This window comes from Leptosomus discolor, chromosome 7 (genome assembly GCF_034619465.1).
Source record: "Leptosomus discolor isolate bLepDis1 chromosome 7, bLepDis1.hap2, whole genome shotgun sequence".
Lineage (NCBI taxonomy): Eukaryota > Metazoa > Chordata > Aves > Leptosomiformes > Leptosomidae > Leptosomus > Leptosomus discolor.
Window position 1 is genome coordinate 20,660,214 of NC_141397.1, and position 144,179 is coordinate 20,804,392.

General features: G+C 42.1%; 2 protein-coding genes across 7 annotated transcripts; one reads left to right on the forward strand and one right to left on the reverse strand.

The window, feature by feature from the left end:
- The first annotated feature begins 12,438 nt into the window (after positions 1–12,438).
- Positions 12,439–65,805, forward strand: SH3BP5 (SH3 domain binding protein 5). The gene is made up of 9 exons (XM_086468270.1): positions 12,439–12,519; positions 14,676–14,738; positions 24,925–25,053; positions 46,192–46,356; positions 55,089–55,219; positions 59,209–59,251; positions 61,144–61,363; positions 64,663–64,923; positions 65,624–65,805. The coding sequence occupies exons 1-9, from the start codon at positions 12,439–12,441 to the stop codon at positions 65,803–65,805; spliced, it is 1,275 nt and encodes a 424-aa protein (XP_086324396.1).
- A 5,913-nt stretch (positions 65,806–71,718) lies between these two features.
- On the reverse strand, positions 71,719–103,439 carry CAPN7 (calpain 7). Of its 6 annotated transcripts, XM_086468724.1 has the most exons (21): positions 103,338–103,439; positions 98,978–99,086; positions 97,137–97,294; positions 94,841–94,908; positions 93,537–93,737; positions 91,899–91,985; positions 90,872–90,998; positions 90,064–90,149; positions 89,069–89,162; positions 87,323–87,469; positions 85,530–85,636; positions 83,892–84,012; positions 83,505–83,649; positions 81,664–81,763; positions 80,093–80,228; positions 79,548–79,623; positions 77,066–77,211; positions 76,312–76,374; positions 73,565–73,695; positions 72,304–72,396; positions 71,719–72,222 (listed from the first exon to the last, which is right to left on the reverse strand). In XM_086468724.1, the coding sequence occupies exons 1-21, from the start codon at positions 103,437–103,439 to the stop codon at positions 72,078–72,080; spliced, it is 2,442 nt and encodes an 813-aa protein (XP_086324850.1). In that variant the 3' UTR covers positions 71,719–72,077. The 6 variants fall into 6 exon arrangements, with proteins under 6 accessions (XP_086324850.1, XP_086324851.1, XP_086324853.1 ...); XM_086468725.1 differs by lacking the exon at positions 93,537–93,737; XM_086468727.1 differs by lacking the exons at positions 77,066–77,211; positions 80,093–80,228.
- Positions 103,440–144,179: the final 40,740 nt, after the last annotated feature.

Below are 144,179 nucleotides of genomic sequence, written 5' to 3' on the forward strand. Positions count from 1 at the left end.
GGCAGATATGATCCATTATTGTTAGTGTTCCCAGGGGTAATGTGCATCCAGATGCTGTTACTGTAGGCAGGGGATAAGAAGCCACAGTTTTGTCCTTAATCTGCATGTTTGTAACACTACAGTGGGGGGAAAAGGTGAAGAAGCATCTTGCCTCCTCTCACTTCTGCTGGTATTTACTTGTGGATATGACAAGCTGTCATTTTCTAGTTTGTGTGAAAAGTGGCACTTAATTTCCCTTTCCTCCATTGCAACTTTGCCAATGTGTTTTCTGCATGCAGATATAGGTTTCTGTTCATTTCCCTAGCAGATGTCACAGTGATTCGGTGCAAAATCTGCTTGGGGACATGATTATAATTGAACTGTTCTCCAGGAAGGGGAGATTAATCCATTGGTATTTTCTGCTTCTGTTACATTATTAGAGCTTTGTATTTCAGATTCTTGATTCAGAATTTTAACTTTCCATTTTGTACAGGAAGGAGGCAATGTCTGCAACTGTTTCAAACTGTTCAGAAATTCTGTAGGACCAAATATAAATAATGAAAGTATCTGACCCTAAAAAATAGCTTCGATCTATGCTGATTTTTATGAGACTCTTAACATCCAGGCAGTGGCATATAGTGCAAGCTGCTATTTCTAAGGTGTTTTAGGCAAGGCTGGATGAGATGTACTGGCAATGTGAATTCAAGATCGTGTTTCCTGCACGTTACCTAAAGGCGTTTTGAAACCGACTTCATATTCAGTGCCATTGTGAAGTGACAGTTGTTTGATATTTAGATGCAGGAAAGTGTCTATGAGTAGAACGTGAATGCTACTGTTATTTAAAGTAAGGCTTAATTAAGTGCAGGCTCCTATTAGTCAGAATTTCACTGAGAATGCTTATCTCCTTTCTTTCACTTCTGCATCCAATTTACATGGAAAAATCATTCTCTGCTGAGGAAGCGGCTCAAGAAGGTTTGGCATTCTTGTAACCACAACTCTGGGGCACCCCTTCCCCCTTCAGAATACAAGTTAATTATATAGCTGCAGCAAAATAATACAGGAGCCAAATTAAAAAAGAATAAAAGGCAATTATTAGCTGCTCACATTGCTGCTGCTGTGCTATTGTTTGGTAGCTGTCTAGTTGATGTGTGTGGCTGTGATATGCAGTCTCTGGTTTGTGTGCACGCTTGGTGCCTATATATTCATTCAGGAGTTCCCAACTGCCTCCTATTTTCTGTCATTACGAGTAGATGCTTACATAGCAATGCATCTCCAACTGGCTCTTGACCAGGCCTTCTCCGGGCTTGTGGAAATACCCCTCCTTTAATAAAGTGAGTGTCAGTGGAGATTTCCACCTTCAACCATTTTGATATCCTTGGCATAAAGAAAACGCTGTTTCCTCCCTCTGGAGGATTAGATAGCATTAAAGCTGCTCAGTCTGTGAAGATTAGCATACTGCTGGGTGGCTGTTTTTTCTCCCCTTCCCCCCTTGAAGGAGTTATTGCTCCAAAGGGGTGCCCGCAAGGGGAGAGCTGTACTGCAGACCGCCTGACATCTGCTTTGTGCCTTTCACTCTCTCTGCAAAATGCCTGCATCTGAAAATCAATTTCATCTCCTGCTGTTTGGAGAGGGTGTTCCTGTGCTTGCATCCCACTGCCCATCCCTGGCACTGTGCAATGGCAGTTGGAGGACCGATTGCACCACTGCAGCTGTTGTTGTACTGGGACTCTGTCCCAGTCCTGCTTGCTGGGACTGGGGAGCAGTGTGGATGCCAGACTGAGTTAGAGCAACTTTTGTCCCCACGTGTCAGGACTGCATTTGCACTGTTGGCAGTTCTCCCAATTTGTTTGGGAAATCTCAGAGACAAGCCTTCTATGTCCCCGGGGTGCTGAGCACACTGAACCATTTCTTGTGATGGTGACCAAGGAGGCAGGCCCATCTCCTTTCTGGTAGGCTTGCTCTTGAGACATCTGTGTGTCAAATGTATTCCCAGAATATTTTGCAATACGTGAGTGTTTCTCCAAACGAGGGCCGGATGATCCTCACACATCTGTCAAACACAAACCCCTTCAACTACCTTCCTCCTTATCTGCGTTTTGGCTGGTGACCTTGCTGATTTCCTGAGCTGCTCAGTGCATTCACAGCAAATGAATGATCCTGGCAACAAATCACCTAGGCATCCTTTCCTTTCCTAGACACAGTGCCTGAACACCTCTTTTTTACAAAAAGCAATGGGAAAAGTTTAGAGAAATGAAGGTACCCTTTCAGATCAAAGTTTGGACATGTAAAATCCCACTGTCCTACCCAAAACGTGCCCCAGGTATTCATCATGCCTACTATTTCCAAGGAATTCAGATACTTTGCCTGACAGGAGAGTTGCGGGGGTGTGCTGTGTGCAGGGGTGTATCTATGTCTTCTGATGCTAAAAGCTCACTTGCAAGGAGTTACCCTGTAGGACAGTAGGAAATTAAAAGATGGGAGGAAATTCGAGGAAAGGCCAAAGGAGCTAAAAGGGAGGCTCAGGGGTCCCATTTCAGACCAGAGGAATGTAGTCCCCAGTGTGGATTGATTTGTGTTCATCTCTGTGTTAATGAAAAACAATCTGTCAGACTCCCCGTGGTCCTCTTGGGCAGGATTTCCAAAGGGCTGAAGCTTGCTCCCTTATCTCTTCCTGCTGTTGTGGAGCTTGCTCCTGGGATAGGCACTGCCCATTACAGCGGGGAAATGGCCTGCCTGCACATGTGAGCTGGAAAAGTGCTGTTCTGATACAGTCACTGGCTGAGAATGAAGGAATTGTCACCTTTCCTCTGTGTGTCAGCGAAACAAGGAAAGCAAAGTAATGAATGGCCTTTTGGGACAAAGGGGAGCATTTTTTTATTCCAGTTACCTGGCACGTAGCAATCCTATGTACCCCCCGCTCTGGAAGTCTAGAGGGCATCTTAAAAAAAAAAAAAGAGGGGAGGGGGGGAGTGAGTTTCCTGACTGGTGGGGGGTTGCAGGGAATCCCAAGGTGAAATGCTTCACTTCTGCCCCTATGAACTCTTATTCAGTGGGACTGTAAAACTGCCCTCATATTGGAGAGATTTCAGTGGAGGAGAATTTGCAGCACCATATGTTAATCTCTCCTAGGGTTAAGCATGTTTTCTGTGGCAAGAGAGATTTGTCTGGTCTGGGGAGGGTCAACATACTCCAGATGGTACTACAAAAATTCTCCGGTCTCTGCAACAGGCAAGCAAACATGAGCCCAAAGTGGGAGTTGAAATGATGTAGCTGCATCATTTGGACAAACACTGGTGTTGAACCGTAGCTCATGGCAAGTGCTGTGGAACAGTTTATATATGAACAAAAGAAATCTGTTTTTGAAAGAATTTATTACCGTAGCAAGAATTACTTTTTTTTGGTTACCTAACTTGTGCTATGGAAATCTTAGTGAGGTTTTTTTAAGGACTATGCAGTACAGCATGGCTCCTAAATATCTAATTCTAGTTCAAAATGAGAAAAGACCTTTTGCAGGACTAGAGGAATAGAGCAAGGATGAAGTATGCCAAAAAGGAGAGTCCAGAAGAGAGATTAAACTAAAATTTTAAAAATGACTCTTGGGATCTGCTTTTGAATTTTGCTGTAAGATTCTTACATGCCTCTTTGCAGTCATTTGGCCTCTTTATACCTTCATGGCTTTGCCTGAGAAGTAGATATAACCCTAATACTAGTACAGATCTTCTCTCAGTCTTTTACCCAAAGCTACTTCTGTTGGCATTCTCTGGTACAGCGCTTGCTTTTACCATCCAGGAGAGACTAGCCTGGCCTTGGGGTTAGATTTTTGCTGGTATATTGAATTAATATTTTTAAGCCTAGATCTGGTACTTGTCTGCATCTTCTGGTGAAAGAGAAAAATCTGAAGCAATTCAGCTAATGGTGAGACCAGAAGCATGTGGTGCAGGTATCTATAATCTGGTAGCTTTAAAGGTTTGGTCTTGTGCCTTCAGAGCTCTCCAGTTGATGGAGACCTGAACCCCACTCAGTGTCACGGAACTCTGAAGACCCTTTTCCCCTCTGCTCCTGCATATTTATGCTGTACTTCCCAGGCATAATGCCAATTTGTAGAAGCTGTAAGGATTCCTTTATCCTCAGAAGTTCCCAAAGCAGTGGGCAGTTTTGCTTTCATTTTGTTTGCAAAACTTACGCTGTGTCTTCTTGCTGCTGCTTCTGTTCCTCCCTAGGTCCCTCAGGCAGCCTCGGCAGCCTCTGTTTTATGCCTGCCTTGTCTGCATGGCTGAGGGACCTGTGGGGAAGAGCTGATGAAGGGTTAGGAGGGTGAAGGTCAGCCTGAGGGTTGGTGTTTTGTCTAGGCTGCAATGCTGAGAGAACACTACTGAGACTGTTCTGCTGGTGGAAAGTTGGGGTGTGGGGAAGTGAATGAGAGATGGAGTGAAACAGAGAAATGAGAGGAAAATTTTCAGCTGAGAAGAGCGAACAGCAAATTCTGCTTCTAGGAGAGGGGTTTCCAGGATCTAAAAAGTTGTGAAGATGGGAAGAAGAAAAAAAAGAGACATGAAGGACAAAGACAAATTGAGGAAGGAGGGAAGCAATGGGTTAAATGATGCTTGAGATGGTAGAAAGAACGGGAAGGTATTAAGACTGTGGAAAACAGAGTCTGAGCTTGGATGGTGAGGGAGAAGTAGAGATGAATGACAGAGCTGAGGAGTGGGGAGCAGAGGTGAGAGGGAGAGCCTGTTGCCTTCATTGCAATCCAAGTGTTTATTCAGCTCTTGAAGATGTGAGGCACTTGGTCAGATACTGCTGGCAGCACGGTTGTGGCAGCGAGGCTTCAAAACCTGCCCTGTGTGACTGACTTCGGGTCGGGGCAGGTTTCACAGCCTTGGCGCTGCTCTGGACTGCTGCTGAGCACCAAGGTGGAAACGCAGGGATGCGGCTCTGCAGCAGCATGTCCCTGCGGGTTGTGGCACAGGGAAGGCAGGACAGGGAACGCAGATAATCGCTACTTCGTATCCGGATATATGAAGTTGGGTGCTAAAACAGACTCTACTTCACTCCTACACACAATGTGTTCAATCGCTCAATTTTTATGTAACGGGAAGCACTGAAGAGTGTGAATCTACCAGGCGGTGGGTGGAGGGCAGGAAATCTTGCTATTAATGGTCGGAGAGGGTGGAAAGGGGCTTTGTACACAGGAAGCACTTCACTTTTACAAAGCTGAGACAGATCTTTTTTATTTGAATATTTTAAAAGCCTCTGGATTTCCATATATGTCTGGAAAAGAGACACTTGCAGTTGTGGACACTTAGGATCTTGCAGGCATCAGACTCAAATTTGTTAAACTGACAATTTTTTCTGCATCTAGGTACTTGATAAGTTCATATTTTCTGGCACAAGGTAAATTAAGCTGTAACAGGCCTGGAAAGGAAACTAGAGAGGAGGGTAGAAAAAGCATTTCCTATTTCTCCTGTCACTGCTTCTGGGTCAGCCAAATGTGGTTAGGAATCCAAGAGACTGTGCAAGGACCTTTCTTAATACCTTACTAATGAGGCTTGGCTGTGGAAGGGCTCATCCCCATCTCTGGGCATCCCAGCTGTTTCCCTCCTGGCTGCCAGTCTGCCTTCACAACTCAGAGGCAGGGTTCCCCTTTGGTTGCCAGCCCCTGTCTTTTGCTCTCTAGATGTAGACCACGGTTCTGCCTTTTCTCTTTGCACTTGAGCTGGTCATGATGATAATGAGGTCCCAAATCTTTCTGTAGCTACCTAGTCTACTCAGCCCCTGCTTGAAAGCTTATTTTGACTAGGTGTTTGTTTCCCTGATCCTCTGGGCCATCCTTGTGCTTGAAATGTCTGTGCTGTTTCCCACTATTTAGTCAATTAGCACCTGTAAGAAATGGGATTTGTGCAGGAAATCAAAGGGAAAGCTTCCCTGGATAGCTGATGCTTGAAGGAATGCTCTGAGATCTCTGATGAAAGACGTTCTGGAGGCTCAGGGTGTTAATGCTGTGCACTCAGCTGCTTAAAGTAGGATATAGGTGAATTTCCTGTCTGATAGCAAGATTACTAAGAAGCAAAGTCTGTGGTCAGAGAGCTTTCAGTGGTCACCAGATTGCTTTCGCATGGAGCTGTGCTCCAGCCTGCACACACGGGGTAGCTTTGCTCCACAGGAGATGCCTCACTGGTGGCGGGAAGATGCGTTTGAACAGTGTTGCAAAGCATCTCTCGGGAGCATTGCCCATGAGTGGGAGGCGTCAGGAGACCCTTTCCTGGTGAGGTGGAAAACTGCTCTGTGCTGGGTGCATAGAGTAGCCATGCTGTGTGAGGGAAGGGTTGTGGAAACTGCCACCTTTGAGCAACCATTCATGGCTTTCACTGAAGCACACTGGACACACGAATACCTTGAACCAGACCTGCAGGAGCTGCACTACCTGGAGTTTCTTGTTTGCCATTACATTTTCACAGTGCTGTGTTGCAGGGACTCCCACCTTCATCTGTCAGTGCTGCATTTTGTGTCGTGATCAGTGTGGGCTGGTGGCAGGAGACCAGTGAGGAGATCTTATCCTTTAAATTGACTGCTAATACAGTTCAATAGCCACAAATATGGAATCAGTCTGAACATTAAGCAAACAAAGGACTGGAAAAATGTATTCTTGCACACGGCTAATGTTATTTGGGAATTTGAGGTTGTTCTTTAAGTTAATGTTTTAAATGTGATTTGCACAGATGTCTAAGTATAAAGAATAAAATATGAGGGTTGATGGGTTTGTACTGAATAGCAATGATGTATCTGCTCCACTGCAGAAGCATTACCGAATTGTCAGGATCAGTAGAAGAGAATGGCACTTGCATCTCATTTTGGCTCTCACAAGGCAACACCTCTTGTCTAAGGCCTTATTTTGAGTACAGACGAACACCTTTGCATTTGATCCTGCTCCCACTGAAACTGATGGGAGATGACTTATCGAGGAAAGCAGTCGGCAGGACTGGGAACCTAAGTGGATATATTCAACTTAAAAGGGTGCAGTATAGGGTTTTTCCCTGTTCAAGTGTCAAGCACTGTAAGAGGGATCTTCCTTATCGTTCAGCAGCAGATCTGAGGAAGAGTCTCATGTTACTTGGTTATTTTCTAAATCTGCAAGAGCAGCACATGCTGTATTTTGGCCAGATGAGCAGTGGGACTGCTCTGCTCCTCTGCAGATGTAGTGGCATTGTACTGATGGTTTCCAGTGGGAAATTCCACCCGCCACCCACCTTGCCAAAAGACAGCTTGGAGGAGGAGAAAAGAAGTCCTGTGATGATGGTAGTTCTTTCCCAATGAAACAACAAGAAGCAGGGAAATCCGTCAAGCTGTTAGTCATGCATTTATCTATCTATCTATCTATATCCTAGTATACATGAGTGTAGAGAGATACATATATAAAAACTACATTGCACTCACACTATCTGTATAAAGCATCATCAGTACCAGGCTTCAGAACAATAAGAAAATTAGCTCATGGGATATGAATGTATATCCAGCAGAAACTGGCCCAGCAGGCAATTTTGCTAATAATCTTTGTATTTAGTTTTTATGAAAAATATTAAGATTAGTGTGGCTAGAAAATAGATTGTACCTCTTTAAGTGAGCCTCCTTTCTTTACAGCCCTGTGAAGCCTAGAGGGTATTTTCAATCATCCTTAAATGGTGCTTGTTAAAAAGAAGTGAAATTAAAGGGTATTTTGGGACGTATCTTTTTCTTTAAATACGTTCCTTGTAGATGGGAAATCTACGATTGTTTGTATCATAGATGCCCAAGCTCCACTAATATGTCTTTGTGTGCAAGTTCATAAGGCAATAGCATCTTACAAACTGGTGTAAAACAGATGATTGGTTTTTAGCACTTCCTAAAATGCAGAGAACAAGCATGCTGCGACCATTGTGAGTATGGAAGTGTGAAAATTTGCTTCAGAAATAAGCCAGAGGAAGTTTTGATTCTGACCACTCCTTAAATGTTTAATACCCTGCATGTGGGTCCAGGGAATTTAAAATCTTCCATAAATGCAGCGCATATCTTAAAAAAATCTATGTGCTTAGCCTCTTATCAAAGATTAAGATATGGAGGACCAGATCTTCAAAAGTACTGTGACTGTGGGCAAGATCCTACTTAATCTTTAAAAATGTTTCGAACACGTGCAATATACTTCTGAAAACCAGGGAAGCATACGGTGTTTGAATGTTGACAGAGTAGTGTCTTCGCTGCAGTTAAGAGGGAGATGGTGGCTTTGTTTTTAAATGAGACCTAAACGAATTTCTGGTGTAACACTGCAAAAGCCAGTGTAGTAAACTGGTCTTCAGGACTGATTCCGTTAAGAAATTACGTGGAGGTTTTTATGCCCATAAATGTATTGGGGGGGGCATGTTTTTTACACTTTTTTTCTCCTTAGAACTGGACTGTTTATACTCCTTCTGTGTTTGTTTGATGATAAGCTATTTAAAACCAAGTTGCAACAGTGCTTCAATATTTGAGGCCAGTTGGAACTTAGCCTCTAGCATCATGATCAACGAAAGCAGAAGAATTTTTTCAGAAGAATTTCTCCAGTCCCCTTGAGGAGAGAAGCAGTGTTCAGTAAGCAAGGCTCTGTCTCTCAGGCTGTTTTCTTGAGAAAGGTTTCCATGAACTGCAAATGTGTCTTCAATAATTAAATGTGCATCAATTAGTCCTGAACTCTGCTCAATATGCTATCGGTGTTCAAAACGAGGAGATATCTGTTTCCGAGGAAGTAAATGCAACTTTAATTTGTGTTTTAGGCCCTTACCTCTAGTGCTTGGGCAGAAGCAAGCTTTGAGGGCAAGTATGGGCAGGAATTTGAATGTAAGATGAGATTTGGAAAAAACCCCAACCCTTCCTTAAAATCCATTCAGAATCTACCATTATCAATATATATAAAATTACACTATCCACTCACTTTGATTTTTTCCCCCTGCTAAATTAACTACAGTCATTAGTATGTTTCCCTAAGCGGTTCTTCACTGATGCATACTTCTTCCCAGCTGGTTTTATTTAAAATGCAACTTCTAGTTCCCCAATGTCTATTCAGAGATGTAATATCTAATCTACAAACCATCCTCTACAACAAGGCAGAAGATTCTTCTTCCTCAAAGTACAGAAGTTTCCCTCTTTCCCCTGCCAAATGCTGCCTGTACACTGAGGGTTTCTGTGAGACCAAAAAATGAGGTTATCTAGCAACTTCCCCCAAAAGTAAGACTGTAGCAGTACTCTAGGCCAGAGCATCATCCTTGCCCAGGAGTTGCCGTGCTCCAGGAGCTGGTGTTAGTGATAAGACTTGTACCCCAAGTGCCTGCTGTCATGTTGCCACACAGAGGTGTTGCCTGGTGCAATTAAATTGGTTGTTGAAGTGACTTTGATCGTGGCTCTTCCTGCACTGGTGCCTCCTCTTGTTCTTTTTAGGTGAGCTGTACCATCTCCAGCATAGCTTGAGCCAAGCTGCAGCCCAGCCTGGCGGGTCTGGGCTAATTCTCTGCTGCGGCCATTCTGGAATCCCATTAGTGAAAAAGCAAGCTGTTTCTTCCTGCCTTCACAGTGCTTTGTTCAAATATTGAATGCTTGGGACCAGGGTTTTGAAATATTGATCAGGAGAAAGCACAGACCGTCTCGGTCAGGCCTCGTGCAGGCTTCACTCAGCCGCCCTGGCACATGTGGGACCTGTGGGGGAAGCGAAAAGGTCAGTATGACTGGCTTTCTGTGGGTGGGGTGGGCTGGGGAAGTGCCTGGCTTTTAACAGATCATGTAGGAGAGATTTGCTGGGATGAGATCACTCATGACTTGGCAAAAGTAATACCCAAATGCCATCGTCCGCAGTTGACTTCTTGCGCCGTATTGACTTAAGTGGAGCACGAAGCCTGCCTGTGTCCTGTGCGGCATTGTTCCTGGGATACTCCTGGGGCCCTGCCGCCCTTTGCATGTGACAGCGGTTTCAGCCAAAACTATTTAATGGGGAAGAGAAAAAACTGAGCATGCAAATAATATTCCCAAGTCTTTTATTGATCTACATGTGCACTGAATAGTCTCCCTTTTCCATCAAAACTTTCCCTTAAGGCTGCTTTTCTGCTTATGCCTGATGTCTGCAGTGATGACAGACGTATGACCTGTGCATCTTCAGTGATTTTTTTAATAGATAAATCTCTCTGATGTGTTGGTTTGATATAAACCGATCTCAATGGCCTTGGGGCTCTGTGTGAGGTTTCAGAGCTGTGGGGAAAGGGGCCTGTGTATTCATACAGTCTCCTGCACAGCACTGAGCTCTGCAGGCAGCTTGCCCAACATGCTAATTCCACTGTACGGCTGAGCAAGGAAACAGCTTGCTCTGCCTTGATGGTAGCAGATTGGTGAATTTAGCTGGAGGTTTTTTGGGCTGTGACAATCATGGGGACTGTTGTGGTGGCAATGGAAGAACAGAGTCCTCAGGCAAACCTTACAGATCTCTTGGGGAGAGCATGTCTGCGCAGGAGCATTTCTGTACCCCAAGCAGCGGGCAGTGCTTTGCGTGACGTTGCCGTGGGTCAGAGTGCATAGGTTTTGGAGAAGCGTGGCGTAGCTGCAGTTGCTGTTTTACGTAGCCTTGTTTTCTGGAAATGTGAGCGGTGACAGCAGGACTGCCAGCATTAGCTCTTCCATGTGCTGCTTTGTGTTTTCTGTGCTCTTTCAGGATGATGTGAGCTTTGGTTGTTTGACCACCGTGGTCTTGGCGCGAGCCACAACACACAGGGGATGAGAAATGCCAGGGCCCTGAGACCCTCTGGCTCTGTGTGCATGTTGAATTCCCTTAATGGACAGCAGGAAGAGTAAAACACTTGGCTTTGGCTAATTTGGGTGTTCTTCCCTTTACATGATTTTTTGTGCCGTGAGAAATGAAGATGTTGCAAACAACCCATCTGCGTTTTTGCAACACCTCGTCTGTTCCGTGATTATTTCAGTTTGTTGGTGTCACTTTGCATGTTTATACTATTTTCAAATGTTGTGTCACTCTCCTCTTCCTCCTGTCTTTTTTTTTTTTTTTTTTTGATTGCTTTACAGTGTTTGGAAGAGCTTGACTGCTTTTCTTTTGCCTCCTTTTTTACCTTAGGAACATGATTTTTTATCTTCTTGTGCTTTGCCGGGATTTTTTTTCACCTTCAGTCTCACAAAGGAAGCTTCTTCACCACCTCTAAACTTTTATTTTTTGTCTTTTGAGGAGTTCTCTAACAAAACCGGGATTAAATCGAAAGTGATACTTTTAGGTAGAGATACATTCCTTACCTGTTTGAAATTACTTGTTACCCAGCCAGAGGGAGTGAGGAAGCGGTTCAGTGTGGTTAGTGTTATTTGAGAAAGGGCCTTGGCTCAGCCAGTTCCCTCCTCTTGCCTTGTTTTTCCTCCATGGGGAGCCTGGCCCATGTGCTTTGGTGGGACTGTCTTCTTTGCTTCTTGAGGAGGGAAAAGACAAAGCGTCATGTTTTTCATTTTCAATGAGGAGGGAATGTGCTATTAGTCTCTCTCTGGGGGTGCTGTGAGAAGGGAAGAGAAAGTAATTGTTTAAAATTTTATTTCTTCACTGCAGCCCACAGAAGGGGCTTCAGCTGTGCCCGAGGCCAGTGGGATGAAGTGGCACTGGAGCCCGTCCCTGCAGGTGCACTGCCAGTCAGAAGCGTTGCCCATTCTTTTCCCATTAGTGTTCGGGTGCCTGTCTGGGCACTGCCCCCGTGATTAAGGAGACCCTAATCCAAAGCGCTCTGCTAGCCAGGGGCCATGCATGTACAGTGTCAGTGCTTCTTGCAAGAAGTTCCTTTTTACTGACAACAAAAGGACATGTCTTTAGTATGTCTTTTTCTGCTGCATCTAGTAGGTACAATAGTGGCTTGCTCAGCTGCCACACAATAGAAATCAGGGGTTCATTTGAATTTTCAAGGTTGTTGAAAATGCCTTTATTATTTTCATCTCTTCCCTTTCTCTCCCCTTTTCTTCTCCACAGACAGGTCAGCCCCCAGCAGAGCCTGAAAAAGAGCAAAGAAGAAAAGAAGGGGAAATAAAAAGAAAACAAAACAAAAGGAGAAAAAAGCCACGCGAGGTAGCGTTAGCATTTCCCTGCATCTGAAACTACTTATTTCGGTTTCACGCACTGCAGTTGCGTGCCCTCGGCCTGCCCGGCGGGGAGGGTGCAAAACACGAGCATTTACACAAAAAAATGGGAGGGGGGAAGAGGGAAGGAGGGTTAAAAAAAAAAAAAAAGGAAACCCCGCAATTCTGCGCTCATTTCCTCCTTGCGGTGCGAATGCACAAAGAGACGGGGGGCGCTGTGGGGAGGGAGGGGTTCCCCCGGAGGCGGGGCCGGGCTGGGCCGGGGCGGCCGCGGCGCCGGAGCAGCAGCAGCAGCAGCGGGAGCAGCCGCCGGCAGCGGCGGAGCGGGAGGCGCCGGCAGCCGCCGCCATGGAGCCGGGGGGCAGGCGCGGCCGCGCCGCCGAGGAGGGCCCGCGCCCCGAGGAGGAGGAGGTGGACCCCCGCATCCAGGTGAGGGGCGCCGCGTCCCGCTCGCCTCTCCGGGGCGGCGGGGGGCTTAATTCTATCATTTATCTTAATAGGTATATAATGCATGTCATAACTGTTATAATGATTACCTCTTTCCCCCGCCGTATTTTTGCTTTTTAACGCGTACGTACGTACACAGTCACATACATCTCTACGCATACATATATTTTATATACGTGTATATATATGTCTGTGCCGGGCGGCGGTGCGGAGCAGCCCCGGGTGCCTCAGCGCCCGCCGGGCGCGGAGGGAAGCGGCCCCGGGGCTCCCCAGCCCTTTGTTGCTCCGGGGCCCCGCGCAGCGCTCCGCGCCGGGCACCGCTGGGCGCCCCTCCTTCTTCTCCTGCTGAAATCCCCCTCCCCTTTTATTTTTGACCATGACAGCGTGACCTTGCTCGTGAAACGGGGCTGCTGCTCAGAAATTCGAAAATGGGGGAAGATATAAGGGTTTTTTAATTATTATTTTTATTTATTGAAAAAAGGAGCTTCAGTGGAATATGATGTTTCCTTTTGATGAATGGCTTCCGAAATGCTTTTTATTCTTGCGTGGTTTCTAAACAAAGCTTTCCTCCCCAAAATCATGTCTTGACCAATTGCCTGGTGCAAACTTCAGCATGCTGTGGTCCCTGAAATGAAATGTATTTTTAGGTCTCTGCAGATTTATGGCTTTTGCCTCCAGCGTTGCTGGGACCGTTTGTCATGAGTGAATATAAGCATGTGTGTACATTGATGTGAGGATGGATCCTTGGCATAGGGCCTTCCTTGCTGTAATTGTCATTCTTTTCTCCATTGTGAGCATTTCTCTTCCAGGGCTGAGCAGAGCAATTGCAAAATTCACAAAACATGGTTACACAGAGCTAGGCCCTCGTCCAAAAGCTACACGGTTACTGCCCTGATTTTGAAAAGCTGAGCTCCATTAGTGCCTGTTGATCTAATTTTGGCCTTAGGTTCTTCAGCTTGCAACGTGTTTCCACATACCTGATTTGCACGTTGTTGGCAAAACAGCGGGGTTTTTTAGGTTTTTGTTTTGGTTGAAAAAAACCCAGGCTGCTGTGTCTGCCTCTGTGAGAGCCATGACGTTCTTAGCTGTACAGTAAAGGCAATTAGGTAATTTCTGTACGAGTGTCGGTTTCAGAAAACATGGATATGCAAATATGTATCTTCCAAATCCTAGGAGGTGGAAATGAAATTGGACCTCTGATCATAAGAGAACTAAACTGTTGCAATTAATTCCTTTCTGATTGTAACCAGAGCCATTCTCTTGTAACCTAGTGGGAGTTGCTCAAGTGACAATCAGTTTAGTGTTCGGTTTATACAGCTAAATGTTTCAAGGTGGATTCTGTTACACCTGTTGAAAATTAAATAACGTTTGAGTCGGAGGACACTCCTGCTGAAGTCGTGGGAACTCACATGGAGTAACATGTTGCTGGAATAAAGGTGGCTATTGAAGTCTGCTCCTGAGGGTTGCTTTTTGTGGTAAGAAAGTAATTAAGAGTGAGCTTTGTTTTTACAGTAACTTCATTGGTGCCAACACCACCTCTAGTAAACATTTATTCAAGGGATTTAACACCTTTGTTTTTGCTGTTAAGAGATCAAAATGTTGGCATGAAAGCAGACAAAGTAAACGTAATTGTATGTCCCATTGACTGGTTGTTTTAAAATGGTTTGCCAAAATCCCGAGTAAAATGCCTCTTGTGCTGCAAGACATGTTTCTTATCAATGCTGTGCTTTCACTGTCTATCTCCTGTGATAGTACTAACTTTACACTAATCCTTTTGGGGAGGGTGTGTGTATCTCACTGGAAACTGGCAGATACTGATTATTGATTAACAAGACAGAACTTACTGAACCTTATGTTTATTTTTAATAGTGAGGAATAAGCCAGAACAGGAAATGTACTGCCTTAACATAAAACTGTAGAGCTTCTCTGGTTATTTTTCTTGCAAGTAGCAAAATAGAAGACCAGCAGTGAAGTTATTCTGAATGTCTCAAGGTTTCCTCTTTTCACTGAATTTGTAAGCCACAGCCCTTGTGAGCTTTCAGTGAGGATGCTGAATGAGCCTTCTCAGACACTCAGACGTGTGGGTTTTTTTCCCCCCGATTTCTTAATATATGTTTGACTTTTTTCTTTCTTTCTAGGGAGAGCTGGAAAAACTGAATCAATCTACAGATGATATCAATCGCAGGGAGACAGAGCTGGAGGTACAGAAGCCATCCTTGCATTTTCCTTTTGTGCATGTGAACAGTATTTTTGAATGGGTTCCTTCCTGAGTTGTGCTATTCTGAATGGTGATTTGGCAACAAAAGTCTGATGATGATTTTTTTTAAAGGTGTGAATTGAGCTAACAGCTGGAACAGAAAGGGAGAAGGTTGAAGGGATGCTGACAGTGTGAAAACCCTATATGAAGAAACCCACACCCTGCCACTGCCAAACCCTATTTTTAGATTTTGAAACTAAACTTAGGCAAGTTCTGTTTTTACAAGTCACTGGTTTTGTGCTCTTGTGATTATAGACAGTGAAAGTTTATTTGGTTAAAGGTCTTTGCCATACAATTACCTGCCAGAATCTTCTCTGTGGTGGCTATTTTTTTTAGCTGGTTAGTTTTGCCTTTTTTGCCATTACTTTCTGAGTCAGGAAGGTAATGAAGGGAAGTTGAAGGAAAAGACTTCCTAGTTGGAAAAAGAGGTTTTCTTGGACACTTAAAAATCTAATAGAAAGTTCTTAAGAAATTGTTTCTAAAGCCCAAGATTTGAGCTTCAGCTACTTAGTAGTTATTCTGGAAGTCTCACCGTTATTGGTCTAATAACAAGTCAAAACAAACTGTCCTAATTTGGTGTCTAAATTTTCTTTCGTTAACTGCAAAACAAAGAAGGTAAAGCCCGTGGAAGTTTAAGATGGATTTGCAGCTAAAGGAACACTGGCATAAAATGCTACTTCACATCCTAAATAATTTTGATAACATTACAGTATTTTGAATACTATGTCAAAATATGCTGAAATTGCAGTGATGAGCATACTTTAAAAGTACGTCTACAGATTTCTGTTCTTCATCTTCAAAATGTCAAAGTCTGTGTTTGCCCCCCACCCCTTGTATGTGTGTTTTTGTGAGATGGGTACCTGGAGCATGGGTTGGTTCCTGGTAGTACTTTAAAATACTGGGGTATCCACTGTATGCACCAAACAGAATTACAAGATTCTGAACTTCTTTGGAAACAAAGCAGCCTTGTCATGTGGCTGTTTTCTTTGCCCTACTCTTTGCATTTTCTGTGCTTTGTGTCATGTAGATCATGAATTTATTGGCAAGTAAACTTAGTGGAATGGTGGACTCTTTGTTATGCAAAATTAAACTATTTCAGCTGTGAAAACTGTTCAGTGTCACTAGCTTGATTTAAATGTTATGGGTGAACTTTAAAAATTGGTATGCTATTCTGCAACAATACCAATTAAGTGGGCTTCAGGACTCTTTGTATACACACATTAAAAAAAAATCATTATATATATCTTTTCAGTCTCCTTATTTCATGCTGAGGTACTGAAATTGAAAGATGGTGCTATGGATAGTTGCCCGAATTTCATTAATCTTGTCATAACCTTGCATTGAAGACATATTATGAAGCAGATAGAATAGTAATCATAATGCAAATGCATACTCATGAAATAAGTTCCAGTGATTTAAGATGGGATTTTACTGCTTGGTTAAAATTATCCGTGTGTTCAAGTGCTTGTAGAGTCTGGAGATTTGTAGCTACTGTGTGTATGACACATGCTGAGCTCTAAAGGCCGAAAGGCTCCTGGATATATCATTGTAAATAAAAGAGCAGTGTTTCCACATTAGCTTGATCTTACATTGTTGCTTACTTTACTTAGACTAAGAAATACTAAGTGTCAGATAGTGCAGAGAATGGTTATATGATGCTTTCTACCTCTGTGTTTACTGCAGATCTGTGCTTACTGTAAGCAGTGTTTGATGGAATTAAGTTGAAATATTGTCAACAGTGTGCTTTCACGAATGTTTCCTCTTTGCCTTTCATCTGAAAATCTTACTGGATTGAAGCCAGTTTGTGTTATCATGCAACTGCGTAATTTTTAATCTGGAAAGATTTTCATTACTTTTAATCTGCTTAAATTTTGAGGAAAAATGCAGTTGCAAGGCTTAATTTATATGAGTGTTGATAAATGTGTTTTAAATGGACTTAAGACCTTTCTAGAGGAAAGACGTTAAAAAACAAAACAAAACAAACCGTCGGTTGTGGTTAGAAGAAAATCCCTGCATTCATACTCTGGACAAGAAAAGAAAGCTTTGCCAAGCAGCCTTATAGGATAAATCCAGAGTTTGGAAAGGGCAGTTTAGAACTGGGATCATTCTGCTTAAAAGACTTCCAAAATCCTTGAATGCTGCTGAAAACATGGACCTCTGGAAGAGCCATGCTGAGTTTGCCTTTGAAGATTTGCTATTTTGGCTGTTGTTAGCTGCTTTGGGTCCCTTTTGCTACCCCTTTGTAGTTTGTGGTGTTGCTGCTATTCCAAGATATTTCATTAGAAGAAAGATGTGGGTGCTTTTTTTTTTTAATCAGACAATGGAATTATATTTATTCTACTCTTCTGTTGTTTTCTTCATCTTTTCAATATTTGATCATAGTTGTCTTTAATGGGAACATAGACAGTATCATTAGGCTATGTACAGCACAAGATGCTGATTGCCAGCTTCCTGTAGCATTACTTTGTAGTCCATACATTCCCAGTGTTGATTTTTTTTTTTTTTTTTTCCCCAGAATAATCTGGAAAAGCAACGGGAGTGTTTGAGTAGAAGGTATTTCTTTGAAGGAAGCTCAGAAAAAGGCACCCATGTTTTTGTGACTTGATGTACTCTCTGATAAAGCAGGAAGAGTAACCTTGTGGGATCTAAGTACTGAGAGTCTGTTCTGGACTTCCTGTGGATTTGCACAAGTCACTCTGAATGGGACTGCTGACTGTCTCCAGTTCCCATGAGCCAGAAAAAAGGGCTGTAGGTCTTAAATGCTTCTGAACCCCATGCTTTTGTTCTTGCTGTGCCTCAGGGCTACATCTGCAAAATGGAAGTAAAAATGCTGCTTTACCCGATGGAAATGTTATGGGGCTGAAATCAGTAGAGGCTTCTAGGATTTTGAGACTACACTGTCATGGTGTGGCCATAGACATGTCCATGTTTGAACAATGTGGAAAACACTGGTATTTGCTGCTCACAGAGGTGATAAAATGGGGAATTCTGTTCAGCCTGCCATTTTTATTTTATTTTTTAAAAAAAATTCTGTACCCAGAGTACCATGTGATCTGCTTTAAGTTGATCAGCCTGCCTTTCTTTATCTTTTAAAATAAGTTTTGCACCCAAACCACCTGTGAGATGGGTGGATTTACATGCATGGCATGACTTGAACAGATACACTGAAATTGGCTACATCTATTTTACTTGATATAATTACTCTTTTTTTTTTTTTTTTCTTTCTCTTTTGACCTATCCTATTAAATCCTGGAGAAATGTCCTGACCTGATGATGCTCGCAGCCTGTTCAGGAGTTGCGGAGCTGCTAAAGGGCGCCGAGTGGCTGGTAGTTACATGTTGCGTTAATGTATTGCCTGTTAATGAATCTTTGATTAGGCTTGATTTAAAATCCATAATGCTGCTCATACTAAGTGCAACACCGAGCGTTTCTGACACAGCAAAAGGATGATAAGGGTCCTCTGAGGGATTTAACACTTGGCTTTGCTAATGTCCCTCTTTATCTTTGAAGTGTCTGTGAAGAGGTGGGGGAAACATCTTGCAGGGAGATGCAAGTATGTTTTGGCCAATTGCAAGTTAGAGTTGTGCCTTGCTTCTTGACCTTTTTTCCTGTTTATTGGAAATGCATCTCCATCTGAACTCACATCAGGAATTGCAAATGCACTTGACAGATGTGCATGACTCGCCTGTCCAGCTAACTCATGCACATCTTTGGCTCCTAAAGTATAATTTGGTTGTAACAAATTCACTCAGGGACCCTCTGGCACCATTGCGGGAAGGGGAAATATAACACATACCATTAAAGTTACCACTGAAATCCCAGCTATCCCAAATGCGGTTTTTGTTAGAGAGAGTTTTTGTGTTGCTGGAGCTACGAGCTTGCCAATGTTTGTTAAAGGGAGATGACTGCACATGAAAATCAGAGCTGAACAGTGCTGCTTTCAGCCATGCTTGTTATAAGTAGGGCCTGATTAGGATCCTTCTTGTATGCTTGCCTAGATCCTCTAGTTCTGATCTGCAAGATTTTGTGTTACTTTTAGTGCTGGATTTATCCTAAAGATCACCCTGGGTTGGCATTGGATGGAGTCAAAGGAAGGGAGTGTATCACCTGTGGTGCTCCTTCACTTGTGAGCCTTGTCAGCATTTGAGACCCCTCAGAAGGGGATGGGATATTTTGTTTAGAGTTGTTTTTCTTACTTCCTCACTAAAATGCTTGTTTGGGGGGTAAAGCTCAAGCTTTCGACTCTGTCACAAGCAAGAATTTTAAGTAGCCTTTTTTAAAAAGTCTTTCAAGTTTTAGAAAAATGGCCTGTCAGTGTCAGGAATCTCATTCTGAGCATGCCTGCTCAGCCTGGGGAAATGTCTGTCTGTAGAAACATCTGCCGCCTTATCAGCATCCCTGTGCGGCGTTTTCCAGTGTCCATAAAACAGCCCGCAGATAAGGGAGGAGCAGCTCACTGGCTGATGTTCTTGCTGATTTTTGGAGTGCGATACACATGCATGACTGATTCGTGCAGCACTAGCAGGACAAATCTTTCCATGTCTCTTTATAATCTTGTTTCCATAGGAAATGGCTCCTGTGTGTGGATTGCTTGTTGTTTTGCCTTCTGCTTTCATCCATGAATGAGTAAGGAAAAGCTTCTTCCTCTGCTATGGCTCTGGAAAGATTTTGTGGCCCGAATGAGTCAAAGGGCTTGACTTGATTCATGTTCGTGAAGCAGAGAGAGGTTTCTAGTCTGAGGGAGGGAAGAACGGTTAGTCAGGGAAATCTTGTTTTGGAAAGAGCGCCCAGTGCCTTCCCCTGTCTGCTTTCCTCTCCCTTCATTTAAGAGGACTAAAAATACCAGTGTATTTGTAGTCTCAGTCTGTAACTGCAAGCAGGAGGTTAAGGCAAATACCAAATACCAATTTTTATTGTTCTTAGATGACAAATTAGTAGCTGTGTGGAAAAAAAGACTTTTCCCCATGCTTAAAAATTGAGACGTTACTTAACTCCTTTCTTGTACTTTGTTTTTTAAGTTTGGTAGTCAGTCTGGTTTACTTGAACTGCTCAGGCACCTGAGACGTTAAAAATGTCATTAACCTGTTCAATGCTCTGAGGTAGATTTCTGAGCACATGCGTGTGCATCTATCTTTGTTGTGTATGTAACTGGGCAGCCTGTCTGCTTTCACACTTGGATGTTGTTAGTACTGATGCTGTTTTAACTTGGAAATGAGCTTTTGCAGCTGGTAGGTCTCTGTAGCAGAGGAAGGCAGGTGTGGATACTGCCTGCCTCTTAGAAATGGGTGAAGCCTGTCTCTCGGTCAGCAATTTTGTTTCCCATGCACCTCTCAGGCTAGTTTAATGGGTTGTCAAAGTCTCTGCACACCAAATTGTCAGAAAGGTCATAGGACAACCTTTGTAAATGAAATTTAGATATGCTTGGTATTAAGATGCTTCATACCCGGTTGATGTGTTAAGTTAATTTTAAAAATAAAATTGTTTGAAAATACATGCTTCATGTGATGGGCAGAAATGGTTATTTGCCTGTCATCTGGCATCTAACACCAGCTTATCACCATCACTCATGAGAAAGGAAAACAAGCGTGCTTTGTTCTCCAACAGGTGCAGTGTAGGGGTAAAATTGTATTTTAGATTCTTTCCATATTTGAGGGTGGATCTCCAAAATGCTGTGTGGATGGTCTGTCGTTAAGTGTGGTCCCTTTTTTGGTGCAGTAGCAGATAACTGCCCAACAGCAAATTACTGGAAACAAAGTCTGTTTTTAATAATAAACTATTGCAGCGAAAGCATATATAGGGTAGAAGTCTAGCATGCTCCCTAAAACTGTGCTTGTGAAATCTGTCATTTGACAGAAGTGCTAAGGATTTCCAGGAAGAAAGTTGATGGGAGTGGAGCTCTTGCAGCTGTAGAACAAGATGTTGAAAAGTAAATTGCCACTGTTCACATGATTCCTGAAGTGCTATGCCTACTAGAGCATGTGTATGGCAAACACCTAGGTAGTGACAGTCTAGTTACTAAGACTGTAACTTTCGGTGAGAAGTTTCAACTGCTACTTTTGTTTTTGCACCTTGCGACATGAATTGAGAGTAAAGTGCCTTAATTGGCTTTTGTCCAGCTTTAAAATGGTTTATCACAGTCTCTTCTGAGCAAATAGGAGGGAGGAAACATTGGAAATGTTAGCCAGTCTGCTTTCAATACCACCTTTCTGTTTGCAAAATCAGTAACCATGTGTTCTTAAAAATGATCGCGGAAGATTATGAGCGAGTAGAGGGGAAAATGTGCTTTTGAAATGTTGTCTGGGTGTTTGAGATGTCTTTTACCAGTTGCATTGCTTCTGTTACAGTTTATCTGGTCTGTGTATGTATTCAGTGCAGTGGTGAGAAAAAAACAACAAACCACCATGTGTGTTTTTCCAAAAAACCCTAGAAATGGTGAGTGTGACTTGTAAGGTTTGTACCTAAGGCTGCATACTTGCTTTTATCAATAACTAGTGTTTCTGTTGGGAAAGCATCATCTTTAAAGCAACTGAAATAGGAAACTAGGAATTGAGGACTGTGCTGGAAAAGTTGCATGGCATATGCTGTGCTGTCTTGGTTTTGCTCATGGCAGCAAGTTGCAGGAATTGTCGCTGTCTCTCTATTACCCATGTGCTAGGGAAAGGTCCGAATGAAGCAAGAGTTTGTCAGTTAAATAGTAACACTTGTAGGGAGGCCCATCGCACCAGAGGATTTGATCAGTAAGTTGAAGGTGGTGTGGTTGGCTTCCTAACACAGATGTAAGGCCTCTCTTGTGCTGGGGACCATGGACAAACTGCACTGCTGTGCTGTTCCTGAACTTCTAAGTTTTTAACGTGAGTGTTCTTACAGAAAACACCATCGAGAGGATTTATAGCTTTGAATCACTTCACATGTGGGTTCAAGTGTCTCACTGACAGTAATACAGAAAGCCGGATGTAGAGCAGGGAATAAAATTGATTCCCAAGTTACTGCCTTGACCACAGGCCCACCCTTCCCATGAACCACAGATGCACTTTTCAAGTCATGTGAGTAGCAAGTGCACCAAGCCCAGTGCTCCTGGTGCTTCTGACCTCTTCAGTTTCACATGAAGAGTAAAAATAGCTGCTGCACCTGTATTTCTTATTTGAACTTCCCTAGAGGCACCTGCCAGGGGAATTTTGCACAGTCCCAAGGGGGATGACTTTTACAGGTGCTCTGCCAGCATGCGGCAGGGCCAACACACTGAGCTTGTGAGCCACTGAGCTTGGCTGAGTGTTTGCTGGAGGGAGCTGTGCCCCTGCTCATGGGAGCTGTTGCCAGAGCTCCCAGATAGGAGCCAGGTCACTGTGACCATGACAGCTGAATTGGTTTGGACTGAGGAGGCTGGGTTGCCGCAGGAGCACGCACGGTGTAGATACACAATGTGGGTTCGTTTGCTTTTGTAGTGTAATTGGGGCTAGTGGAGAATGGAAGTGGTGTGTGTAGTGTAGGAGAGGGCATGGGTTTGGCATTACACCTTCTCGGAGACCTCTGCATCTGTGTCCAAAGAGGATGGCTGGAAACCTTTGGTAGGGGGACTGGTCCCAGAAGAGTATGAGCATCTGCTTATTCTCTCATGCAGAGGGTGGCAGAGCCTGCAGGCTGGTGTTATTGACAGTCAGGAGCCTGAGAAATAATGTAATTTAGAATAAGTCATGTGATGGATGACATGGGTATAAAGTTCTGGGGTGTTTTGGTTTTCGATATTGTTCTTCACTGGAAAAAATGAGGATGGTTGGACCAAAATAGCCCCTCAAAATAGGAAGTAGGCATCTTTTGGGGAAAATATAAACTGGAAGTTCACTCCAGTATATTCTTCAGCGGAAGCTCCCTATTCTGTGTAACTAGCTACTCTGTGATGTGGGGCTGTGCTTATGGGTGGACATGTGCTTAACCATTTGCAAGACCTGTGCCTCAGGTGCCAGTTACAGTTTAGTAATTCGTATGTGCTTCAGCTGAGTTGGTGGGAAATTAATGAGTATGGAAGTTGCTGTTAGTTCACTGCTCTGTCCTTGGTGTTCTTAAGTTTATTTTTTCTTTTTTTTTTTTTCAACTTCAGGTGGAGACTAGTCCTCTTTTTCCTATTGGATAAGCATGTACATAATTATTACATGAATAAATTTGGGGTAGGTCCCTAAGCACAGATTAGGTAGTGATGGTTTCTTTGTTCCAAGTGCTTATCTTACAAATGTGGAACTGAATTTTTTGATCAATCGCTGCATAGGGCTTTTTTTACTTAATGTGTATACATTTCTGTTTTTCTTTAACTATTTGCTTTCCACAACTAATATGCTAATATGTAACTTTCACAAAGAAAGTGAAAAACAAACTTTCAGCCTCACTCATTTAGAAATGAGTTTTTAATTTTGTTCCTGCACTTGCAGGAACCTCTTTTTTTTTTTAAAAAGTACTTCATTACTTAACGTTTTTCTTGCAATATAGCCGTCAGTCTTGCAGTCTTATTTCAGTTACTTGTGAAACTCATTTTGAGCAGTGAACCATATATTGTCCAGTACTTTAATTGGAAATATTCAAACTCTTCTCACTGAGAAAATAATTGACTTGATACATACTGCTTGAATGATACATTTCAGGCTTTCACTAAGAAACGAGATTATTGACTGGATTTAATTTAACAAAATAGTAAGTTAATGTGCATTTAAATCACGATTTTTGACCTTGTTACCCATTTGAATACTTCCTTAGAATAAATTGGAGTATGTTAAGAATCTAAAGCTATTTTCAGTGGACTAAAATTTTACCGATGCTGGTTAAGGTTTTAGATAACACTAAAACAAACAAACAAACAAACAAAAAACAAAACAAAGAAGCTTTTACTGAAGTATGGTGCTTTTTCTGTAAAAACTAATGTATTAAAACAGTGTTTTCCATTTCTGAGAGCATAGTGGTAGATTCCAATGTATTTTAATTCTTCCAATGAATAAACAGTTGTGCATTCTAGAAATTCTCAACAATAATGACAAAACCCTCCTGAACTAGAACACTTTAAGTCAGCTGCTTCCTGATAATCAACATGTCTCTCCAGCAGTCTGTGTAAATCCTGCTCTCTAATTAGAATTACAAGGCTTGTTAAGAGCTCAGTGTGGCCCTTCCTCTTCATCTCCTTAAATCCTGGGCCAAGTCCCAGCCTAAATTTGCATCTCTGCCATAATTCCATTGATCTGGAGTCTGTGTTGGGTGCTGAGATTGAAATAAGAATCACTTTGCTTAAAGGTGTAGAAATTTCAGTGAAGCAGAGAAAATACTTTGTTTCAGCTAATCATGTAAAGAGAGCAACTCATCCAGTTTGGAAGTAGATGGAATTTACTTTTCTTAAATGCAGTAAATGATAACAATCAAATGGAAAGAAGGTTTCCTTACTGCCTTGTTACAAACCATAGCTGAAAAGATGGGCTTTTACAGCAGGAAGTCTTGCCACAAGGACCTGGAAGCTTTTTGCTGCTATTGTAGTAAGTAGGGTGTGTTTATAAAAGGAAAGAGGAGCTGACTTGAAAATATACTGTGTGGGAAGTGTCCGGTTCTTCCTGCAGGAAGCAGATCCTGTCCATCCTCATTTGCTTTGTGAAATGGTGTCTCGGGGGGGAACAGTACTAGAGGTGTGATGTGCTAAGGTTTAGGAGATGCCGATTTGCCAGCCTGCTGTGGGGATTTGGCCTGCCTGCTAGCCCCATTCTGGTGTTGTCTAGATTGGATATCTTTGCCATTGAAGTCCCCCTCAGAACTTCTTATGCTGCTGTTTGCCTCTCACCGAGTAATTTACAAGCTATTTCTCTTTGAGAAACCCTGCCGGAGGTGACATCTAGCACAGGCTGTGTCAGGCTTTGTATAAAAGCTGTCTCTGAAAGACAAAGATGTGATGTTCAGGCTGCTAGCTTTCGGATGTGGTTCTGGGTTCCTGTTATTCCCTCTACTGAAGAATTCTAGTTTGGTCCAAATGCCAGTAGCTGTTTTGAATGTGTTGGCACGTGTGTGAATCTAAAGAGCAACATGAAGGCAGGAACAAACAGGTAGAAATAAATTTTGAAGCTCTAATCTGTCTTTGTCCTTTCTTCCCTTTCTGCAATGTTTTGAAGGATGCACGCCAGAAGTTCCGCTCTGTGCTGGTTGAAGCAACGGTAAAACTGGATGAACTGGTAAAGAAGATCGGAAAAGCTGTAGAAGACTCTAAACCTTACTGGGAAGCTCGGAGGGTGGCCAGGCAGGTGAGAACTTTCTGTCTTAGAAGTTTGTACTGGTAGTTGGAGAGCACATACCGATTGCATTGCTTTCCTGCTATTAATAACATCTTAAGCCTGTGCACTTGGCTGACACTGGTCTATGTCTCGTGTTGCGTGTCAGCTGTGTGAATCGATGGCAAAAACGTGTTTCTTCACAGCCACAGCTGCACATGTTCTTCAGCCTAGGAACAGCTAAAGCAGACACAAACTATCAATAGCAAAAGACTGGTTCTGTTCTCCCCTCATTATCAATGGCCTTTCAGAGCCCTGCTCTTTGCTATCAATAGTTGTAATTGTTTGAAAATACAGTGTAGACTTCGTATATCTGCATTTTCTTCTTAAAGCAAAATGCTTAGCAGCGAAATTGCTGTTGCTGGAAGCTGCTGGGCAAGAGGCTGGAGTGGGGCAGACCTGGGGAATCCTGCAGGGTTTGGTACTGATTAGGTTGTGCTGAAGCAGAAATGTGCTGAACGTGGCTTTAAAGTGTGTTGATTTTGGGAGAAACTGTCATCAGGACCTTACCTCCCTTGCCCCAACTACTACTGGATTACTGATAAGCACCTAAAATAGTGGGGTTTAGTTGGCAAGTGCCTGTGTGGCTGAGGCAGGGAAGGATGAGGGGTGGAAATAAGGGTGTGATCTACTGGCTGCAGGGAAAGTGAGAAAGCTTGCAAGATGTCAGACAGCTTCTCACCTTAGGGAAAAAGTGGCTGGCAGTTGAGTGTGTGGTGGCTTAGGCAGTGCTTCTGCTTGGTGTCTGTGATGGGCTCTGCTGGTGTCAGAGGCTTTTTGTTTTTCCCCCCAAGGGGGATGCTGTTCCTGGGTGCTACTTCTATTTTCTCTTAAGGCAGGGAGAGGCAGAAGCAGGGGAAGTTGCCTAAAACTGCTGCTTCTGTGGTTGGCTGGAGGGATGTGTGGAGTGGCATCCCTGGCTGGGTAACCAGGATGCGGTTGTGTTCGAGGGGAGATTAAGAGAGAGGTGGAGTAGCATGTGTGAAATATATGAAAATTACAGGAGAAGGATTTAGTTTGTTGAAATAGGTAGGGGATGAGGTTGAGGGATGAGAAAAGTAGTGTAGGTGTGTGCCAGGAGGCAGAAAGTAAATTTGTAGGGTAAGAGAAGGGAAGAGGATACATCCTCAGAACAAGGCATAGAAAAGGGAGGTATGAACGCAAGCTTCATGGCTTTGAAAGCTGATGAAGCAGGAATTGGGTTGATGGGATATGGCATACAAGATAATGTGTGACCATGTTGATCCTTTAAATTGCACGTTATTGTTTTGGAGCTGTTGTCTCAGGCAGTGGGAATGATGTGTGGGGGTTATTAGGCTTAATCCTTCAGACTAGCAGCAGCATGGCAAATAGGTAAACTCTGCTTCAAAGCACAGCAAGCGTAGTATCTACCACTGATCTGTAACTGCTCTGAAAGCAATCCCTGCTCGTGGGGCCTATGGTGTGTGCTAGAGATAAACCAGTAGTGAGCTAGAGAAAGGGAGGAAGTTAGTAATAAAATAAGATCAAGGAATTGTTTATATTGTGTTAATTAGTATGTTCAATTTTTAAAATAATAAAAAAAAAATTAAAAAATCTCCCAAACACTGCCCCAAGTATGATCTTATACCTCTATTACTATAAATAGCTATGTAAGGCACAGAATGCATAGGTCTTAGAGTTATACTTGGAAAAGTCAGTGGTAGAAATGTATGCTCTGCTGTACAAAAATCTGTGACTTTGAGGTTTGTAACATGAGGCACTGGGAGCAGTGAACTTTGTCCTCTGTTCTGAAGTTGGCAGCAGATGTCCTGAAAATAGTGGTGTGAGGGTGTTTTTTTTTTTTTCTTGCATCTTTGCTGCCACTGAAATCCATTCAGTCATGCTGGTTCAAAGGTGCTTTGCAAGAACACTAAAATCTCAAACCAGTCAAGGCCCTTAGATTTGTAGAATCACTACTCCAGTATTCGGCATGCATATTTTTCTCTCAATCCATTCTGACATTAGCTAGGTTTAAATACTGCTTGTCCCAGATCTGCTAATTTGCTATACACTCAATTACTTTTGAATTCCTTGATAGCCTTTTTGTTTGTTTGTTTAAGCAGGGATTCCCCTTCTAACTGTTCATTTCACTTTTTTTTTTTTTTTTTTTTAAATTTTGTGTTATGGAGCAGGTCATGGAAGAGAGCTTCCTCTTTGTATCTGCTCAGCAGACAGAGCTGGATGATGGTCTCTTGCTTCCCTTTGGCTCTTTGTCTAATAAAATCTTGAAGTAGAAAAGGCGAGGGCCAAAGAGGAATATTAGCATTGAAGGGCAGTGAACCTATCTGGAAACTGCCTGATTGGAAGGATTGACCAATCGTCGGTAAAGCATTTGTTTAACCAGGAGCAAATTTGCTATATTAAAGGAGGGAGAAGGGGTGAGTGGGTAGGGAAATACGAAGCTGGAGGAATGTACCAGAATATTAATATGTTTAGGTGCCAGTCTGCATCTTTCTTTTTACTTTGATTTGTAAAATTGTAGAGAAATGGGAACAGCTTGATATTTTTCTGTTCAAATTTATAATAACAACTAGCCTACAAAGACTGTCTTTCTTCTGTTTCTACAATTATTTTAGAGCCATTAGGCTGCCTCTGAAAAGAGGCACAAGGTTCTCAGTGTTTGAAACAACTTTAATTAAACAATAAGGGAAAAATGCATGATTGTGCTTGTAAGAGAAAGGGAAGTGTACATTCTTGTTTGTTCTCAGTAAAGGGAAGTAAAAATATGACCTATAAATTGGAGTCTTCTGGGAACAAAGAACTGCATAATTAATGACATCTAGTTTGGCAGAAATGCAGGAGTTGTCTGGAGTTACTTGCATTTAAGACGTCAGTTGTAGAGTGATTGCCTGATGCAAGCTGTATTTAGTCATATCGAGGAGCCTGCTTTCACTTGGCACCAGCATGATTACCTTCTGGAAATACTTCTTTCATCTATTAAGATAAAACCCATTAAAAAGGTATGAGGGCACTGGTGTGGGGTTAGCAAAAAACAGGCCCCCAACTCAAATATTTCCCTGGAGAAGCTTTAGGACCTTAAGCCCTTCTGTCTACCCACCCGTATCCCCATCTTGTGCAATCCTGTGTTGGCAGATGATGTTGAATACGAAACAAATTAATTCTCCCATGCAAAAGTCCTGTAGCATCTTGTTTGTGTAATGTACCAAGAAAGCTTCAGCTTGACCTATCTCAGGGTGAAACTTCTCTTTAACAGAACAATGGTTGCTTAACATTAGGATTTAAGTGCTTTGCTCTCTGAAGTGGTGGCACAGGGAGTCAGGATGCTGTCTGGTGGCTCCAAACAGTGGGCCTTTTGTGTTTATTGCAGGCACACTGTACTGTTTTGGAGCATTTTGATCCAATTTTGTTGTTTAATCAAATTTTAATGTATTTCTGCTGCAAGAACTTTTTTGCATTTGGCATATTGTCTTTTCATCTTGTTCTCTGACTTATGCCATAAAGCACATCTTCAGTGGAAGAACTTTGGCATATATATAGTGGAGGATTGTGTATGTACAGAAGCAATGACCACATTGCAGCAATATAAAATTCCTATAATCCAGAAGGTGGTCCAGGTTCGAAGTGTTGAGAAGATCAAACTTCCTATCTCTCTTTGATTTTTTTTTTTCTTTTTTTCTAGTAATCTGCTTCCCTAGTTGACTAGTCAAAGAATTAGACTTTTCTTGTCCAAAGGTAATGGGGAAGAAATGTGAGGTTGCCAAGAAACATTAATAATGTTAACAACGGTGTAGGTCTTGAGTCTCTGAGGCAAAGAGTGTCTTAAGGCACTGTTGACTTAGCATTTTGCAGGGCTGGGGCTGAAAAGTGCCTATGCAATAATATCCACAATAGTGTCTGGGCAGATGATAGAGTTTGAGAAGTGTGTTGCCTCCCTAGTGACAGCATGCTCTGGGACAGGATGCTATGCAAAAGCAAGTGTGGTCTGTTGCATAAATCGCTGGGCTGGTAGGAGCTGATTTTGTGCTGCTGCGTGGCATCGATAAATTACTTCGTCTCTCTCTCAGTTCCCATATAAAATTGGAGCTGTCAGGCTGCTATGAAGCTGAGTTCATTAAGGGAAGTAAAAGCACTTTGGGGTCATTGGGTGAGAGGTGCCATTAAAACACTGTTATCTGTATGTCATCACTTGTGAACCCAGGGACAAACTGAAGAGGAGGACTTGTCTTTCTGCTTTGCTTCTACTGGAAAAAAATGTCTGATAAAAATGTGTTCTCACCTACCCCCACAAATAAAATAATCCATGCATTCGTAGTGACCCTAACCCGAATAAAAGCCCTGGGAGTGTTGTTTTTAAGTAAGCTTTAGCTCCTATTACTGAGTGCTTTTTTTTTTTTTTCTTCTTTTCCCAGAGTGAGGAGTTACATTTTAGTCCTCAGTACTGGCTTAGATTGGGAGCAGGTGTGGATGCTTTGCTCAGCTTTAGTACTGAGCTTATTTGGGAGGGACTTAGTTTTGCTTTGCGATATTCCCCTCACCCCCCTGCCTCATTTAGCTTTTACAAAAGTGTGTCAGAAAACTTGCTTCAGGCAAAAATAGATGAAAGATCTATGCTAGGTCATATCTATATGCATTTCTCACTAAGGGACGCATCTATAGCAAGTATTCGGAGAGCAATATGTTGAAGGGTATGTGTGTTTTGCTTCCTCTTGGGTCACTCTTCCTCGTTCAGTTTTACAGCTAATTCTTCTTTTCACATTGTTGGGATAGTTTCTTAAGCAGCACCCTTTTAACTCAAACAGCTCGGAAAAGCACACTGGAATCAGTATGTACACTGCTTCTTCCCTGCTGAAGTCTAGGCATACCTGAGAGGAAATGCAGTTTATGGACAAGTAGATAGTGTTCAGCAAGGAGAGCTAACCTGTCCCATTCACTGCAACTTTTTATGTAATTGAGCTCCTCCTTCTCACCTCACTAACAGTCTTTCTCTCACGTAGTATTTTATATGGGATTGTCACATCTGTTTGAAGAAATCAGCTGACAGGGTAAAGAATTATTGGGGGTGAGCCTTCAGATATTCAGACCCTGGCTTTCTATTCTGCCTGTCTTCACACTTAGGGCCCTTAATCACTGACTGTAGTCAGTGATTAGAGGTAGGTGCATTTGAAAAGCCTTCTGAGGTGTGTATGTCTTCCTTAAATGCAGAGGGACTTAGGACATCTTGTCTTGAGTTGTTCAGCCATTTGAAAGTTGTTGGGTGAATCCTGCATGAGGTGGTTCAATGAATGTTATATCCAAAGTGAATCAGGATGAAAAGTAGCTGCTGTAATCTTGCAGAACAGGAACTGAGGAGGAACTGAGCCACTTGATGGTGAAGGTGGGAGGGGTATAAGCAGATAAAAGCACATTACCTAGTTGGAAGACTCTTCCTCAGTAGATGAGACCGATACCATTCTTTGCAAAAGTCAGGGTTGCAGTGCCTATAAATGAACGAAACTTTCCAAAGTGGCCACTGCATCTCAGTTTCTAGGTGTTCAGCTTGAGAGGTCTGCAAGTAGCGTGTCAAGTGTGGAAAGTTACAGATGGTAACTTTCTTAGCTCAGGAGATGAAAGCTTCTTAAATTCGCATAACTTGGAGGTTCAAAACTGCCAATCCCCCTTAAAAATTAATTAGGAACTGGAAACTGTGGTCTTGCCAGTGTTGCTTCCTGCAGCAAGCAAGTTTCCCATCCAAATTCTCTCAGTGAGTGAGAGCTAATTGGATCACAGCACCAGCTGGCTCTGCTGTGGACAGGAGGGCAGCATCGAATATGGGTGACAGCTCCTGAGTCCAGATCCAACAGTGGTGGATATCCAGGTCTTCCTCTCTGGTTCCTAGGCACTGGATGTGTTATCCATAGGTATATTGGAGGTAGCCATGTCATAAGGAATCTCCTTTTCGATCCTGCTTTTATGAGCTGAAGTCCTCATGCTCATGTTTGAGACAATAAGGAGTTAAGACTGATTATCTGGTAAGCTTATCTTGGCAAAGAAAGGTGGAGGGAGAGGGAACTTGAGAAGCAAAAATTAAATGTCAGCAGAACTGTGACAGACTTGCATTCCTTTTTGGCAACTTGCCAGGGAGCTAGTAAAAAGCAAAATTATTGGCACAGTTACAGTGGAACAGCCAACTGACCTTGCCTGGCTGAAGGAGTGTTTCTGGTTAACTGTTTAGAAACCAAAAAACTGGTGGATTCACATTTTCAAAGCAAGGATACAGAAACTTGAAAATTGACTTTGACAAATCTTGTACAAATCCTTCCAACTGTTTAAGAAAAACTCAAACACCCAGAACACCTGGCTGCTTTCCATGGCTATATTTCAGTGCTGTGTGTTCGTTGATAAGCAATGATTGTCTGTGCAGCACTGCTGCTAATGGACTGTTAATTCCGGTCTCTCTTACAGTTTGTTCATCTTGCACATGGAGAAAGTAGTAGAAAACAATGTGTGTCCCTTTTATCAAACAAGAACAACCCCTGTCAATGTGGGGTCAGTAACTGCCATAGGCTCATAGGAGTATTTCCACCTGTGTTTGTGGTGGTGGAGCCAGCAGAAGGTATTTTGTACAGATGTTGCTCCTCTGGCCATTTGCAATAATTCGTCTAGGCTGACAGCGTAGATTATGTTATTTGTGGTCTGCCTATGCTGACAATTTGCCCTTTTAATTGAAGATGCTATATTGCAGCTGTTCTGTTGGCTCTTGGGGAGCCTCACAGTAGAGTGAGGCAAGAGGAGGTAATGATTTCTGTTTCAGGAAGGTGGGGTGAATGGTGTCAGAAGTGGCTTGCTCCCCATCTGTGTAAATCAACCATAGAGAAATGACTGTGATTTGGTTTTGGATTACTTAGGCTGGTGGGGTGGAGAGGCCACTCAGAGGCAGCAGAGCATCCTCCTTCCTGAACTGGGACTAACCTGTTGGTGATCAAGAAACTTGTCTGTGGGGTGGAGGCTGATGTGATGGCCTTGGTTAGAGCGGGAGGGAGGCAGGCAGGCAGCACAGGCCTTGCCTGGGAAGAGATGGCTGGGGTGGTCTGGAGGAAAAGGAGATATGGAAGTTGCCATGCGGGGCAACTGGGGAGCACAGCGCTGTAAAGAAATTGCGAGGAGATGAAACGTAGGTGAGCTGTGCAAGAAGTGGTGCCTGAAAGGATGAAGCATGGAGACTGTGGGTTGTACCTGATGGCTTAAGAAGTTTTGTGTGTCCTTTTTGCCTTTCCACTCCCTGTGGACCTGCTCTAGGCCTGAACCCCTTCTTCCCACCAACTTTTTCATTTTTTTGTTACGAAACACATCATTAAATCTTGGGGAAACCATGTCGATGTGACGTCAGTCCTCTTGTGAAATGTGGAGTTCCCATTGCTGCAATCCCAAGGGGCATCCTCAGTATATTAATCTCCCTCTCCATATGGTGCGTGGCTGGCTGTGGGGCAAGGCAGCACCCATCTGAAGAGGAAATAAGCCAAGCAAGGGAATCTGACATCAGTAATTTTATTTCTGAGAGTGAGGAGTCATTTCCTGGACTTCCACCAGGGAATCCACCAAGTTTCATAAACTTTATTTCTAAAGTAGGATGCACTTTGGGTTAAGTAAAGAAAATGTTTTGCCACACCCAAAATTTGACGGAGTGCCTCTTCATGCTATTGGGTCATGTTTGCACAGTTGTGATTGAAACTCTGTGAGTAGTTTGTAGGAGTCATTACCCTGCGTTTGGGTATGTATGGCTCAGCATTTCACTGCTGTCAAAAGGAGCTTGTGCCCAGGTGTTCTGTTTGCTCCATCTGGATGCTTAAAACCTGAAAACTATTTTAAGCCTTGCTTTATGATTCTGTTGCCTTTTCCTTCAAGCCTAGGAAGCAGGGAGCTCAGGGAGGCTTACCTGAGTCAACCAGCTGGGTTTTGCCTGGCTGATTTATTAGCATTGTTATTTATTTACTTTAAGACCTCAATTTTTACATTTGTGTTTTGGTTCTGTCATCTGGTTGAGCAGTGTGATATTTAAGTGTCTCAAACTAGCTGTCCTTAACCTGCTGAGATTGTAACAGATGTTGCCTGGTTAGATTTGGAAAGTTACACCAAAGATCTGATCTGTGAAGAAAAGCTCCTGAAAAGTGTTTGTCTTCACATCAGCCCTGCTAATGCAGGGTAGTAGGTCAGTGTGACTGGCAGGTTTCTACCCTCTTAATCCAAAGCAGCTGGAAATCTGCCCCACATTTGGGAAAACAAACAGCTGCTACTTCACAGATGAACTGAAAAAAATCCTTACCTGATTCATATTTAGTGCTCTGTTACTTGCATTTCCTGCAGAGTAGGTGGCATCTGTAGCAAAACCATCTGCAAAGATTATGTTCTTGGCACCTTTGGATAGTAGGAACTAATTTTTAGCCACTTGGTTGTTGAAATATCTGTATCAATAAATTCTACGCGTATATGTGCCCCCTCCGAGAAGTTAGACCACCTGTGTCTCTGCTTTCTATGCCTCAGTGGATGGGTCTAGTTATTTTGGGTTGCTATTTATACATCCTATGTTTTTGTTTCATCTGAGCACTATTCTGTTGATGGATGATTAGTTTGTATAAGCTATTGATGCAAAACCTGTAACTGGTCTTCTCATCATTAGTAGACGACGTGCCTCGGAGGGCTCCTTTATGTAAATTTGTTAGCTGTGCACTGTAAATTAGAGGTTCTTCCCTCTTCTGCTTTTCTTTCTAGAAGCAGAAGAAAGTGCTGTTTTCATCTAAGTGTTTTGAAGAATTTACCTGGAAGAGAGGAAAAAAAATCACACTCTCTTTTTGGTGTCTCTTTCTCCCACTTTCACTAACCCCACAAAGCATCCATCAGTTCTTAGCTGTTCTGGATGGGAGCAATACAAAGCCAGCTAGCTATCCAACTGACTCTCCATTAATTGTCAAGAGTGCGATGACCTAATTGGTTTCCCTAACCTTCAAGAATGTTGTGGTTTTTTTTTTTTTTTCTTGTTCTTTTTCTGTTGTGAAATACTAAAAGTGTTGTGCAAGTAGGTTTGAAATATTGGAATACTGGGGTAAATTTGTGTAGAAAGGCCCTCTGTTCTTTGAAATAACAAGGAGAGGGCTAGGGCAGGAAAGTTTGCAGGTGTTTTTTTTGTTGTATGTCAGCTGATTTAGACAGAAGTGATAGAGGTGATCTGGCTATTGTGCTTAGCCACAGATGTGATGGCAGATGCTGGAACTGGTGGGAAGGTGTAAGCAGTTCTCAGAGGGTGCTGGGATGTGAAAAGAGATGAATTCCTTTTTCCTCTGCTGTCTGAAGATTTGTTTAACATCATTTTGCACCCCCTTCAATTTGAAAAACCCAAGAGATTTAGATTGTGGGTTCCTTTGCATAGCTGTAGCACTTTGCATAGCTATTGCCAAAAGGCAAATCTACAGAGTCTGAAAAAAGTATAATTTAAAGGAAAGATTGCCTTGCTTTATTCTCTCTTACTCTTTCCCCTCCCAATCTTTTCTGGCCGCTAGTAAAGGCTATTTCCAGAAATTGTAAGTCACAGACAGGATCACATGTTAAAAATAGTAGCTGACATTTGAGCCTGGGTGACTTGAGGTCAGGGTGATATCTTCTGTACCTGGTTTGTGTGGTAGTTGCTCAGGGATGACTGCTGAAGGCAGCACAAGTCTTGCAACTTTGGGGAAGCTGTTCAGCCACCCCAATCTTTATTGTGTACAGTGGTCTAAATAGGTGGGAGTTTATTATGAAGTGATAAATGCTCATGTAAGGGGCTGCTGCCAAAACAAATCTGATATGGATGTTGGTTACTGCCTTCTGGGTCTGTTTCACTATGACTTCTAGTAAAACAGTATGAATTTACGAGCTCTTGTCTGTTATTGGTGAAAAGATTGTCTGAAGAGTCTAATTCCTCCGTAGCATGTGTAGGAATGGCTCTGTATTGACTCGGTTTCTGTAAGAAAAATCTCTCTTAATTGCAGCAAACTTGGAATTCTACTGTTGGAAAATAAATTTCACTGTCAGGATGTGGAAGAAATGTCCACCTTTTTAGCTGTGTCTGCTTCTGATGTTTGGTTTTTTTTTTTTTCACTTGGTAAAGGGTGCTAATGGTTTGTTCTTAAAGGAGGATTTTATTGCTGTGAAGTGGAATTGAAATTTCATCAGTTCCTGCTGCTACCTAGACTTTTTCTTTCAAGGAATGGTCTTGGCCCTTCCTTTGTCCAGGACACCACCCCCAACTTTTTCCTTTAAGTGAAGCAAGCTTGTTATTCACATCTGCTATGGAGTTGTATAATTCTACTAGGAAAAATTTTGAAGGGTCAACAAATGATCTTTGGCATGTCCCTTAGGAAAATATCTGTCTCAAAAGTAGCTGTGAGCATGCTGTCAAAGATGTACGAGATCAGCCTGGGCCTTTCTTCAACAGCATGCCCCTGCTATTGAGGATGGGCAGTTGCTGGTGGGTGTGAAGCTTTCTGGGGAGGGGGAGAACATGTCCAGAACAGCCCATCACCCAGGTGAAACTCCTACCCACATGCCTTGTCTTTGCTTATATCGGCATGCCTGCACGCACAAGATGTGCTTTCAGAACCAGGCTGCCAATCCCTTGTTAACCCTCTGGAAACTGCTTACAAACATTTGCTGCTTTGGTGGCAATCAGGTGAGGAAATGATCCGGTGCTTCTCCTGAATGTATCTGTTGCATCCATATGTGCTGAATGTTTATTATCATAGATAATTAGCAAAAACCACTAAGGCAGGTGGTGTACGTCTTGCAGTGTGTATTTGTGGGTGTTTGTTCCTTGCTTCTATATTTGATTTCGGCAAAGGAGGCTGCTGCCAGGTGCAGATGAGCATGTAGAGCCTCTGTAAACCTAGAAACCAGCTGTAAACCCTAGACTTGCTGAGTCACTGCCTAAGATCTCAGAATGCAGGTGCATATTGGGGGAGGATTATATTGATTTTTTTCTCTCTTAATAAGATATTTTACCTTGGAGAGAAAAATCTGGACATATTCTATGATCCCCTTTTCCAGAAGGCATCAGCTTTATAATTTTGGCCACAAACAAGTGCACAACTAAAAAGCAGATGGCAGTGAGTGCCCAAGAAGGCTGTGTCTGGATGGTATTAGGATGAACAATTTGTCATATTCTGGTGCCACAGACTCGTTAATTAGTATGAGTAACTCCAAGCAGACAAGCATCTCACAACAACCTCATGAAAAATGAGGGAGGGCCAAAAGGCTTGGTGTAGTATCTCCATCTCCCATAGAAGCTCTGTGCTCAAATGAGCATCACCTCCCTACTCCCGTGAGGTAAGAAGTCCAGTAGGCTTCAAATGGCTGAGTATGCAGTGGTGACGATCAGCTCGGGCATTATATTCTTGCCCTCATTTCACAAGATCCTAGTGTACAGCCTAGATGGGAGCCACCAGAGAACAGAGAAGGACTGGCAGAGCTGATTGTTCATTCCAGTCCAGGATTGGTCTTAACAGTGTTTAAGAAAATTGAATGTTTAGATATTTTATTTCTCATTTCCTTCCATTGCTCCTAAACAGGGGAGGTGGGCTTCTGTCTTTGAGGAGCCCAACTGTCTGTATGCTGGTAACAGAAGTAGCTAATTAAGTGAGCTACTAGTTGTGCCCTGGACTTTTTGTCTCTTGGAACATGGCTTGTGATCCTGTCTTAAGGGAGTGACACATATTGCCTAACTTTAGCATAGAGCTAGATGTCTCTCAGAACATGCTTTGCAGGTCTGCTTTTATTTCCTGGGCCTTTTTATAGACTACAGGTTTACCAGGAAAATAAAACAGAGCCAGGAGTCAGGTCAGTTCTATAACAGTTGAGCTGTAAGAAGAGGATGGGTAGATGCATGGATGGGGCCAAAAAGCCCAGCACAAGAACAAGACACTTAATCGAAAGCAGAGACTAAGTGACATCTGGTTATTGTATTCCACAGGCATTTCATCAGTTATGCAGCAGGGAGGGAATGGTTTGTGCTCTAAAAAGCTCTAGCAAGGCTTATTTTCACCTTCTCCTCCCCTTTGTCCTCTCTACTCAAACAAAAATCTTCAAATTTGCTTTTGAAAAGGCAAATTTTAATCCATGTACAATTTTATAGCTTTTCAATAAACAGCTTAAAGAATACAAGGGTGTTTCAGATTCTTGAGAGACTGTATTTTCTGTCAGTAATACAAACAATCATCACAGATTAATATATAGCTCACAAAGCCTCATAGATCTGCCAAAATGAGGTCACTCCCGAGGTTTGGGATTTTATGAGTTGTTTATAAGCATCTGTACCGTGGCCTGTAAGCAAGAAGGGGTTTCTCTCTTTTTCACTACCTCTCAGTTCTGGTTTGGCTTGGAGTTTTTAGTCTGTAGGGAGAGGGAAAAGGAAGGTCATGGTCCTTAAAAAAGCAAACAGAACCCCCACCTCGCAGCTGCACCACTAGTCTGATTACTCTAGAAAATAAATGTGTGGGTCTGAGAATCTAGGAGAACATTCAGCATTGCTGTAAATTTTTTTGCAATTATGTGTTGTTTTTTTTTTTTTTTGATAAACTGTAAGAAAAAATGACGGTGTTCGATAGAAATGCTAGCTGTGCAGGACCTCTGGAAGTCATCTGATCCCAATGTCCTGCTCAGAGCAGAATTGTCCCCGTTGCTCAACTGCATCAACAATGGCTTTGCCAAGTCTTGAAAATGTCAAAGAGATTGAGATTTGTAACCTCTCTGAGTAACCTGTCTGTGGGTCATGCTGCCCACCTGGTAAGCTAGACTTTTTTTAATGTGCAGCCTGAACTTCCAAGCTGCCATCTGGGGCTGTTGCTCCATGTTATATCATCCAATACTGCTGAGAACCATTTGTTTGGCTCTGTCATCTTTGCAGCTCCCCTTCAAATTTTAGCTGGCAGCTACTTAACTTACTCCTTAGTCTCCTTGGTAAACTAAAGAAGCCCACATCCCTCAGCACTCCTTGTAGGAGTCATTGTGGGCCTCTGAACCCTGTCTCAACCCTCTTGAACTGGGGGACCTGGATGTAGTAATCGGTGTACAACCTCACCAGCACTGAGTTGGGAGGAATGATAACTGCCCATTATTGCCCAGCTGTGGCCCTCTTAATGTAGCCTAGGACATGGTTTGCCTTACTCGCAATGAGAGTGCACCTTTTTGGCTTTTTCAGCCTGATACACGTTATGACATGCAGATCCTCTTTGGCAGGGCTGATTTTCCCATATGTGTTGGTCATAGGATTATTCCACCCAAGGTGTAGGGCTCCACACTTCTTGTTGAACCTTGTGAGGTTTCTCTTGGCCCAGTCAAATTTCACGAGGCCCATCTGGGTTGAGGTTCTGCTGTTTGCCTTTTCAACCACCTCCTCTAATTCAGTATCATCCGCAAATTTGCCAGGGCGCAACTATGCTGGTATCAAGATTGTTGTTGGGATGTTGAGCATTATGAGCCCTTGTGTTGATGTCTGGGCTGCTTTTCTGGTTACTGGCTGCCAGCTGCATTGAAACAGGTTGGGGAAAACTGGAGCCAGAATAGCAGCGCTCAGCAGTTAGTTGCTGTGAATGCTGCAGTGAGCACTTAACCGCCTTCACCTTGTAGGCTCCTGAATTATTGAACCCACTGCAGTGGTGGGCAAGACAGGTATGCCATGGTCAATGAGTGGTGATCCTGCTGCCTTCATCCCTGCCAGAAGCTTGTGCAGGATGTTGCGGCGCAGTCACTGCCATCAGTGATCCCTGAAGACAGGCAGTGCTACGGCAGCTCTGGTGGGCGACTGATGGAGGAAAGTTCCTGTTTTAAAACATGTTCCCTGTTGTACTTTGCACAGTAAATTAACCGTGGGATGTTGTTAAAAGAATGAGAGGGGGCCAGAATGGAAACATCTGAAACTTGCTTCCTCTGAAGAGTGTGACTGGAACACAGTTAATCGTTATCTATTTGGTAGTAAGCAAGTATGTGTTTGCTGGTAGCAATTAAACTATTGTTTTAAAGATTAATGAGTGGGAGAGACATTGGTTTCACAGTAACAAACAAGCGCCTTTCAGAGCAAAGACCTTGGGCCAGCACGTGGTATGCCGGTGCCTTGTTCTGAGCAGCAGCTGTGTGTTCACTTCACGCTCCAGCTTACAGTGATTTTATAAACAGAGATTGTTCGCGCCTTCTATTGGCAATAAAGCAGAGATGCCGAAATAAAGTGGGTGTCAAGACTTTGGCAGGACAGGATGAGATAGGTTCACCCAGCTAAATGAGAAGCCGATATTGTAAGTATTTGGAAATATCTGATCTTTACTGACTGCTGTTTCTATAATGGGAAATTTGCTGGTTGTGTTGGTGATGCCATTTTCAGGAATTTATCAGTACTTGTGGTCTGGTTCTCTGAAGAGGGATACTGACTGAGGGGAGAAATTCTGTGGCAGGCTGGGCCCCACAAAATGTATTCTGGCAACCTGGGTTGGCCGTTAGCTGCATGCACATGTGCTCATGGGTGAGAGGCTGGGCAGTGTCTACCAGAGTGTATTAGTCGTCAGCTAACCTCAAAGGAATGCTATAGCTGTGTTGCACCATATTTTGGTGATATTGAGCAGTCCTGTATAACTAGGTTTAAAAAAAAAATAAAAATTTGGGGATTAGATGAAGTGAGGAAGAGGAGTATATGTCCTTGTGGATGTTAATGCAGAAGATTCAAGCTATGTGTGGTAGGGTGGGAAAAATCCTCTGTTAAGTCAGCTGGGCAAGGGCTCTGGCTACAAGCGGAGATTGGGGCAATAAAAGCTGTGTGGACTAAATAGAAAATTATATTTCATAATTAAAGAGTATAGGGTTTTCTGCTTTCAAAGTAGACCAGAAGATGTGTCTGTGCTGGCTTGAGTCTGTACGCTACTGCCAGTTCCAGAAGACTGACTGCATTTTAAAAAGTGGCTGGGTTTGTTTTCTTCTGTTAGCTTGCCACAGCCTAGCTTTTTTGTTTTCATCACTATCTTTAGTTAACAACATAATCTAGCTGTTGTGCATGGTTCTTTTCTGTGCAAGGCCCTGTGTAGACTAAGCAGAGGGTTGCCATGAGGGTGCAGCTTTTATCCCCCCAAAAGGGATTTGTCAGGACCAAGCTCCTTTCAGCAACACATTAATAGCTTGCAATTATGAAACCTGTCAGTCCCCCTTTAATTTTACATCACTACTTATTTTAAAAGTTGACCTATTTTATATCTCAGTGCTCCACTAGCTTCTGTGAATGCTGCTACTGAGTGTCACCTCTGAGTCTTTGGGAGCTGGCTGGGAAGCTCAGGGCTGTGTGTACTGGAGCCAGGGAGATCAGCGGCAGAAGAGCTGATGAGAGGAGATCACCTGTGTAGAAGAGCACAGGGTGGACAGTGGCAAAGAGAAAGCTCTCTGCCATGAAGGGAGGTAGAGAGGAGGGGGCTGAGTAGGCAGAGCAGGAGTCTTGGGCGTGCTGCTTGTAGGGAAGAGATTTACTGTTGTGGGAGACTTCTTGGTAGCAGGTTGCTTGCAGAGTACTGAGTTGCAGAGGAGGGGTGAATGCATCGGCAGAAAGGTTTGCTGCTCTGTGCAGATGGTGTGTGATAGACACTGAAGTGATGTTGGGATTCTCCTTAGCTGAGATTTCTGTGGCTGCTTACTTGCATTTCTCAAGGGGTTCCATTTTATATTTTACGCTAATAGGGGAAGGGTCTGCAGTGGTGAAGAGGTTCAGTTGAATTTCCTGGCAGAAAGCACTGATGATGAGGCACAATGAGCTCCCAGTCACTGTGGCAGTGGGAGCTGGAGCACAGGTTCTCCAGTTGCCAAGGTGTCAAGGCTTTCTTGTTTTCCATAAACAGTTTTACTGGCCTAGCTTCTTCTGACTTTTTTGAAAGAGACCACAGAGTCACAGAATGGTTTGGGTTGGAAGGGACCTTAAAGACCATCTAGTTCCAATGCCCCCATGGGCAGGGACACCTTCCACTACACCAGGTTGCTCAAAGCCCCATCCAGCCTGGCCTTGAACACTGCCAGGGAGGGGGCAGCCACAGCTTCTCTGGGCACCATGTGCCAGTGTCTCACCACCCTCACAGGAAAGAATTTTTTCCTAATATCTAATCTAAATCTCCCCTCTTTCAGTTTGAAACCGTTACCCCTCATCCTATGACTTACCCCCCCTGACCAAGAGTCCCTCCCTACCTTTCCTGCAGCCCCCCTTTAAGAGCTGGGAGGCCACTATAGAGTCTCACTGGAGCCTTCTCTTCTCCAGGCTGAACAACCCCAACTCTCTCAGCCTGTCCTCACAGGGGAGGTGCTCCAGCCTCCCGATCATCTTTGTGACCCTCCTCTGGACCCACTCGAGCAGATCCATGTCTGTCTTGTGCTGGGGGCCCCAGAGCTGAACACAGCACTGCAGGTGGGGTCTCACCAGAGTGGTGTAGAGGGGGAGAATCCCTTCCCTTGACCTGCTGGCCATGCTTCTCTTGATGCAGCCCAGGATGTTCACTTGTATATCGTGTAGACTCCATGAAGCACCAGCAATATGGGTGACAGGCAAAAAGTTGGCATCCCACTTGCCTCCAGTTTCCCTCAGAGATTTTTGTCCTCATCCCTAGTACATTTTCACTTGTGCTACCCTAGGGCTAAATCTCTCTCAATGTAATCACCAGTTTGTTCTTGAAAGCAAAATAACCTAGTTTTCAGCCATTCATTTGAATTTTGAATTCTGGTCTTTTGAGAGGAAGCCACTGTCTAAAATGATGAAGTTCATAGGCAATGTCAGGAGGTTGGATGGAGATGTGAGCTCCTGTTGTTCTCTATGGTTTTAAAAGCACATGAAGAACATGGCTACTCTCTCTTCCATCAAACTGAGTGACCTGCAGGCTTGAGACTGAAAGCGTGAGAGCAGTCTGTTGGTGATGGTGCAGAACAACTTGTACATGCTGGAGGGGAGTTTTAAATGAAGTTCATTTAAATGAAATGAATTATTGAGTAACTGTACTAACTCAAAAGTGTTTGAGTATCCTTCTTCACATTGGCAAAACCACAAAATTGTTGATGTTTCTCCAATGACTAATATATCGTTCTTTACCCTAGCGTTTGGCTTTTTTCTTTCCCAGGCTTTCAGTAAGTTGCTTAAAATAAAAGACTGTAGACTGACTTCAGATAACTGCTGAAGCTAAATTGCTATTTGGACTACTCTTTTGCTTAAACCAAAATGCATTTTTCATTCCAAAACAGTGTTTCCAAACTGCCATTGCAGAGTAGCATTCTGTAAATACAGCTGGGAGAGAGTATTTAAGTACAGTTTTGTTTAGTGTTCCATTTGCCCACACAGTTCCAGGGGCATGAAGCTGAACGTGGCAAGAGTTATGGGCCTGCCCATTAACAGCTTCAGCTTTCAATGTCCTACATGTCCAGGTGTGAGTAGAAGTCTAGCTGAATTGTAAGTTTAGTTTCTTGTTTTCTTATCATAAAGAACATTTTCCCGCTGTGCAGCCAATTGTGCTTTAGAGGCTTCATCAGAAGAGCTACAAGTACTGCATGCTACCACTAAATGTTGTTTTCCGTGGGGATTTAGCAACTCTGCTCCTAAAACATTTTGCTGGCTTAGATGTGTTGATCCCTGACCTGGGTATCTGTGCCAACAGAAACTTTGAAGTGCTGATGCAGTTACAGTGAGAAAACTGTTCTTCTCCTGTGCTTGCATTGCCCCTGGGATCTGGTTTTACTACAGTTTCGAAAGCAGTTACTTGCTGGTGCGGTTCTGCCTGTGCTAGGAATGGGTCACCAGTGTTTTCCTGCGTTTGCAAGTTGGTTCTTGTGCAGGCAGGCCCGCTCCTGCAGCAGGGCAGCCATGGAACTGAAGCCTTTACTGGGGCTAGACTTTGATGGCCTTATTGCCTGGAAGTTATTGGGACCTGGCTCCTTCTCGTAGGGTCTTCCATGAAAATCAGTCCTGGTCTTCCTCCCAACATCCTCAGCACTGTTCCGTAGTACTTCGTGCAGGCTGTTACTGGAGTCTTCCATTTTATTTAACTTTTAAAATTCCTATCTCAAACTATTTTTATGGAAAACTTTGGGCCTTTATTTGCATTTGATCCCTTTACTAGCATAGGTCAAACTTACTGGAAGAAAAAAAAGTTGTGAATTTTCAGAGGATTCAGCAGAGGGGGGACTAAGATTCAGGCTTGTTGATGTGTCCTTTGTTGGAAGCTTAGGTTGAGCCTTGTTTAAAGACCCACAGATGGCTTTCCTGTGCTTGGTGGGTACCATGATTTAGGTTAGTTAGTGGCTAAATTAAAATAGTCTTTAGTCAGGCTTATTCTGAAGTTATAAAATGTGTTAATACATTTGAAACTGGCAGCTGGTGACTGAGGTGGTGAGGAGATGTAATGTGTGGGGTTTTTTCTGAGACTTTCTAAGAGGCTGTATTAACAATGACTTTATACCAGGATGCTGTTAATCCATGAATATTGCCCCATAGCTCTGTGCTGCTTTGGGATGTGCAGTCCTGCATGGAAACTAACACTTTAACGCCCTGGCTTTTCACAAAGCCTTTAGGCAGGGTGGTGTGGTGTAAGCTGCCTGAAAGCAGCAAAGGGCATGGGTAGATTTTTTTCTAACTCTAACTTTCTAATTTCTCTTTTGTGGAAAACGCCAGCAGCTACTTCAGAAGGAAGTTCATCAAGGACCTTGATTGGAAGGAAATCACTGCACCGATTGTGATGACTTTGATTTCCCTCCTCAGCTAGTAGCTGAAGGACCTCTGACATAACTTGTATTTTTTCATGGTCACTTTGGGGTGAAGTACCTCTCTGTGTCATGGCGGGAAGGAAGTAAGAAGAGCTTGCTGCTATTTCAGGACATTGTGAGGGAAATGTAGCATGCTTTATTTCCTTTTGAGACTGGTGTTTAAATTAGGAGTGGGTCTCCCCTGCCACGGGGCAGGGAGGGGAGGGTTTTTTCCATTACCTTCACAAATAACTGTGGGGTCTCAAGTGTGAAGGTATTTGATGCAGCTGGTGTTGAGGAGGTGTAGCCAGCTGTTTGCTGGAGAAATGCACCATTGTTCTACTTATTTCCCATTTTGTATCAGGGATTTTTTAGCCACTTCCCAAATGACCACCATTTCTTCACACTAAAACCTCTTCCTTTATTCATAAGACTAAATCTTCCTCAACTTAGTATTCTGTATGTTGGAGTTCTTTCCCCTGTTTCAGCCTCAGACTCCTCTGGATATCACGACATGCAAAGTTTTATTCATTATTTTGTCTGTCAGTCATGTCTAGTCAAAGACATTTCCTGTAGGTATAAACTGGGTAATTCCAATTTATTTAAAAAAAAAAAAAAAAAAAAAAAATCATTGAAGTGTAAACAAAAACTGTCTCTGCAGTGCTGGATATTCAATTAATTGGATGTGAAGCTTACATTTGAAGGGTGGTGTTTGAGTGCAAAACAGCTCAAAAAATACTCCTTTAAATAGAAATTTATGAAATATATAATGTAGAAAAGTTCAGGTAAAGATTTTACTTTTGAGTTAAACAAGGTATTTGTGTGTCAACTCAAAAGTGCTCTAGAGCGGTAAATTGCTGATGTGGTTAAGAGACAGCAAATGAACACAAAAGCTACAGTAATTAAACATTTTTGATGAAGGATAGTGTTGAACATTGTGAAACCTGCATGTTTGAAAGCCTGAATGTTAAAACTGCTAGTGATTCAGTGCTAAGTATAAAAAGAGAGGACATCTCTATCTTATTAAAAAAAACCCAAACCACCCCACCAAAAAACTAATAAACACCCCCCCCCCCCCCCCTCCAAAAAACCCCAAAACCCACAACCAACCAAAACTCAGCCAACACCAGTAATCTGTTTATGGATATTCTTTGTCTATTCATTGTAGAGTCACCTATTTTGAACATTTAAGACTTGGTACTAAAGGGCAACACAGCAGACTGCTGAACCCTGTGATGACTTTGTCACCACGGTGCTACAGAAACCAGCAGTACGACTGTGTGTAGTACTTCTGCTTTATTGGCTGCTCTCCCTGTTTGGGCTGAATTAGGCAAGGGCTTGCTGCTGCGTTGGGGACCCTGGAGGGCTGACGCTCAGCTGTGAAAAATGGAGGTGGCTCCAGCCTGCAAGATGGGATGTGAGCGTTTTACTTGAGGACTGTTCAGAGTGGGATTTGGGTATCCTGAGAGTCTTGTTAGAACCTTCATGAGAAATGAAGGTGGTCTCAGAGATGCAATGTCTCGGAAACTTTTTTTTCGGTCCAGAATAAGAGATCACAGCTCATTGATTAGGTGGCTCCTAACCTGTGCTTGATTTGCTGGGAAGGTTGTATGTTGTTTTGGAGGAGTCTCTGCTCTCACAGCAAGAAACATACAGTTCACCAGAAGACTCTGTTTTCCCCTGCTTCCATGCAGACACTTGAAAGTGCTTCCTTCAAGCTCAAACTCTGTGTTATTTTGCTGAAAAGAAGCAGCAGTTTCTAAAGGACATAGCAGGGCCTTTATCTGTGTTTTACATGCATTGCAAATTCCCTGGGGAATTGCACCAGCTTTGCTATGTCCCAGCAATAGCAAAGTAGAAGAATGTCCAAAGAATTAGCAGCTGCCTTCTCAGAAAACTTGTTTATGTTTTATAGCAATGTAATACTTCCAAAACATTTCCTTGTCATGATTAATGGTGCACCGGATAAAAATCTACCCTGACTAAACTCAGGGAGTGCCGTTCTCAATGTGTTCTTGACATGCTACAAGTTTGTAATTGTGTTTTCTTTTGTTATGTTTCTCAGTGATTAAACCTATATCATGAGGTATTTATCTCTCAGCCAAGTGCTTATTTGTAGGCCATCAGCTGCGCGTTTTTTGACTGCGAACACCATGAGACAGTTCTTTGCAAATTACCTGTTTGGGTGGGAACTGCTGACTTAGCAGTACTTAGTCCAGTGAGGAAATATGTGTTGCTTCCAAGTAAAAGGCTGGAAAACAGTAATTCTGGCATGGTGTTTTTAGAGTTCCAGGATTAGGTGGTAGATCTAAACATGACAGTGAGGATTCTTTTGTCTCTAATCCCATCTTGGTGGTTTTTTGTTTGGTTTTTTTTTTTTTTTAGGCACAGCTGGAAGCTCAGAGGGCGACTCAGGATTTTCAGAGGGCCACTGAAGTGCTGCGTGCTGCAAAAGAGACCATTTCGCTTGCTGAGCAGAGGCTACTGGAAGATGACAAACGTCAGTTTGACTCTGCCTGGCAAGAGATGCTCAACCATGCTACTCAGAGGGTAATACAAATGTGCCCCAGCACCTGTCTTTCACGTATTTTGTGTTCTCCTGCGGTGTATGAGGCTTAGTTTCTGAAAAAAAAAAAAAACCCACAAATTTTTGTACTGGTCCAGATACATGACGTGTCGGAATTGAAGCTACAGAAAATTATGAAGCATAAGGTTAAATGATTTGGGCCCTGGGCTGCTACTGGGACAACTATAGTTCTCTATCTGGCTGTGCTAGTAGCTAGTGGAGTAGCTCTCTGCATCTATAGAATAGGAATAAACAAAGTCTTAAGGCATATCTGCATTTGGAGTTATGCCAGAGCAATTGCATAGGGATGGCTATTCCTGAATACACGTGTTACGGAAACTCTGACTCTGGAAAAACAGGGGCATGTTCCAATTTTAGTATAACCTGTTCTTAGTATGGAGTAAGTCAAACAAAGCACTTTGCTTTGGAAATGTGTGTTTGAATGTAGAATTACTTTAAAATGTGTGTTGCATTTTAAGCTTGCACACTGTTCTATCATGAATTAACTTTCAAATTTAGACAAGGTCTTACCTCTTTTGTAATTTTTTTTAAATCTATAGAAGAGATGTACCATCTAACAATGAAAGGCAGTATTAATTTTAGCAGCTGCCAAGAAGATTTATCCTGTCATTTGCTGTGTCTCTTTTTCCTGTTTTAAAAAAAAAGCAGAAAGGTTTTTTTTTTAAAATGAAAGAACCAAAATTCGAAGTTAAAAACCTTTGTTCTATCAGAGTTCCCATAATATGCCAGTGAAGCTGAACTTGCTCTTCCAAGTATGCTAGCGTGCCATACAATGTTCATATTGTCTTGCAGTCCTCAATGCAGTAGCTCTGTTCTGTTGCAGAAGCTTCTCCGTTAAAAGAAAGCCTCTATTTCAGAGTGACTTGTAAAAAAAACCAGCTGCCTGATGAAGAAACAGGGAACAAAAAGGATGTTTGCTGTATAGGAGAGAGATGGAAAACCTGGTATATATTAAAAAAGAGAAAACAAACTCCAGGGTATTGTTTGTGTTATTGTCTGTTATCATTAGGTATGTGCAGATCTAGTAACCTCTGTGTGTTTCTGAAGGGAGCCCCACCGTTGCAGTGCATGTATGCCAAGACACCAGCAGCTGTCACTTTCCATAGTTGTTTTCCCTGCTCAATATGAGAAAAGTCCAGAAATGCATACACAATTTCTGGTTCTTGGAATAGATGAGAAAACTGGAAGCATCTAAGGAGTTGCTTAGAGCTCCTGACTGCTAAACTGCTGAGATTTGGTGGAGAGTGATAGCAACCATGTATCAGCTGCCTCTCTCTAGCTGGCATAATGAAAATTTGTGTTGGGGTGGGTGAGGAAAGAAATGCTAGCAATTTCGAGAGTTCAAATGGATTCCTTTTTTTTCCTTGGGTATTTCAAGGGGATCTCTGTGGCCTCCTACAACCCTTAGTCCTTCCCTGACAGTCTGCGAGAGTACACCCGAGATGGGCAAACCCACTGATTTAGAGAAGATGGTTGCTGACAGTGTTTGGTGGAGTCATGCTGGTGGTGTTGATACAGATCATCACTGAATGTAGAATATCTGCTTGTCGGAGGGCTGACTGTAACCATAATGTCTCTGATGGCTACAGCTGAATAGTAAATAGGAGCCTTAAATTTATTTACTGCAGTTATAAAATCTCCTAGGCACAAACTGGATTGTACAGAGCTCATGGCTCCTTGAATGGCAAGTGTGTTACTCCATTCTTCCTGGTGCCTAAAATAGCCTGGGTAAGCTCAGTTCCCAGAAAGCACCTATGTGCACCTTTCCAGGGTACAGCAGATTTTGAAAGAGTTATGTGGGAGTTTGTCTCGTGATTTTCATTGACCATACTGGAGGTCTTAAGGCTAGGGCCAGAGCCAGGCAGCGTGAAAATGCTGGTGGAAGTCTGACTGGACAGACCCAGCATTAGTTTGTTTGGAGCGCTTGACTGAGTTTTATAACTTCTTTAGGAGCAGAGTGAATAATTCCTTGGTTTCAGTTCATGCAATTAGTGAAGTGCTTAGTGTTCAGTGAGGTCTTGAGGCACAGAAAACATCATCGTTCCTGACCAAGCAATGAAAACAGGTTGGAGGATGAGATCTTCTAGAACAAAAGTTCTTCTTGGCTGCCACCGTGTTGCTGTTAACTTGGATCGTTAACTACTAATTACATTAGAAATTACTAATGGAAAAAACTGTTTCTGAGGGTGATGAAATAGAATTCCTCTACTTCCACATATAAAAATACTCTTGGAGGAAGTTCTTGCATTCTAGTTGTTTGTATTTGCTAGCTTTTTTGTGTGTATTTATAAATGACAGTTGTACTGGTTGGAGAATAATCTTGCACTAGGTCTTATACAGCAATGAATCAAGCAGAGAAAAGCACCTCTGTGCCAAATGTTAGAAGTGGGCTACTAGTTAATTTGTTTCTCTATTGATAGAAATGTCAAGTGAGTGTAAAGTGGTTTTATTTGCTATTCTTAAGCAGAGGTATCAGGCTTTGTTGAATTAATTGAAATTTGGAACAAAACCCAAGGCCCTGTAGCAGCTTGGTAGCTGACAAACAATGCAAACAGAGAGCACAAAGGAAACGTGTAGGCAAGAGAACAAATGGGACATTTTTTTTTTTTTTTTTTTTTAGAACAGGTGTGTATGGAGATACTGCCAGGTTACTTTTGCACTTGACCCAATGGATGTGGACACAGACTTGGGTTCGAGAGTACCAAACGAGGAAATGCTGTTTTCAGACTCTCACTGGGAGGACATGTAGAAAGAATTTCATGTTGTAATTGCTTTTTGATTTCTTCATAGACTGAAAAGCTATTAACAGTATTTTTAATGTGACAGTCTAATGGGTTGCTGTAAACAAGGCTTTGGTAGCCACTGATATAGAAAATCATATAATTAAACTGATGAGAAATGGGAGAGTTACTGAAATTTTGCTTATCCTGAGTGGGCTGTAAGCATAACATGTGGAAGATGTTTTTATTTGCGGAGTAGGCAGGGTGGGCATGAAATAGGTACAGGGAGTACAGGCTGTCACTCAGCAATTTTTTCACCTCACAGTTTGAGCTAGATTTCCAAAGGAAGCTGGGTGCCTAAACAGGAGCTGGATGCCTGCCTGCCTGTGAAGATGGAACTAATACCTGTAAATGTCTGTGCTTGAACTACATGTTGACCACAGTGAAGCACAGGACTGTGATGTGATCCTGCAAGTCAAGCAGCTGCTTTATCTGTTTCTACTCTTAACTTGATATGTATTTTTGGGTAAATTCCTTTGGGTTTTTTCTAGATGTCCATTTCTCTGCGTATCTGAGATAAGTGTAATGACATTTAGGCTGGGATTTGGCTCACCGGTTTCAGATGTCTAGAACATTACTTTGTATGTCCCAGTTACTTGCCTAAACTTCCATTATAGTCAAAGGAGGTCTGATCAGCAAGCTAATGGTGTCTGGAGAACAATTCATGTGACCAGAGGAGCAAGTTCATTGTAAGATGAATTTTCTGTTGATTGTAATGGAAATGTTGTCACCTAGCTTGCATATAGACAGGTTTGATGAGCTCTTAAGCTGCCTGGAGAAGGAAAGTACTGTTCACTGTTAGCCATTGGCTTACCAGGTTTTTGGTAACTGCAGTTTGTCTTTAAAATTTGGAGAAAATGTTTTTGGGAAGTGGAAAAGTGTTGCCTATCTGCTAGCAGCTTGAATTATAATGCTGCAGTTTGGGGTGCAGAGAGCAGGGCTATAAAAGGGCCAAAGGATGGAGAATTTTGGAGGGATGAAGGAGAGACATCTTCACATTTATAATCCTGTTGAAATAATTCGTAAATGTGTACAAAAGGAAAGTGCTGACAGATGCATTACCTCAAGTTTGAGACAAGCTGGAGCAGAAAGGAATATACTTCATGAATTTTAAGAGAAATTGCTAATTTCTAATTGCCGATGCAATCTGCAATCTTAAAAAAGGTTCTGCTTTTACAGTCTTTCCTGAGATCTGTTCAGTTCATAAATTCTGGCAGGGAGAAGAAATGTTTTGGCTCTTGATCATGAGACATTTAAAAAGGAAGGGATGAGGGGAGAGTGAAGAGGGAGGAGGCATGCTCCCTCTTGGTTTAATTTGGCTTGTGAAGCTCCCTTTGATATTACACCGTGAAGTACCATCTGTCAGCGTAAAATGCGTGGGTGCTTTTGTGATGTAGAGAGAAGAGAGATCTTCCTGCAGATAGAAATACTGGGAAAAAAAAGGGAGGAAAAGAAAAGTCTATGAAAGAAACAACAAAAATATCCACGTCCTTCCCTGCCCTAACCTCTGTCACTTCACCCTGGAAATTCAGGTGTCTTGGTTTGAAAAGACAGGTGTCTGTGGAGGAAGGCAGGAGCCTCCCTTGAAATGGAAAGTGCAACCCCCTTCCCTCCAAATTATTATAATTTTGAAATTAACGGGCCTTCAGGCAAAGGTATGGGGAATAGGAATAACAGTTCTTTACTAATATATATATATATATATATAACACAAGTCAGGAAAAAACAAACAACCCCCTGGTTTACACTGACAGAGTCAGGAATACAACCTGACACCCTGTTAGGGTGGCAGTAGCAGTCTGATAAGATGCTGGCTGCAGTCCTCCTGAAGCGATGGATGTAGTTCTGTGGAAGCAGCAATCAGGTAAAAGAGTCTGGTCTTCCTCCGAAGGTCCAGTGGTAGGTAGGTAGCTCTTGTCCTCTGGAACTCCAGTGGGGGGAAAAGCTCCTCTGGGAATCCAGTGGAAGAAAGGCTGCTAGGGTGTTCGAAATCTCAGTTTTTATTTGGCATGGACTGCTTGGCTCCTTCCCCCCCCTCCCCGGGCGGAGCATCTCACAATGGGATGGGGAGTCGTGAGGCAGTTCCTTGATGGGCCATTAACAGGAGATAGTCCAGGAGCGAGTTATCGATGGGTCAGGCGATAAGGCATTGTTGTGCCCAGTAACAGGAGATAGTCCAGAGGGGGGAGGCAGGGAGCACCGCCCCACCTGGTCTCAACAGCTCCTGAAGATGGTAATAGAATATTTTTTTTTCTTTTGGCACATTTTACACTGTAACCCAGGACAGCAGGGGTTAAATGCAATCCCTTGTATTGCTGATTCTGTCCTCTTGGTTTACTGATCTCACATTGTCTCTTACCTCTTTTATTTCTAATTCTTCCCCTAGAAGAGCCATCAATTAAATTTTTTGAGAAGGAAACAGTTGTCCAGAGTAATTCTCTGGCTTAGATGGTCAGCTTTGCTTGATTTCACTGATAAATTTTTCTTTTGCATCTGTTGTTATTACCGAAATTTTTCCTGAAGTCCATCTTTGACTTCTGTGAGGAACAAAGCTACTTATTTATATGTACAGACTTATTTACTAAAAAGAGATACTCTCCACCGGAGAGTATCTTCCTTTCCCAGACATCTGGATTGGAAATGGAGTGTAGGGAAGGAGAGAAGCAGAATTGAATTGATTGATACCTGTGTTGGGGCTTTTTGTTTGTTTTTGTTTTCCAATAGTTGTATCTTGTAGCCTGTGCTACCTGGGAGAATGAGTTCTGCCTGGAATAGGTGATCTAGTAATTAAGAACAAGTGTGGGCTACAGAAATGTCCAGGGAATGTGTGGGCATCCTAGAAGTTCACCCACTCTGGATGTTCCCATGTAAGAGTATGTCCCCTGCTCGCCCCAAGCGTACGAATGGCAGGTACAATGTAAGGTGTCTTGAGCAGTCTTCATTTGAAGAGGTGTCATCCTCACTTTTATCTCTGCCTTTTTCTAAGTGATGCTGTTGCATCTGTGACGGCTTAGGAGCATCAAGAAGATGAGGTCAGCGGTAGGAGCACAGTGACTTTTATTAGACAAAACAGCTTATTTGGTAACTGTGACCAAAAGCTTGTTTACAAGTCCATATAAGACTGTTTTTCCCCTCAACTGTATTATTAGGCCTGATAAAAAGTACTTCTTTCACACACAAGCCTTGTCGGTGGTCTTCTAAGACCTTTTCAAAAGGTGAGGAGTTTCCCTAGCTGATCTTCCATTGAACCTCCCAGATGTAGAGGTGGCAGCATGGTTGCAGTCTGTTTCTGTCCACTACCCTGATGGACAGCTGCTCTATTTAAGGAGTGTTTGGCTTTTGTGGAGGGGTGGGTGATATTTTTGTTTCTTCTTTTCTGAATGAGATGCTTAAATGCATCTTGTCAGGTGATGGATCTCCACAGAGATACCTCACAGTCTTCCAGACATTGTCCTTGGCATCGGGCTGCTGTCCCAGGGGAAGGGGACGGGCTGTCTCTGGCCTCTCCGCAGACTTGTGTGGGTAATGTGAACGCAGTGACATAAGGCCCATAGGAAAACAAGGGAGCAGGGGGAGAGATATTCCTTATGTCACTGATTTCTCAAAAGGATGAAATATACAACTTTTATTTTTCTTTCTGGAAAGGGTAATGAACGTGGGTCTGGCTGGCAGCAAATTCCATATTTTGTCAGATGTTTTGAGGTGTTTACAATCTTTCATCCTCAAATCCTGGTTCTGCAGGGTTCAGCATTTCTGTGATGTTTGATATGAAAGATGCACAAAATCAACGCGATACTGGACACCTAACCTGCTTTACGACCCTGATGATGGTAGTACTTATCATGTGGTTCATCCCAGATATCAAAGCTGATGCTAGTTTTGCCCTAAGAATGGATGTGAGGGATTGACATTTAATTGAGCATTGGCAAATTCCAGCCGCTCCATTATTTTGTAGCTTCCAGCATTTTTAAATTGCAGTTTCATTGCCACGCTACAAAGAAGGCAAACCAGCTTCTGTGCAGTCTGTGGAGACTGCATTTTAATTTAAGACACTTCCACACTGAAACCAGCCTTGTCTGACATATTTCACTAGGGAATGTCATTGCATCAACCTAGCTTTCGGACAGTTCTTCAAGATAAGAGGCTGCAGCTTGTTTTCAGGATGCAGGAGAGAGCCTGTTATGAATCTGATAGTGGGTTTGTTGGGTTTTTTTTTTTGACCTTTCTTCGAAAGTGGATGCCTTACATAAATAGTTGAAGGGTGTTAGAGTTGAGTATATTATTTTATATCTAATCAAAAGAGCCTTTGGAAACCTTTCTTTCTCATAGTTTAAAGTTCTGTAACAACTTTTTTTTTTTTTTTGATAGTAAGTTGTGTGTGCAAATGAGCAAAATCTGCTGTCCAGCTGTGGCAGCAAGAGCCTCTAGTTGATGGTGATGCAGTTCAGCTTTGGCATGTAGCAGTTTCATGGCTTCATTTAGGCATTAGAAAGGACAACAGGTCAGTTTTCCGGAGAGGAGCAGCACTCCAAGCAAAGTTGACCGTGTTCTTTTCCCTGTTCAGTTCAGCCTGAGGGCTAGGACACTTCCAAAAAAGTGGAGCTTTGTGGGTGAGGTAATTTAAAATCAAGGTATCTTGAATATTTGTGCTCTCTGGATGTGAAAGCTCAGGTACACAGGTTCTGGTGGTGGGAGCCAATAGGAGCAAATTTGCTTGAAGTTGTGGAGTAGTTGGTTTCACAGCTGAGACATTTTGAAGTCTGCTACTGGAGAAAATCAATCCCTGCTGGTCTTTGTATGGATACTTTCATAGGCTCAAGAGAGGAAGCCTGAAAACTGCCTGCTTTTTCCTCCTTGTCAGAGCAATGGAGGAGTGTTACCACTTTTCTTATTTTAAACAAATCCGTTCTCTCCCTGCCCGAATCTTGGCTACTAGTGCATTAAGAAGACAAATTTTCTTACATACACCTGACATCTCAAACTTGCACAATAAAATATCCTGGATAGAATTACTGTCAGAGCGTGACTAGGGGATATCAGCAGAGCAGCTCATGAGGGACATTTACTTTTCCTGTTGCTTTTGTAGACACCTAATTGCTGCAAAATGCCACGGCAGTGAGAGTTTGTTTTTAAAGCTTTGAAGAAATGATTGCTTGAAGAATTTGCTAGCTTGTGCACAGCTGACATGCTGGGCCTGGGACTGCTGCGTGTTAAACATCTGCCTGCCTGGCTAGTGGGCCAGTCATCAGCATAGCTTCCCCCATCTGCACAATAGGGGCGTCAGCTGAGGGCTCAAACCTCTGTGCGTTTTTGGTGTTGAAACCGCGATTTGAGGCTGGCCAGCTGTTTGACGAGAAAAGCCAGCTTCCTGGCCTTCTGCAGGCAGGCAGTCGCTAGCCACGCTGTTTTCTGGTGACTGGCGATTCTGGCTGAACTGCACTTCAGTCCTCCCACCGCTGTGGTTGGTTTTCAGCCGTTTCCAGAGTGGTGGGACTGCAGTCTGCCGGCTCTCTGCTGGCAAAGGCAGGCTCCTGTGAGAGAAGCGGGAGGGAACAGAAACAACGCTGTAAAACATTAACTGGGTGACTTCTGCTAGCACCATTCTGCTCCTGAATATCTAACTGGGTTAAAAAATGGATGATCCCAAAATCTGAGGCTCTTCTGAATTTCCCGTAAGAGATATTATGCAAGAAGCTACAACACCTCTGTCATAATTACCACAGTGTTTGCAAACCTGATGCATTGCTGCTCCTTTCAGGAAAGACTTCTAAGTAGGTTCATTGAAAGTAGTTTTTTCTATGCCTTTACTTTCCTGACATGAGCTGATTGGAGAGATTATGAAGTTGCTGTTAATTAAAATAATAAGAAATGAATAATTGTGTCTTGCTGCTCAACCTATGCTTTACCTCTTGAAGGTCATGGAGGCAGAACAGACCAAAACGAGAAGTGAGTTGGTTCACAAGGAGACTGCAGCCAAATACAATGCCGCTATGGGAAGGATGAAGCAGCTGGAGAAGAAGCTGAAAAGAGCCATCAATAAATCAAAGTATGTTTTACATTTGGAGATGAGTTTAGTGGCGAAGTCTGTTTGTGGGAGATACTGATTTGGGGTTTCTTGGGTTTTGGTTTGTGTTTTGGTTTGTTTGGGTTTTTTTGGTTGTTTTTTTTTTTTTTTTCCTTACAAACTTGCCCTTTGTACCTCTCCCTTTGGGCTCCTGTCAGCATGCGGCAGCCTCGCAGCACGACTGGTACTGGTATTAGTCCTTGCATTTGTTGTCCTTGTAAGTGTCTTTTGAAGCACCTGACTTGATAGACAGGTGAACTAAATAGGATAAGAAACCTTTTCTAGGCATGTTCTTAGTCTTGTTCTAGTGCATTGAACCCTTTGGTGAGAACCAGGCTCATGGGACTCGCGTAGATGCTGCCTACAGAAGCACAGAGCTCTGTGTGTGTGTATGCTTCGCAGCTTAGGACTGTTTGCAGTGTAGCTCTTATTTTTAGTTAGGACGGCAACAAGACAAGTGACAGAAACCTGAAAGGCGCGAGACTGCATCGCGGTAGCATGCTGTACATTAGACTTGTTTACCTCCTAACGCTGCTGTAGCAAAGCTGTGCGAGAGCTGTTGTTGGGGAAGGAAGCGCACTTCAGAGAGCATAGCTAAGCAGCAAGTGTCATTAATGAATGTGTCGGCATTTGATCTGTGGTTTTGCTCTGCAGAGAATTGAAACAGCTTTTTGCTCAGAACCTGTTTAAAATTTTGGCCCTGTTTACCACCAGTTCTTAATCCTCTTTGTATTTCACAGTCGTTTTCTTTATATTTCCAGACTGTAGCTTGTCTAAACAATCTGCTTGCTGTATTTAGCTTTTAATCCCTCCATCTAAAAGTGACTTTTTGGTGAAATCAGTCAACTAAAAATCTCTTTTGATTGGTGTTTGCTCAATTCAAGAAAGGATTAGCACTTCTCAAGGAAGATTCAAGCATGCTTGCTGAAACAGTGTAGCAGCGTGCCTTTGTAGAATGAGCTGCATGCTGTTTGTCTAGCACTGCACAGGGACTGTGAAAAACACCATCAGATCACTAAATGACAGATTCCTCTGGATAAGACCAATATCTGAGAAGTAGCTTGGCTGCTAGGAGTTCCTTCCTTACAATAAGATTTAAAATAAAGACCCTGATACGTTGTCTGTGGGGTCCCACATACCTTTTTAAAACAATGATGGTGCTGAGCCGGATGCCCCAGCTGCCTCTCATGTGACTTTCCTTCCGAGTCTTCATTTCCTTGCTGAAACTACCCTCGTGGGAGTGTTGCCTTGTGTTGTTCTCCTCAGGACAAGCTGGCTTTCGCTTGTGTGGCAGGATCCAAACATATTCCTTTGTCTTGCAGCAGGGCTGACTGCAGCGTAAACCCACCTAGGTAGGGTGTTTTGGAGATCCTTTAATAAGGGGTGTAGAGATTCTTTAATAAGGGATGTACAGAAATGCCAATTCTAATGTAGTAATAAAGTGGAAGATGCCTGATGCACAAACAGGCGTATTGTGGATGTATTTGAAGTCATACTACATAGGGATGTCGGAAAGGTCAGTCATCTCTCAACATCGCAATTTTCACATACAGGAAAATTGAAACTGAGCTGAAAACATCAGTGCTGTCAAGTGGCTACATAAAACTGGGAAACGAGGATGCTGAATTTGCAGCTGCTTGTATTATAGGGTGTAACTGGCTACTAGCTGCTTTTCAGGAAGGATTTTACACCAGAAAACTGCTCTGTCCTTCTCCCTGGGTGGTGCGGGAGGGTTGGCTATAGCACCAGGGCCTTTCAGGCCCGTGTTGTCCACTCTCTCTCACCATAAACTCGTGGGTAGATATGAGTCGCTCTTTTTCCATGCAAAAAAATTATTTGCATTTGCCCCTCGCTTCAGTCTGGATTAAGATGCTTAAAATATTACTATTTAAAAGTAAGACTGGGACAGCCTGTAGGAAAGTAATTTAGATGATTTGCAATGTAAAGTTGATGAGTGGATGATTATTGGATTGTTTTGGTTTGGTTTTGCTTTTAGTTTTGTTTCTGCATGCTTGCTTGCTTGTAAGCTATGAATGTGCATACGGCTGCATGTTCTTAACAGTTGCCACATCTGGCTCAGCGCCTCTGAGCTGTAGGATAATGAACTTGCCTGTGTTAGCTGGTTTTTGGAAGTCACTTTCTGCTCTGGTGACTTGGGCAAAGTGCCTTTGACTCTTCCTGCCATCTACTTAATAAGCACTTTGCTTGACTATGCAATGTCATGGACTTAGCTGATGATGTGGACACTGATTGCCTCAGTGAACGATTCGCCAGCCCTGCTGTGTCATGGACCAGGTTTCAGTAGCTACAGGGTTGTGGATGTAAGAGAATGAAGTGACCTGAGGACACACGAGTCCCTACCCTGCCAGCGCATTGCTTTCTGCTGGCATCTGCCAGGCTGTGTGTTAGCGATGAGTGAGGAAGAGAGCTCCTGCGCGTCAGGCTGTTGGTCTACGTTTCCTGGCTTAGGTGCCATCTTTGTCTGTTACCTGTAAACATGCCTGCTCATACGTGCGTGTAGATGTATTTGTGTATATGCACATATATATTATTTTTTCATACCACACAAACACACACATGCTTGTTTGCTGATAGGAAAAAAAAAAAAAGGAGGCTCTTTCCCCCAGGTTTGTGGAAGCTGAGGGGAGGTTCGGATTCAAGCCTGGTTGTTCCCTCCTAGTTGGCACCAGGGTACGGAAGGGAAAGAATTGGGTCATTTGTGGTGAGTGGGTTTCACTGTTTCCCCTGCGACACTGTTTTTTCAGTGTCTCTGCCCCCCCATTGCTTTGGGGTACAGCTGCGGGAGTCCTTTAACTGTTGGATCCGGACTACGAACTATGATATTTTGCCATGTCTGGCAGGTCCATCTCTGTAGATTTTGGCAGGGTTATGCCCCAGAGAGGGAAGGCAGAGGTGCAGTTTGGATCAGTGTCACTGGAAACATCAGAGACTTGGCTGTGTGCTCCTAGTGACGGTAGGGGAGTTAATTCAAAACATAGAAGCTGCAAAATAACCTAGTCTCAGGGAAATGCGACCCGGCTATTTTGTGTATGACTGTGTAGTGAATTCAAGCCTTCAAAGGATCGTAAAGTCACGGTTTTACACTCCTGAGTTCTGGTGCACAGTCCAAAATGTAGCTGCAGTAGGACTTAAGAGCTCAGAAGAGGCTTGCTGTAAAGGTAGAAATAAGACAAGGGTAGTTAACATTCTGTTTCGTATAAAAACATATCTGATTGTTCGTACTTTCCAGGAGAGCTTCTGAGAGGTGAGGAGGGTAGCAAGCCCTGCTAAAAATCAGGGCTTTTTTTGCTGCCTGGTGTTACATTGGATGGTATTGGCTTGTGGGCTTCAAAACTTCAAAGCTGGCATGTGGTTTCTAGGCTTTGTACTGTACCTCTTCTGCCCGTGTCCCCCTGCAACCTTATAAGCAAGTTTCATTGTCCATAGTGAGAAATGGATTGGGTGTGACGCTGTCCTCTGTGTCCAAGCAAACTGTTGGAGAGCAGTGCAGTGGGAGGGACATGCCTGGTGGGGCACTGGTGGGAAGTGCTGTGCCCTTGCACGTGGTGCTCTGACCTCCCTTTGTCCTCTCTCCTTCACTGAAAAACCTAAGAACTGCCCCTCCATCCCCATATCTGAACGTGGGGGAGTCTAGGGTTCACCTTCTGTGGGGAATTTACATATGCTGTGGGCTCAAAAATTAAATGGATACAGAGAGAATGCCTACACTGTCAGCTGCAAAAACTGGAATTTTGCAATTGTATTTAGGTCAAAAGACCCATGAGAAGTAAATATATTAGAAAGGAAAAGAGACATTGAGAGCACATGTAGGTGTTCTATCATCTAGATAGTGGTGTCTTGGGAGTACAGTGGAACACAAACCAGCTATGTTAATGCTATGAAGAGAGCAACTCCCACTGGAGTACTCTGTATTCGGTGATTGTAAACAATTGTTCTTTGTTTTTCCACAGACCTTATTTTGAACTCAAGGCAAAGTACTATGTCCAACTAGAGGTATGTATGTAATTCAGATCCATCTGAAACTCTTTACTGCTTACAGTAAATACTGAAATTAGCTCTAAAGTCCTCCAACAACTGTGTTGCATTTCCGTACAAAACCAATTCATTTCAAAAGCTTTTGAGCAATTTGCTAAGCTATTTTAAATATAAGACTGAGAGGCTTTGTTTCCTCGTGTTAAATAAGTGTTCAAACCCTGATGCTTGCTGTCAGAACTCAACAAATATGGTTTGAGGTTTGACCATCTTTACTTCTTGTAGTTTGACGTATCTGGGGTTTGTTTGGGGTTTTTTTTGTGTGTTCGTTCCCCCCACCCCCCTATGTTTTGTGCATCAGACTGTTTAAGTGTGCTTGGGGTGCTCTTTTCTGTACGCTGGCTGGGTCAATTAACAGAACAAGTAACCTGCTTGTAGGCCTCGAACATCATGCAGATGTGAATTTCTGATTTTTGGGTTTGGCAGAAGCGGGATTTTGGGTTTGGCTGGATAGGCTGACAGGGCTTTTTTGGCATCACTGCACTCTGTGTGGTGCAATGATGTCTGGCCAGTGCTTGACCACAGTGCACACCTTGTAGGGCACAGTGGCCCTGGGGTGGGCATGGCCGTTGTGCATGGGACGGTAATCCCTGCTATTACAGCCGCTAGTCTTGGAGCTGCCAGGGGTGGCAAAGTCGCACTAAAAATTCAAATGCAAGACCTGCTTTCTTTGTGGTTGAGTGACTTTTAGTGCATGCGGCCCCCAAAAACTGGAAGCCTGGCTCCTCCGAGTTGAAGGGTAGTGGCTTGTGCTGTGGGTGCGTGGGAAGTGCACGGGCTCAGAGTGGAGCACGTTGCCTTGCACTGTTGGCCACGAGTGCAGGAAGGCTCCAGCGGGGTGCTAGGTCAGCAGGAGCCTAGCTAGAGGATTCCCATTCCTTGTCTGGGGTGCAAGGTATGCCCCACACCTTTTTTCCTTCCCTGGGTTGCCTGAGATGCAACAGGTCTTCGTAAGCCTTGGAGACACTGGTGTGCACCTTTTCCTTGCCAGGATCCAGCCTTGGGCTGCCCTCTGCTCCTCTGTCTTGCCTGTCTGCATAGCTGTGGTCAGCAGCTCTGCTGCATGGAGCTGAACCCTCGTCTGTCCTGGGCTGGGTGCTGGCCCCAAATCCCTTCTGGCTAGAAGCATCTTTTGAGAAATCCGCTTTTCTCGGTGGGCAAAGGCCCACTGTTTGGAGGCCTGTTGCTTCTCCATGACAGCTGCTCAGTGCCCTCCTGAAGCAGTGTGATTGTGTAAAATACAATACAAAAGACAGCACAGAACTGTTTTCAATCTACAACATAAACCGGAGTTGAGTCAGGTACAGATACACAAGCAGTGTTTTACCTTTGGGAGACAGGGTGTACAACACTTTTGCCCTTGCTGTAGAGTGGGTTTGTGCCTGGGGACATGGAAGCTGCTGTGTTACATCTGTCAGGGTTTGAGGCTTTTCTGCTTTCTGGTTTGCAGGTTTAGTGACCAAGAAGTGGTGGGTTTGATGCTCAGAGGAGAGTAGGCTTAGCCCCTTTAGGGAAGAACCACAGCAAACCCTTACGGGTGGTTGTAAGATGAAAAGGGACACGCTGTTGTAAGCTGCATCCATGTTAACGAGAGATTCTGCATGTTAACGGGGGACCCCTGCTCTGTGCTTCGTCGGGGTCCTTTACAACACTCCAGCCCCTGTCTCCTTCACAAGTGCCACTGCTTGCGCTGGGGTGCTCTTGAATTAGGAGCTCTCCCATCACCTAGATACCCACCGTGGTTTATGCTAGCTTGCCTGTGCAGAGCCAAGTCATGTGGACACGTAACGGAGAACTGCATACCGTGTGTTGTTCATAATGAATGTGCATCTAATGACTGTCTTCCTTGGTAGCAACTGAAGAAGACTGTGGATGACCTGCAGGCAAAACTGGCCCTGGCAAAGGGAGAGTATAAGACTGCCTTGAAAAACCTCGAGATGATCTCAGATGAGATTCATGAGAGGAGACGGTCCACTGCCATGGGGCCCCGAGGATGTGGCGTGGGTGCTGAAGGGAGCAATACCTCTGTGGAAGACCTGTCAGCAAGTAAACTGGAGTCGGACACCATCTCCAGTGAGTACAGAGCACTGGGAATATCCTGTGGGCATCATAAGAAATGCTGAGATGGAGGTTGCTCTACGTATTCTGCAGCTTGAAATTTGCTGGCTGTTGTGGGACCGTGGCTAACTTATTAAGCTTCTTGTTATTACAGGAGTTTATTGTATTCTTTAATAGCCAGTTTTCAAGGGGAAGGGATATGAGTTGAAGTGCATCAGCTGTTCCCTTAGCATTGTTGTTGGTTTCTGTGCAGTGTTGTATGAAAGGAATAAAATTAATGCACTTCAAAGCATGCTCCTAATTTTTAAGCCAGTGATGCTGCTGTCAGTGCCTTCCCTGGGGGTGGTTGCAGGCTGTCGGTGACTTGCCGGGGGTGGTCGCAGGCTGCTGTAGATCATTCAGCCAGGCTGCTGAGGCGGCAGCGCTCTTTGGAAACAGACCTTTTGGATCAAGTGCTTGTCTTGCCATGCTGGGCCTGTGGCAGAGGGGCTGAAGTTGCAGCTACAGTAGTACAGAAAGGCGTGATGCTCGCACAAAGGGCTGTAAGGATAAGCTCCTTTGTGCTGTAGGACCTGCTGCCAATATGTGATTTCAGCAGAGCATGTGTGCTGCGAAGAAGGGAAGCGAAGAAGCGGTGATATGCTAATGCAGTGTGCTGAGGCTCTGTACAAGGGACGTTGCTCTTGGCTGACAGCAGCAACACCAAGCAAGCTCCAAGCCTAGGTAACCTCTGCTTTCTGGTGGCAGAGGGGGAGCTTGAGCTGCAAAGACTGATAGTCTGTTGTATTGTGAGTTTGCTTTTGTCCTGGCTCTGGGTGGAAGTGGATAGGTGGACTTTGCACGTGGCCTGCTCTTTCCTCCCTCTTGGACACTTCCTCCCCTTCTTGATGCAGAGTCTTTTTTTGCTGCCTGGTCCTGCAAATCCCAGTTTAATTTGTATTTCAGCTCCATTTCTGCAGGTAAAACTCTAGGTCAGGATTGCAGGAGTTTATAATTACATGACCTGAAGGCTGAATTTGTGGTGCCCTCGTGTGTACCGGTGCTGAGGCCCTGTAGGTCTGTGGCACAGCCTGGCTGTGCTGTGGGAGCTGGGAGGCAGCCCTGGGCTGGCCTCGGTCCGCTGCAGTGGCAGGAGTTTTCGCACAATGTGCTGGAGCTCCCACACTCCGTACTGTGCAGCCGGGACCTGAGTTGCCACAGCAAGTGATGGTGGTGTCTGGGCCCACTGATGCAGTGGGGTTTTGGTATGGCTGCCTATCTTCGGGCTCCCTGGAGTCCCAAGGTTGAGCCTTTCTGAGCTAGGCAGGGCTTGCCTCTTTGGATACCCACAAGTCCCCCCTTCTCACGCAGAAAGCCTCCCGAGAGGGCCTTGGGTATAAACTCTGTTGGGGGCTTTCTTGGGCTGGAGGAGTTCAGGGGCCTGGTATGTAGGGGTGGAAAGAGCCAGGAAAGTCAATTCAGAGCAACCTCTTGCTGGCCCGCCTGGCCGCTGCTGAGGCTGCAGGCAAGGACGGGCTCATCCGCCTCTTTGAATTGCACATCCTGACGTTTGTGGGAGGACTCCAGGTTGTGTCTCGTGGCAGCACAGGGCTGGGTTGCAACGGGGCAGGACTAGCAGCCTGCAAACATAATAACCAAAGTAGCCTTGACAGGTGAAGCTCTTATGCTTTGTAACATGTGGGGGGTTTCTGCCAAGGCCCTTTTACATCTTGATTTCTGTCTGCTGGAGTTGAATAAAACACCTCATGATCAGCAAGAGTTTTCTGGCCCTAGCAGATGCTCCTGTGTCGCAAGTTTAGACTGTGATAAGCAAGCTACAGTTTAAGTTGTGGACTAACTGGTATCAGTGCTTCTTACCAAGAAGAGGACTTCTGTAATTAGAAATGTCTTTTTTGCCCAACCTTTTATTTGCTTTCACCCCCTGCAAAGTTATCTGTATTGCTCACCACATAGTGATAAAACACAGCGAGTGAGAAGAAAGGACACTCTGCAGTCTTGGATTTGACATCATTAAAAACAAACCAACAAAACCAAAACCACAACAAAGTGTCCCGGCAGGGGCCCAGGAAAGGGGGATAATGCTGTTATCCATTTTATGTTTGAAGCTCTTTAGGTCAGTTCTACAATGTGTAAGGACAGTTCTGCCATCTGCAAATACAGCAGAAAGAGGCTGAATACCTCTGAAATAACTGTGTTGGTAGCTGCTTCTGTTTGCACCCTTTGTGTCCGAGTGGTGCACGTGAGCCCCAGGCTGCCGAGGGAACAGAACCACCACTTTGAAACTTCTCCTTTGAGCCGTTTCATTAACGCTGCTGCTTTTCTCCTGCTGCTCTTTCAAGGTGGTTCTGAGCCTCTCTAACAATGGCAGGAATTGCAACGAGATGTAATTGAAGATGATCTCAGGTCACTGTAAATCGTGGGACTTCTTCAGACCGGTGTGATTCCAGCACACGCCTCTGTTGTGCAGAGGCTGATGCACCTAAAAAGCCTTCTGATCCCAGTGGGGCTACTTGTGTGCAGAAGTCTTTGGTTCATAGGTCCCCATCCCACAATAAGCTAAGATTGACAAAATGTTGAATTTTTGCAAAATCTACACTCTTGTACTGCACAAAACAGAACCTTCATTAATGGGTTCCTCCTCCTGTTGCTAGCAGAGACCCTACAGCTTAGTCTAGCCAGACAGGTTGGAGTTGGTTTGCTTTAATTAGAATTCAGATCTGAGCAAACATGAGCAGGGAAAATGATATATGTGGGTGGGGCTTTTTTTATTTTGGTGTTGCTTGGTGATCCTCATCCGAAAAGAGATTTTGGGAGTTCATGCTGGATTTTAACTGCAAAAGATAAGGTGGAAGCAATCTGCCCCTGCAGCTATGTCTGTCTAATTAGTGCCTCAAATAACCAGGAGTCTGTGCTGGGATCAAGATGGCACTGGCTGAGGCGGGCGCAGGGACTAGGCCCTGGCCTAGGTTATGTGCTGAAGACCACGAGTGAACAAGGCCGGCTGGGCAGGGGGCAGCAGGAACAGTAAAAATCCCAGAGCATCTTGGCTTGAGGAGCAGCAGTAGTTAGTGTAGGGCTGGTCTGGCAGGGCATGGCCGGCAGGTGTGCTGTTCCTCGGAGCAGGGCCAGCCTTCATGCTGCATGAAGTGCAGGGTTAAGGCTTTGCAAAGGGGGCAGGCTACGAGAAGAGGCCACCCATGGGCGGGCAGAGCATGTGTGTACAGAAGGTGCAAACCTGAGAAACTGCCTTTGCCCGGGACGGTGCCGGAGGGGTAGGTTTGCTAACCGGAGTATTCTTTCTTTGAATGCTGCAGTGGCTTCAGAAGCGTTTGAGGATGACAACGGCAGCAGCCTCGTATCCGAAGAAGATTCGGAAACTCAGTCGGTGTCCAGCTTCAGCTCTGGTCCTACGAGCCCCTGCGAGGTGCCCACCCAGTTTCCTCCTGCGACGCGACCTGGAAGCCTGGATCTGCCCAGCCCTGTGTCCCTCTCTGAGTTTGGGATGATCTTTCCTGTCCTCGGCCCCCGAAGCGAATGCAGCGGCGCGTCCTCCCCCGAGTGCGAAGCTGAAAGAGGTACGCACAGCTGGATACGCCCTGGGCCGATGCTGTTCAGCTTCATAAAGGGAGTGGGAAAGCCTGCTCAGCTCCCCTAGGCCTGTCGCCAGCTCCCTGAGCTCTGACCCGCTGGCAGCTTCCTTGGGGAAGGCAGTTTTGAAGGCCCTGCGTCCCACGGTTAATGATGACATCTAAAATGTTTTAATTGTTCTCCTGCCTGGGAAGGTTCTCCGGTTCTGTCTCAGTGGAGGGGTTTGAGGTTTCTCATGAAGTAAGTGATCAGTGGGATTCTGATGGTACATTTACTTTAAGGAAAACCTGAGTTTGTTTTTTTTTTTTACTGTCCTGCTTGCTGAAAATCCTGCTTTCCAGGAAAAAAAAAAAAGAAATAACATGCCAAAAGGAACCTCTTGCAGGCTCTGCCAGCCCTTGCTGACAAATTCGGACTAGAGGATTACCACCACCCTTGTGTACTCCAACCTAAGGCCATTTAAGCTGTAACTCGCTGATGCAGTGCATGAGACGAGCGCGGCTTGAAGGCCGACTTTGGTTTCGTTAAAAGCATTTTGCTCCTGCTCCTATATATACGTGTATATATATATATATTTCTTTTTTTTTTTGCTTGCTTTGGCAAAGGAAGCTGCAGAGGCACCCGCTTGAAGCTTAAGTTGCAGAATGAAATCCGGGTTTAACATCTAGTTTAATCCTTTCTTTGCAGGGGATAGGGCAGAAGGGGCTGAGAACAAGACAAACGACAGAGTCAACAAGAATAGGAGCAGCAACAGGAGCAGCTCCACTGAGGGGCTGGCTTTGGATAACCGAATGAAGCAGCTCTCCCTTCAGTGCATGAAAATCAAAGAGGGAATATGCGCAGGCAGAAAAGCTGCCCAGATTGGTTGAGTCCTTCTTGTGCCCTGTCCTGATTAATGGGAGTATAAATATTTATACATGAACTTCTAAGTGTTTGAAGAACATTGTGCCAATAATATATGCCAAATCTTAAGCGTTTACTCTAAGAATTTACAACTGCACTAAGAAGTCTAATTGATGTGGAGGGCTGAAGTTTTTATTCAGTAAATCCTTTGTAGGCCGGACAGGTTATCAAATGTTTAAGCTGTGCTCATATTTCACAGACTTTGTCAATTGTTTTGTAGCAGCCTGGCTGAAGCAATAATTAGTAATGTTCCCGTGTAAATTCATGCCAGTAGGGGGTCTGAAATTCAAGCCAGACATTTGCAGAGCGCTGTTTGGCTTCAGTTTTGTAGAATGAAATGCTCTTTAGATACAGTGGATCTCTTGAGTACAAGTGGCATATTCTTTAAACATCTGTATTTGTCTGTATTATGCTGAAACTGTAGAAATATTTTGTATACAGAAAAGCTGTTGCATGTGTGGGGTCTAAAAGCCTTCACTCTTCCCTTGGTGCTCACAGAAAGGATAAAGATGAGCCAGGCCTATAAAAACTGGTGTTGTGACGGACAAAAAGGGGATGGTAACACTCGGCAGTGGTAGGCCCTTTCTAGCCACCTTCCTGAGTCTGGCTTGGACTCTGAGGGTGATTCCAGTGACCAAAAAGAGTTGATTGGCCCCTTGCCCTTCCCCTCCCCTGAGAAGTGAAGTATTATTTTTCAGCACTTTAAGTGTGGGTTTTTTTTTTTTTTTTGCTCGAAAATGGGAGTCATAGATGTTTTCAGGACAGTTATGATAAGGGATTCGCCCTTGAAATAATGCATGAAGAAAAGGAATTGCCAGTGTAGATTGACAATGTGTTCTTAAGTTTCTCCGTAGGTTGTACTGTGTGGGGTTTTATAACTGTTAAAGGAAACTGGGATTCTAGTATGCCCTAGAGAAAGTGTTCAATGAGACTAGAAAGGGCACGGGCATGTTTTGCCAGCAGCTGTTAGGCAGTAGTAGTGTCTGGTAACTATGCTAATAAGTGGTAGTAAAAATCCTAGGACTCTTCAGTTTTGGTGGGTAAGCATTTCTGACAGCACCATTTTATCTAAGATGTCGGTTTATATTGTTAATTTGATGGGAATTTTAGTATTGCCCCCAAAGTATTTTCTATTCTATGTTTTTGCAGTCCTGTTGTATTTCGTCCCTGCCACAGCTTGTGTATCTATTCTCAACGTTACTGTAAAATTCTTCACACTACAGTAAACATTTTTGTTTTCCACAATTTGAGTCTGTGCAACCTCAGTGTATCTCAAGCGCCAAGAACTGAATCTTCTGCAGCAAGTTTGGTCTTTAAATACCCACTTCCAGTTGAAGACTGCGGCCCGGCGTCGCTCTCCTTGGTATTGGATTCCTTTGCAGTACGTGGACAACTGTTACCTCCTTCCAGCTTCCTAAATCCCTGCACACGTGATTTGCCTTTTACTCTGAACTGCGTGAGACCAGAGCTTTAGTCAGGTTTTCCAAAATCCCTTAGGATGCAGAAAAGAGGGTATTCTGCTGCCGAACACCTCTGTACTTAATGCTGCTGCCATTTGCTGTAAGGCCATGCAGGATTAGAGGTAATGAAACCTGTTTTCATAAAAATTAGCTTCAACACATTGTAGCTGTTAAGCTGCAATATCTTTAAATATTCATACATTTACACTTTCCGAAGACCTGAAGTCTGAACTCTGACACTGGTAGCATTTCCCAGCCCAATAAATGCTTGGGAAAGAAGTCTGTGGTTCCAGCTTCTGATGTGACCATTACCTGGGGAGAAGCTGGGACTGACAGTATTAAATACGAGGTGAAAAGCAGTACAGAACTGCCACGTTGTACAAAATGTTTTAACTTAAACTTTGGTAGCTAAGCTATTGTCTGTGCTCCATACAGTTAGAAAAATTAGCAGAGGCAGTTGTTGAGTATCTTATTTTTGCAGACTTGCCAGTCAACCCCTATTACATTTCCCTGGGTTGTCTGGGTATTGTTTTGGTGGTGGTTGGGCTTTAACCTCTCTTGCTATCAATCTTGTCTCATCTGGCCAGTTCTGACTGGAAACCCAAACTCCCTGCATTAGTTTTTATGTCAGCAGGATATAAAAGCAGTCGTGTGCTGCCTTGCATGTGTCCTGATTGGGTTCCCCTTCCAGCTGGGTAAAACCACAGATCAGGAAGCACCGAAGGGTGTGGGACCCACCGTACCCTCGCGTTACACCACGCTTCTGCAGCCTTCTTCTGTTGGTGACCCCTGGACTTGGCAGGTAAATCACAAGCAAACAGGCAGAACTGCATATCTAATAAATTAACGGAAAACTTTTTATTTTAATCTTCATAAAAGCCATAATTATAAATATGACAAACTCCAATGACCAACCATCACTATAGAGTACAGGCAAATGAACAAGGTTTCTCCAGTTACTTTTCTGTTGGAGCTCTTTGAGCATTCTGAAGTGTAACGGATGGTAGCTGCCTTCACGGGTATAAAAATAAGCGTCTGGTGTATCAAAGTATACACGATCACTTCAGCTGCCCTGAAGTGAGAATGTATAAAGCAATGTTAACCTAGGAATTCTCCTTCTCTTTGGTATTATCAAACAATTTAAATGTCCTTTTTGACGAAGCGATGAAAGCTCTCCTGTATACAGGTACACAGACTTCCCTCTCAATAGCTGGCTGCTCAGCCACCCCACAGACTGTGCGGTCAAGTGCGTAACTGCTGTACAAAACAGCTACGTGAACCTTTGCATCAGGAAACTCGGACCGGATCTCAGGCTCCTGGAGCAGAGGGGATAGGAGCCGTTGCTATTGTTCATCCATGGTACAGCCTCTCACTGAGCCTCTGAGAACTGGTGGATTAACCGAGGACTAACCTCGGTTTTCCTAACAAAGCCAATGGGGGCATGTGTGTGTCTGGGGGGTGTCTCGCCCTGAGCTATAAACAGCAGCATTATGGGGTCTGTATGGAGCTGTAAAGTAGGATTTAAAAAAAAAATACACAGAAAAGGCTTTGCAGTGCGTAAGGAGGAGAACATCAAGACTTCTGAAGAGGCTATCTCCAGTTATCCCTCTGCACCACTGACACAGAATTAAAAATCATTTCTTTGTAGTAGTCTTCCCTTAGGGAAACAAAGAAAGTGTAAACTCTCTTACAGCAATTGGCTTAGTTTTGTCAGCTATCCTCCTCCTGCGGTAGCTCAGAACCGTACAGGGTGTGACAAGCAACTTAGGAGTGTGGGATGCGTGTCGCTGTATTTCACTGTTTAAAAGCTTCAATTGCACGTTTACAGGCAGAGAATGCTTAAGGGTCAAGAGGTGTGTGTGGAATTGGAAGTGAAGTAACATGACTGAGGTACCCATGTTACAGTCTGAGCTGTGGTGCAGCTATTTAAATTTTTGCACACGCAGGCCTTATTCCTTTCTAAAAGCCTTGCTGTGTAACGCTTCCATGCTGACATCAGCATCTAGTATTTGCTGTCATAGGATCAAAACATGCTAAATTATATAGGAGAAAGAAAAGCTTAACCTAGATATTGGCCTGAGGCTGGGTTCAATTCAAAGGATCAGTTCACTTTCCGGAATTATTTGTGTAAAAAATACAGCTGTATTTGACAGAAAATAGCAAAGGAAACTGCAAGCGCTGACATGAACACTTTTTTTCTAAGAAAAAAGGGCAAGAAAATTTTGTTGTAAGATTAATTTGCCACAAACGGAAGCTGTAGACTAGAATATTTTGTATTTCCTTTTAAATACCCCACCTGAGTGTTCTGTCCTGTGTCTGAAAGAAAATGTACAGTCCTAGGAGATGCAACATCTGGACAGGACTTGTGTTAAAAAGGCCACCGCTACTGAGTGTTTTAAATCCTGTGCAGTTACGGGGATGAGCCCAGTCCCCTGAGTGTACTGTATGGGTAAGGAACATGAGTGTATCCTGGAGGGGAGAGGATGCTCTGTCCTTTAACGCCTTTGTCTGGCATTAGCAATGTGAGTTTGTTCCTCGCTTTGAGTCTAGCACCGTGTGGAAGCTGAGCCTTATCCAGCAGAAGCTTTAGCACTAGCTTGAGCTTGCAGGGCAGGGGCGGAAGAAAGAGAAACCCCTTCCTGCAGAGCAGGAACCAGCTACAGAAGAGCAACAACAGATTTTACTGTAGGCAAGTCTACCAGCTTGCTCTCACACAGCAGAGGATGTGCAAGAACTCCGCACTGAGAAGCGACAGTTCTGGCATCTCCCTTTTGTACTGTCAAAGATGCTCTGTTGAGACTTGCTACCTACCTCTCACTTCACCGGGGCCAGCACTCATACAGGACTCCATTGCCACTCTGCTTTAGCCTGAGCTAAAAACTTCACGCAGGTTTGTAGGGAAAATGTGAGTCGAATGAAATCTTAATTCTGTAGGGATGAATCTGTGCTGGGTGCGTGCTCCAAAAGCCAAGGATGACCACAAAGAATCTAATCTGTTTTTTGCTCAGCTCGTGCCTATGCTGTTCCCTCTGTTGGTCTGTTGCAATAATCATCAGAAACTTCTCTGCAAAAGAAGGTAAGTCACACTGTGACACACTTGTCACAGATTTCCTAGCCCAGATGGTCTTTGAGAGAACTGCAGTCAGAAAGGCGTGTGTTTTCAATGCCCTTTTAAAGCCAGACACTTGCTAAGCAGCTGTCTGATGAAGGAAATGAAACAAAAGGATCTTGTACTTTCTGGAGAGGGCCAATAGCAGCCTTCTGTGGGAATAATTTTATCTGGTGCTCCTGTAACGTGTGCGCTCAATTTCCCAATAATCAAATGGCACCTGTGCTCCAAAATAAGATTTAAATGCTACCTTTTTGCTTGGAAAACTGCCAAACCAACCTGAATGGCAAAGAACTTCCTATGGCTGTTTTAAAAACACCCTCTCCCCAGCTGTCAAATGTAGTGGAATTAAGTCTGCCTTTTGTAAAAAGACAAAAAATAATGCATTTTAGGATCAGTGAGGCAGTCAGTATTTAAATTAAAAACTTGGTTATCTTCAATCCTCTTCAGATACAACGTATATAGATCTTCTAGAGGAAAAGCACACCCAGTCTGCTTCTAAAGAAGGTTGTTCTGTGCTAATGCCACTTCCACTATTAAGAACGCTGACCCTACTGCTGTTGCTGAAGCTGGCTGAGCGCTCAATTCATTCACTAGTTTCAACTTGCAAGAAAAGTTCCTTTTCAAGGATGTCTCGTCTAAGGGGATCAGCAAGTGCATTTCTTGCTGCCGTGGTTTATGAGGGGCAGAGGTTTAAATGATCCTTCCCCTACAGGCTGAATACTTGTAAAAATGACAAGAATAAAACACTTCTTTGCTGGGGGAGTGGTGGTGGGTAGTTCCCTACTTCCTTGCACCAGCAAGTGAGACTACCTCAGGAGATACAGAGAATCTCACAGTGCACAAAGAAAACCTTTCGCACCTGCTATGCGAAGGGCGAGCTGCGCTGTCTGTACGCTGCTGCTGACCCGGATCAAGCTAGCTCTTACCACTAGGAGGAAGAAAGCCTGTTACATTGTGCTGTAGTATTATGCACTAAAGTAATACAGATGGGAAATAACAGCTCTCAAAGTACATGTAACAAGAGTGAAGCCGTTGTTTTTCTTTTAGAAAGAGCTAAAGCCAGAATCTTCCTTTTCCTTTGCTCCTATGTACATATTCCAACAAGCCAAACATGTTCCTCTGGAATACTACATGCTCAGCAGTGCTAAGTTTACATTAGATGTGAGAACTAGTTCAATGCTGAAAACACTCAAGAGAGCAGCACAAACATGTAGTAAAAGCTATTTGGTCCTGAGACTGAATAAGCAGAATACACAAGAGCATTTTTTCTTAAATGTTTACTTTTACGAATAAAATCTTAAACCCATATACCCTGGAGTTTGGGAGAAGAGAATTTAAATGTTAGTTTTTCCTCTCAACTTACTAGACTTTGATTGAAATGTAGAAAAACTGCAATAAATTGAATTCTGCCAGTTCAGTTGAGTATAAGCATTTTAGCTTGTTCACAAGCCTGCTGAACAGTGCTCACTCCACTACCAGAGCAGTAAACCCCATGGCTAACTGTCTGCCACAATTAACTGGCAAATCAGTGATTCAATGCTTTTGGCTATAACTTAGAATGTAATTTTCTTTTATGCATATGTGTAGTAAGAGTTATTCACCTGTTCTCAGACTGTAGGACAGATGAAAACCACCTCCTTAAACAGTAATGCACAGCTCTGTCTCCTCACTGCAGCTGTGATACCTTAAGAGGAGTAGCACTGTTAAAATCTAAGAAAAAAGGACCCTCTTGTTGAGGCAGGAATGTGGTGGGGATGATGTTGTAAACTCCAGCAAATATGTTCTCCACTTCCAAGTAGCAAAATCCACACCTATGATAAAAGAAACTACCTGTTAGAACTAAGGTCTAAAGCATGTTTCAAACCTCTATGACTTCATTAAGTGAATATTACCTGTAGTCACCACTGCTCTTTTTCTGAAAGCCATAGGAACCAGGATCTCCTACTGTCGAGACAGTGACGAGTTCAAAACCAACGCTGTATTGCCTGCAAGTGATGTGACAGACTGTTACTTTTGTTGTTTGGGTTGCCAGGATTACTACGATTTTTAGATTAAAAACTACACAGTGTAACTGGAAGACATCTAAAGTTTTGTCACATTTGTGACAGAAATGTTAAGTCAAACTTACCATGAAATGCATGTAGAATTTGGAGGAAGACAGAACGCAGTTCAGGTTCAGAACTGGACTATATGGAACAGGCCTGCTGGCAGCCTGCCTCTGCATTTGAGCAGATTTGAAGTAGTTCAACTTGTGGTGACACACTCCTGTGCCACGTGGCACAGACCCTGCGGTGGGATCTGATCGCTGTCAGAGGAATCAGTGTTGGTGATCTCAGCCGAATTTCTCATGTTGCGCTATAACCCGGGACAGTTTATCTACTACCTGTTAATGCAGGTGACATCACCACTGCCCCACCATTCAGACTACCCAAATATGATCTGCAAGCGCAGAAGAAAAAAGCATACAAACCCACCGCTCAGCTAGTGGAACAGTACAGCCACACCTTTGCACTCGTCCTCATTTCATGAGAAGGAGTTTCCTCCAAGAGGGGAGGATGGACAGAAAAGTGCTGCCATTTTGTGGGGCCCACTGTACAGCTTTGCAAAAGATAAACGCCTGCCTGCATGGCAGGAGAGGCTGCCATTTAGAAGCGCTGTAAGCTGGTAGTTTGAGGTAGGTCACGAATGTTGCCGTCTATCTGCTCGATAGGGCACTGACATCCAATACTTCTCCTGGCCTGCTAGTGGCAGAGTAAAAAACGCAGTTTTGGAGCTGAAGCTACTGCACAGGCCATTGCTCGAGAGCCTGCAAGGGTTTAGTATCCTGCATCTTAACCCTACTGCAAAAGAAAAGGGATTATGATCCTCTTTAAGAGGGAAAAAAGTCTTTTCTACCTTCTTCCCTTCTATGCAAAGTGTAGCTCTGCTCAGACCCCAAAACTAGAGAGAAAGAAGGTTCCTGCTTTCCTTGGAGGTCGAGGACTTCCTCAGTAGCAAATGTGCGGGTTTAAACCACTAGTGATGGTGAAGTTCGAAACATAAGCCTGAGCCACCTCCCATACCTTGCCTTTTGGCTTTCCAGGGAGCTTCCCACCCTCCCCATGGAAGACACTGACAAAGCTTTATCTTTAGCATGTAATACTCTCTACAGACCTTGGTCCCCGTAGTTCAATTAGTAATGGTCCATTCTTGTCCAGCTGGAATTGATAAATGGGGTTATTTTTGTAGGTGTCTCTGAAATTTCCACATCCTCCAGCACTGTGACCTTTCCACTGTCCATTGACCTGGAAGAAGTCAAAAGTACAGAAAATACTTTATATCCTGAGGATTTGTATTGCTTATTTATGCACACAAACAAGACTAGAGGCTCCTCTCCTCTCGCTTCAGAGGTCACCGATTTCGGTAATCTCTCCTAATTTTTAAAGTGCAAGTGAAAGACTGTGTTAAGTATTCAGAAAGTTTTACTGCAGTCCTCCACCCAGCTTTATCAAAGCCTTAGATCCCTTAGAAGTGTACATTACTTTTTCAGCTAATATTTAATAAATAACAAGTGACTTTCTGACTATGACAAGCTGCATCCAACAAAAGAGCTACATTCCCATCTATCCCATGACTACTGAAGTACACAGGTTATTTTTTTTGCTCAGACCCTCCTCTGCTGCGCTCAGTGAGAAACAGCAGCGGCCCGGGAAGCGCACCACCACTTGTGTTGTAACCTTTGCTTTTGAAACCACTGCCTCCAGCCCTGTCCATTCACCTCTACACCCTCCTCTGAGAGCCAGCATTACAGGGACAAGATACCCGTAAGGACAGATTCTGCAAGGACAAAGACATACAAGAGGAAAAATGCCGCTCAGGCGTTGAGAAACAGGCCATCTGGCCGCCAGTTCCTCCTGCTAGTCACTAAACTGAAAGGTTAGCCTTGCAAGACATGCCAGGCATTCACACAAATTTATAGCTGAGATCCATTTCTCCTGTTACTCCCCTCCCCTCTCTGTCAAATCAGCAAGAAACAACATTTTTTTCTTGCAATTTAATTTCTTTACTCAGTGTCCAAAAACCTCAAACATGGCAAGTTTGGAAGCAAGGGGGATTTCTCTCCTGACTATGCTGCTAGCTGTGTGCTGTAGCTTCCCAGGCCTTTTCCACCTCTGCTGCACTTAGTTCCAGGAATGTCCCCAGGGCTTGGCAAGCCTCAGAGGCGAGCACTCAACTTCTTTAGCATAAGACATCTAACCCAACTTGCTTTTACTGGTAAACTGCGAATCCCTTACCTGCTTCGTTTTAAGTGTGATGACTGCTAAGCGAGCACCAGATAAACGTTAAGCACAGGCACCTAACTTTTTGTATTTGATCATAAAGACAGAGCTGGCCTTGCATAGACAGGACACGCCTTTTATTTGAATACTAGACAGACATCTTCAAATAATTAACAGGATGTTGCCACATACTTGATTTTCTTTTGAAATTCAATACAGATATCCTGCCCCAGACCAGGCTGGTCACCTTCAATGAGTTTTTGACCTCTTAAAGCACTCCCCCAAAATAAGACCAGTTTTTAAGAGCTAAAAAGACAATGGTTTCCAGAAGAACCAAGCAGATCATCTTGCTGGTCCCAGGAATCTCTCTAGCCCCTTACATTCTCCAGGGTAGGCTGGCTTCAAGGGGCTGTTCCAGAAATAACAGCTGGTACGAAATGCTGCCTGAACCCGAGAGCCTAGCTGCGAGCCAGCGTGTCCCACGACCGCAGGGAGTAATGTAATCCTTGGCTTCAGGCACGAGCGTCCTAGAAAACAGGCTGTTCCACGGTGCCTCAAACTACCTTCGTTTCTCTCTTCCTGAAGAAGTTACTGTTTGGACAGAAGACTCCTGCCTACAGTAGGGTTCCCCAGGGTATCCACAGTAGGTACAGAGCTTAAAGTTAACAGCTGCTGGCTTATTCTTTCTTGAGGATAAAATTGCTAATACACAAAAATACATGCAAGTTACTTCATCCTGTGAGCTCCTGGCTATATTTACACTTCAGCTGAAGGTGTAACTGCAGCTCATGTTGACAGCAGAGCTATGAACAGCAGCTGGCCCCAAAACTGCCTGTGCTTCTGACTTAACTTCAGTCACAGTTTTGCTCTTGCCCCTGGCTGCTGTACCCTTGGGGAGCATTTCCATGTGAAATGTACCACGGGAATATTGCCCTGCGCCTGTTCGGCAATGCGAGTGCTTAATGCAGTGGTTACAGGCCTTTGAGGCGTCTTTGCAAAATTTAGGAGCAGGAATGTATCGCAATATTGCCATCCTAAATCTGTTCATCAGTCTCGCTACTGGTGCCTTTGGTTTGTCATTCCTGATTTTGTCCCACCATGCCAAGAGTTCTTCCAAGAAAATGATGCAATCCTCTCAAGGGAAAACGAGCAATGCTCTTGCAGTACTAGCACAACCTGATCTCTGCAGAGTAATTACATATTAGGGTACAGGTTGTTATTCCGAAGGCCGGTCTATTCTGCAGAGGATTTACAGCGTACCTGCGACGGCAGAGCTGGAACAACACACTGTGACTGAAGGTGGAGCTCATGTACCAACTGCCCGTGAACGTTAAGCCACCATCCATCCAGAGGGGTGTGAACCGTGAGCCAGCCCAAGGCCCTTTGTGTTGGCACGAATTACGCTCACAGTGCAGCTAACTGTTTGGCAAATCGTACGTAACCTAAGTGCAGGATGGGTCTGGTGCTAACGATGCTTAGATTCAGCTTTAGTTAAGAAGGTTCATTTGTTAGCAGATGGCCTGAGCTGGCATTTCTGGGCAGTAGTATAAAAATACATTTAAAAACCTTGTACATCTCAAATATGGAAAAGCCAAACCAGACTTATTATCCAGTGACCCACAAAGCAAAATATTTCTTTACCCGTTTGGAAATGGTGTAAGGTGTAGGAATCTTGGAAAAGGTGAACTTGCACAAGGAATACACCTGTGTTGTAAAAGAAGCAGCTGGTCACATATTCATCTTGCGCTTTTCATATGAAATCATGACACGTTAAAAGCAGCAGAATTTCCCACACATCATTTTTAGGTACTTGCTCACTACACGCCTGTATTACTCATCAGACAACCCTGTCTGAAACTCAAAATCTAGAATAGTGCTGGGACTAACAACTTATTTCTACTTAATTTTTCTTTGAAAAAACAAAATGGAAAATGATCTGCATTTACTTTTCCATGACAAAGAGAGACCTCTGGCATTGATCATCACATGACCCAGCAGTTACAGAAAAACCCAAATACTGAGTCCAAGGACTTAGAGAAGTCAAAAAACTTTAAATCTTAACTGGGACCTAAAATAGGTGTATTTCATATACATAGAGAGCCAATGCTCTGCCTGTATACAGGTAGTAATTTTTTATTCTAGGAAAAAAAAAAGTATTTTGCAGCTGATTTCATTACTAAAGTTTCCTTACTAAAACTATACACACTATATTGTCTTAACTACAGATGGAGAACGTTATCAGACACTTCATGCAGTGGTTCTGCTCCATCAGTCACAGCCTCCCTCCCCAAGTAACTGTATCGATCCAGAAGTACACTTTTAAAATCAAACTTACAAATAAAGGACACTTTCTAGTTTAATTGTTTACATTCATTGTGAAACCAACAGTACATACCCTAATGGTGTAATGGATAGTGTTTTGTTTCTCATACTGGGACACCACCAAGGTAAACGTATGGGGCCCTGGAGAGGTCAGCTTTATCTTGGTCAGATAATGAGGACTGTTGATCCGAATACCATCAATATACGGAGGAGGATCAGCTGAAAAAGAGGACAAACACTTTTCCCCAATCAAAAATCCCCCAGCTTGCTAAACGTCTTTGCCATTTCATATCAGTGCATTCTGCCAGGAAAGTCATATTGTTGGTATCAAGGCCGGACCATCAGCAGACCTGAGTGCTCTCAAAAGAACAGAGCCTCAAGATTTGCTCATAAAAAGGACAAGTTATCTTAAAAGCAAGTACCATTTTCAGGAGAGGTACATCACACATGAGAGGACACAAATTCTGCCCTTGACAGTACAGCTTAAATCCCGTGACTTGCAAGGACTGCTTATCCATCTCCCACCAACGTCGCTACTCAAAGGAGACCTACTGTGATTACTTCGTCCTTTACAGAGAGAGATATGGAATGTTTGAGCACTCTCTAAAAAAATCTCTCTGAGGACTCTGTTCCTTCTCCGTTGGCTGGACAGTTGCAGAATGCAAGCTGCCAAAATCCTTGGCCACAGGGTAAACAAGACTTTAAACCACGTTAATTTCTGTAACTAAGTCACACACACTTTCTCTCCAAATCCTTGTGATCATTACACAGGTGTAGTTGCATCCCAGTACCAATGCACATGCACTACTTATTATAAACATCCCAAATATTTGCTTTTATAGTTAGACAATGTAATTTGTTATTTGGCCTCTAATTGGTTCTTTCCAGACTTCTTTTAATTCCAGTGAAGCAGGAACAAGTCTAGCCAATTACTTCAATAGGCCCAGAATCAGGTCCTTTTATTTTTTTCCACAAAGCAACATGGAAGAGGGGAAAGGATTAATATAAAACAATGAGCAGCTTAGGAATGGGAAATCTCAGCCTCACTGCCAAAGGATTAACCTGCTTTGTTCTGATCTCATTTTAACAGATGGTAAAAATAATACTGCAGCTTGACCAATCTATTTCCGTGGAAAAAGGTTTAAATGAGTTTGAGCTCGTGAGACTAAAAGTTTATAAAAGACTTTGGGTAGCGAGACAAAACATATGAATCATCCAGTCCTGCTAGCGGTCTTGCTGGTAGACTGTCTCTTTCAAGCACAAGGGAACAATCCCCTCCACTACACAAATGCGTTTGGTTTGCCTACTTAAGAATGTTTTCAGTGAGACAGCACGTAAAATAAGCACTGCTACAAGTACCAGCAACACCAGAAGCATGTCCTGGGCTGTAAGGAGAAGCAGATGCTTCAACAAGATCAGCTCTTACAAAAAGAGATGGAGATTTGGTCAGGTCTCAACAGATGCTTTCCGCAGAAAGACACCTTGCGTTCTAGGGCAACCGGTCAGCAGAGCTCATTGAACAAGACCGGAGACGAACAATGCAACCCGTACCAGCCATTCCGACAGGAAAAACACCCAACCGCAAATTCCGCTCTTTGGTGACAAGAGCTGTAAAAGCTACTCTCCAATGACCTGTTGCCCATGCAGCAACCCGAATGCCACCCTGGTTCTAAAGATGTCGCCTATCTGTAAAAGCAACAGGGCAAATCCGACCTGCCTTAGGATGCACCTTCACTGAATTATTCCAAGGAATATTTTTACAGAGATCTTGTAACTTGATGTAAAGAATAAATAAAACCATGACATAATTAGCTCTACCTTAAGGCTGCAGTCTACCCTATCCATTCAACCCGGACACTACCCTCACTTTCTGTGTCTCAACCTGCGTTTCACATCTGCTACCTGTCTTGAAATAAAACATATGTGGCCTTTTTGCAGCTACAACAAAGCTCCAAAAGCCAAGCCCCTTCTTCTCAAGGTAGGTAGAATCTGACCTATAACGACAAAGAGTAATACTCTGATAAAATTTGAACATTTAAATGTTTTTCTTAAACATTCCGCACCTGATACTTTGAAATATGTTGAAATGTTCAGCTGGACCTCCTGAGCTTGCTTAGGTACTTTCCTAAGCCAAGTTCATAGAACATTGAACCTTGATTATTTTCACTTAGTGGAAGCTGTAAACCTTTACATAATTTTGCAAATCTGAGAAATAATTATGCTGTCAGATAAACAGAAGCACAACATCTCTTTGCTCGAAGCATTAACTACCGCCACTACAAAAATCAGCAGCAATAAAGAAAATGCTGTGCCAAATTAAATGTCAGCAGGACTAGGCAGACCTTGCAGGCTGCTTCCAACTCGAACAGCTTGGCTTGTTCCTTCAGCCCGGACTGCTGGAGGTGGTCAAACAGGGTGAAACGACTATTCCAGAAGACTGACCTCTTAGAGTGAGGCATCTAGTTTTAAAGCAAAAAGTGGTTTCCCTCTCCACAAAATCCTTTGCAATTCTTCATTTATTTCTATAATCTTCTTGACAATTAAGGTGCACTAACCTGGATAGTAAACTTTTTTGCCATCAGTCTTGTATACAACCATTGTAATGAATTCCCGATTGTGTGCAAAGTCATCCTATAAAAACACAAATCAAGTAGAGTTGTACACTTCTGTGGAATGTAATCAATGCTTAAGCAGAATCAAGTATGCATTCTATCATCCCCTTTGATCACCACATCACTGACATTTGTATTTACCGAGATACCCGATCCAATTATTTAAAAAAACAAAACAAAACAAAACCCCCAAAATAAACAAACTGCCACTAGTTTCACTTATAACAGTTCAGAATTATTTCACTACCTTTATGGTGGAGAATACAATCACCTCACTCAAATTTCCACTCTGGGTCTATTTCAACAATCTTGTATACAATAACATGTACCTGCTGAATTTAAAATTTACACATATACACAGGTGTACATTCTTGAACATGAAAATATAAGCAGTAATATACCAATACCACAGAAAGCTATACAAAAAGAGTTACAGAAGATGTTATAGAACTCATCATACAGAAAACGTGAGAAAAAGAACCCGGCACCTTATCTGTGATGTGCCTGCTAAGCAGAACCCAGACGGCAGCACCACCTTGCGGACACTGGACCTCTAGCTTGTACTGAGGGTTGTTAGCCAGGCTGTAGGCATCCTTCACCGGACCTTGCTTTGCATCCCAAGTGCTAAAAGTAACACAGACACGTTATTAGACGAGCAAGATGCTAATTCGTGCTTTGAAAACTAATTCCAAACCCTACATATGTCCCAAGCTCCCTACTAGCAGTACTGACAGCTGATTTTCTACTGGAATCTGTGACACTGGTCACACAATACAGTCGCATCAGAAGCCTAACCTTACAACTCTGGTTCTATAAACGACATCGCTACAATACAAGTGTGGTGATAAAAATATAGTAAATGCAAACAGCTTGGCTGTCTCCTGTGGTGACTACAACCATACAAAGCACAGAAAAAGCTGAACCACTTCAGGAGCCAGGTCATGACTGCACACATCAATATGAAGTGAAAAACACCCGTGCTTTTGTCACTGTAGAAATCCATATATAAGCCATGCCTGGTTTCAAAAGGTTGCAAAATTTTCTTCCTCCATTTTTTTTTATTGGGGTAATTTTTATTTTAAAATTTGATCTGTTTCATGTTTGGTTACTGCATGAAGCGCTCAAGATCTTTGAGGTACCCTACTGCAAAATCTGCCTGCTGCCTCCTGACTGTCTACTACACAGGGAAAATACAGCGTAAAACAATAAAACTTGCTGATGACTGAATGCCAGGTGTGGCATGCTGGAAGCAGGAGCGGATGGAGCTATTCGAAAGTCCTGTTGATCATCCCACACTTCCATAACCGAAGAGCATGTGTGGAAGGCTGTGCTACCAACTGAGTTTCAAATTACCACCATCATTACTCAACTTTTTATGGCAACTGCCACTGTGCTAGGCATTTCCCTACACAGATGTACGACAATCACTAACAATATAAGGAAAGACAGACGAGTAGATGAGCTTTGAGATTAGCATACACATTACCTCATCTTGCTACATCACCGCAGTTGATTTTAGAATTAATCTGAACACAAAGATGGAAGGAGCCTTTACAGATAAGCTCAGCAGTTGCACTATGGATGAAGGAGCTTGTGCAGAGCTAACGCACGCAGAAACAGCGTGGATGCAGTAGCAAAGTGAAGTATAGCACAGTGGAAAAATAGAGAAACCCTTGCTTTCTGGCACCTGGCCAGGAAAATTAATTCCAAATAAAAACGAGGTCAGTCAAGCACTGTCTGGTCACTGGTTGAAGACAGACTGCATAAAAATCTGATTTCTTTTCCGATAGAGAGATGTGTGACTGAGGTCAGAACCTGGTTACACAAGCTTGGGTCCACAGACAGCAACGTCACAAAGGTCACTGGCGTTTCAACAACGTTACAGAAGTAGTCAAAAACAAAACCTGGGCTGAGAATTTCAAAGTGTAAAGTCAGGCTTAAGAGAACACGGTTGGAGTTCAACCGCTTCAGCTGTAAGTAGGAAGAATGGAAGGAAGGAAACAACACATCACAACCTTCAGTGAGATACAGACACAATAGTTTTAGATCTTGGACCAACCTGTGAATACATGTAGATTCTTTAAAAAGACTTGGGTTCCAACTCAAATAAATAACATCATAGTACTGGCACAGGTCCTCCCAGGCAATCCAGAAAATGCCTAAAAAGGAGACACTGTTATGGTTTCCTTGCCAGACACCTTAGCTTTACTTGTTTTTCAAAAGCCTCTTTCAGGCAAATGATATAGCTTATATACACCATAAAACTTAGTAGTAATGTCTGCATTGCCCAGATTTCTAAATTTAAACTTAACCCTCAAATCAAACAAGTTAAACCAAGAAAAACCAGTTAGTCTCTGCCTGTCATCAAGCACTTCCTGAAGCTGTCAGAACGCTTTTCATTCTCAAGCACTAAACTGAAGGTATGAGAGAATCTGTTGCATTGAAAGAGACATCATTAGTTAATGGACCTGCCTTCCCCTTTCCCGGGTTTCTGAAAGAAACCTAAACAAGGCAAACCCAAATATAGGCAAATAGGTTCCCCCAATTCAACAACCTACTTCAGCAGTCATCCAGCACAACCAAGTATTCAACCAACACGTAAGTTTGAATGTATTTCTGAGATACTTCATCCAACGCCTACGTGACTTGCTTCATCCCCCTGAATCTGCTTCATCTTTACAACATTCTCATGCATTTATTCTAATTCTCCATAGCTCCCTTAATTGCAACTCCAGCCAACAGCAACGCCTGCAAGCTGACAGATTTCTGATGAAACGAACTCTCAAAAAGGTAACAGCCTTATAATTCGAGTCTCTGACACAGGCAGTTACAGATCCTGCAGCACTAAAAAAAATAAATAGAAATGCAGTCCTAATAGCTACATGCTTAGACAACAAGACCAGAGTGTAAATCCAGTCAGAAGAAACAACTACCTTAAAATTACTCATGTAATTTTATATGAATTTTAACTACTAAACATTATGGATACAAATCCCTTACTAAATGAATTGGTAAATAAATAATGAGTTAATCTCTCATAGCTGTCACAAAGCCAGGGCTGCTGCTCTTAGACCCTAATCAAAAGTTTTCCATCCGCATTGGCACAGAGTGGCTCCCTCAGAGAGGTGCACAGCAGCAACCAGGGCACGACGAGAAGAGCTGGCATCTCTCTCGGAATGTAAACCGCAGCTTCTGCAGAACTGCAGCGGTCCGCCCTTCCGCCAGCCAGCCCCCCCGACCTTCAGAGGCTGCACTCTGCTGCTCCCTAGGTAAGGTGGGACAAGGCAACACCGGGCACCATCCCAAGGGGTTTCTCTGGACAGTGACCTAGCAGTACCGCCGTCTCAAAGACGGATCTCAACCTGCTTTTACAGCCGGAAGCAGAGTGTATGTAAGGGTTTGTTTACAGATATCTTAAGGTAAAGCAGGGGGGAAAACCCCCCACTTGCCTCCAGTGCATAAGCTCATATCCAGGCAAGGCTAATTTAAATACCACTTACAGTCAGCATCTTGACACATATTGGCAAATGCTGGAGGAAAAAACCCACAGAAAGCCTATTCGCAGATTAAAAAGCAGCATTATACAGCTTACTGTCAGTGTTATCTTTGCACTGAACTCCCCCACGCTCAGATACCGAGACAGAAGACTTAAGCAAGGAGGTAATTTCTTGTCAATGAATTTGAGATATATTGAACAGTCCAGATTACTCAAACCCCAGACAAACCTGAAATGACAGATTTAAATACATAAGTACTTCCTAAACTTTTGGGCTATTTAGTTTCTAGTATTTGTTTTACTCTCCCTCTCCTTGTGCTTAAGCATTTCTTTCCACCTTCCTGCAGGGATACGCTAAAGATCTATATCATCTGACAAGATAGTGACTTTTTAAACCTTATTACCATTGTCTATTTTCTGAGCTGTTCTTGGATCAAAGTTCAAGTATTTTTGTAAATCTGGTGTCCAATTTCTTGTGTCATTTTCACTGTATCGTCCCTTCCAACGTAAGTGGCTCCAGGGATTTTTCAACTGAAGAAATCGAAGTCCCTAAAGAAATACAAAATAGAATTACTGGATTCCTCTTGTCAAGGTAATTTTTATATTTATGTTAACATGGAATATGGACCAATAACTCAAGGAAACACGGCATCATTAAGCTTTCTGGAATTTCCCAACGGAGCTCAAGACAAAATAAACTGTATTAGCCATTAGAGCAAAAAATCAGTAGCTACCCATCGCAGACAGGTTTCAAACAGGCATCTGAAAACACCTTCAGTTTTGCTGGATACCTTATATTCTCTTATATCCAAGACTGCATATGCATGGGTTGGAACTAAACCCCATTTTTCTCCTTCCTCTTCAGACATCACCCCTGTTGCTGTTGTGATAAGGACATCTCCCTTGTGAAATCTGTTCAAAGAGAGGTGAAAAACAGCTTAATTAAATTATTGCAAGTTGCAAACTAACATTTGCCAGACACTGTAATAGTATGTTTTCACACTGTCCATCAGTGTGACCCTGCTTTATAAACACTGGAGTACAGTATTTATATTTCTGTCAGCAGAAATCTCTCCTGAAAAAGTGGAACTATTTTCTTTCAGTATTTAAGTACAGGTTTTAAGTGAAAAAAATATTATTGTAATATAATTTCATAATTTCATATTTCTTAGAAATAAAAATTAGCATTTATTAACCTGACAGTCAATCTGTGTCATTTTTTAAAGCTACTTTTCACAGATCTTCAGCTGAACACAAATGTGGTTTCATCAACACTTAGCCAGTCACTGCATACAGCAATTCTGAAGGAGCTTCCCAAAACCTGAAGAATGAGAAGTTCATGCTTCTACACTTTCTCAGGTGCTTACTCTAAAGTTTTGTGTCCCCCAGCACAGGCCTTACAGGGCCTGAACTGTCAACGGAGTTCTGCAATTGTTCTGAATTGCAGTTGTTAATTCCACAACAGCTATTGTTGTGAAACCACACTAGCACGTTTCTGAGCCCAAGCTAAAACCCAAGTACATACTCAGTGTCCCTAGGCAGTTTACAGCGTCACTGGACTAAGCATCAACACATTTTCAGCCTGGCACAGGCGAACAACAGTGATGCTATAATAGCTAGATCCCAGCCTAACTGCAGTCACACTTCCAAACTACAATGCTGGAATATCTGAAAAGTCGTTGACAATCAGCTGAGAGCTCCTAACCAACTGAAAAAGCACTCTAGAAAGAGTCATGCTCTTTTACCACAAATGCAGATGCTTCAGTCAACAGGATATCCCTCTACTACTGCACTGAAATGCATAAGAAACTCGTTGCACAAAACCATTTTGAAAGAAATCAAAGTCCTTGCTAGCTGACATTTATAAATTACAGCTGTATCTTTCAGCATAAGTAGAATTGTCACGGTAGCTCTGAAGATAGGTGTTGCAGTTTTTATAGATTTTTGCTGCTCCTCCAGGAGATTTACTAATGGGGCAGAGTAACAAAGTAAGATTAGAAATACTGTATCTGCTTGCTAAGGACAGCAGACCAATGCAAAGTTCTGGGGAACTGCGTAGGAACAGAGGACACATTTCCTTCTACTTTTTAAACACTTTTAACTTGTGTATTGGTTCCAAGCGGCTGCTCTTTGACTCTGTATTCTACTTTCTTCATCAAGAACTGGACTAATATTTTTTTCTTTGTATGTAAAGAAGAAAAATCACCTCAAACAAAATTCCACAATATTTTACTCTTCTGTTCTAGCAAAGCCACCAATACCTCCAATTTTGATTCTTCCAGAAAGCAAATGGAGGTTTTATAAAGCACAATTTGTAGTAGTACCAAAATGCTGTCGAAGGATCTGTGGTGACTGTACTACTTTTACAGTGGTAACGCAGCTACTACACAGCAACCATTTTAATTACTTAGGAAACAACAAACTTCTACCTCTGATAAAGCATTCTGAAAGTACTATCTTTATTGAAAGCTTGATTGTCAGAGTGCATTGCAATTCTTTCAGGTATCCAACCAGTCAGTGCATGGAGATCAATATTCTGAAATGCAAGCATTCAAAAGAAAACAGAATAGGTAATCCATCCATAAGCATATGATGTCTGTACACGAATTATAAATGCACCTTGAAAGAAATCAAGTATACACAAGTTACAACATAGCTCTACACATAAAAGGTTCAAGATTAAGACTGTATCAGAAAAACCAACCAAACAAAACCTTATTTCATTAGGTTCGGACAACATTTCCAAATAGCCTCTAAAAAAACCCCAACCAACCAACCAAGCAGCTGGCAAGTGAACTGATGAACAAACTGGCATTTCAGAGCAATGGAAGCATAAGAGAATGATCAGTCGTGCTCAATTCTATGATGTGTTCTAGTCATTTCATCGCTTTATAGACTTTAGCACACCGTCTCAGAAGCACTATTTGGAACCTTGCTATTATACATGCATTTTAAATTATTTAAGTTTTACTTCTAAGGCTCAGGGTTTGGGTTTTTTATTCATTTTGGTAAAGCTGACACCGATATGTATTTCCATAAAAAGAGGTTTAATCTCCCCATTTCGTCTCCTTGAAATGTTGCTTATTCCCTTTTCTTTTGCTTTGTACTCCTCCAAGCAAAAGCAGAGACTATAAATGCTTGAAGCGTCAATAACCAGCACTGCTGGGTGGGCACTGAGGAATTACAAGAACAACACAGCCAGCAAGTAACCCTGATTATAGAAGGAAGCTCTGATACAGTCGAAAGCAGAGGGGGTGGGAAGGGTAGAGATTAAATGTCACAAGTCAAGCTGTTTTTCCAGACAGCATGTTAGAGGATGACAAAGGGAATAGCACAGAGCCATTCTCACCAGTTTCTGTCCTCCAAAACAAAGCAGCCCAACACTGCCACAAACGTACATAACAACAGACGCTACCTTATACAAAGCCACACTTGTCTCCATAATCATTTTTCAAAAGGTGACAATTACTTAGCATACCCTTCCAGAACATGATTCCAACTAGAATGTGAACAGCACCATGAAATCAAAAAATATACTGGTAAAATTTTAAAGAATTTAAATTAAAATCAGAAATGCTTCCTAAGTAACAAATGAATCATGTGGGCTACTTATTTCAGTAAACTGGCCCTCTTTATAAGAACGATTTGCATGTCAGCCTAGCTGCAGCACGATGACTGTTTCTTTAGTAACCACACTACAGAAACCCATTACACATTTATGTAAATGAGCGGAACAGTCTGATAAAATTTCACAGATTAAGGTACTTGCTCCCTCTGTAGACATGTACTAAATGACTAGCCTGTTCCTCTCCTAGGTGACTCCCCTACCCAATGAGGGAGAACTGCCCTATTTATTGAATGACAGTTCAAAACCAAAACCATCAGTATTGACATGGGCAAAAACGTCTTACTTTACCCAACACTTTCATCTAGACTCTATATAAACACACATACTTCCCAACCATAAGTGCCAATTCTGCAGTCACAGAATAAGATTAACTGTGCCCATCAAAGAGGCCTTGCTCATTCTATTTTGATGGAATAAATCTCATCAAGTACAACTAAGCACATTTGTGAAAGAAAGAATTAGAAAAATTTAAGAAAACATCAAACCAAATATTCGCCTCCCCAGGCAATTAATTTATTTTACTAGAAGGAATGTTATTTGACCCAAGACTATCTAAGTGGAATTTTTGCCTCTTAGAAATAATCTAGTACTTACAGAATTTGATCCAGGAAAATCATATCCTCCCATGACCTTCATGTAAGCTTTTTCTATTAGCGACACCCATAATTCATTCTTATTGTTAGAGTAAGAGCAGAGAAGTTCCCCACTATGATCAACAGGTAACTGGTCATCTATTATTACCTGTGTGAAATAAATGAAAAATCATCTTAAAGCTAATGAAGTATTAAAAAAACCAAAACCAAACTCTCATTAATATACAGCTTCTCAGACAGCCAGATCTGACCATCACTCTCAGATGTGGACACCTCTACCAATCCTGCAGTGGTTTGCTCAAGTAAACAAGACATTCTATTGCCAGCTCTTAGTGGCACTGACTGGTCCACTGGGTGGCCTGTGATCACCTGCCCTGCTTTCCCCTGTGTAAAATGGGGATGATGACAGTACACTCTTGTAAAGCGCCTAATATCTGTTGTAAAAGGTAGCTGCAGAAAAGTTCAGTGTCATTACCAGCATAAAAAGTAAAGAAAAGCCTAACAATATTCCTCACCTAATTAAGAAACAGAGCATGGACTGTGCTAGCAGAAAAATAAACAGTTATTTATCTTTAAGAAAGCAAACTATGTGTCACATCACTTTCATAATCTCTAGTTCCAAATTTAAATTTCTTCTCTCTGGAAAGAAAAAAAAAACAACTCAAAGCAGCAGTTGTGGAATTATTAACATTTCTTCTTTAAATTAGGTAGAATATATTCAGCATTATTACAATAGTTACTGCAGTATTTGTAGTGGTCTGAAACAGTCTCCCAGAACAGATGTTTCAGTTTCATGTTGGCATTAGTCCGCTACCAATACAGGGTACCCACACAGTACATTTCTCCTCAAATCCTATCGGTGCAGGAACGAATAATCCTTTTTGTAGAAGAGCAAACGGCCATTCACCCTAACAAAAGGCAGCCATCAGAGTACAGTTTGGAAAGAGTATTAAGGGCAAGGCAAGCACATAAACGGTATTTCCTTGAAACATTCAGATTCTGGAATTTTGCAACTCAAAGACTTCCTGACCCAGAGGTTAAACCTCAGCAATTAACAGCCTGTGAGGACTATCCCCTTACTCCCATAAACCACATGTGACCACTCAACTTCTGAACTCCCATAAACCTTCATCTGTCACTATGATCTGCAATAATCAGTGCCATAATACATAAGTCTTATATGAAGAAATACATTATTTTATGCCCTTTTTTATTGCACTGAAAAGAAAATGAAGTTGCTTGTGAGTTTATGGAGTTCCATCATGTATTTTCAGGCATCTCCTCTCCTTACTAAAAACATGTGGTTGGTTGTGCTATTCCTCTAGGGTCGTTCCACGTCTGAACTCTTCCTGGACATTCCTCTCTGTACTTTTTAGTTCTGTAACTTCCTTTCTAAGATGGATTGGAAAAGTGGATTACTTGCACACCCTACTGAGAAATATGGGATGCATAATTTTGTTCCTACGTGGTTTTCATAATTCTTTTAAGCAATATGAGGATTTTTTTTTTCCAAGAATTTAATGCGAGCAAGGCTATTTTCATGAATGTTTGCAGAAGTATCTACGCTCTGTTACATACTTCAAACCAAAATGAATCTCAAAAGGCTTAAACAATCAAAAAAACACTTTCCAACAAAACGTATCTGAAGTTTTTGCTATGCAAGCACAGCTTCACAGCGAAGCAGACCAAGTCTATAAACATACGACTTAAAACAGTAACAGTAGTAAGTTTCCCCCAAAAAATTTACCTTTCTAGGTACACCATTGATATGAAGCTTCACCATGTATTTGCCACATGGATTATATTCTGGTTCTCCTTTCTTATTCTGAGGGTAAATTATACTGTTAAAAAATAAAAAAAAAGAAGGAAATTGTCATATAAATGTACATACACTGAAACAATAAAATTGGGATTAACATAGTCCATTTCTGGAATTTACACTGAACAGAAGGATAGAATTTTCAATGAAAGAGCAACTCAAATTTAGTAAATATGACAGTGATGTTTAAACAGGTTTTATTTTTCAGGCCTTGCTCTTGCTGCAGTTCTCTGGTTAATACAGTAGCAAAAAGAACATAAGTAATCTAATTGTTTCTTCAACAGAAGCAAGGCAAACAAATTTATCTTACTATTAAACAGACGGTATTTACATATCCATAGTATAAATACATTATTTGCCTGAATGACAAGTCAAACATTTGAAGAAGGAGAAGACAGTGCAGAACTTACTGCTCTTGAAAAGAATACAAGTTCAGTTGTAATGACCAGGTTAAAACAAAAAAAATCCAGGACCAATGTTCACACACACTGGTCTGGCAACGGTCTCCCGGAAGAGTCTCCCAAACCCGTGCCAAGTTTACCACAGGATCCCAGTCGAGTGGAACTGAGATACTGTTGTTAACATTAACTGTACAATGAGATGCAGGATGGACCACCTGTTGCACAGCAGTTGGCATAGCAGAGTAGGAAAATAAACCTATAAAGCATTGTAAGTAAAATTTCTATTACAAACCCAAACCTTTCAATTTCTACTAAACCCACACCTAAAGTCACACTCCAGTGTCGATATACGCATCTATATAAAGCTGGCTTCCCTCTCAGATGCACTAGAGCCACATGAGTCCCAGGGAGATGAAGGTGAAACAAATGCTACTTTTTACAGTGTCCAGCTGTCATAGAACATGTGGCAAAAGCTTGCCAGTATTAAGTCTGAAAAGATCTTACAAAGCAACAGCTACATACCTTGTAATCAATTTTTTGTTATATCTTCTTTCATATGCTGCACTGATAGCCAGGGATGCCACAAAAGAACAATCTGACACTATTGTCTATAAAGAAAAGAAAAAGTGAGGACATAGTTACTAATAACTTAGATGCTGAAAGACAAACAGGGCATGTGGAAGGAAGGAAAATCATCAGTTAGTAATTCCCTTCCAAAGGGAAAGGATTTGAACCACGAGAAGCAAAGCTACTCCTAAGAAGGCAGGAAACGTATGCTTGCTCAGCTTGAGGCCCCTACAGAGCAAACCAGAGTTAGAAATAATGACAATCAGGGAAGCGCAGATACCTCAGCATTCTCTCACACTTACTTCCTCCTCCCCAAAACATGCTGAGTAATATAAGCCATCTCCAACGGCATAACCTATTGCTGACTTCCAAATACCTTAGGCCATCTGCAACTTCGCACTAAACAAGACGCTTCCACTATTCTCAATGGGCCACGCTGTTTCCTGTCAAATAAAAATTTAAAAGCCTTGCCCATTATTTTTCCCATGCAGTAAATCGAGTGAACGATTTGCTGCAGGGTACACCTTGCCTTTTTTCATACTAACCTTGTCACTATTTCCGGAAAACAGGATTTTCAGCTGGAAACACACATGTTTATTCTGTATGGAACCGGAAGTGGCACTATGTATGTATTTATTTATTTACTCTTGTTAGAGCCAAGGAAAGCACTCTCACATTTGGAGATTCCTTTTTGAACAAGGTGGTCTTAAATACCCTGCAATAAACTGCTTGCAGCACACATTTCTCTTTAGGAACAATTTACCTGCTTTATGCTGAAACTTGATACAGTATAAATCATCGTAGGGTTATTTGTGATGTCATCTGGTCTCACCCACTTGGCAAACATCGCTTTCTGTTTGGGAGATAATGGTAACTTCCCGCATTTATCACTAGATTTAAGAGAGAAAAAGGTAGAAATAAATCAATAGCAGTTTAGAAAAGCTTTTCATGGTATGTCCAGTCTTATATATGTCTGATAGATGTGCAAAATATGTGCAGAACAGTTACACAGCTTGGTATATAGAGCTGTAAAACAATTTCAAAGGCCACTACCTCCAAGTTTGTGATTTTTAGGGGAAAAAAAAGCAAAAATATTAAAAACATGAAATGAAACCCAAGAACTTCCTTTATATAGGACAGAGCAGGAGAAAGAAATTCCAAAAAGCCAGCAGAAACTCAAATTCTTCACTTTATTTCGATACAATGAACTAATAATCAGAAGTTTCTTTAGTTCTGAAAATATTGAGGCTTGTCTGACTGACCAGCTTTTAGCAGAAAATTGAAAAAAATACCAACCCCAAACCAACCCCAGGTGTCTTTGTTTATTATGGCCACACAATCTTAACATATTATTAATGCTCACGAATGAAGGTCTAGCAGTTACAGATCACTCTTCCTCACAATGGTCCTTTACAGAGGAAATGGCTATCACCTTTATTTCACAGGTAACTGAGGCAGAGGGAGCTCAACTCATTAGCATGCAGCAGAACCAGGAAAGACCCAAGTTGCCAGCCCAGCCCCATACTTCAAAAAGCCAAATATAGCTTTGTCCTTACAGGCCTGAAGACAGAAATACAAAAGCACTGCAGAGCAGGATCAGCATACATTACACAGTTTTAAGATCAGACCAGAAGGAGGAAGCAGTTGTACTTAAATATCTCTACCTGAATTATGCTTAAAAGCCCACTTAAACAATCTTAAACTCTGAAAAAGAAAACACAGAAACAGCAAATAGGGAAAGTTTTGGAAATAAAAACAAAAGTAAAGTTCAGTAATTGAATCACACTTACGAAAATGGCATAGGGAAGGCAAAACGTTCCCTCAGATCAACACTCATAAAAGGCACATATTCAATGCCATTAATTTTTGAAGTCTTCCTGCAAGTCATAAGAAAAAAAAAAAGTATAGTTACAAACTTAACTATCATCTTGCAAAGATTAAGTTCCAGATGATAACAAAATCAGTTTTTAAAAACTAACAAGACACAGTGCTGCCGAAAACCAGACAGCTACCTCTTGAAAATGAAGAGACCACTGTATTTATTTGAGTTTGAAAGTGCAGTACTTGATGGCTCAGTCACTAATCCTGCAAGTACACACCTGTGGACAATTCACCATGCCAGGACAGAAATTATTATCAGCCACAAACCTTTATAGTTCTAGAAGTCACATTTAAAACTACATCTGTTTAAACAAAATTTCTCAGGTCCCTTAAGCCTCTCAAAGAGTCTTAGGATAAGCTGACGGCAATTAACAATTAGCAAAACTTAGATTTCATCTAATTGGGGCAGTATTTTGGAACATTTTGTCAAACAACAAAAATACTGCACATTTATTAGTACATTTTAGACTAAAGCACACAGGATACTTTCTAAAAAGTAAGAATCATATTTAAATGTGAATGTAATTTAAGCTTCAAACAAGGAGCTACCTGAAAAAGGTATGTGAAATATTTTTAAATCAGATGATGATTAAAGATGTCAAACAACTTGAAATTCTCTTGCAAGACTTAAACAAAAAAATCCCAAACCAAACTAAACCAAAAAACCCAACCCCATAAAACCCCCAACCGAAACACACCCAGACCATCTGCAAAACCAGAAATATTCAATATATAGGCACTACAAGAGGGAAAAAAAGGGAAATTTTAATAAGATAACTCTTAATGCTCTGCAACTTTTCAAACACAGGTACGTTTCTATCTTCATAACCGTATCCTCAGTCTATTTAAGTCCCTTAAAGTCAACAAGCAGACTAAATGGTTTATGACCAAATTCTGGACAGTGTTGAGCATCACCTCTGCCACAATCTTTTTTTATTGTATGGAGAGGAAGAGGAAGGTTGAAACATCTTTAGACATCTATTTTATGTATTTTAAAGATACAATTGATAGTTTTCAAAATTAATTATTTAGGCTAAAGGTTTTATGGATTATTTGTAGCTTATTCCACCTGTAATAAAAAAAAAAAAAAATCAAAGCCAAAAGAACCAGATGTAATAGAAGTCACAGTTCTACAAAATATTACGCTTCCTGAATTTTCAGTGAAGTAGTAGTTGTATGATCTATAAAAACATCTTTCTACCTTGGCATCTCAGAGACAGAACTCCCGCGAACTTCGTCAGGTAGGTTATGTGCAACATACAAAAACAAGGCTACGAAAAATAATCCTGGTAGTCAGTTACAAGAAATTGTCTTCTGAATACACTCTAGAAATACGGGCTGTGAATAAAAGCCACTGATTACATCACCGTAGAGAATACAAGAATGTATTAGGGTGTAGGTAATACCAGCAATGGGGTTTGTAAGAGTTGGTTTTCCAATCTCTGTTTATACACCTCATGCTTCAGCAGTGTCAGTCTACTGTGTTACACACACAAAGGATGTGACCACAAATGATAACATTTTGGAAAAACTTGTCTTCACCTTACCTGAGTACTTCAATCTCCTCTGCAGTGTATTTCTGACCTTGAGATTCACTAGCTTGTACCGCTCTGATTGTCTGTGGTTTATCGTTTAAAGAAAAATCAGGTCCCAACGGAAAGAATGTTCTGACTGGCTGATTTGGTTTAGCTGCAGTTGACTTCTCCTTCTGAGATGATTTTGACACCGATTCCTTCAGTGCCTCTGCTCTAAAGCAAATAAAAATGCACTTTGTTTGCAACAACGATAAAAATGTAGTTAGGGTTCAACTATTTATTTGCTTGGTTCACATTCCCACGTATGTTAAATGGAATGAACAAATGCCCAAGTTGACCAATACCACTTTTTCTAAGAAAAATAAATCTCTGATGCCAGTACTTCTTTACTTTCTTGTTCAAGAATCAATTAAAATACAGCATTTTCAATTCATATATAAGCTACTTTTGGCAGAACTTGTTAAGATTTTTGTTCCCTTTAAATTATGCTAATAGAAGAATTTGTGTAAGTGTTCATTATCTGGAACCTCAGAACAAGACTACTGAAACACAGAGAGAAGACCCATTCGCATCCTCTCATACCTTCAGGACTTAATTTATCTAGCGGCTACTATAGCAGTAAAAGCCCACTAGCTTTCTCAACTGCTTAAAGATCGTGTATCCAGGAGCTATATTTTGTTGTTGTTTCATTAAGCTGCTGGACAGTCACACATATGCAAAATACATTTGTTTGGTTTTTTTTTTTAAACACAGACTGAGAAGTGCTGAAAACCAGCTTACACTGAAACTTAGCCCAACACAGCACGTTATTCCCATAATATAGCTGATTTAAAAAGAATTACATTGAACTTACACTCATGTAACTTGTTTCAGATACAGACTCCACTCCAATAGATCTACCCATACAACTAGATTGCTGACATCAAGGTAAGTATTTCCCAGTTTCCAAGCTGTCTTCCTTATGAAGGGATGCTGACAACCTGACTTCATGCTGGCCTGATCTCAGCATTTTTATGTAAGCCAAAATGTGCTCCGATTTGTATCTCTGAAGACTAAATTAGTGCATTGGTACTAACAAAGACACAGTCCTTCCCTAATTCTGCATTTCTCAAGATCCCAGAGGTTTGGCACAACAGCTGCTATATTAGTGGTATACCAGCTGGCGGCTGTCTCCAAGGAGAACTCTACAGGAGCTAGGTCCACCCCAAATCCATACTGTTTGCAGTACAGAACAGACACGCTACGTTGAGAATCCAACTCAAAGCGTGCACTCAGATTTGAGAGCAAGTATGTTTACTAACATTGGCAACACTCACCTATCCAGTGCCTGTCGAGCCAGCTGTTTCAGTTTTGACTGGAGGCCTGCTTCTGAATTTTCAGTAGCCTTAAGTGCAAAATAAAAGACAAAGCTACACATCCAAAAAACCCACAGGTTTTATAAGCTCAGTTTGTCAAATTCCACACTTACAGGTTATAGCAAACAGTAAGTAGCTATTTTTTCTAATTCCCCTTTGAAATGAGCAAATGGTTTGGTTTTCTTTTTTTTTTTTTTTTTTAAAATCTTGGCATAAAAAGCATACTAAGTAAGTGAATATCATTTTGCTGTTCTAGTGAATGTTCATAGAACAGAAGTGATATTTAAAATTCTTCAGCACAGGAAACACTGTATACTGCGAGAAGAATTAACCACATTAAAACACCATGGGCAGAAAGAAGACAAAAACAAATGTTACGTATACTGCTGAGCTTAGATGTGTTCCAACTCCTTTCCCCAAATGAGTCCAAAATGATCATGGTAGCTTAGAAAAAAAAAATTTTTTTGAGTATTTACTTTCATAAAATACAAACAAACAAGATTGCTTGCAAGTTAAAAATCTTGTTCTTGCACATCTAAGGCATAAAATAATCCATGAGATGGTACCAAAACAGATATCAAGAGTGCTGACTTCTGCTCCCAGTTGGGAGGTCAGCTATGACAGTTGATGCTTGTTTCCCTTACAGATGAAGCATGACTACTGCAGCTAAACAACCTGCAAGAGGTGCAACATAAGGTTTGCCTTCCCCTGTGATACCCACAAGAAGGTTTTGTGCCTTGACCACTTCTCCCAGGTCAGCTAGGTCAACTGAAAAAACAAAAAGCAAGCTACTTTCACCCCAAGAAACAAAACCAGAAATACCCTCTATAAGCAACTATTTTCATTTGCAAACAAGCTACACCTTAGAGCTCCTGGTTGGAAAAGACTTTGAAAGGTATATGAAGGTAAGCAGTGGAGATGGAACACCAGCACATTCATCTAGGGCTCAGCCATGGAAGAGGAGGAATGGCTGCTCTCAGAGTACTTCAAGGGTAAAGAAGAAACAAATCTCTCCACCTGAATATACTGAGGAGAAAGACAGAAGTAAAGCTTCAAGATAGCAGAGTTCTTTCAACCTTCTTTCATCCTGGGAAGAAGGAGGACCTTTTTGATCGCCCCGAGGGACAATGACTACAGTCATCTCAACAAAATAATATGCTAGTCAAGATTAAAAGAAACTTCAGCAGTATCTGTATCTAATGAAATACCCAATAGAAGCAGTTGTTAATATGAGATAATTTCAGACTAACTTCAATATATGGAAGTAATATTTGCATGCACTGACACAACAGAAGGAGTAACACAGCAGAGGAAAAACAGTATGCTGCCGCAGGAAATTTTATGTAATAGACCAAAAATGTTCCGCTACAACAGCTCAAGTGGAAAAACTAGAGCAGTTCTAGCGGCTCTTGATCTGGTTACACTGTATCACCAGGGTTTTTTAGCCTGCATAAAACCAGTTTGCAGAATTCAGAGGAAAGATTTTACTCTAGCATGTAGCAAAAGTAACATTCCCCTCACAACAACCCACATATATTTACATTACAAACAGGGAAAATAAGGAAAAAAGAAAAACAGACTTGGTGGAGTTACATTATGATGGTGAACTCTTCCTGTAATGAGTTAGTTAAGGCAACTGGACATAAAAGGGAAAAAAAGCAGCACCTGTAATTATATTCTCCATCTTTTACATAACGGCCAATTCATCCTTACCATAAATTTCAGTGTGAATTTAATTCACTTCTACCAGCTTTAATGTTGAGCACTGACTAATCAAGTAGTATTTTTACTAGTTTGGGGATCAGTAGATCACTACATTTTCAGGAAGTGTTACACACAAAAATTTCCCTTAAATTACTTCCTTTCATGTAGTCAGAAAGTAATATAGCTCACACGTTAGCAAGTCATCTTCAGTTTTAACCGTTTTTAATTTCTGTCTTAGTGTTGCATTCACTCCAGGGCAAAAATTAACATTAAAAAGGTTCCAGAATATATCTAGTTTTTAGTATAATGCAGTTCAGAAAAAACACGTAGATCACAAGTCCCCATAAATTTACAAATTTACCAACATAACATAAAGACTGGAAGAAACACTAAAAAAAAAACAAAACAGGGGGCAAAAAGATTAAAAAAAATAGTTTTTATAAATACAGGTACTCCATTTTTAAGCCAGCCTTTAAGGGTCAGTCACTTGTGTAAGTGGAAGAATTTCTTACCATCACATAATTCCACCAAGTTAACCTGTAGCTTAACATACTGTTTTCAAACAGAGTTCCACCGCTTCTGTGTACAACTCTATAGCTTCTTCTGCATTGCCTTTATCATCTTCATCAAAAGCCTGTGTAACTAGGAAGTGAGCACGCTCCAAGTCCAACTGTTGTTTTGACTTCAAAGGGTCTGTGTTCTGTGACTGAACTAAATGAAAAAGAAAGTATTTAGCTTTCTGCAGCAGCAGACACATAAAAACATCCTTAACATGGTACTAAGAAACTAGCAGTTCTAATCAGATGGGCAATATCTATTTCTTGGCTGGAAACCAAATCTTTCTAAACTTCACTAAAAACACCTTTGCAAGGACAAAAAACCACCTCCCGAAGCAGAGACACACTGTCAGGATATTTCCCATGTCAACTAATCTCTTTCATACTACACTAAGGATAAGGATGTTTAATTATGCAAAATATTGCATCATTTGTGAAAACACATCACCTATGGTAATATACAAGTTACTCAGGTGTCTATCTCATCTAACACCTTTACTAATGACCTAAAGGAGAAGATGGAGTGCACCTTCATCAAGGCTGCAGACCCCACCAAACAGATTCACTCAAGGACACAGCTGCTATTCAAAGGGACACAGGCAAGCTAAAGTAACAGGTTGACAGGAACCTCAGGGAATTAACCAGGACAAGTGCTATGCCCCATGTTCAGGACAGACTAACACCCTGCAGGGTACAGCTCTGTGGAGAAGGGCCTGGGATCCTGGGACACAGCTGGGGGAGCCCGAGCCAGCAGGCCCCCGGCAGCGATGAAGGCTAACGGCAGCCTGGGCTGTGTCAGCAGGAGCACAGCCACGAGATGGGAGGAAGCAATTACCACCCTCTACTCGGCACTCTGCAGACTGTTATCTGGAATACTGCATCCAATCTCAGGTCCCTAATGATGGCTGGGGCTGGAGGACGTCACCTTTTGAGAAGAAGCTGAGGGGGCATGGCTTGTCCAGGCAGGAGGAGAGAGGACTTTGGGGGAACCTAAAAGCAACCTGCCAGTAACTGCGAGGTTATCAAGAAAAGTACATTCAGGCTCGTCACTGCGGTGCAAAGACAGGGAATGAGAGCAGTGGCTGTGAATTGAAATGGGAGAATCCAGCTAGATATCCAACTATATATAAAAAAATAAATCTCTAAAAAGACAATTGCTCCCTGGAATAGGGGCCCAGAGGCACCAGGGAGCTTCTGTCCTTAGGCGTTTTCAAGACCTGACTGGATCTGAGCAACTTGGTTCCAACATCACTGTCTACCCTGCTTTGAGCAGGAGATTGGTCTGTAGACCTCCCAAGGTCCCTTTTTGTCCAAGTGATTCTCTGATTCTAACTGAGAACTGCAAGTCTGCTAAAACTTGACATTTTGGTCTAAGCACAAACACTGAAACTGGATCAAAGAAGGACACCCTTATGAGAGCAAAGAGCTCTTCTGCCCTCTCAAAACTAGTAATTCTGCATAAATACCAGAACCCACTTGCCCTAAATCCATCATGCAGCTGAGGCTTAGATCCAAGTTTTGATTTGTTCCTGATCAATGTTTGTCGTTCTATTTAACTACTTTCTCAGGTTTGCTCTGCAGATGAGGTTCCTAAGAATATTTAAAAGGGAAGAATACCCACACCCAAGTCCTTACGAAGTAAGCCCCTGCTTCATTTCTGATGTATCAGAATTCAAAGCACTGATGTGCGCATTGTATTTGTGGTCCTTCACAAAGGACAAGAAAATTAGAATAATAAAAAACACAGCAAACATCTTTGATACATATTTCACAGCACCAAAAGGCTTTCCACTCAATTAATTTAAGCAGCAGTTTAATTAGAAATCTCCTTACCCACCTGCTGAATGGAGAGCTTGAACTCTCTCCAAGTACTCATTTATTTTTTCTTGAATATTTTCCAAGTTGGACCCTGCCATCCCAGCATAAATCAAGGCTTGTGCAGCTTCCTACAGGGAGAACAATTTGAGATGAAGTTAGTGTTTGCTGCCTAGAAAACTACCTTCCATAAACAGAGGGCTTAGAGCAGCCTGAGCTGCATGAAAGCAAGCCCCTGCATCTGCAAAAACAGTCAGTGGCTGCAGGGAAATTCTGCTGGAAAAAAACAAGTTTCAAGTTATAAATGAGATCATGTTCAATTTTTCACATGTGGGACAACCTGTAAGGCTACAAAAAAACCCTTTTGAGGTTCTCTAAGACCAGATGTTAGGCCTGTCTGTACAGTAATGCATGGAATTAGGAGACAAGTAAAATTTTTCAAGCATGCACTGAAATGAGTTAAGTAAAGCTCACAAGCCACTAACTGCCTTTTATTTTCAAAGCTGTGGATTTAAGGTTAGGAAAAAAAGCCACTCACTAGTTATTTGCATTTAATCTGATAATCATGAAAGTAAACTAATATAAAGCTTTTCAAAATCAAATGCATAGAATTTTGGTTTAGAAAGTCTTTTATTTTACTATTACTTACATAAAGGTATTAAATCTGGAAAGTTTACAACTTTAAAGTTTCCTAGCTCCTCAAACTTTGTTTTTCAAATGTTTGTATGCACACAAAACACTGGATATTGATGAAAATCTACTTCCAGGAGGGAGTGTACACCTCCAGCTCAGAAGCACAGTATGTTACCTGCATTAAGGCTTTTTCCATACTGCACAAATTTATTAAGAAAAAATGCCTTCAGTTGCATAAGCTGTCTATCCATTCACCAAATTTATGAAAAACACATAAGGTTTGGCAGGGTTGCAATAAACAGTCAGAGCTGACACAGTCTCAGAAGCATATGGAGAATTATAATTTGTCACTCAAAAAAAAGAGGATATAAACCTTACTTTGTCCTCATTATTGGCACGGAAAAGCACCACACTTTTGTGGCAGTGCTTGTCTTCTCAGCAGCAGTAAGAAGAGAGGTGGCGGTCATGTAGCAGGCTGAGTATGTAGGAAGCAGAACAATAACTAGAGAGCTGCTCCGCATAGGGCAGCACAGAGCCACGGCCAGAGGGTCTCTTAAAGGGCTTTATGGCCGTGATTTTTGTCAAGCTCAGCAGTTTGCTCCCATACGTATCTGCCTAGTTTGGCCAAGCTTAAAGCTGATCCTGATGCAGCCTGTACTTGTTATCAGGATAAGTTTTCACCGACAAGCATCACAGAACCAAGTACCGCATACTCCCTGCCAACATCCATCACCATATTACATCACATAAAATGTCCACGGGGTAAATAGAAGTACTGTTCCATTTACACATCGCAATTAACTACTATTAAGGTCTAGCATACCACTGCTTTTTGTGGGGGCAAAAAGTGCACTACAGGTATCTGCCTAAAGGACGTATGTATTTGTGACATACCACAAGTACAGATCGACAAAACAGGTGCTCTATCATACTGGTAAGCTGTATACATACGATGCAAAGAACAAATGTGGATTTTCAAACCAGTGCAGCAAACCCAACGCATAACTGATGTTGTTTCTGTGATATAACACACAATTTTTTTTCCTTGTTTTAAGATGTGAACATAATGAAAAGTCTTTTACAAATTAAGCCTCTAAAGGACTGAAGCAGTTGACCAACTGCTGCCTGCAGAGCCAGCACACCAGCTGTTTCCAGTGGTAAGATGAATGTGCAATTCAGAGTTAGTATTTACGATCTCTTCAATGCCACTACTGTTCTTTAGCACCAGTAGTGTGCCACAGTCACTCTGAGCTAACTACTGATCATCCGTTTGCAAGCTGCTAACTGCTGGTCAACTGCCAAACTGAGCAGCAGTTTTGCTGAAGCCAACAGGTGCCCAGATATGTTTCCAACATTTCCATAGAGCACCATTAGCAAGTTACCCTAAGCTGGCTCGCACACAGCCCTCCTCTAGGGATCTATTGAAGTTACACGACAACAGTTAGAGAACAGCACTTGCCAGCCATAGGAACTCCATTCAGACAGGTCCGTTTGTCATCTATTCGCAAACTGTAGGATTGCCCATGCTTCATCCTTAAGGTCAAGCTCTTGCAGAATCCAGTTCAGCACCCAAGCTTTCTCATGTGTTTGCAATTGCACCAGTGGGCTCTGAGCTGCTTAGAGCAGTTGACAAGAAAGCTGGTGACAGGCCAGAGGTTTTTTTTTTTGTTGTTTGGCCGGTACAAAAAAAAAAAAAAAAAAAAGGCATAAAGTACCCTCAAAATACTAGATGATATTTTGTAATTACTCCTGTTTAATCTAACATCGTGATTCTTCAGGCAACGTCGAGAAAGCAAACTTACCTAGGCTAAATTACACATACAAGAATTCTGCTTTAACAATATCTGCTGAGTTTGCTCTCACTCCTCCTGATCACAATAGGTTTGAACAGCAACACCTTCACATACAATCTGGCACAAGAGTCAATATCTAATCTTGAACTGCCAAGAGTCATCTTTCTGAACACCAAAAATCTTAGCTGCAGTTGTGATTCAAAGCTTTTCTATTACATAACAGTGTCCACACTGCGCTGCTCTGTGGCCTAGCTTTTGCATACCAGAAAACATTGTCTAGACTACCCTCCTTGTCACGTGCAGCTCGATGTGCACCAAGACTGCCAGGGATGCGTGTTTGCACTTAGCAGGGATATCACTTGTATGCAGCAAGTGAAAGAGATTTTCCACACGCTGCACAAAAGCATACAACAGTGATTATCTGCACAGAAAGATGGTTTTCTTCTGAAAAGCATTTGATAATTTCTTCCAGATATACCAAGAAATGCATTGTAACAAAGTAGTACTGCACATAGCCACCAGACCATGCACAGACACTGTTGCTGATAAGCACAGAGCTTATCAGCATTATTACGGGTCACTATAACTTTTGCATATAAGTACTTTACATCTATAAACTTAGCTCACCTTACACTAACAAACGGGTTAAAAAAAAAAAAAAAAAGATATTCCTCTTCTTATCTTCTCACGCCTACGTGCATAGGCCACCATGACAATAACCCTGCTTTTTATACATTTCAAAGACACCTAGTACTCATGAAGTAAAAGGCCAACTACAGAGCTCTTAGCAAGTTAATGGAAGACAATTATTCTGGCAGAATAATGGAATATTTGGAATAATTACTGCAACGAGCATAAACACAGGCTTTAAAGAAATTCCTTCTCGCAGGTGAGAAGTAAAGCTAATGGGAATGGAACTTTAATGTAACTTTGCAAAACATAAATCCAACAAAATGAGACAACTTACATAGGTGGAAAACGCATAACGGTTGCATAGAAGCCACTAAATACCAGTAAGTCTATAGATATTGAGCAAGACACTGAATCAACCTCACCACACCAACGTGAGGCTGTATTGAAATAATAAAATCGGATCCCTAATAGAAAGAACATTCAGATGGGGTTAAAAACATGTCACTAGTAGCTCGTGATCTGAAGCTAGCTTACTGCTGAGCATCTTGTATCTCACCACGTACTCCTCTACTTATTCGGTGGCTGATTGTCCAACACAGCCGCTTCCCACTGCATGCTCCAGAGCGGCAGTATGCCCACTTGCAGCTCTCCAGAACGCTCAGCGCTGACATCTCCAGCATCAAACTCATAGTCGTCCAGGCCTGGCGGGGGTAGGGGAGCGGCCAGGAACGAAAGCGCAGAACCAGCGGGGCAGGGACGTTTTTAGCTAGGTTACAACGACGCTTCCCCAGCAGGGCCGAAGGGGCTGTGTCTCCAGCAGCTGGAAGAAGTGCCCGTACCCCCTTCCGAGTACCGCAGCTGCAGTGCTACCCCTACGCCCGCCAGTAAACAGCCCCGCACGGACAGTACTTGTTCCCACCTAAAAATAAAGCGCAGGAAGACGCATTTCGCAACCTGCCCCAAAGGACGCCGCTCCTCCGGAGACAGACAAACTTTCGACGCGCACGCCCGGCCTTCCGCTTGCCTCTCGGCTGCGACTGCCGCGTCTCCCCCGAGCCCGAACAGCGCGGCCGCCTCCATAGCAAACCCGCCAAGGGAGGAGAGCGGGGGGGGCGCCCAGCGCACCGCTCCCCGCCGGCAGGGCAGGCCCGGGCCGGGCCGCAGGGGCGCGGTGGGATACCCCTCCCTCCCCCGGCCCTCTGGGGGCTTAAGGGAGGAGCACAAACCCACCGGTAGCTCAAGGGCCCCAGGGTGCCTGGCGGCGAGGGGGAGGGGGCCACCGGCGCCCTGAGGGAACTGGCTGCCGCCGGGCCCGCCCCGTACCTTGTAGTAGAAGACCGCTTCCTGGTAGCGCCCGCTCTGGTCCCGCTGCACCGCCAGCTGCGCGAACTTCACCGCGTCGAGCTCCAGCGTGGTAGCGTCCATGGCCGGTTCCCTCCTGGTGCCACCGGCGGCAACAGCGCCCCTCCAAGCCCACCCCGCCGCCGGCTCCGCGGCCGCTTCCCCCGCCTGGCCGCTTCCCCCGCCTCCCTGACCCCGCCGCGGCCGCCGGCCCCGCCCCCATCCCCACCGCCTTCTCCCCTGGCCACGCCCACCTGCCCTGACAGCGGCTGCCCGGGCATCCAAGGCCGGCCGCGCCCCGCCCGGGGCCGCGGGGGCGCAATGCGCATGCGCCTAGAGCGTTGTTTTGGGCTTTGCTTAAGGTGTGGCAGGATGGCCTCATGCCGGGCGGGCGTGAGGTTTGCATTGCGCATGCTCGGACACGCGTGAAATGGGCGGGGTTCGCGCGTTTGGCGGGCGCGCGTGCGTGCCGCGCGACGCGACGCACGACAGGGAGGGGGCAGCGAGGAGGGGCGGCGCGTGCCTGCCCGGCCGCGTGCGGGGAGAGCGCGCGCGGGGGTGTGAGCCCCCATCCCGCCTCTCCCGCGCGGGAGCCGCTCCGGGGGTGCGGGGACGGGGGCGCTCCTGCTGCGTAAAGCGGAGGGGGTTGTTCAGTGGGTTGTTTTTGTCTTTCCTCACTTTAATGGAGGTGCTTGAGGTACTTGCTGGGTTCTTCGAAGCCCCAGGCTGTAGAGGTGAGTGGTGTAGTCCTCGTTCATGGCCCTTCAAGAGCGTTCTCAGCGGGCACCTGCATGTCGTACAAGTGTAACGTGGAAAGCAAGTCAGAAAAGGTGTATTGTATGAGCCCTCTTAAAAAAAAAAAAACCCGTCATAATGCTTCTGGTGTGCTTCAGGCTGGTAGTTTCATAACCTGGATGTCTTATCTAGGACGTTCAGCATTTTTTTTCGTTCTTCCCTAGAAGGAGTTTAGGGGAGAACTGCCCTCACTGGGAGGCAGCTGTCAGTGCTTGCTTTCTCGTTTGCGCTGCGGCACCTGCTTTCCCCTCCTGCCAGGTTGTGATGCAGGGTGAATGCCTGAGGCTGAGCTGCTCTGTGAGCCCTGGGGTGGGAAGCCTTGGTCTGTGCCTCTTCTGGAAGCAGCATCCTCAGGGCTGGGCTCTAGTAGGGTTGTGGCTGTAAATTCATTAGCTGCACTTTAGCGTGAAAACCAGTTCAGCTATGCTCATGCTTGTAGAGTTTCTATTTAATTTGGGGGGTGAGGCCCTTGAGGTGCAGGGTCCCTTCACAGGGAGCCACATGACAGTCAAGGGGCAACGGGGACAAGTTGCACTGAGAGAGGATTCATCTTGACATAAGAAAGAAATTGTTTGTAGTAAGAATGACTATTCATTGGAACAGCCTCCCCAGGGACATGGTAGAGTCTCCATTGCTGAAGATTTTCACTGTGGTGTTGGGCAGGGTGCTAAATAATCTCATTCTGAAGCTATGAGTGTGTGAGTTTTCAGCCTGTGTTGGGATAGGTTTAGTAAGAGGTGCAGCTAAATTCAGGCATACTAGGTACTGAAATACTCAAATCTATTATTTTTCCTCTCTGATTTCTTATGTACAGAATTAAGTGTCCCATTCTATCTTCCTTATCCTGTTTGTGCTTTACAGACTGCATTGGTGTAAAATGCAGTAATAATCTTTGTAAAAACTTACTTAGTTTTTGTGATCTGCTATGTAGGGGGCAGTTCTTGTAATCTTTATAGCTTTGCTTTTGGTTGTGTTCCTGATGAGGCTGGTGGTTGTTTGTTTTTTTTTTTCCTTTTGAAGTATATTTTATGCCACTTACCTGAGCACAGGAAAGGTCCAGATTACACTAAAGGATTTTTCTGAATAAAAATGTATTGGCTCAATATTTACTTAATGATACCATGAAAATGAACAAGGAATTTCAGTCAAGGTCTGCTTCAATTTGATGCTCATCAATTTGTGTATCATGGCTTCAGACTAAACCATTTACCAATCAAATGCAATTCTGAAGTTTCCAGAATTACATGCATGATGAAAAGGAGACTGAACTGGACAGAACAACAGTTAATGTTATTCCTTATTCAAATCTTCATGTCAAAAACATTTTTTCTGCAGCATAAACTATGATCTCGTCTAGCTAATCAGGATTCAGAAATGTCACTTGGGAGAATTAATTTTTTACTGATTAATGGTCACTGGTGATTTGCCCTCTTCAGATAATAAATGACTTGTGCGTTACTGTTTCTTGTCAATCTTCTGTAAAACTTTCAGAAGCTTTTAAGAGTACACAAAGTAGGATAAGTTAGTGAGGTCTTGACTGTGGCTAAGACTTCATAGGTATCAATTTTTGCCTTTTGTTTGTAGTAGTATTTTAGTTTGGGAGCTAGATATTAAAATTGGCTCCTTTTGTATGTAGCTGAAGAAGTGTCAGTTCTTCCCATTGATACTGATGTATCCTAGACATTTAAATTTTTATGTCTGTGGTGAACTCTTGTCTTCCAAGACCCTCTGCAAAAAATCACTTCCAGTTACTAAGGTTGTTGAATATCACAGGGTGTTACTATTTGTGCGGAAGGCAGTAATAGGAAGTAGACAAATGTTATTAGGGCTGATGCTGATGGGCAGAAGCTTTATTGCTTCAGTCACTCAAAAGTTGGCTGGAAAAAGTGTTTATTACATGCACCTGTGGTAAGAGCTCAGTCATAAGTAAGAGCATCCTCTGGAGATGCAAATTCTGGTAATTACCAGTGATACTGATTGCTGTCCTCCAGTTCTCACTGCAAGAGTTGGACTCCACCTACCAGATCAGGGCTTGCTCTACAAGTACCGGGGAACCCTATTTTTCTTTAAGCTTTTATGCATTTAAAGTTGCCAGTCCTCCTCCACCCTGCGCTTTTGCTGGTGTTACCTTCCCCACCCACGTCCCCTTGCCTTGGCTTGTTCCACTTCCCTGTTGTTACAATTCCTATTCTAACATTCCTGTGGGTCTCCTGGCACCTTGTGCTGTTATATCCCTTTTTCCACTGGCACAAATCCAGATTCCACATCCAGGTCCTCCTCTGCTTCCGTTTTTCTTATTCTGGGCAAATATCACCAAAGGTGCCCCTTGCTTCCCACCATTTGCTTTCCTTATGTGCCTGCCTTCCTCACCTCATCTAACAGTTGCTTTTTATCTCCCCTTCCCGCCTGCCTTTTGCAGTCAGTGTTCTCTGAGAAGACCATAACTGTATATCTTGTCTTGATCTTATTCCCTCCAGTTCTTGCCTTTTTGCAGTGGCAGTAACAGATGAAGAAATTCAGGTCTCTGTTTCTTCCATACTCCTTTGCTGCTAATTAGATGGAATCAGCTCATTCTCCTTTGTCTTTCCTCTTTGAGACATTTTCATCCCTTTTTTCCTTTTGTCTCCCATAACGCTATAGTTTGCTGTTTCCCAGCTCCTCTTCCTGCCTCCCGATTTTGATTCTTGCTTCTCTGCCTGTTCCTCTCCTCATTTTTCCAAACGTATGCTGTAGGGGTAGACATTGCAGGTTGGTGATGGTTCTTAAGTTTTGTGTATTGCCTTACTGATTTTCATTTGGCTGCAGCCATAGCTTTTAATGCTTCCAGGCATTAAAAAATGAACCCCCAAAATTTTGATATAATTCGGTCTTCAGCATGTATTGCTATCAGGTGTCTGTGTTTGAATTCCTCCATGGTTATTTTCACTCTGTCTGTCATGGCAATACAGTCAGAACATGGGCCCCTCAAATCCTGTAGTCCTCTGACTGGACTGTAGTTATGCTTGTAGAAAAAGTTAAGAATAGGGTGAATTCAGAGTGGTATTTTGTCTCAGCTTCCTGCGGCCTATGGATTGAACTCATATCATCACTTCTGATACCTCTTGCTGTGTTTATTTTCAATGAATTAGTTTAATTGTTGCTTTAGCACATTTTGATTCTGATGTTCAAAACATCTTGTGGGAATGTTCTCTATAGTTTAAATCTGTTGTATGAGATAACATTCCCTTTTTTTTAACAAAAAAAACCAAAACCAAAAAACCCCCACAAAACCACCCACACCTGTTGCTCAGTTTAATATTTTGCCTCCTCTTCCCTGTTTATAAGGAATTATGATCACATCTTGCATATCTTTGTGTTGCTTGTAGTTTGTGTTCTTTGCTATCTCTTTCTTCAGTTATTTCTTTCTTCATACATTTAATCTGTGCTGGAACAGAACTGTCTCAATGTCTTTGATTTATCCTTGAGGCTCTTTTCAGTTGCCCCTATGTTTTCTTTGAGATGGGGTGACCGAAATGGTGTGCAGTATTAGAGTTGTACCATTAATTGTGTATCCTGGTGTACCGATTCTTTCATAATGACTCTTAGTGCTGTGTTTGCATCTTTAACCACTGCTAAGCATTGCCTGGAGTTCTGAGAACTCTCCAGAATGACTCACCTTCCCTGAGAAAGGATAGATAGTTTAGCATCTGCCATTATGTACTTGATGTGGTGTTTTACCCCTTGTTATTTAACAGTGTTTAATTTCACAGGCTGTTTATTAATATGCAGTGGTATGAGATCCTCATGCAACTTTCTGGGGTAGCTTTCACAAACCAGAGTATCTGTAGCACTGGCATACCTCTTCACTTGATGATTTCCAGTCAATTCCAGATAACTTCTGAGTTTTTACAGTAGTTGACAGTTTGTTCAGAAACAGAATTTGGACATGCTGTGCTCAGGATCCCCCATTGCCATTTTAAGAATCGCCTGTATTTTACTGATGATTAAATTTTCCTCCATCTTCTTGTTAAAGAAAGGCACTTTGTGGGAGCCTTTTAAGTGCTGTTGTATTGAACCGCCTTCCAAATTCTTACTCTTATGAGCAACGTAAGAGACTATCCTTTCCCTGGTGCTCTGCTTTCACAAGGTGCTTTCAAAGCCTTCTACACAAGATGCTGTTCGTATGCTGAGCCTATTGGTTAGCCAGGAGAGTGTTAGCTCATTACTTCCGTGGACTGTAGTGTTTTATGTCTACTCGGACTATGGGTAATTTCATTCTATTTTTACAGTTCCAAGTATAGCAAGACTATGATAGTAAACAGAAGTAAAATAAATAATAAGATTAATTACTGTATTGGACACCCCCCCCCCCTTCATGTAATATATATTATTTTAGGCATGTTAAGTATGTTGAATAATCTCTTTATTCTACATTAAAAGATTGTAGGTTTGCGTTATCCAGTTTGATTCAGTACAGTAAGCACCAGGTAAAATTATTTTAGACATGTGATGGTTAACATTTTAAAGACCTGGGCAGACCTTAGACTTAGAGACGCGCACTGAAGCGACAAGAGATTAAGGAAGGTAAAATCGCTCACTAAACAGTGACTGCTGTTTGTTCACATCATTGTTGAAAATGAAGACCTCTTTCATCAATAACTTGTTGAACCTGTATATGCTAATTGTTAGATGAATTCTGCAATAATTTAGAGAAATGTTGCCTATTTTTTTATTAGCTATGTTGGAGCAACTCCTTATAATCTATATCTGTGTGTCTGCTTTGGTTGAGCTGTTCCAGAGAATGTTTTAACAGATGGTTGTGGTTTGTGTGTATTCTGTAATGCATGAAAGGTTTTCTTAAACGGACTATCTGATCTTGACCTATTTTTATGCAAAGCATCACCAATTTGTTGTTACATAAAGTACCTAAGTATTGTATTTTCAGGGCTGAACACTTAACCTATTGATTATATTAAACTCTTTTTCACTACAAAATGAAATTTCCCTTGATTGAAGGTCTGATTGAATCTGATCCCTGATTTCTACTGATGATACTGTTACAAAATTAAGAAGCAGGTAAAGCACAGCTGAAAATAGAGCCTTTAAGTTTGTGTATGGTATTTTGATTATTAATATGCTAGAAAACACTTCTGTTGATAGAGCTTTGAGTATTTGAAGGTACTTGAAAAAAGGAGTCAATTATATTACACAACTAGATGCCCATCTACTGTTAGACTGAAGCTAGAAGTTTTTGTGTGGTTAAAAGAACAGAAATTGAACAAATAGATTTTTAGTGTGGCTTTAGTTTAGATACAAGTGTGGCTGAAGTTGCTTTGATTCATCTTTAGAAGGTTTTTTTGACTCAGTCACAGATTTAGATTTGGGTTTTGCAGTCAAACATCCAGTATCCAGACTAGCCAGAAGTTTTGGGTCCCTCTGCTCCCCAGAGACTAGAGAAATAGCAGTATGAAATATAAAAACATGTTACTGTAATTCTGCAAAGATTGTAGCAGTCCTCCAAAATGTCTTAAATCAGTTTCTTACAAGAAGTACTACGATTCTCTAAAAGTTCTAAGAGTTCCTCATTATACAGTTAAATCACTGTCTTTCAACTTCATAGGCTGTAACTTGTAGCATCTGTTTGGAAGCAAATGGTCATGGTGATAGGGATTGTGATCCAGTCTATGGGAAGAGAGAAGAAAAATGAGAAATGTATGTTGATAGCAACAATATTCTTCACCTTTGCTGTTGGTAAGCACACTTCTTTTGGCAATTGCATCTGCAGATGGTTTCTTCTGACTGTGTTGACTAGGAAAAAAAGCTTAATAATGAAATAAAAGTTATCTGAAATAAGTTCGAGAGGAAGGAACCAATGACACTATGAACTATTGCATTAACTAAGAGATCTCCACATGCTATTTATGCGTATATAGAATTACATGCATCACAGTCTGATGTAATCTTGTATAAAATATAAGAAAAATTTCTGCAGTGAGTTATGGCAGGGTGACATCTTTCAATTTACTCAAAATATTCCTGGGTTGATAACTCTTTGAATTTAGTCATCAGAGAACTGTAGATGTTAAATCCTGAAACTGTTGCAGTCCTTTCCTCTCTGCTCAGATTTCATGGATTAATTCTGTGGTTTTAGAAGGAGTCTACAAAACTTGGTTTTGGTCTGTATGAAATTTGGTAACAGTTTTAGAAGAAATGCAGACTATTGACCAAGCGGAGCCAGAACCTTTGTGCTTTCTAAAGGAAGTGCCCCAAGGAGACTTAACCTCTGCTGAAAAGTAATTTGTATGTTGTAGGGAGTAATGTAGCAGGAGTGACCTGGACTGATGAAGAGAGAGTTTTGCAAGGAACCAGAAGGGAGCAGCAATGACCAAAACCAAGCCGGCACTGGTGCCCAGTGATCGAACATACTGCTTCTCCTGTCCTGAACACTCATCTTGACAGATGGGACACAAGTTGTAGACCTGGGGAAAAAGGACTATCTGTCTGCTAAAGGACAAGGGATAGTAGTTAATGAGAATGTTAAATGTCATTAAATGTTGGGGATAAAGATGGTTTAAGTATGTAGCTTCAGTTGTAAGTATTGGTAAGAAGGATGTGCATTAAATTATGTGGTACCTGAGCATGACACAAGTGGTATGGAATAAGGGGTGGATATTGTAATGGGTCTGCCTGAGATGCAGCCCTCACCGTGCTGTGCAGTGGCAGCCAGATAACACACCAGTGTTTCGGCTACTGCTGAGCAGGGCTCACACAGCACCAAGGCTGCTTCCCCAACATTTCCCCAGTAGGCTGGGGGTGGGTAAAATCATGGGAGGGGCTATAGCCAGGACAGCTGACCCAGACTGACCAAAGGGATATTCCATACCACATGACGTCTGCTCAGCAATATAAGCTGGAGAAAACAGGAAAAAGGGGGGGACATTCGTTCCGCATTTGTCGTCTGGAGTAACCACTACGTGTACCGGAGCCCCGCTTCCCAGACAGTGGCTGGACATCACCTGCTGATGGGAAGGAGAGAATCAGATCTTCTGTTTTGCTTTTGCTTCCGCGGGTGGCTATTTGCTTCATTAAACTGTCTTTATCTGACCCACGTGCCTGTTGTTATATTTTCTCTCCCCTGTCCAGCTGAGGGGGTGAGAGTGATAGAGTGGCTTTGGTGGGTACCTGGCATCTGGCCAGGGCCAAACCACCACGGCAAGCTAATATAAAAATATTAGGAATTGCAGTAGGAAGAGGAATACAAGTTTTGTTCAAGTCGCATAGACATGAGCTGTGATGTGGCAAGACTTCATGAGTGTATTGAATTGTGAAATTTTGAGTCTGTCTGTCCTGGTTTGGCTGGGACAGAATCCCAGCCCAGCCATGCTGGGCAGGCCATTAGCAGTTTTGAGTCAGCCAGGGCAGCTGACCTGAGTGAGCTACAGGGGTAGCCCACACCATAATGTCATGGTCATTCTAGAGGGGCAAGGCCTGCTGAGGAAGGGGAGCTCTATCAACACCATTAAACCATGTCCCCAAGTACAACATCTACTTGTCTCTTAAACACCTCCAGGGATGGTGACTCCACCATCTCCCCGGGCAGACTGTTCCAATGCCTGACAACCCTTTCAGTAAAGAAATTCTTCCTAATATCCAGCCTGACCCTCCCCCCCGGTGCAGCTTAAGGCCACTTCCCCTTGTTCTATTGCTTGTTACTAGGGAGAAGAGACCGACCCCTGCCTTGCTACAACCTCCTTTCAGATAGTAGCAGAGAGCGATAAGGTCTCCCCTCAGCCTTCTCTTCTCCAGGCTAAACAGCCCCAGAGCCCTCAGCCATGCCTCATATGAGACGTGCTCCAAATCCTTCACTAGCTTGGTAGCCCGCCTCTGTACCCTCTCCAGCACTTCAGCCCATGGGTCTGCTGTCCTTTTCCCGATTCCCTGTCCCTGGCTGGTGAGGGGTCTTTGAGTGATAGAGCTATTGTTATAGTTTAGCCCTGGGCACGGGCTAAACATAGACACTGTTGAATGACTTTGCCAGGGACGAGTTTCCCTATTTGGGGAATGGTAGGAGAGACTAATGTAGCTGTGGTTGATAATCAAAGGGCTAGCTGGAATCGTTAGTGACAAAATAAACTGCTAAATGCTATTTTGTCTTTTAAGTGTGACATGACAGATGTGATCGAGTCAGCACAATACAAAGGTGAAATGTAATTCCTATGTTGTGTTTCACTTATTTATGCTGACATAGGACCAGAAGGCCTTCATTGTTGTGCACTAAAAGGTATCTAGTGTGCTGGTCAGCATACTCTTTAATTTAGTTCAGTTTCTTGCCGTCAGCTATCTCCTCTGACTTTTCTTCTTTTATCACAATCACTGTCTACTTTTCAATTCTAATATTTTCTATTCAGTAAATGAATTACAATAGATACATATATGCGACAGTGTCTTAAGAAAAGCTAGGGTGTCACTTGAGAGCAAGTGTTCTTCATTATACACTGAGGAAGTGCTCTGGAGCAAACCAACACCTGAGCACTGATAGTTTCTTGCTGTTAATGTCCCATGCTACTCCTCAAAAGTGCCAAAAGTAATCAAAATGATGAACATAGCCCTAGTTAATTTTCTCAGTTTCAAGGACAGAACAGTTGTTTGGATGTTCAAATGCATCTCTCATCTGTTGAAAAACATTTCTGTAAAGAGAAGTCTGTTCTTTACAGGATAGCAAATGTTTATGAGAGGCAACTCCTAAAGGGTTTATATTGACTGTTGGGTTGTTTTTTGGTGTTTTTGAAGAAAAAGAATGAATAATTCAGACTGTGCATTTTTTAAGGTGTTCTTTTGGTGCTATTTGTTTTCTTATTTCAATGAAGGATTTTTAATTAGCATGAATAATGTTATTTGCGAGAGACTTGAATTTAGTCAATAAGTCCTTTACTGAAACAGCTAGTTACACTGTAAGATTTGTACTCCCAAGGAGTTACAAATTTAAAGCTTTATACACTTTCCTCATTGTGATGGGTTGGCTTCAGCTAGCAGTCAAGTTTGCACACTTCCACCCCCAGAGCAGGACAGGGCTGGCGGAGGAACAGAGAAAATGGGCAGAAAAGGAGTGAGAAAACTTGTTGGTCAAAATAAAGACAAGGAAATCGTTCACCGGTTACTGTTGTTAACAAAACAGACTCTGGTTGGGGGATTTAAGTTAATTTATTGTCCATTCACATAAATGTTTAATTCCTGATTTGGGCATAGGAAAACAAAGATAACAAACATTTAAACACTTTGGGAAAACACTTATTTTCCCCCTTTTCCAGGCTCAATTTCACTCCAGGTGCCTCTCCTCCCCCCTCGTTATTGATGCAAGTTACACTTAGTACATTCAGTGAGGTGACGGATGATGCAGAAGTTGGGGGTCAGTATGCAGCAGTTTCTTTCTGCTGCTTGTTTGCTGTGCTCTGGTGTGGGTCTTCCACTGACTGCAGTCCCCTTGGGAGTGTACTTGCTCCAGCGTGGGCTGGCATCCCTTTGGGGTTGTACCTGCTCCAGCACGGAGTGCCTCCTGCTCTGACCTTGTTGCTCCTTTGGTACCCTGCGTTGGTCCTCTCAGTCTTAGCTTTTTCTGCCCTTTCTTAAAACTGTTCTCGTAGAGGTGTGACAAACTTTGGCTCAGCTTTAGCCTTCAGTGGGTCCTTTGTTGAGCCAGCTTTGTCTGACACAGGGCAGCCCCGTACCTCTTCTCTCAGAAGCCACCCGTGCAACCCCACCACTAGTACCAAAACCTTGTTCTTTATACGCAGTACACTCTTAAAGGAATTAGCTTGAAGGCAAGTGAGAGTTAGATTATTACAAATAAGGATTTTTTTTTCCCCCTCATATTGTTATCAGGCAACTCAGTAAAGCTAAGGGAGACAGTTGGACTGGATGAGTTGCTGTTTGATATTACACGTGTAAGGCATGACTGAAGAGCTGGTGGAGGATAACAAGACCCATAGAGAGGTGTGGTTTAACCCCAACCAGCAACTAAACATCACACAGTGGTTCGCTCACTTGTCCCTCCCAGTGGGATGAGGAGGAGAATTGGAAAAAAAGTAAAACTTGGGGGTTGAGATAAGAACAGTTTAATAACTAAAATGAAATAAAATAATAACAATAATAAAGTATGATAAGAATAATTCTAATGAAAAGGAATATAAGAGAGAGAAATAAAACCCAGGAAAAGACAAGTGATGCACAGTGCAGTTGCTCACCACCCACTGACTGATGCCTGAGTGGTGATCAGCCCCTCCCAGCCAACTACCCCCGGTTTACATACCAAGCCGGTGACATGATTTGTTTGAGTTTGTGTTTTTGCAGGAGGCCAGACACTATTGCAAGCAGGTAAGTCGACAGGCAGCAGGCAGATCTCACATGTGCTAAAATAATGACACTGAAGTCCTGAAAGCACAAATGTGTTGGTAATGGTGGACTTCATTCAGTTGTTGCGTGTTCTAAATTTTTACTTTATCCTTGAAAATTTCACTAGAATTAAGTTGTTTGTGTAGCTGGAACAAAAGAAATTATATGTGCACTACATTTTAACCCCTTAACCTGACCATAAATCTCCAGCTATTAATAAAACAAGCATGCCAAACAAAAATCTAGTCAGTTTTTCAAATGAAAAGCCAGCTGTTGTTTTTTTATTCTGTAAGCAACCACAGTCTGCCTTTAGTCCTGTGGGACCATTGTGCAGTATTTAACTGTGTGATAAAATAACACTGAGTAGAATCTAGTATGTAGTGGGTTTTATCATCCTTGTTGTTACAGAATGTCTGCTCTGAACTACCGAAATAAAATGGGTGAGTACAATCAGAAGGAGTTAAGGACAGAAAAGCATTACCTTGAAATGTCACTTCCAATCTGGCTGTCATAACCTTTCCACCTAGTGGTGGCTTTGCATGTGACAGTCTCATTTTTATTGCATTTTTACTATGCATTGAATGTTTTAAGGTGTAAAGCCAATAGGATATTTGTTTGGTTTTCAGTGAAGTTAATGTCTACCTGAGTGAACAGAACGATGATATGAAAATGTCCCTCAGAACTAAGACAATTCCTGCACTTTATTTTTTTAAGTACTGCAAGCAAGGAAGAAGTTGGCACTGAACATAGCCTGGAAACTAGAACTGCAACCTCGAGCGGTATCGGTAGTGAACATTTCTTTTCCTGTTTTGCTGCCCAGAAACAGACAAAGGAGCAGTTTAGGGCTGGAACTGGAGCAGTCTGGAAGTTATAACTGTTTAGGACAAAATCCCCTGTGTTCTTTGCAGGAAATTGTCTTTCTGCTCTGTTTTACTAGTGATTTGTGAACATGCTTTTTTTAAAGTGGACGCTACTGTTACAGCTTAACTTTGGGCTCTCTGCATGACCTTCTTTAACCTGAGTTCTAAGAGGAGTCCTTGTGTTCCATCTGGTGATAAATTTGTCAGCAAAAATTTTTCAAGTTATTTTTGACCCCCTCCCTGGAAGTCTGTGTGAGAGATGGCTGCTATAAGAGCTCTTGTCCTTAAGAAAGTATGAGTGCCATTGGGTAAAAACCAGTGTTGTTCTTTAACGAGCATAATCTTTTGCTTTTCAGAGGCACTAAATAAAATGCTGCAACAGGGCTGTACTTGATCTATACGGCTGGATGGATTGCTTATCTTTTTATAGCAATTTTAGCATCTGGATAACTAGCCATAAAAGTGTGAATGGGAACAGCTGATAGGACCAAATGTCCCTCTAAGCTGCTATCCTGTCTCTGACAAACAAATGCAGATATATAAAGAAGAGTACAAGAATGCAGCAGAAATGTAGTAATACTCAAGGATCAGGGACTCCTAGAGCTAAAAAGTGGCAACTTTGTTTAATGACCTCTGATATACTTTATTTTCAATTTGTTGACTCTTCCTTTGTGCTTATCTGAAGTCTTAGTGTTCACAACATCCTGTTGCAAAGCGTTCCACAATTTAAGGACCCAATACATGAGCCTCCATTTTGCTTGCTGTGAATCTTCCAGCATCTAGCTTCGGTTGATCTCTTGTCCTTTTGTTGAAGAGACATTGTCTCCAAGCTGTTCGTGGCTTTATAAACATCTGTCTTCTCTTTACTCAGTTGCTTTTTTTCCAGTAGACTGAATAGTCGTTTTTCACTCGAAGTCTTTCCATCCATTTCATTTAGGCCTTTCACCCTGCTCTGTGCTTGAATGAATCTGCCCAGTTATTGCTGGTCTCTGAAATCACCATTACTTTACTCTGCTGGGGATGTGGGAATTTGGTGGGATAAAAAAAAAGCTGGAAAAAGAACACATGGGCTTGAAAGGTCTGAGATGTCCAGTCAAGCTCTCCTGTAATTAGAGGGAACTATGCAAACATTGCTGCTGCTTTCTCTCTCGTATGACACCCTGTGATAAACTTAGGCCCTTCAATAGATCAAAATCTTCAAAAAAACCCCCCAACAAATATGTCCCAAGAAAAGACATGAAAAAGTGAAATCAATGTTTAGGTGAGGGTGATGTGGGTTATGAAACACTAAAAGGAAATGAAAAAAAAGTAAGGATGTGCACTTGTGAATGTTTTATTAACTTGATCTCATCTCATTTTTATGTACCAATCAAGGGGAAAGTATTCCAGTTTATTTATGTAAGACAGCTTTGTAAACCCTCCATTCATTGCAAAGGTCATTTTGCCAGATGTTCTAATTTCCTTTCTTTTGTATGAAAAGTAGTGATTGCCAGAGGAGGAAAACATATTTCCATGAAAGATGGGGGTGTCTTTGAGGATTTTCTTTACGTGTCCTCTGGTTGAAATCACTATTATTGTAACCAAAAATTGCCACAGCAAGATTTGACTTCAGTAATTACTTATGTCAAAAGTCAAGAGTTTAGAGATCATGCAGAATGTATAGCCTTACATTTTAGAATACCTTGGGCTGTTAAAGCTGTAGAGTTTTTACTTTTTACATTTCCTGTGTGGAAACACTCGGACTTTTCAATACCTGTAGTAGGACACAAAATTAATCAAATGGAAAGATAACTTGTTAGCTCAATATCTGTTCATCTAGACAGTGCACATGCATTCAGATCAAGACCCTAAAGACATTATGAAGATTTAATTTGCTGGAGTGAAAATGTAATGGTGCAGGGATGGTATGGTAGTGCGCAGATATGGGCAGTTGAGTTTTCACCATAAGCCTGAGTTTGGTCCCTTCAGAAATAATCACACAAAAATTGTATTTGGCTCAAAACCTAACCTCAACAACAAAGTAAGCCCACATATTGCTTCTGCCCCTGCCTCCCCAATTTGCTTCTATCAATGGAGTACCTTAATGTTTCCAGCAACATATGCAAAAAGAAACCAGGCTCCTAAGAGACCTAGTTAAAAGCTTTGCTATTCATCATAAGAAAATCAATTATATAGTAGTTTTCTTTTGACCCAGAAAAAGATATTGTGCCCTGAGTTAATTAAGGAATAAAGACTGCTCTTGCATTTCGTTATGAAAGTGTATACAGATGCAGTGATTTGTTAGACTGCAATGGGTTTAGTTCTAGGACTCAGTTTTGACTGAGCATTTTGATAAGTTGTTTTGTAAGAACACATTAATGTTATTAATACAGAGTATTTATGCTGGCTTCTGCAATGCATATATAAAGCTCCCTGTGATGATATTCATGTGATGGCTTCAATTCCTCTGAAACTGGGACTTTTTTTTTCCTCTCTCTCCTTTCTCCTTGAAACAAGTAGCCACTTAAGGCATCAGACTGTTGGCCTGGTAGCTTGTTTGTGTTATAAAGGGTGGGAATTGATTTTTCCAGCAGCTAATGTTGCTCCTCTGGCCCTGCTTCTTAATTTTGCTAAGCCCTGCCTAGTTTCTTATAATTTCATTCTCTCCATCCATTCTTTCCTGTTATTTAAAACTAACGTTCTTGGCATGTGATGTAAGCCTGTGCACGAACAGATGTAAGTGCCTTGTAACAGGCAGTATTTTGTATTAGCTTTATTTGGGAGGATAAATGAGTTTGCTGTTACCAACTGATGGTGTCAGATCATCACATCAATGCCAGCTACCCAGTTTTCTACAGGTAGATATTTGTGTTCCCCAGTTCTGTCACTGTTCTTTGGCAACATGCATTTGCTGCTGAAACTACTGTGGTGCCATGAGATGTCACTGCAGGGTTGAAAACTGAGCCAGTGATATTTGTATGAAGCTAAAAAAGTAATTTTTAAAAATGTGTTTTTATGAAGAATTTTCACCTTCCCTTGCTGATGTATCAAATATGATTTTCCTAGGGAGTGAGGATTTCTTGTCTGTACAGGATTAAGGCATCACCTGTGTACTGTCATCCCCTGAACGTGCCACAGGACCATGATGGTCCAGAAACTTTTTCAGGTATTCTGCAAGTAGGTATGGTTTGAATGATCCATCGGGAAGGGCAAGCGTTCAGCAGTGTTAGTCCCATACACTGACCAGTGGCCCCCCTACCCCTCAGGTACAGGAGAGATACCTGAAATCAGTTGTTCAGTAAAAAGCACAATAAAATAGAACCTGTGTTTCAGTGATAACTTAACCTGCCACAGCCAGTGATAGATCCAACATGCCTTTGGAATGAAAAGGGTGGCAGATGAGCCTTTATTTGTCTTTCAGGACAATGGAGTGTAAATGGTGATGCAGCAAGCTGATGAAACTAAACATGACCCTTTCAGGTGAGAAGCTTACCTTACAGCAAAGCTTTTTTTTGATATCTGGCATCAGATTTATTTTAGAAAAGTTTGTATCTCACTAATATTGCCAGTTCAAATCTGTATCAGTGCTTTTATTATTTTATTGCAGGAAACTGGCATTTAGTGAATGGGTTACAGGTCTGCCGCTCCAGCTCTGACAGAGAAGGAAATTTACAGGAAAAAAGGGAAGATAGTTTTTCCTTTATATTTTAATTTATCCTTGATTTTATTTATTCCATAAATAGCGTTTACAAAATGAGGTGAAACTATAGTAGAAGCTATACCACATGGTGTTTATTAGGCAAGCTTAATGGTGCTCGTGGTGATATTTATATTTTTAAATTCATGTTAAGGTTGAACTGTCTAAAACAAAGCAGTTGTGGCAGACTGACATGCCCTGTCTTCACATGTGTTTGCACTATATGTGGGCAAAAGCTGCCTTCTGAGGCAGATGTAGAAGTTAGTAAATCACAGAATTGTTACTTTTAGTCTGTTCACATCTGTGCTTATTGTCGGGTAAATGGAGACATTTTCTATCCAACTTAAGATTTGCATGACTTATCACTTCCAGACACTGGGTTGATGTGTTTTCATCCTGTCATTCTTACAAAAAGAAAAATATTAATGCATTTACTGGTATACTCTGGGGTTAAAGATTCTGAACAGTGTTGGGCAACTATAGTGTCCCTTAAGTCAAATATTAAACTTCTTGTTAGAATCCTGAGCAGATTCACCTCATTTGCTGTGACCTATTTTTTTGTTGCAAAAAAACTCTGCAGAAAGAGAGCACACAAAATTGCTTAAATGTGCTTCCTTGAGTGTATGTATTACAAGTGTTTGTGTGTCTACCTTGAATCCTGTTTTTATCTCAGATCTGCACAGTCTCATGAAAAAACATGATGGTGTTAATCAAGTCTGAAAATACTAGAGTTGCAGAAGTGCACCTGTGTGAATGTGCAGCCGTGAGAAGGATGTTTCAATCAGAAATAGTGTGTATTTGCTGCCATTTAGCCCTTTCTCACTGAATTCCTAAATTTTTCAAGTGGATTAGCTAGTTTTTCTCATGACCAACCCTCAGGATTGTAAGTTTAATGGTAGCTTTGCCCATGGCATGTGAATTTCCAAATTTAAGTTGACAGTGATGACAGCACTAGTTTTGATGGATTGAGTATGTAAAGAATAAAAGAAGAGTTATGAAGGACAACTTAAAATTTGGGGCCTGGAATCAATGTCATGATAGGATTCTTTTCTCAGGAATATCTGATACAAGCAGTGTAACTTGTAGCCAAGGCACAGTGTAACTGCTTGTAATAGTTTGACTTACTGCTTTTTCTGGATCATGATAAGAAATTTCCTTCTTTTGTATCTCCATAATCCAAAAGTAGAAGAGTTTGTATCACTTGTCATCTCACAGAGACTGTCATGCTTCTGCCAGCAAACTGAATCGTAGAATACCAGGTTGGAAAGGACCTCAAGGATCATCTAGTCCAACCTTTCAAGGTAAAAATATAGTTTTAAATGATAAGGCCCAGCACTCCTGTGCTGGGCCTTATCATTTATGGAAGGAATGCATTAGGCCATATCAAAACTGGAAGGAATGCATTTTTTTTGATTAAACCCACCATATCTTCTCTAAAGAAACAAACAGTGCAATTGCCCTATTAGTTGGTGTGCTGTAGTCCACACTGTGTAGACCTCCTTGTGACAGGAGCAGGGATAGATGCACCAGAAACGTTAACTGTGTGATCAGTGTTCCAGCTTTAGACTTTCTTACAGTGGCATTACTAGCTCATCCACATTATGGCTGCATCTCGCTTTATTTTTCACACTCTTTTCAGTTACTGTGTTCAGAAGTGATGGACTTTTCTACTAAAACTCTCTTTCACTGGAAATGAACCAAAAGATCTCTCTAGTACCTTGAAGTAGTGTAGCCAGTGCCAGGCAGTCTAAAGGGCAATAGTTTTTCTTTTTCCTTCTAAGGAAAAGATTACTGGAGAGGTTGGAATGAAAGCCCCATCTGTACGCCAGATCCTTATCTACTGTAAACTGTGGTATGGAAGTCACTTGTGCTTTGCTGTTTCATATCCCAAGGGATACGTTGAATAGGAAATAAACTGAAAATAAGCAAAATAAGCTGCCTGTCTTTCCTGAGACAGGCAATTGCTATAAAACAGCAAAGAACAAAAAGTGTTGTGTGCATTTCAAGACTGTGATACATAGAAGATGTTTCCTGGAAAAAAAGATGATGCAGCTGTAGGTTAAAGCAAGTTGAAAATAAAATGAAAAACTGAAGAGAAAAAGTCCGAGTGCAGGGAGGGGATCAGGAAAGCCAAGGCGTAGCTGGAGCTGAACCTGGCTAGGGATGTGAAAAATAACAGGAAGTATTTCTTCAGGTACGTAGGACAGCAAAGGAGGGGAAAGAAACTGTACACACACACACCACCCCTGATGAGAGAAATGGGAGACCTGGCTACAACCAACATGGAAAATGCTGAGGTACTCAACAACTTTTTTGCCTTGCTCTTCGCCTGCAAGTGCTCTAGCCATGCTGCCCAATTCACAGAATAGAAAGACAGGGACTGGGAGAATGAAGTACTGCCCACCTTAGGAGAAGATCAGATTCGAGAACAGCTAAGTAACCTGAACGTGCACAAGTCCATGGGACCTGGTGGCATGCATCCAAGGGTCCTGATGGAACTGGCAGATGAAGTTGCTAAGCCACTAGCTATCATATTTGAGAAGTTGTGGCAGACTGGTGAAGTTCCCACTGACTGGAAAAGGGAAAACATAACGCCCATTTTTAAAAAGGGAAAAATGAAAGATCTGGGGAACTACAGGCCAGTCGGTCTTACCTCTGTGCCTGGCAAGATCATGGAGTGGATCTTCCTGGAAACTATGCTAGGGCACATGGAAAACAGAGAGGTGACTGGTGACAGCAATCGTTGCTTCACTAAGGGCAAATTTTGCCTGACAAATTTGGTGGATAAGGGAAGAGCAACTGACATCATCTACCTGGACTTGTGCAAAGCATTTGATACTGTGCCACACAACATCTTTGTCTCTAAATTGGAGAGACGTGGATTTGACGGATGGATCACTTGGTGGGTAAGCAATTGGCTGGATGGTCACACTCAAAGGATTGCGTCAATGGGTCAATGTCCGGGTGGAGACCAGTGACAAGTGGTGTCCCTCAGGGGTCCATATTGGGACCACTATTATTAACATCTTTGTTGGGCACATGGACAGCGGGATCGAGTGCGCTCTCAGCAAGTTTGTGGATGCCACCAAGCTCCATGGTGTGGTTGACACTGCAGTGGGAAGGGAGGTCATCCAGAGGGACCTTGACAGGCTGGAGAGGTGGGCCTGTGTGAACCTCATGAAGTTGAACAAGGCCAAGTGTAAGATCCTGTACCTGGGTTGGGGCAATTCCAAACATGGATGCAGGCTGGGTGTTGAATGACTTGGGGGTGCTGGTGGATGAAAAACTGAATGTGAGCCAATAATGTGCACTTGCAGCCCAGAAAGCCAATTGCATCCTGGGCTGCATCAAGAGAAGCATGGCCAGCAGGTCAAGGGAGGTGATTCTTCCCCTCTGCTCCACTCTGGTGAGATCCCACCTGCAGTGCTGTGTTCAGCCCTGAGGCCCCCTAGCAGGAGAAAGACATGGACCTGCTCGGGCGGGTCCAGAGGATCATGGGGCTGGAGCACCTCCCCTGTGAGGACAGGCTGAGAAAGTTGGGGTTGTTCAGCCTGGAGAAGAGAAGGCTCCGGGGAGACTGTATATCCCTACTTAAAGGGGGCCTACAGGAAAAGCGGGGAGGGACTTTTGATCACGGAGTGTAGTGATAGGATGAGGGGTAACAGTTTCAGACTGAAAGGGAGTAGATTTGGATTAGGTATTAGGAAGAAATTCTTCACTGTGAGGGTGGTGAGACACTGGCACAGGTTGCCCAGAGAAGCTGTGGCTGCCCCCTCCCCGGCAGTGTTCAAGGCCAGGCTGGATGGGGCTTTGAGCAACCTGGTCTAGTGGAAGGTGTCCCTGCCCATGGCAGGGGAGTTGGAACTAGGTGGTCTTTAAGGTCCCTTCCAACCCAAACCATTCTGTGATTCTTCCTTCACTGAATAAATGGCTAAATGCAGACAATGTGTTCTGATACTTGGCATGATTTTTAAATCACAAAGTTCGCTGCAAGACAGCCTTACAGTCTTACTAGTTAAGCTTATTATGGGAGTTTAAATAGCTTTATATTCCACTGTAGAAAAATTCCATCCCTTTAAACATTGCTTAGTGATTGAAAATTCCAGAACCCTTACCACAAACAGTTTGATTTATGGATTTGTTCAGGAAGTAGAAAATAGGGTAGGGGATCATACGGTATGGCCATTGCTTTCTGAAGGAGTACAGTGTGTAATTAACCTTGTTAACAAGCTTTTGTAACAGTGTTCTTTTACGAGTCCTGGTCTGTTTCCAGCCTGTGGCAATACATAAAAAGTTTCACATAAGTAAAGCTTTGATAGTTTGCATTGTGGAGTATTTTAATTTAGAGAAAGATCCTATTTGTGAGATTATGTGTTTAAAAAAAAAGTCTCTCTCTTTTTTTCTCTTCTTCTTTTTTTTTTTTTTTTTTTTTTTTCCTTTCCTCAGAGGCACCCACAGTTCCACTCCTCTGGGGCATGTGGGGTGCATTGATTTGTACTCAGAGGTAACATGACAACACCTGGGTGACTGCAAAGTGTCTTACCAGTTGTCAGAGTGGTCAACAGGATTCTTGGCTTGTGGAAAGCCACATCCTGGGTAGTTCAGAGAGCAGAGGAGATAGGGAAAAAGCTCTTTGGGTGAATGTAGAAACTCTCTTACTTTCCCATTTTAAAAACAAGAGTTTATGTGATCTTGCCCTCGTTATCTGGGCTTTTTCTGTGATTAATGAGTGTTTTACTTGTCCCCCATGAGGGAGCAGTCTGGGAGTATGCGGGAGACAAGTGCAGTGGGGTTTGGCTGTTCTCTGCTTTCAGTATCCACAGATGCAAATATTAAGTTTATATGGCTGCAGAATCTACTCATCCGTGGATTAGCTCGAAGGGGCTTGTGCTCAGGAGCAAAAGTACTGTGTATATTTACTATTGGGAGAAGGTATAGAGACAGGTTCCCTTCTGCTGGCTTTGCAGTACGGCTTCCTGTGGTCCCAGGAGCAAAAGGAACAGATTTTCCTCATGCTCTTCCTTGAAATGGTTGCCTCAAACCAGAATTGTTCAACTCTGGAAAAGGCACCTTTGCACAGGTGGTCTGAAAGTGTGCTAAAGGTAACCCTACTGGCACAGTAAACCTCTGACAAGTTTCTAGAAATATCCTGGGCAAGCAGTTGGAAACTGGGGCCACTTTTTCTGTCTGTTGTATTAAAAAGTAGCATTGAAATGACCTGAAAATTCTTCTCTGGTTCATTGCCTTTGTATATTTTGGTCAAGCCAGTAGTTATATATATGCTTTCAAGTTGTCAGGTTGCTGTTGTAGAGGTCATCTGCTTCAGTAATTGGGAGAATAAGTGATACAGGGTTTATATCAGCTGAATCCACAGATGAGTTTTTTGTTGACAGAAATTACCATTTTTAGTAGAATCTTTTGAGATTTTTGTGTATTCATGCAAGTAATACCTATTAAGTTAAATTGTGATGGACCCACGTGAAGTTACGGACATCTTGACCACTGCTGTTCTGGTAGTCAATCTGTTTAAGTTTTACCAGGTAATTTTTTTTAAAAATGGATGAACTTTTAATTTCTTCATTAAGCATTCAAACCACTTTGGAACTCTGGAATACAATGTATTTGTTGACTGCAAAGCTCTGGGATTTTTAGCTATTGACTGCAATATAATTTCTGGAAACTTTCTGTGAGCTTTAGCAGAACAAAAATAAGTCCTTTATTTTTGTTATGCTGCTTGATCTTTTTCTTCTTTTTGTTGTTTTATTTTTTTCTCGGTAAGTGTTCCAGCGTGTGGCTATTACATATACTGTATCCTGAGACCAGGATATTAATAGGGAGTGGGAAGCCAGGACATCTTTTTTTTAAATGTTGCATTTGATGAGTACATTATAAAAAGGTGGTGGGGGACAACATAACCCCTATGGAAAGAATTCTGAGGAGCATTGTGCTTTTCCATCCCTGATCCATTAACTAAAGAATCTGAAAGAGAAGTTGTATCCAGATGTAGCTGTACTATATATAGTTGATGAGCACAAGCTTGGTGTTCTGTGTATGTAAGTGAGAAGATACCTAGGAGGACTGTTATTTTTAATACCGTATAAGGTTAAATATTTTTAGTTAGATTAAATTAACATTTTTTCTCTCCTTAAGGTTTAGGCTTGTGCACTCTGCCCTTTGGGAATTTTTTTCTTCAATCATTATCTCTGATCTGAGCAAGTGAACTTTCAACATTTTCCTTCCAATTTAAGTTTGAATCATCTCAAACATTTCTGCAGCATGTACAAGCATTTTTCTCCAGATAGATTTGATTACATAGTTGCTGCTGTCTTACTTTCATTGAAGGGATATTAATAGTTAATTATTAATTAATAATATTAATATCTGTTGAGGGCAGCATCAGCAGGTGGTACTGGGACCCTCTTCCATGCTTAACTTTCAGAGGATCCCAAGAGCTCTGCTTTCAGTGTTTGGAATTAATTAGCATGCTTTGAAAATGGACTGAACAGCAGTCAAATTATCTTTGTGTCACCATGTTGGGCAATGCAGTGTGTAAGATTCCACTTTTTTTTAGGTTTCTTGACACCAGATGAAGTAAAAGCATTTATTTAAAAGCCCTTTTGCAACTGAACAACAGAACCCAACAACCTTTCAAAGCAAAATTACAGTCTAGAACCATAATTGCTCATGTAAGAATTCCCATCAGTAAATAAAGACAGACATACAGACATATGGTAGTCTTGAACTGAAACGTTGGCCAGGAAAGCTTAGCAGTGCTCAGGGTAAAAACAGTGATGCTATGTTTGTTGTTTTCTTTTGTGTGGTCCTAAGGAAACAGAGGATTCTTTTTGTGGATGATGCTGTAGATGCCAAATTCCATGACTGACTCCCTGTGCATATGCAGTATGAACCAGTGTTTATTGTATGTTATCTCAAAGTATTTTTCCTACATGGGTTTTTCGGTGTGCATGAAGAACTGGCCTTGTGGATTATAAAAAAAAAAAAAATAGTGAAGGAGGTTATGTGTACAATTCTTGCTGGATTTATTGGGACAAAAGGGACAGGGCTTTGAAGGAGGAGAACTTGGCACCTTCAGTACTACTGTAGAGACTCAAATGATATTCCTGCATCTGCCAAGGTATTCCTGTGTAATAGTGACTAATTATACATGACAAACTTTTCACAGGTAGTCTCTTATTGTGTGTTCTAGGAGTTTGGGGGTTTTGTTTCATTTTGTTTTTTTTTTTCTGCATGTCTGTTTTTTGGTTTGGGGTTTTTTTGTGGTTTTTTTTGTTTGTTTGTTTTTAATGCTGGAATCTAGCTTTTTTGAGCTGAGATCAGCAAGAGCTGTGCTTTGAGTGCTAGGTACACTGAAATGCAACATCTGAAGCTGCGTAACACTGTATTAGCAGATATTTTTGTTCTTAACAACTTGGTTCCTTGGCTTCCCTCTGTAAAATGAAGCAAAAAGCACCTTCATTCTGCGAGTGTGATACAGCTCATTTCAGTATTTAAAAGCTTGGTGTGTATATATATTGGTTGAAAGCTTATAGGTAAGAATTCGAGACTAAGGTAGCAAAGGGAACCTTGTGGTTAGTGCCTCCTTGTGGTTAGTGCCTCCTGCAGGCTGCCTGATCAAGGGGAGCCTATGGACGAAGACTTCTTACTCCAGCTACAGCAGGCTTCGTGCTCGCAGGCTCTTATCCTTCTGGGGGACTTCAACCACCCCGACATCTGCTGGAAAAGTAGCATGGCGAGCTGTTGGCAATCCAGGAGACTCCTGGAGTGCATGGAGGATAACTTCTTAAGCCAGGTAATAGACAGCCCTACCAGAGGGGACACAATACTGGACCTGATGGTCACCAATGCAAGTGAGCTAACTGGTGACATCAAGATTGGAGGCAGCCTCGGGTACAGTGATCATGCAATGATGGAGTCCTGAGGGATATGGGACAGGCAAAGAGTAGAGTCAGGATCTTGAATTTTAGAAAAGTGAACTTCCAGCTCTTCAAGGAGTTAGTCAATAGGACCTCCTGGGAAACTGCCCTCGGGGACAAAGGCACAGAACAGAGCTGGCGGATCTTTAAGGACACCTTCCACAGAGCACAAGAGCTCCTGATCCCCCAGGTGTAAGAAATCAGGAAAGCAAAGGCAGGAGACCAGGATGGCTGAGTCAAGCCCTGCTGGTCAAACTAAAAGGCAAGAAGGGAATGCACAGGCAGTGGAAGCAGGGACAGGTATCCTGGGAGAAGGAGTATAGGGACGCTGCCTGGTTGTGCAGGGATGGGGTCAGGAAGGCCAATGCGTGAGCTGGAGCTGAACTTGGTGCGGGATGCAAAGACTAATAAGAAGGGCTTCTACGGGTATGTCAGCCAGAAAAGGAAGGTCAAAGAAAGCATACTCTCCCTGACTGACAGGACTGGCAAGCTGGTAACAAGGGATGAGGAGGAGGCTGAAGTACTCAACAACTTCTTGCCTCAGTCTTCACTGGCAACCTTTCTTTCCACACCTCTCCAGGGGATAGGCCACCTCTCCTATGAGGAAGGGCTGAGAGCTGGGGTTGTTCAGCCTGGAGTAGAGAAGGCTCCGGGGAGACCTTACTGCGGCCTTTCAGTGCTTAAAGGGGGCCTATAAGAAAGATGGGGACAATGTTTTTAGCAGGGCCTGTTGCAATAGAACAAGGGGTAGTGGCTTTAAACTAGAAGAGGGCAGTTTTAGACTAGATGTAAGGAGGAAATGTTTTACAACAAAGGTGGTGAAACACTGGCACAGGCTGCCCGGAGAGGTGGTAGATGCCCCATCCCTGGAAACATTCAAGGTCAGGTTGGGGAGGGCTCTGAACAACCTGATCCAGCTAAAGAAGTCCCTGCTCATTGCAGGGGGGTTGGACAAGATGGCCTTTAAAGGTCCCTTTCAACCCAAACTATTCTATGATTCTATAGTATTTCCAAAAAATCAGTGGACATCACTTTTTGAGAAAACACAGTGCTTTGAGGGATGCCAAATTATTTTCAAATTAATTTCCCTTCAAGGAGAAATTGGAACTTTTGGCTCTTAATTTGGGTCAGTGTGAAGCCATGTTTTAAAGTTCCTTAGCTCCTTGCAAAACTGTTTTTCCTACTAAGAGCTCTAATATAGTGATACTGTTTCTGAGGATTATTAACAAATGTTTGCATATGCATTAACTTACTTAATATTTAGTGCATGATGACTTTATATTTAGTGCGTGGTGAATGTTGCAAAAACGTTTTTGAATTTGCCTGCCTAAGTACTCTAGATACCTGAGAAAGTGTCAGCTTTCCACACTTGAGTGTTTAAATTGGCTTGTTCTTGCAATGTGGCAATATATGCTGTTTAATTTTCATTGCTTTTGCAACAGCTGTACTTGTAAAGATGATGACCATAAAGCTATTCAGCTCTGATTTGCCTGCATACAATCATTTACATAATTCTTCCACACTTTCAAATCCAAATATAGTATCATTCAGTCAAACAAATCTCATTCGTTTCAGTGAATAAGCAAAGAGCCTTTGGATAAACAAAATTTATTCCAAATGATTCAAAGTAAAATATGCACCTAATAATAATATTAGGATGCTTCAGAAATGTATATGAAACATCCTTGGGCTAAAATCTCTGCTTTGTTGATATTACAAAGACATTTAATTTGAAAAGACATGATGAGCTTTGAGCTAATTATGGGTGATACGGTAGTTTTGGTGGTTTGCAGTAAGGACAGATAGGACAAGAAAAGGTGCTGTTTCTTTTCCAGTTTTCCAAGAGTTATGGCAATGAGAAAAGCACTGGAAAGTTTCACATTAAAATGAACAGCATCTTACTTTATTCCTTATTACAGTGTATTTTTTACATTTTAGTTAAAGCTTGGTTAAAATTTTATTTACTTACTTAAAAATACTAGTTATAAGCAATTGTAAGCCTAGAACTGTCAAGAAAGAGCAGATATACCTCACATCTGTATCTACAAAATGGCAGTTTTCAGATTGTTTTCAGGGCAGATCTTGTGAAGATATTCACAAGCGAAAGTCTCGATTCTTTCTAGCTTCATGTTTTCCTGCTACCAAACCCAGTAGATTCTGGTAAAACTGCATGATTTGCAGCATTAGAAGTGAGAGGACAATTAGGTTCTTTTAGCCAAGTGATGTTAGCAGAAGCTTTACATCTATTGACTATTGCAAGGTTACAATTTTCTTACATAAAGCTTTTATAAAACAAGAACCTGCATCTTGCCACCATCAGTAAGCTCAGATTGTTAGAGTCCTATTTCAAAGGACTACGTCTAGTGTATGGTAGCGGATAATGTACTGGTGGTTCAAAAATTTCAGTAACATTATGTGTAAACTGTTGCCCTCAATTTTGAATTCTCCACTTTGTGATAGTTAACATGAGGTGACTTACACTATTTCTATTCTAAAGTAGGAGTTTTTATAAAAATAATTTGTTCCGGATGAGACTGGGTTTGAGTACTTACTCCTGTGTGTAGGATGCTTTCCCACTCAGTATTCCTGGGAGCAGGAGTCACATCTGCTAGTTTTCTTAAGCCCTTTTGGCTTTGAGAAGCTGCTTTCGTGAATGAAATGCTTGTGTTTAGTTCACTTAATATCTTTTACTAAATGAGTCAGTGAAGCACATGTGGGTAAAGTTGATATTCTTAGCCTTTATGTTGTTCATATATGCTGTCTACTTGCCAGTCAAAAGAACTGGCAAGGATACAACAAATTACTTTTATCATCCTCCAGGTTTAGATGGCCCATTTTACAAGACCTGTCAAATGGTTTTGGTTTCCTGCTTTGATGCCTTTTATTGGTCACCTTTGTATGCTTTCCTATGAGCAAACAAACTTGGTCCTTGGTACTGCCATGATACTTCTTTGGTACTGACATGATACTACCTGTCTTACACGAAGTAGGTCTGAAGCCAGGATTGATAGGAAAGAGAGAACAACAACAACAAATGCACCTCCTGGTCCACAAGGACTTTCTGATTTGGGAAAAGTACTCCTCATACCAAGGAGCTCTTTTGGCCTCTTTTACTCCCTTTTAACAAATCCCGTAGTAGGAGACAAACTGACCTTGCTCTGAAATACATATAAATATGTATATATACACGGTATTGATTACAATCCCAAATTATTATATGAAGTCCCCTTCTGCCCTTTTTTTATTGAGGCCAAAGAACAAAATGGTTAGGAGCTTGAAAGTGAACTTGTTCTGGGCCAGAATGCATCATTGCTAGGCAAAAACTCATTTAACAAGGTTAAGAGACTTCACCTTCGCAGCTCCATTTACAGGTTTTGATTTTCAAATTCTTTCCCCCATCTGGGATTGTCAATGTTTAGTGTGTACCTGGGGCTAAACTATACAGTTGCTTTATTCACTTGACAACCCCTCACCAGCCAGGAAGGGGGAACTGGGAAAAGGAGAGCAAACCAACAACACTAATACCAACCAAGGTATACAAAGTTCTACTCAGCTGCCCTGGCTGACTCAAAACTGCTAATGGCCTGCCTAGCATGGCTGGGCTGTGATTCTATCCCAGCCAAACCAGGACAGGGATGAAAGGTGAAATGGAGTATTCAGCCTGACTTCTTTCTTGAGGAGGCTGAACCAGGAGAAAAGTCTAAAGCCATGGTCCTATGTACGGTAATGGTCATATTTTAATGACAACATGGGATAGTGTCGTTGAACTCACACTTAAAGGTAGCAGGGCATTTTCAGATATTTTGTTGTCTGAATCTTGTGGAATTTTTAGTTCTGATACCTGGCAGGCAGCAAGGACAGCTCTGCTTGTCTACCTGCTTTATCTCTTCCTGGAGGAGGAGAGACTACAGTGCATTGTGGGAAGTGCAGGCTGGTCATGCTGAGCTAGGGGAAGGTGGGTGAATAGAACAGGGTTTTAAAGGGTGCTGAAAACTCAGGTCCTGATCCTGAGGGAATATAAATATGTACTTAATACGTTCAGCACATTTGACTTCAGGAGGGACTACATGGATATGGTTACTTCAGACATGGAGACATCATCATTACATGGGCTCTCTGATAGATGGTTTGGTTTGGGGGGATCCTATTGACTGAAGAGAGAAACTGTAATTTGATTTTTAATTGCATAGTATGTTAAGAACTGTTTGAGGCTGCTTAGGATACAGGGTCCATTTTTTGAATTTTGTTAATGTGTACTCATTGCAGTTGGTGCTGTTTAAGCCAGCAGGAAGATACAATATGAATGATTATGAGTGTTTAAGGCTTACAGAATAATAACATGCTAATTATTAAGTTTTACACAGGAAAGAAAAATAGACAATCTTATAAAAAGTGCACCAAATACTGAAATGGAAAATCATTATGTCTCTCCATTCTTTAAAATCAAGTCAAGTAAACATCTGTCCCACTAGCTCTGTCAGTCATTTTTTTTTTCCATTTAAGACTGGTTGTAACCACCTAATGGGCTGGTTGTGTGCTTATATATACATGTATGTCTGTATGTGGGGGTGTTCCTACCTTTATGACTACATCCTTTCCAGCTGTGGCTGCTTGCCCTTCTAGATGAAACCACGCTTTGGAACATCTTGAACCTCATGTTGATCACATTGACCTCCGAAGTCAGGTAAGTGACCCAGAGTTTCCTTGCTTGAATCGGTGTCTGGCCATGTGGTTGTGCCTGGAATCATCAGGAAATTCTTCTTTTCTCTGAGAAACCTGCGGTGAGTAAAGCTACAACTTTCTTCCAGAGACATTTCAGTGCTAACAAAAAGAGAATATACTTGTAAGAAAAAATGTGCCTGTAGAAAGGAGATAATTGACAAAAAGATTTTTTCATTTACATAGAGAGCTGACACCTAGAAAATATTTTGCATTATTTTTACAGCAACATTTATCCTTCTTCCGGTGTTAGTATGTCTCAGTGGTGAAAGTTCAATGTGTGGACATATGAGGAAAGTGGTGAGGTGGGAGGGCGGGACGGATTTCACTGGGTTTTACTGTTTGGTGAAACCGGGAAGTTCAACAGATGAGTCTAGGCTTTAAATTTGCTTTAGTAAGAGAAAAAGGGGTGGTGGAGGAAAGGATAACTGGGGCGTGTGAGCTGAAGCTGTCTGTCTGCTTCACTCTAGGACTTGGGCTTTTTTCAGAGACTTCAGAGGGAATGAAATCAGCATGTAAAAGTTGAAGAAATGTAACTGGAGTACTTCAGTAGGTAGGAGAAAGCTATATGATCATACTCATTTGGGATTTAAGAGATGGGATTTGAAGTTGTCACAAGAAAGATTGTGTTCCTTCTCTTAGTATATACAAATGGAAGAGGGAAAATGTCCCCAAACCAGGGTGTGCAGGGAGATCCTGCATGCAACATGGTAATAAATTATAGGTGAAAAAAATGTTGCCTCAAAATCTCCATGCTTTTCCTAGTGTGCTTAAGAAGTGTATTAATATTTGACTGTGCATTTTGCTCTGGCAGCAAACATCTACAGAATGACTTTCTTTTACCTACAGAAAATATTGAAGCAGCTGGAAATAAAATTGGTACATTAATTGATTAAATAAGAAAAAACATAGTTTCAAGCAATCTTTGTGAAGCATTTAAAGAATTCAGAAGTGCTGTTCATGTTTTTCTTCCTTTGAGATTTATTGTATACATATTGGTGGGTTGCTGGGAACAAATAAGGAAAAATGCTGGCAGTAAAATAAGATTTAAAATAGGTATCCTTTTTTACTGTTTTCTAAGGGCTTTTAGTAATTTTCTTACTCTTGTCTCCTAAAATAGCATTAAAGTAGAAAGGAGTCTTAGGCTTTTGAGAATTGCTGTCTTAGCATCTTACTTATATTATGCCTATATATATATGTAAACAACTACAGATATGCATATTTGAGTAGCTTATGCTAGGACCTTGTATATACTGTTTTATGTTCAAACAAGTTTTGCAATGTTGCTAGCTTAATATGCAGAATTGATAATGCACTGTGACACTGCATGTTTCTGACTTTATTTAGGCTTTGATCCATAGTATCTATGAGTTGTATGACGTGAGTTTTCCATTAAATCACTAATTTCATTTTACTTTAACAAATGCTTTAGCAAATACACGTAGAAGGCATAAAGTACCTCAATTTTTGGAGCTTGTAGGGCATGACTGGAATTTCCTATGTGAAGATAATGCAAAATAAATGGTACAAGTTGGGAAATTAGCCTGTACACGTTTTTAAATTGAAGTATCCCTGCGTATTTAAAGAAGCTGCCTGATGTCAATATAGGCAGGCTGCTGAGGGGAAAAATAAAGAGCACGTTTGGAATAGGTTGCCATCTGCACTCGTGGTTTAGGAAGAGTGGGAGAGATTTTGCAGGTGTAGGGTGTCTGACCCTATGAGCACAGAACACTTTTGAGTCATGAGGTTGGAGAAAGCTGAAGGAGACAAACAGACTACAGCTGTTAGGAGGTATGGAAATAGTTGTGTAGCTCAATAGTCACTGATGGTTGTGTATGGTATATATAACAGTAAGAGCTAAACTCTGGTGTGAAATTTGCATGTTTACATTACTGAGGAAAATTTAGCTCCTTGCTTAAACAGCAACTGTATTTTGCTCATCTGACTGTGGGCAGCCGCATACACCCTAGAAACATGGTGATATGATGCCCTTGAGTTTCTCCACAAACTCAAAGCAGTGGAAATTTTTAGAGCAAGACACTAACTAGAGGCTGGCAGCATTTTAGTTACCTGCCCTTGAATATGTGTGCTTCTAGCTGCGTATATAGATCTGTGTGCAGTTTATTAAAACGAGATAGTTCAAGATGCTTACTGCTCCTCTGGCGCAATAACTGTGCTATCAAAGTAGGTACTGCATAATACAGTAATGAAAGTAAGTATAATCATGATTATTTTTATTTTGTATACCATTAAAATATTTAACTGTCTCTTGGTATAAACTTTCTGCTTGTTAATATCTAAAAAAGAGGCTGATATCATGAGGCATAGTAGTGAAAATAGATAAGTGGGAATCAAATCTCTGTCACAGTGATCAAGGAGAACTCTTAAGAGGTTCAGTAACTGTCAGGAATACATACAGAAAAATGAATTAAATCCAAGACAAAGTTTAATTACGAAGATGGCATTTAAGATAATTGCAAAACATTTTTATTTGCTGTGGGTTTGTATATGACATACCACTGTTTCCTTTATGTTGGAAGTGCTTAGCAAAGAAAACTGTGACGTGCAGAGGCATGAAGGTTTCCACAATGCACAAACCCCAGCATTGCCTTCTGTTCTTTTTAAGGAGCACATAGTACCTGGAACACCTTTTGTTGCACAGGGACCTCAGTTACATCTGGAATCTCTGTGTACTGCAGTACTAATAACAGTAAGGAGTGCCCATATGTGATAAATGTCTTTAAATATAGGAGAGGTGTCCTTTTTTCTCCCCACGGGAGAAGGTTCCAAAGAGCCCTGCAAGAGCTACAATGGGACTTGGTGTGGTGATACTTGGAAATGAAGTTTTGCTGTTGCCTGAGGGTTCAGTATGGATTCAACCAGATTATTTCTATTCATTGCTTTTTGTTATTTGCAAGACCTAGGGTAATATTACATACTTACATACCCTAAGAACCTGGAACTGAACCTTGTACTGTGATGTTAGACCAGCTGTAGCCTTTCCACTAAATTGTCTTTGCAGATCTAAGATACATTTTAAAAACCAGTGTAATGAGTTGTTAACAGCAGCATTTGATCATCAACTTGTATTTTCACAGGCACTTGACTTGTTTTTTGAGTAGAATATAAATTATGTTTACAATATGCTAAGCGTTCTAATTGATTTGTGATTTTAATATAAAAGTATAACTGGCTTCAAAAGAGATTAGAAGAATTTATGGAACTTTGGTCTTCACTCAAATGTAACCTGGAAACCTTTAAACCAATCTGTGTGGAATGGAGGAGATACCTACATTCCTTAACTTTTCTTTTATATTCTCTGTCCTTAAGCTAATGGCCACTGTCAAAGATAAGGTATTGGGCAAGATGGACCTTTGTTCTGATCACTAGGACTTTTTGGTGACTAGTGACAAAAAGAACTTTATGAAACAAAAGTGGCAGAAATAAAGAGGAGCAATCTGCATGTATAGGTAGGTACCCTACCCCCAGCACATACCTTGAAGATAACTGAAAAGGCTGATGTGTGGATTAACCAGTTATGCTGTAGCCATCGCTTGGATATCTCTCCATCTATACAGATTCAGTTCCACACCCTTCCCCAAGAGGAATTTATCTATGTCTGAGACTGGCTGATTCTGAGAAGGTTGCTCCTGGATTCTAAGAAGCATACTTAGGAAGCCCTCTAGTTGCTGGGAGGATGAAGTAGCCTGTTTTTTGCCTGCTGTCTGATTGCTTCTGTGTGTTTTCACATACGTTTCTCTCTCTGTTACTTACGTTTAGGCATGTCAGTGTAATTATTAGATGTTAAGCAGTGGCAGAGACATAGATGCTGGGGAAATTTGCGTGCAAAATGGCTCCAAAATGAAATTCTAGATTCAGAATTCCAGAAGCCATGAAACCTTTAAAAAAAAAAAGGAGAAAAAAAAAAAAAGGAAAAAAAAAAAAAGGAAAAAAAAAAGCGCCAAACCAGGATCCTAGGTTTACTGAGGCTGCACTCAGTGTCAAACCCAAGCCCAGAATATGAGTGGCTCAAGCTATCTCTTTTGACCTGAGCATCTGCCAGGATCAGGCAACGTGTTCAAAAGATAGCCTGATACAGAGCAGTGTTTGGCTTATTCTATATTACTGGTAGCTCAACAGTGCTTTGTATATAAAATTTTGGTAATAAATGTGAAAGTCAGTAGCCATGCATCCTCCACACCAGTATACCTCTAACATAAGCTGTGTATTAAATATGAGATTCTTAGGGCAGCCCCAGTGGGATGTCTTTTTCAGTCGCTGAGCGTTTGAGCATAGTATCTGAGTCATGTCAGGTTGATGAATTTTACCTCACTCTTCTCAGTGATTCATTCCTTAGTGCTCCTCCTCAGTCTAGTTTCCACAGAATCCTTGCTGCCAGGAGGTGTGTTTTGGAGACCTGAGGAAGACACTACATACAGTGTTGAACAGCGTTATCTCTGACATACACATCCATGGAGTAGTACAACATGGACAGCATCTCTGTCAAGCTATTTGTTCCCCTAGAATAGGAAGAGAAATGCTCTCAGTTGACAGAGAACCAGCTACAAAGGGCTGGTGAGAGGAGTGACTTTGTCTGAAATGCAGCGGTGGCATCTTTTACTCATCTGTTTTAAATGCTTGAATAACCGAAGATCATAGAATAAATGAGCCCTGTACCTGATTTTCTCATCTGCCCTGCTGGACATACCTAGCCAAACTGGTTCTCTGCTACTCTTGTCAACATGCAGAAGCGTTTGGCCTTTATATTCCTAAATTTTACTGAAAGTCTTTTCTTCCACCTGCTTGACATCAGCTTTGTGCTATACATGTAATTTTTGATCTGAGACAGAATGGGAGGGTGGAACTAGGAGGAAAGCAGCTGGAACTAGTCAGAAAAGAAAGAGAACTTCAGCAGCTCCAAAGAAAAACACTATATGAAATGTTTTCATGTTCATCCTTTTTCACGTGCTTGTCCTCCAAGGCTCTGGTTCATTGTTTCTTTTTCTTCTTTATTTAATGTACACGTGTTCTAGAATTGAAAGTTTTCCAAAACTGCTTTGTTCTCACTTGTTTAGCGTGCTTAAGTTCAGTGTGGCTTAATTTTGTACTTCCTTGCTGGGAGATTTTCATTCCCATTTCCACAGTATTGAGTTGTGACGCTTTTATATGGCAAGTGTCTTCATTACTGGCCAACTGCCGTATTTCATTTGTAAATGAATGCTTGTTCTTATCTACGTGTATTGTATATAGATAACATCACCAAATTTTTATTTTAAATAGATGTGTGGGTGGGGGATTTCAAGGCTAGAGGGGAATTTTAGAAGCATAAGTCCCATTAATCTCACACTGTGAATAGCTTGCTTTTAGTTGAATTTTGGATCCTGTTAAATATAGTTGTGTGAATCGGAACAAAGCATGATTGTGAGAGCAGAGAAGTGAACAGTTCATTTCGGTTCTGTGCTGTTTATCAGTGTCAAACTCTTAACAGCTCTGTGTTCAAAGCTGAGGGAAGAAAATATGGATTTAAAATGGCACTTTAAATTGTGTACAGCTAGAAAGCCTCCATGTTGTTAATAAAATGCATTTACTCATTTCCTCCACAATTAAAGATCTCTTTCTGAAGAAATTATGCTCTGTATTTCTTACCGTCTTTGTGTTTTTTTTTTTTTTTCCTAGGGAGGTTTTCGAAATGAATGACTGGAAGCCACTTCTTGTCCTTCTCTTTGTTTCCACCTTCTGCTCTACGGGTGCACAGCAGACTGGTAATACATTAAAGAAATTACTCTTCAAGTTGATAGCAAAATTAATTTTTTCCATTTATACCCGATGCCAGAGAGAGATGAAGAATTGGTGACAGTTTATCCTTTGTATAACTAGGGATAACATGGTATGTTTTTATGAAACATATATTTAAACTAGGATAAGAAAGTTGTCCTAAAAAAATGCAAAATTAAGTGCCACGGCTCATTAAAATTTATTTTTGTTCATGCATGCCGAAGTTCTGTGTTTTCAAAAGCAATGAAAAACTCTTGCAATTGCAAGAACGCCAAAAGCAAGAGAAGTCACAGGATTTAGCATTTTCATTTTGGTAGTCAGGTCTTCTGGAAGATCTGCTTGGGAAAGCATTCTGCCCTGTTGCAGAACAATTTCTGCATGACTGTTGGTTTGAGGAAATAACTGTTCCATCCATGCTCTGCTAGTGTCATATGCTTCTAAAAGGTGTGGAGACACATGAGTTTAGTATGTACTACAAGTAAATGTGGTTAGTTCTGTTTAAGTTGGTGTGAATTTAGTTTTTCCCCCTCAGATAAGTGTTTATTAGTAATGTATGCTTGCAGAATGGAGCTCAAAGTGCACGAGTAACTTTTCCTTTGGGCTCACTTGACAGCAGGTTGATGTATTCTTATAGTTGTCATTCACATACAGAACTATGTACAGCAATTACCATATATGCATTTACTACATAGGAGTTCTGAGCAGCCTGTGTATGGATGTTGTGTCACTGTGAATTTCAGCATCTCTCCTTTGCCTAAGAATGGTGTTGCAGAAGGATGTAGCTCCCAAGCCTCCGTATGATGAGCAGGAGAAAAGAAGGAACTAGTGGTTGCTGAGAATTTACCAGGATAGATGGAAGGATTTTTCTGCAAAAGGCCAATAGATCTTGGATGCTGAAAAGCAATCAGGATGCAAAATTACTCTTCTGTTAGGTTACACATCCTGCAGGAAAACAGCAAAGTTACAAAATATTTCTTCAGTCTGCATGAAAGCTTCTATGGCAGACATCATCTTCCTGGTAGACAGATCCTGGAGTATAGGGACAAAGAACTTCAACATTATGAGTCCAGTTCTTAGATGCAATCTAGATTCCAGTAGTGATGTAGAAGACCTTGGTTAATGGAGTATCAAAGGAATGTAATGGTAAAGCATGCAATCTCACTCCCACAGTTATAAGTACAAGATTCAGTGTAAGGAAGAGGAAACTTTTATTTACATAAATACTGTCAGTTGTAGAGTTTCTCAAGACATTTTTCTTAGGTCTTTTTTTGCAGGGTTAGTTTCACTAGAATTTTTTGTTTGTCAAAATTTAGAATTATGACAATTACATAGCATGTTTAATAGTGTGCTGTAGACATAAAACTTCAGTCTAAACTTAGAATTGTGTAGATCAATGAAAAGATTTTAGTGGCCATGGGGGAAGACTGAAGCAGAAAATATACACAATTGCTCTTTAAAAGTACATATTCATGCCAGTAATGTAGTAAGATAATACTGTAGATGTGTTTTTTCAGTTGCAAAAAGAAAAATGTAGTGAATGACAAATCAAAAATCTGAGCTCTTCCTTTACTGAAGGTGAGGAGGAATCTACTGTGGTGTAAGTGGATGACATTGATTTGGGATAGCAGGAAGAGACAGTTCTGGAGAAGTTCTTCTCTCTGTGCCCATCCTTACAGGGACTGTTCTTTAAAGCTCCTTGTTGTCTTCCACATGTTTTCACTACATAGGTGATGTTTTACATGTGTTGGATGCATGCTCTTTGTTCTCTCTGTTATGCCATAAAACTGATCCAACAGTTCTCCAGGTTTCTTTCCCTTAGTGACCAGAAACGTACTGTGAGGAAGGAACACTGGGATGACCATGCTGCTTGTCTAAGGCTTTTTGTAACAATGGCTGAACAAATCGATAACTTTGCCTCTCCTGTACCCTGGGCTTGTGAGATCTTCACCCTAAAACTGGCTGGTGTTTGCTGGGGTGTTTGGGGCCAAAATGAAGAGCTGAGCCTTCCTTCCTGAAGCCAGAAGCTACTCTGTGTGAATTATATCTTCTCAGGTGGTTTTCAGAGAGGAGGACAACTGGGTCTGTTTCAGTATGAGCTCTGCACCCCCACTCCTCTTTCTTCCATCAAGAGCAGAGCAAACCTCCAGCTGGAAAGGCATCTCTTGGCTCCTGAAAGTAGAGAGAGAGAGGGCTGCTGTGCAAGTGGAGTGCAATGCCATGGAACAGTGTGACTGTGGCTGATGCATTAGCACCTCCTGGTGTTTCATGGCCAGAGAACAGGGAGATTTAATGGAAGATACAGCAGTAAACTTAATATATATACAGGCATACTTGTTTGGAGAGAGAGAGGTTAGGGAAGGCATATTGGCTTTGATCTCACTGATACTTGTATTTATTGTGAAGTTCTGCATAAATTTGTCTCATAAAACAAAAATCAACTTCCTTTGAAGCCTGTTTGATCTTGTCCTGTTGTCTGTTTTCCTATATTTGCTGACCTTCTTTCCTGTAATAGATCTATTAATTCCCCTTTCTACAGTCACCTTCTCTTAAACTGCCAGATTCTTCAAATTTAAAAAGCTGCATTCAAGGTATGGAATGTCAACAGGGGAAAAATTACCTTTGCAGCAGTTACACAGGGCAGTTTAACAATGTGGATGTGGATGGGAGAACAGGTGATTAGAAAAAGAGGTTAGCCACACAGAGGTGTTTACTCCTGCAAATAAACAGAGATTATCAACAGAATATGGAGTACCTACCAGAAGCATTCTCCTGCCAACACAGTAGCACAAATGCGAATGCTGTACTGCTGTTTGGAGTTATTGGTGGTACACTGGGGAGTTGGCAGGGAATGTTTTAAGAGCTAGGCAGTGCGGATGACAAACTGTCAGGGCTAAGCTGCTGAGTCAATGGTTGCCCTTCCACTGCCTCCAAACTGTGATTAAAAAGACCAAGATCTCATTGTGAAAACATACTCTGTGTGTGCTGGAGTTGAACACAAACTGGAGGAAATATCCAATAAATTTTATGTTGATGGGAATGTTTAGTCTGAAACATCCCTTACAGTTAGAAAAAAGTTGTTCCCTGGACTGATGATGGCCTTTGCATCACAGGTGTTCTGTGAATCTTGAAATCAGATATGCAGCCTCACAACCTGGCTAAGAGGCATATCTGAGGGGTGTGTATGTAGACATATATGCGTGTATAGATATATTTAACTGTTTAAGAGAAATTTTTTCGTGTTGTGGACTAAACAGAAAAGCTGTATAGATTTCTTATATTGCTCTGAGGCCTGAATGTTGGATTTTTTTAGCAATCAAAACTCATTCAATGGGACCTTTTACATTTAAAGATTTTCATGCTGCTTACCAGCAAATCATACCCTCTAGGGGGCAGTGTGTACCGCAAGTGAAAATACTGAAGCAAAATGATGGCCTCTCTGAGGAGAAATTGTTTCTGGATGTGTTTCGTTAGGGCTGGATGAACAGATTAATCTTTTTTTAATGAGTGAGGGAAAACACAGAAAACAGTAAGGAAGCTTATATGGAATAACAGTCTATAGGAATTAGCCCAAACTAGCAAACATGGAAACCAGCCTTGTGTTTGGTGTTTCAGAGTCAGTGGATGAAGAAGGAGCAAAATTAGGGAGAGTGCTGTTTTACAGATAAAATTGCATGCCTCTGACTTCCTTTCAGAGGTACAACAAAGGATGATAATGCATTTAGGAGCACAGAATAAAATACAGCATGACATATGAAGGATCAAACTACAGAAGAAATAACCCAAGTGGTTTAGCTGCTTAGTGGGGGCAAGATGATTGGAGAGGGGAGAGGAATTAACCACATAGCTGTGTTGTTATTATCAGGAGCGATGCAAGCAATTCCATAACTGAGGTAGTCCTCACCTGACAGCAGCTGTTATTCGCAATGGATATATGATATTGTATGCAGGCAGTGCTGCCTCTTTCTCTCATATTTGTTTCTTTGGCTTGTCTACATTTGTATGTCTCGTCTGGTCTTGTGACAAAGTGATAAAGCATGGTCAGCCATCAAGCTTCCCATTGCAATTGGAATACGTCTTGCACATTCTCAGTTGGTAGCAAAGCTCATGGAAACATTTGCAAAATTAGGCCCTTTGGGGACATTTGACAGCTGGAGAATAGTAACCTGTGTTGCAGTTTGGGTATGTACATATTGCCAGTAATGTAGTCCTTAGTATCTGCAAGTTCACATAGCCCCACTGAAACTGGTGGGCTGATGGTATTTTATGTTTATGGTAAAATGTATCTTGCTGATTCTGACTTCTGGTTTTAAATCTATCGTATTGAATTCTGTTCCACTCCCATGATTCTGACAAAAGACAAGATCACAAATAGTGTATGTTTATAGTTTCCTGTTTCTTCTACTTTTTTTCAGATTGCGACATAGATCTTTCTATAGCAATTGATATTTCAAGGCGCATGAGGCCAGCATCCACAGTGCTTCTGAAACAGAAATTGCAAGCGTTCCTCCCCAAGCTTTTACTCCAGATGAAATCGCTGCCAAATACCAGCTGTAATGCTGGCTTTCCAGTCAATGTTAGATTCAGGTTCCAGGTATTGGCACAGACCAAACAATTTATCTTTGACTCTGATTTTGAAGACTATAATGAAGAGATCATCCAGAAATTCTTAGATGCACAGATCACTGTGGACACTTACCTGAATGCAGACTTCTTACAGGCACTTGAGGAGAAGTTCTTTATTGTGACCTCTGCTAAAGTTAAGGTAACTTACTGGTGTGAACGTGTATGTTGGAAAAATTATGCAGTTTGATATTTACAGACTCTGATGCTGAATACTCCAGGGAGACAAAAAAGTGGTTCAGGAGTTGATGAATCCAATAAATAGAATCACAGAATGGTTGAGGTTAGAAGGAACCTCTGATGGCCACCTTGTCAAAGCCCCCTGCTCGAAAAGGGACAACTAGAGCAGGATGCCCAGGACCGTGTCCAGGTGGCTTTTGAGTATCTCCAATAATGGAGACTCCACAAACTCTCTAGGCAACCTGTGCCAGTGCTCAGTCACCCTCACGGTAAAAAAGTGTTTCCTGATGTTTATATAGAACTGCCTGTTCTTTCATTTGCCCTGATATAACTGCATATATTAGTTCTGATTCCCTGACATTCCTGCAGTGAGATGGTCCCCAAAACATACGGGTTAATACATATCATTATGAGTATTCATAGAGAAAACCTTCTTATATCTACCATGGAATGTTTTTGTACTTTGAGTAGTGGCAACAGTTCTCTTTCAGAAACTCTAAATCCTGATCCTAAATCTCTGTCTAGAATAGTGACAGCTCGAAGCAGAAGCCACAGAAAACATCATCCAAGAAATTTGTTTACAGAGTTTATTTGTGTAGTTAACTTGCCAATAACTCCAAATAACAAAGCTGAGTTCTGTTCATGGATAACTGATGATCAGGAAAATCTGCATAGACACTGCAGTTAATTCATCTGTCTTGAAGTGAGATGAAGGGACGAGCATAACGCTTGATCTAATCTCTTCTGAAGTGAATGGGGAGTCTTTCTACTTAAGTGAAAGAATGTTAGGAGTGTTTCGGGGTCGTTGCCCTGATAGTTTACTCTTAATAAGGTACTGACTCAGTAAAGCACTGAGCATGTCCTGTAGCAGCTCTTTGAATATTATCACTTACTAATGTCTCTGTGTGGGAAGACCTTCCTGCTGAGGAAGAATAGGTTAGCTCTTGCAAAATACATAAGGGGTTTCCTCTGTGAACCTTATTTTAACTTTTATAAGATGTTAATTTTAATCTGACATGGAGTGAGAAAGCCATATTGTTACGAATTCCCCTGCTTTCGGATGAGAGTTGGGCATTCTGTTTTTTTACAGCATTGGCATAGGTAGGGCATACCAATTTAGGTTGGAATTTGGTGCATATTTTAATACTGTTTATTTAATACTGTTAAAGATTTCTTAAAATGTCATTTTACTCTGAATGACGTACATGACCACATAAGATTTTGCTTCTTTTGGGCCTCAGTAGAGAGTACTTGTTTGACATACAAGTAAAAACAGTGCTTTTTTTTTTTCCTTTTTCTCCTAATTGCCAATTCTATTAGAGCCCTGTTGAAGACAGGAGTTAAGCAAGGCTTCTTTCTGCTTATGCATTATTACTAGAAATAAATATGCTGCATATCCCAGCACTTTACCAGTGGATTAGTACTCCTTTCTGATACTGTTTATGTACAAATTGAAAAGACTACAGAATGCATGTGAAATTACAATTTAATCTCCCTAGGACCTTGAGCAATAACATGCTCGTTCTGTAAAGATTCTTAGTTATAAACCTCATCAGGGACAGTGATTCTCTCTTGTTTGCATTTCTTCTTTTCTTTATTATTTGTTTGTTTTTTAGCAAAAGAGTTGGACCTAATTCCAGCATTTTTGACAAAGCAAGACTCAGATGTGTTCCAACAAGAGCTTTACATAAAGGAAAGCTTTGTAAACATACATAATGCCCACGCTAACAACCCCGCATGTTTTTAAAATGAAGAGATTGCCAAAAAAAAAGCATCAAGGCCAGGCCTACAGTGTTGTTTCTGACAGTCTATGATGCTTTTACCCATCCATAGTCCAGCTCTCTACTGTATCACACTCTGCTTGAGCAGAAGTAAAATCAGTACTGCTGCCTCCATA

What these genes read in the sequence shown, in the direction of transcription:
- SH3BP5 (XM_086468270.1), top strand. Translation starts at nt 12,439, where the DNA reads ATGGAGCCGGGGGGCAGGCGCGGCCGCGCCGCCGAGGAGGGCCCGCGC. An exon ending in AGGTGGACCCCCGCATCCAG is followed by an intron (nt 12,520 to 14,675) that starts GTGAGGGGCGCC and finishes CTTTCTTTCTAG; the next exon opens with GGAGAGCTGGAAAAACTGAA. An exon ending in AGTACTATGTCCAACTAGAG is followed by an intron (nt 59,252 to 61,143) that starts GTATGTATGTAA and finishes CTTCCTTGGTAG; the next exon opens with CAACTGAAGAAGACTGTGGA.
- CAPN7 (XM_086468724.1), bottom strand. Translation starts at nt 103,439, where the DNA reads ATGGACGCTACCACGCTGGAGCTCGACGCGGTGAAGTTCGCGCAGCTG. An exon ending in TCAAGCTCTCCATTCAGCAG is followed by an intron (nt 97,295 to 98,977) that starts GTGGGTAAGGAG and finishes TTTTTCATTTAG; the next exon opens with TTCAGTCACAGAACACAGAC. An exon ending in ATTGAACTACGGGGACCAAG is followed by an intron (nt 72,397 to 73,564) that starts GTCTGTAGAGAG and finishes CATCACTTGCAG; the next exon opens with GCAATACAGCGTTGGTTTTG.